We start from the raw sequence: 144,179 nt of genomic DNA on the forward strand, positions 1-144,179 counted from the left end.
ACAATATTAAGTTTCGGGCCATTTTGCACATTCCCGCTCTGACCTTTGCGCAGGGCGGGAAAAACAGTCACTACCCAGATCGATACCGCAATTTCTCTTATCTTCTTGTCTATAGAAGCCAGCTGGATCCGGACTTGTGGCATTTGTGGCATCAGCTGATAGTGAGAGTAAGGTAGCTTTGAGAATCGGTATTTCCTGACTAGTGCCCGGGCTCACACTCTACCTGTTTCATCAAGAATAGGTAGTGTACTCCTGCTGGAAAACGCTAAAATATTTTGCTTTCGGATGATAGTTATTGCGAATTTACGGGTGCTGAAGATTTTGTAGAATCCTTATATATACTGTTTTAGGTGCTCGGCATGACGAGCAAACACATTATAACTGCTAGGCTACCCAACCGCGATCAGAGATGAATGGGTTTTCTGTCTGTCATAATCATAAACTTGGGCTACCTCATGTATCAGATTATATTCTTCATATAGGATGGGTTGGTGACGCAATTTCTGAAACAATTTCCCCGTTAATTGAAACTGCAAACCCCGTGTGAGGTAAGACTGCTTCAAGACCATGAGTCAAGCTGTTGTGGACTGAAATAAGCGGCTGTCTGCTGCTCTAATCCTACATTCGTCTTGATCACTGTGCAGCTGGGGTAACGTCATTGATCGTCTTGGACGTGGGAGCCTTGCACAGTCTAGATTGAGGGCTGCATGTAGTGGTCGGCGGCAGCGCGGGCCTTCTCAGTGCCTTTTGCCGGCAGCAACGCTCCTGCACGCGACTCGCTCCTCGCTCGTGCTAGGCTCCATTTCCACGAGTTCACGTGCAAGGATACTACAGCGTGCGTGCAGCACGATCGTCTCGGGCGGTGCGTGTGTATGTGTGTGTGCAGACACAGCTGTTTGGATATACCAGACGACCAGTACCACCATGAGCAGGTAGGTGGAAACGGCTTCTCTGTGTTCTATATTAGCTGATGTATCCAAGCACACACTTACGTCCTTCTCTCACTCGCTGCATCCGCAAACCTCCTTCTCTCACTCACAACATACAGAAGTCTTCTATCACCACTTGAACCACGAAGCGTCTTGCCTGTATCTTTTTGTTGGGATCTATTTGCATAGTTTTTTCCTCACATTCACCGTTACTGCAACCTTCTTCTCTCACTCAAGGCATACACGAACCTTCTCTTACTTCTTGATTCTTCAACCGTCGTGACTGTAGCTTTTTGTGGTGATGTTTTTGCATCATTTGTTCGTCACAGCCATCGTAACGGCGGGTGACAAATCCCAAAGCTTTACCATATACTTGCACGTTCTTCTCTTCCGCTTTCTCTCTATCATCGCTTGGAATAGTAACACAAATCAATAATTTTCAATTACCTCGTTCGCCTTCATCATCTGGTCACACCAGTGAGCACGGTGTCTGTAATATTTGGGAATAGTACTAACCTCTCCCCCGATCTCATCACCTTGACAGGGGTAGCCTCGTGGTTAAAGCGTTCGCTCGTCATCCGGGTTCGAATCCCTATATTCGTACATTAGGCGAAACCCATTTGTGGTGTCACCATGGGTGATATAGCTGGAATACACCGCATTCACTCTCTTGGCAGTTCACCGCATTCACCGTCTTTCGAACCTGACATCACTACAATACGGGATGATTACACATTGCCTTTTAGAAAGTGATCAAATGTAACATATCATATATTTGGGATACACTTTCTAAGTAAAATGGGGTGGTGGGGTAGCCTAGTGGTTAAAGAGTTGGTTCGTCACGCCGAAGACCCGGGTTCGAATCCCCCACATGGGTACAGGGTGTGAAGCCCATTTCTGGTGTCCCCCGCCATGATGTTGCTGGAATATTGCTAAAAGCGGCGTAAAACCAAACTCAGTCAGTCTGTCTAAGTAAAGTACAGATTCTAGTAATTTTGTTGGGTTGCTTCCCATCCGCGACTTCCACTAGTGGTGGCTGAGCGGGTTAGATGGCTGTTTTTGTGTGCTGGAGATTATAGATGCCTGACTCTGAGGGTGTGGGTTCGATCACTCTGGGCTTTCCTCCCACTCTGAGATCACAATTTTACATTACTACAATACAAAGCGACATGGAATGATTTTCTTTCATCTCTCATTTCCTCGCTTTGGCTCTCTCTATATTCCTTCTCTTCTGTTCCTTCCCAGGCCATGGTGTTCTTCATTCCCAACATAAGATGTTACAGTGATGGAAACAAAATACTGTCAGTGGGATTAAGACAAACGCGCTCACAAAACTGCCAGGTAAATGAAGTATACCTTATGCTACCGTAACGAGGCAACCAAAACACGCCAAAACACTGAATTAATACTATGGGAGGTGGTTAAAGCATCCGCTCGTCACCCTAAAGACCCAGGGCCCCGTTCCTCAAGGCGATCGTAGCGCTACGACAGTCGTAAGTCTATGTTAAAGTATTGGAGTTACGATCACCTTAGCGCTAGGATGGCCTTGAGGAACGGGGCCCAGGTTCGATTCCCCACATTGGTACAATGTGTGAAGCCCATTTCATGATATTGCTGGAATATTGCTATTTATAAGCGGCGTAAAACCCAATTCACGCATTCACTCTTGCGCATTCTGCGACCCATTATGTCCCACACCTACTCTATGGGATTGAGATCAGGAGTGGTGAGTAGCTACCGCCTCTTCACGTAAGAAATTACCAAGGGCACGTGCACGATGTGTCCTATCACTCGTCCTAGAAAAACCATACTCACTCCCTCACTGAAGAAACAAAATGACTGTTACACCGCATCAAATACGTCGCCACCCAATAACCATTTTACCCACTGTCAAATATGGGTGTATGCTTCCATTTGATTGGCTGCGTAGTTCCATCTATACATCATACAAACTTTTGTTCCTGTTTCACACCCTCTCCGAACAATGTGAGCATTCCATTTTTTCACAATGGTGTTGTCTGTTGTCTCCCCTCCCCTCCCCTCAATTAACCGTGAATACCTTGGTTAGTTTGGGCCATCAGTAATCCCTGCTTGTCGTAGGAGGCGACTAACGGGATCGAGTGGTCAGGCCCTCTGACTTGGTTGACACAGGGCATCGGTTCCCAATTGCGTAAATCGATGCTCATGCTGTTGAACACTGGATTGTCTGGTACAATCGATTGACTCGATTATTTACAGACCGCCGCCATATAGCTGGAATATTGCTGAGTGCGGCGTAAAACCTAACTCACTCACTCAGTGATGCCAACTCACTCAATAATCGTTGCACTGATTGTCTGGCTCAGACACGATTATAAACCTGGGAATTTTTCCGGGTTCGGCATTAAGCATCAATAACAACACCCCCCCACCCCCCCCCATTAATTCAGTTATCTATATCCTGCTCCGTCGCTATCTTGTGGTTTAGGGGCGGTGGGGTAGCCTAGTGGTTAAAGCGTTGGCTCGTCACGCCGAAGGCCCGGGTTCGATTCCCCACATGGGCACATAAGTCCACGTGATATTGCTGGAAATGCTAAAAGCAACGTAAAACCCATTTCTGGTGTCCCCGCCGGAATATTGTGTGGAATATAGGGATAAAAGCAACTCTTATCAGTGGGAACTCAGAATTCAGTCAGTTTCCTTCCATCACGTTTATAAAACAGGCGGTACAGCCTAGTGGTTTAAATTGGCTCGATGAAGACCCGGGACAACTCAATGTATCAGTGGGAACATGTTTGGATATTGCTGGATTATTTGCGTAAAACTAAACTGCATCACGTCAGTTATAAAACACGGTCCCTGTGTCAACCACATGTTTAAAGGTTATGCAAGATAAATTGAACTATTTTTTTAAATGTAAAAGCCGCGAGAGGATAAAGTGACTCTAAATGAGTACAATTGAATGTTGAAGATTGAAATGTCGACGTGAATGCGAACTTTTTCAAGCGTTCCAACTGCAACCCTTGTTATATTCGCAAGGGATATGATAATTGTGTCGGAACGCATGCTGATCGGTTGGCGGTGAAAGAAAATACCATATCTCAAAGCGCTGGACTACTTCAATGATTATTCTGTGACAACCATGATTGCATAGTGGAGATTGTTTCCATCGCAAGTGCCTCGACGATAATCATCGTTACTGTGAGGAAGCGACTATTTTGTTATATACTTCATATATTTTTCCAAACGTTTCCCATGATGCATTAATATTAGATCATCTTTGATGAAAACCCAAGGTAAATTGTTCTGTTTCCAATTACTATTTGATAAGTTATTTGTATCTCCAGTCGCACAACTTAAAAACTGAGTGTACCCGTGAAGATTGAAGATTGCTCTAAGATTGCAACTCTGGCTTACCTTGAGAGAGGGCAAACGGGATCGGGAAGTCCGACTTGTTGACTTGGTGAGGGTATAATAACTTGTATCAACCAACTATCGTATTCCAGTTGCGTAGATCCAGCTCATGATCTCAACCAATGGGTTGTCGATTATGTACAGTCGATTATGTTATCTAGTTTGAATACTGCTGAGTTTGGCGTTGACCAACAAACACACAAAAACCTACTGAACATTTATGTACTCAAATGCACTAAAGATTCTATAAAACATAATGCATTTTAAGTATATTACAGGCACAAAGCTTCAAAGAACCATTATTTTCCATAATCTTGAGAAATCTGTCCGACTGTCATAATTATATGTTTGGAATCATTTTCAAATAGCGATTATACCAGGTATTCGCAAAAAGCGAAAGCGCTTCATGGACGTCAGAAAACGTCAAATGTTGACGTGCTTATCTTCATGTTTATCTTCGGGGCATTGACGTTATTGAGGATCGCAATGAATCCTGTTGAAGACTACTGATCTTATATTATAGCGTCGTAAAGTAGGAATAACTTGATAACTCGTCTAATATACACAAATAGCTCATATCGTGAAATTTAACGTCAAATACGAACTAGTTGATAGCTCGGGAAAGTACACGAATAGCTCGTATCGTGAAGTTGAACGTCAAACATGAACTTGTTGATAACTGAAATGGAAAGAGCACAAGCCGTACGTGTTTGCCCTGGCTTCACCTGGATGTGGCACGAGAACTCGTTAAACATCACTGCAACCGTCGCGATATCTCATGGAAGATTGATTCATATCACATTTTTCAGTCACTTATTAATCTCACACGACCGGTGAAGATCCGGGTTTGAATTGATCTTCAGTAACCCATGCTTGTCGTAAGAGGCGACTAACGGGATCTTGTGGTCAGGCTCGCTGACTTGGTTGACACATGTCATCGTATCCCAATTGCGTAGATCGATGCTCATGCTGTTGAACGCTCGATTATTACAGACCACCGCCATATGGCTGGAATATTGCTGAGTGCGGCGTAAAACTAAACTCACTCACTATTAATCTCACTAAATTGTGGAACTACCATAGCTATTAAAATGTTGGCCACCTGTCGACTAACAGTTCAGGCTAGCAGTACATCACTGGAAACACATACACTAACAGTAACCTATCCTGAAATATCTCCATAACTCGCCATGGGAGGACAATTTGTATCCGGTCATGTCATTCATTCTAATAATCTGTCTCCCTTACATGGAGATTTCCCTATCCCTGCTATAGGATGTCAGAAGGCTTCTGTTTAGATTGATATATCATATCATACGGTGTAGCTTCGATGGACGTGTGTGTAGATTCGACACAACCATGTGAAGTGTGTGGTGTTATCACCATATATGCACTCCAAAAGCGTAAACCTACCAGTAGCTTTTACATGATAGGAATGTTCGTCAGTTTCATCTTCTAGTAAACACTCGCCAACGAATGAGTAAAGGTTATTTTACGTTACTGTAAGCCAATTTCCAGTTCTGCGGATGTGGTTAAAGCGTCCACTCGTCATTTCAAAACACTCGGGCTCAATTCCCAAATGGGCTGAAAGTGTGAAGCCCCTTTCGGTGTCTCCCTTGCCCTAAATATCGCTAAAAGCGACATAGAATCATACTCACTAAAACCTCGGTACTAGGAATCGATTCTGCTCCGGACTGCAAGTAGTTAACGCGCGAATCTCTTTTCTGGCCCCGAATCTAAACCGATAGACAAGCATCGAGGGAAGTCTTCTGCCATGGAATCATCAAAGTGAGACAAGCTTTGGCTGAAGGGGGCGTTTCCCGACAGGCCAAGGAGACACAAGTACGCCCTCAGATGGTAGTTCAGGGAAGTCATGGGAGACAAAACTAGGGTGACGTCTCAGACGGCAGTAGCCATATTTATTGCAGTTGAGTTGCAGTTGGTCGACATGTTCGAAACATGACGGTAAAGAAGCCTCAGTGAGTGAGTGAGTTAAGATTTAACGTCACATCGGCAATATTTCAGCCATATCGTGACGTGCCCATTGTTCCCTGTGCACATTGGGGCCAAGTGCCCATTGTTCCCTGTGCGGAGACCAAGAGCGGGGTATGTGACAGAGGGTCATCACTCACCGGCTGTTTGCTGGATGCATTAAATAGACACATGAGTTTCCGGTGCACTTTAATAAATGATGTTTTAAAGAAACGTGTTAAAATGGTTGCACTATAACCCTAGCATTGGAGACTACCGAAATATTTTTACTCCGTGTAGGGAATTTTCTGCCTGGCGAACCATGGCATCAATCATTGGCTACTGGAGAAGCCTTCTGATCCGGGTGGCATAGTACAAAACAACCTTAAAACAACCTTAGTGCTAAGACTGCCGTAAGTCCCTGTATGGGAGTTACAATAAGATCGCTTTGTACAATGGCACCCATAGTCTGTCATACAGACCCTGAAGCAAACGCCCACGCATGTCTAGAAATGTGGCAAGTCTAGATTTCCACAGAGTCTCAGGGCTCCTTTTCATTACAGTGGAAACCTGATAAGTAGAATGTCAAGGGACTCGCCAAAATTGTTTACTTATCAGGTATTTTACTTATCCAAACTTATAAAACCTGCAAATGACAACCATATGCATGTATATGTATGCATATGTAACAATGAACAACTTATCAGGGATGTAAACCTCCAGTTGTCGGATTATGTGGTGTGTATTTTCAACTTTTGCTTGACGCCAGGGAGCTGTAAACAGGATGTTTGTTTGAGTTTAGGAGACTGACACGACTGCCCCTCATGTCATGTATATACTTAGACGGTTTCCACTGTATAAAAATTTACTACTATGAACATCGAAACGTCGCATCCACTGCAGTAAAGAATTTGTCTATCCATAAAAAAGAGTTCCTCTTTAGAGACTAGTTGTTAGTCTACGGCGCCCAGTTGTCACAAGCATTGGAGTGTGGTCTGTGTGAGCCTAGGAAGGTATCGGCGGCCAGAGAGGTCTTCTGCCCCGAAGATAAGTATCGCCTACAAAGAAGGTGTTCTGTCGTGGAATGGAAACAGAGGAGACACAAGACTACTGTGGAAGAATTTTGAGACTCCTTCGGCCATGAAATCGCGAAAGGTGGACAAGCAGCGGCTGTAAGGGAAGTCTTCTGCCATGGAATCACCAAAGAGAGACAAGCATCGGCTAAAAGTACCGTCTCCTGCAATGATGGAATTACTATGGAGTCTTCGCGACCCATTATTAAAATAGTCTGTCTGTCCTGATAGAAACGTTCGTATTCGTTGCGTCGTGCTGAACTTCGCTTTACCTTATTGAGGATGAGAGTTCATGCAGAGACTAGCTTAATTTAGGTGCAATAAAAGTATCTCAAAGCAAAGCGATTTCTCTCAACCAGTGCCTGCTTGGTCCCCGTTAAAGGGCAGTAAAGCATATCTGTCAGTGGTCGAACACATGCTGGAGTACTTCCAGGTAAATTTGATCGTGGAATTACACGATAAAGGATGAGCTTCGAGAGGTGGCGTCTGTATATATGTAGTGTCCTATAAAAATAGGCGGGTGCTCACTAAGCCGACAAACACACATCAAAAGTACGAACACTTCTTGTTCTGTAATGACTAGACAGTTTTGAAGAGGTACTTTTATTTCTTTGTAAAGGTGAGTTAGTGTCCGACTCCTGGTCCCTAAGCGCTTGAAACAATGTGCAATTATATAAATAAAGTACATCTCCTTCTGCAATTCCGTTTTGCTCCCTTACCAAAAGGCAAATATAAAAACCGCGCCACAGCCTATCATGTGCGTTATTTGGAAATGTGATTAACGTAGGTCTTTTTTTGTGAAAGACTTAGAAAAAGATGGCTATACAATCCCGATTCATCGTTCCGCGATGAAAGAAGGGTTTGAATGTTTCCTTCCACATTGGTCTGTGAAGTCGACAGAGAGCCCGTGATGGCTACAGGTGTCTCACAAGGGCTGTAGACGCGGTGTTGGGAAAGTTGGCATTCCGGGGATGGCAGCGACATCGAGGTTACAACTAGGTGTTGGAGCATGAGAACGTAACGCGCTAAAACAACACTTTATGTATGTTTAACCCATGTTCGCACAGCTGGCGTAATGCTATCCCCACGCGCACACCGCTGTCACATAACTACTCTAGAACACCACAGCGACTGGGGTCTCTCAAACCAAAATCTCACCTCTGTTTTATTCCACACTTTCAAGCCCAGTGGAAACTCTTGGGAGGAACAGGTTCTGAACAACTATACGTTAAGTCTCGACAGATCATCCGTAAATTTGTTTGCTCACAAATCGGTTTTCATGACTCTCGGATGAAAATGGAATAATTCCTTTCGAAAACTCCTCTGGGGTGGTGGGGTAGCCTAATGGTTAAAGCGTTCGCTCGTCACACTGAAGACACAGGGTCGATTGCCCACATGGGTACAACGTGTGCCCGTTTCTGGTGTTCCCCGCGTGATATTGATGGAATATTGCTAAAGGCGGCGTAAAACCACACTCAACTCAACTCTAAGGCTCCTCTCCTCCGTGGTCTAGTCAACAGTGTGTCCGTATCGCGTCAGTTCGGAATTCAACCCGAGGCCATGACACACCAAAACACGTTAAATGGGGGCACTTGTTATTTCTCTGCCTTGCTCTCGGAATTGAGATTATAAGATAAGGACTGGTTGGCTCAACATTGTGTTTGAGTGGAATATCCATGTTAGAGATCGAATGGTGCTGTCAACCCTTCGATATGAAGTTAATGTGTGAGTTGGGATTCAGCCCCAACAGAATGTCACGGATTGTCAAGCACAAAGTGACAGCTATAACCTTATTCTGTCCCCTCTCCCCAAAGTATATTGAGAACATCTACACAGGAAATATTGTAGTCTAACACGTAGTCTCTGAATATGTATGTCCTGAGAGGGTACGTAACAATTCAAGTAACTTTAAACATACTATAATTTTTAACTGCAGTAGATATGTTATTTTAATTTATGGCTAGATTGTCAAAATTGCTCACATCTGAAGGGATGGTGTAAATCCAACTAGGGTCCATGCAGGTAGGAAAGGCACTGTAAGTCCACATGGTCCCTATTGTGGTGATCTACCTTCAGTTGTTGGTAATATATAGCCTGCTTTTATATATGTTGTCCTCAACAGTTAAAATGTTTTAGATTTGATTACTGGTTTTACGTTTCTATCTGTGATAATTTAGTTATTTTACAGTCCTTCGTCGACAGGTTTTTGTAATTTGATTCTATTTATACCCTTTTAAGTCACGATATGGCTGAAATATTGCCGGTGTGACTATAAATCTTAACTCACTCAGTCACTCACTTTGAATATATATAATTGTGACAGAAACAGATAATTCCATATAAATTGAAAAGGAGCCACAGTGAGATGGGATTCGGAACCTGAGGAAATCTAGACTTGCTTCATTAAGGACATTAGCATTACAGAATAAGCTGACACTTGCTTGACAACGACATTATAATCTATGTCGAAAGGGAGCCTATATAGAATAAGGAAGATGTATATCCATAAAAAAATAGTCCTCATCTACCCAACTTCTAGAATGCCAATCAAAGAAGCTTGTCGGAGGGGTAATAATGTGGTTCAGAGACTTAGACAAACTACAGACTTTGGTGTCTATATACCAGTGAGCCTTCCGTATTGCACAAGCTGCATCTATAATTACACAGTAACGCGACTGTTTGATTTGATTATTGTGCCTCAGACTGATAACGCGAGCACGTGACCGCACGCCACACTAAAAAGGAAGACAAGACAGTCATTCTATTGATTTACCAAGTATGTTAGTGCCGTTAATTAAAGAGAAACCTGGTCACAGTGAACAGTCTATTGCTCAACCTTTTCCTCGAAAAAAAAGAACATGTTTCAATAACATGTTCATTACGTGAAGTTGTTGACTGTGGAGCAGAACGGTTCAGTGTTCAAGAACAGTTTTTTGTTACATTTCATTTTGCTAGTTTCAACCATACTTACATAAATACATTGTTGTTTGATTTGCGGCGCCAGAGGAATGTAGATCGCCGTCGGTGCTAGTTTCATATTCTATAGCGCATTACCTCCTCAATCATTGTCGTGATGTTGGCCTTGTTTTCTTCGAATTACAATTTGTAGAAGAATTTAGAGTTTTTAGTGTTTCATTGTACACAGATACGTTTCAAGGGTATCAAGATACACAGCGCATGCTGTACAGGGGAGTGGTGTTTACGTTGTGCAGGGTTTCTTCCAATCTGGAGACGTGCTGGTTGTTGGGGAGACGTGCTGCTTGTGGGGATGCGATGACACTCTGAGCTGCCGCTGCTGTTGTTACTGCTGCTGCTGATGCAAATTCATGCTGAAGAATATTAAAGAACATGAAGTGTCGCTTGAGGCCGAGATTCTTAAATCGATATTAAAACGATGGATTGAGACCCTCTGCGTGTCAATACCCTGTTTGATAGACGGGCGTTATTGTCAAATATTGGCTAAGGAAGACCAGCGAATGAGGATATCTAATCAATGATATGGCAAGTAGTACGTAGATTAAATAATAGTTTTTAACTACAACACCACATTAATCAGATTCTATAATTTGTCTTTACTTTCTATCCTTAGTCCTCTTGCATTCTTTCCTGTTTTCGTGACTGAGGAGCACAGTAGGAAGTGCTCTCGCCCATTATTCTATTGGAGGGTTCAACGTGTCACGCGGTTGTCCATTATCGGATAAAAATTCAAATGTTTATTGTATGAAAGGCCATAGGCCCATATACATGAAGTATACATGGTGCAGTATAGGATCAATTAAACAAAAGATTCACATTTAATTTCTACTCTTGAAGGCATATTTGAAATATAGCATTACAGTTGCAATAAGGCGAACAAATTGTTGTACTGAAGGGCGATTTAATTATTTAATTGGTATGTATTTCTTTCGAATACAGACATTAACATTGACAGGGTAAATACCATCAGCTCACCTAATCTGATCTACTGTATACCTTTAGAACAAGACGAACAACTATAAAGTTGTAATGCCTCAGTAGATCTAAACGTGCGCCGACACATGCACAGCTCTGGTAGGTGGTCCATCAATCAGCCAGAAGTCCTGTTGCGCTCTCCATAGTGAACATCGTGCCATGATGTACTTCCACATACCAGTCTTCCTGGATTTATCTCCTTTCGACATACAGGTTTTGTTTACGGCGTGTCCGGTTTACACACTTCTCCTCTCACCTGTCTCGAGCTATATGGTCAATTTAACACGCCATTCCTCTGTCAGTGATTCCAGCGGGGGAAACCATTATGGGCCCGTCCCCCATACTTAGCTAGAGTTTCTTCTCCTTCCAGATACCTACGTTCCCACTCCCAATACCTAATACCGGGAATAACAGCAAGGTCGTGGCCCTAGGGTATAACATTCTATACCAACACAGAACGAAGGAAACATAATCTATATCCCCAGCCAAGCCTCAATGTGCTAATGTTGACGTATTCCAAACGCTATTTCTCTGTCAGGCTGACTGATGACAATACATGTCCGTTGAGACCCTCCACAGTGGTAGTGACTGTAGGAGAGTTATATCCGCATAGTCATTGTTAACAGTTGAAACTGAAGGTGGCGAAATGAGAGAGTGAGTGATTATTGTTTTACGCCGTTTAGCAATATTCCAGCAATATCGCGGAGGGGGACACCAGAAATGGGCTTCTCCAATGTGCCCATGTGGGACATCGAATCTGGGTCTTCGGGGTGACGAGCGAACGCTTTAACCATTAGGCTACCCCGCCGACACAGATGGCGAGATGAGACAATTTACACTTCTATATTTTGGCAATTCTTTATTACGACGCTTCTGTTGTTAAGCAGACTTTTGACTTGATACCCAGGTACACTTGAAGATAATGATACAGCATTGGTCATTTGTTTGTGTCTTGTTTCGCAAAGTGATCTTAGCGGATCAACAAGCATCAGCCTCTTAAAGGATGGAGCCACCTTAGGGCCTTAGTGTCGCTTTCTGGAAGGCGTCGATCTAAACTGGATCAGTGCAGGGCTGCAGACTGGATAATTGCTTACTGCCTTTTTTTTTTAATAAATAACATCAGTCTATGCAGAAGCCTATATTGTGTGCTTCCGCACTTATTATGGTTACGTACCTCGTCACACAATTACTCATTCGCAAAAGCATTTTACTTATTTGTCAATCTTTTGAATTCAAACGCTCGTCCAATTACCCGTGACTCGCCCATTACCTTCCATGTTTGGTGAAACAAAAGTGACGTGATGTTACATCCTAACTGAGACATTAGTTTGTGTTCCGTGAAATAATATTGTTTATTCTCCATTGCCCTTTCGTCGTTTTGTATTTAACCCAGCCTGAAACCAACTGGGTGACCTTTCTGCTGTAACTGGTCATTTCCCGTGTGTGCGCCTGACCCACGAACAGCCTTGTTGTTTCCATTGGATAGTGATAGCGGAGGATGCGTGTTTACATGATAACACGTGGTTAGATGATAAACGTTTGTGTCTTCAAAGGCGTTAAGAGTCGACCACCGGTCAAGAATTACCCTCACAGTCTGCCCCTGGGTAGTTGGCGGGGCATATATTTATCATACAGGTTGTTATTAAGCTACATTGGTTCACAATCGGTGCATTATCGCTCCCCAAGCACATCGTCACTCTTATCGGATAAATAATTCAGCGTCCGACTTCTGTTGGAATCTTGGTGTCTGGACACTAGTGTTCCATAGAGCACGGAAACGGGGAATTCCGTGTGAGAGTTGTAGACTGTCGCCAGTCTCTGTTGATAATGAACTCCAAAAGGTGTATAAAGTTTAGTCTGTCCCACTGTCCCCGAACCATATTATTTTACCTACACCCTAGCCCTCCCTGCAATGCTAAAGCCTTAAGCGAAGCCAGTCTAGATTTCTCCAGGTTCTGAAGTTCAGAATTGGGAACGTTCATATAGTTCTGACATAGATAATACGTAAACTGAAGCTACAGCCTTGCAGTGAAATATTCGGTCGCTAAGTCTGAAATATATATATTTATATAGTAGTCCAAGGAAGTATTAAATTAATTGTATTATATATTATATTATTTCTCACTTCGCTGTTCGGCCGAGCGTACTGAGGTAGCAACTCGCTGACCAGGTAGAAATACTCTCAGTCTCAGTTCATAGCACTCTTAAAGTCCAATCGTCCCATTCCATTCATTTGAGTAGGGAGCCGTAATGGCCATTGTAAACAGGTGTCCGTTCTTTCTGAACCAATAATTAACAATGCTTTGACATTTATTGTCTGTCAAGAAATTGTATGTCTTGAAAGGAATGTTATGGCCAGCTCCCCCAAGACATTTGTCTCGGAGACTAAATAACACACCAGAAACAATATATGTCTAGACAGGAACATAGAAACAATATATGTCTAGACAGGAACATAGAAACAATATATGTCTAGACAGGAACATAGAAACAATATATGTCTAGACAGGAACATAGAAACAATATATGTCTAGACAGGATCATGTTGCCCATCTCTCTAATGCCCAGTCCATTGCCTCTTCAAATGAGACAGAACTCTGCGTTACTCTTGTCATGTAAGTGAGTGAGTGAGTTTAGTTTTACGTCGCTTTTAGCAATATTCAAGCAATATCATGGCAGGGGACACCAGATATGGGTTTCACACATTGTACCCATGTGGGGAATCGAACCCGGGTCTTCGGCGTGACGAGCTAACGCTTTAACCACTAGGCTACCCCACCGCCCCTTGCATCTGAAGGAAAACGAGTAACCATTGATGATAACAGACATCTGTCATGCGCTCGGCAACATCGACATCATGCACCCAGAAACATGTACCCATACGCAAACAATGGATACCTGGACCCAAATACAGGTGAACCTGTGGCAGATGCAATCAATGCACGGGTCATTATGAAGACCCGTCATGGGTATGAAGATGATATTTATGCCTTACGCAGCTGCGCCTAGAGATATAACGGGTGTGTTTACATATTCCGGAGTTCGTACATTTTTTCGAGGAAACGTAATGCGTTATTTACAACATCTATATACAGCGCACATGTATAGGCCATTACCTTGTGAGTTTTCCTGCTCTTTCTGGTTGTCTGGTTGGCATTCGCTGAAAGAATGAAACGTTTATCTTCATATATAAATACACAGGTGCCCATTATACAGCGGACCAAGGTAAACGCCCAGCATCACCAGTCATGGATGCCTACTTCCTCCACAGCAGATGCTCCCGTGAAGATCCGGGTTAGAATTGGTCTTCAGTAACCATGCTTGTCGTAAGACTAACAGGATCGGGTGGTCAGGCTCGCTGACTTGGACACGTGTAATTGTATCTCAATCGGGTAATTCGATGCTCATGCTGTTGATCACTGGATTGTCTGGTCAGGACTCGATTATTTACAGACCGTCGCCACCTAGCTGGAATATTGCTGAGTGCGGCGTACAACTCAACTCATTCACTCCTCAACAGCAACGTCATCTGTTCCCCAACCGCGTCATACCAAAAGACGTTAAAATATGGTCGGCTCGGAGTCAGTTTAATGTGTCTGAGAGGGGTATTCATGCTTCACTGCGGCATGGTATCTCAGTGAGCTAGCACTATAAAACCAGCTTAAGTCTGGGCTAGTACAAGCAGCGGCACATACACATACACACACAAATGCATGCACGTCGTCATATGTTAATGTTTTCTCTATGTAGAGGACATTACTGGTGTCCCCCGACGTGATATTACTGGAATATTGCTAAACTCACTCACTCACAACACACGGTTCGTCTGCCCACTCCGTGACGGAAGGATAATCACATGACATTACAGTGATGTAACTACATGTAGTTCATATGATTTCTGGTGTCCCCCGCCGTGATATTGCTTGAATATTGCTAAAGTCGGCGCAAAACCATACTCACTCACGCATCTGTTCTCCGAGGGACCTAACAATGTTTAAATATGACGTCACAGTGAAGCGCAATGGTTGATATGTCCTCACAATGAAGCTATGATGTGGTTAATCAGTATTCTCGTGGGTCGTACCCAGTGTTGTCCTCAAAGTGACGTAACATGGTTCATCTGACCTTGCAGTGACGTAACATACCATAGAAGGACGATAACGTGTGGATTCCTCGACCGTAATGTGACTGTCCGTCTGCGTCTAAGCAACGACTCTCAAACAGTTCATGACTTATAGGATAGCAACTTTTACTCATTCACTCAATAATTACCCTATGAAGATATACCATGAGAGGTTATGCACAGGTACAGTCTCCTGTCAGTCAATCTGCATTGGTATTATAGATCAGACATTACGTTTCGTTTCAGGAGGAAAATTACTTATACCAGAAACTGGCTTCACATGTCAAGGAAGTCTCGTCCACATCGCCTACGTCATACACATGGCGATATGATCGGTAATGGAGGCACTTCTGCGCATTGATTTTAGCACACGTTTGACCTCTCACAATCAACCCTTGACCTTGGAGCTCACGCGGAATAATCACATGAGACCTTATCACGCACACAGGACGTTTAAGCTTCAGCCTATGCGTTAGATCAAACGTGACTATTACAAAGCAAATGTCTGCGTTGGTTACTTTATTGAAGACCTGGTATGGATGATACAACGATGGCATCCCTCAAGGTGGCATTCCAGGATGGTATGCTGATTGAATTTGCAGGATTAATCTGAATGATTACTATTTGTCAAATGGAGGATATCTGCACACTGGTATATCTGATTTCATGTTGATGTGTACCTGGAATACTAGATTCTGTAAACGTAGTCCAGTCCTTGTCAAAATGGAGCCATCTTTATAGCATACGCTACAGGTTTTCCTGTCAAAGCAGAACCCGCTATATAAATCGCACGACATCTCTCTGTGTGTAGAAGTTGAGGCCAACACACAACGTAGGGAACAGAGCCCACAATACGCTGGAGACTACAACGCTCCCGATCTGGGCATTGAGGACTATACTTCATACTCTAAAACAAAACACACCATAACACTCCCTGGTACACTAATAGACATCCACTCCCTGAACAGATCCCCCCACCAGCAGTGTACACTGATACACTCCCCGTCTGAACAGCGATCCTCATCCCACCACGCAGCATACACTAATGCACTTCCGGTCTGAACAGATCCCTACTATACAGCGTACTCAAATGCACACTACAGCACTTCCCGTCTGAACGGATCCCCACTACACTGCATGCACTACAACACCCCCGGTGAACGCATATCCCCCCCTACCCCGGTCTGAACAGATACTCACAGCGTACACTGCACTGCACTACAGGTCCCCCACAGCGTACACCACAGCACTCGGTCTGAACATATCCCCACTACACTGCATGCACCCTACTGAACACCCCCGGTCTGAACATACACTTATCTGAACCCCACTACATTGCTAATACACTCCCGGCCTGAACAGATCCCCACTTCACAACACTACACTTCGTCTGAACGCATCCCCACTGCTCAACGTACACTACAGCACCGCGATCTGAACAGATCCCCACTACATATACACGATGGGCTGGTGGGGTACAGCGTAGCCTAGTCTGCAGATCGCACGTCACGCCTAAGACCCGGTCTGAACAGATCCCCACCCCACAGCGTACCTTTAATACAATGATCTGAACAGATCCCCACTTCACAGCGTAGCTAATACACTTTCGGCAGATCCCACTCCACCGTGATATTGCTGAACTAATGGGCTCCGGTCTGAATAACCCCCTATTGCGTACAAGCGGCGCAGATCCCCAAACTACACTCACCCACTGAGCAGGGCCCACTATAGCGTACACTACAGCACTACAGGTCTGAACAGGTCCCACTGTACAGCGTACACTACAGCACTGCCCGTCTGAACAGATCCCCACTACACAGCGTACACTAATGCACTTCCGGTCTGAACAGGTCCCTACTATACAGCGTACACTACAGCACTGCCCGTCTGAACAGATCCCCACTGCTCAACGTACACTACAGCACCGCTGGCACTGTCTGAGCAGGGCCCACTACACAGCGTGCACAACGCAACTGCTTCCTCCACTTTATACCGCTTGACGTCCAGAATGGTGGTTTCAACACCGAGGAGCTATATACCGTGACGAAAATACCACCTGCACATTCCGCCTCATTACTATCTGAACGCGCGTTGTGTTTTTGCTCGTTGATTGTGTGATATTATAGGTGTTTGAAGAGCACTGTTATTTGCAGGTTAACGTAGATATGCCATTCATCTTCCAGTTTACATTAGTGTTTTGTAAGAAAGGTCTTGTGTGCTCATTACCAGCGTGAGTGTCGAGTTTATATTTGAAGTTAATCGGCTGTTGACTGAAAGGACTGTGGGTAGCATAAGATAGATGTGTCGGCTGTTGTTGCAGTTGCGTGCAAAGGAGCCTCATTATCATGACATTTACAAAATGAAGAATGAAAACATTCAACAACCAGGTAGACGAGTGGTTAAAACGTCATGCCGAAGGCGCGGGTTCGATTCCCCACGTGGGTACAATGTGTGAAGCCCATTTCTGGTGTACCCCGCCGTGAAATTGCTTGAATATTGCTAAAAAACGGCGTGAAACCCAACTCACTCAGTCAATCATCAGTCCACCAACCAAATATTGGAGGCAATACCAACCATGCGTAGATCAGGGGCCACACAGTATCTCGAATGGAAAGGTTAAATTCTAACAGCCACCCAGATGGAAATCGTGTCACCGTTGGCAGTTGATGCGTTTTCTTTGCCACTGTCAAGAGATTTGTGGGGAAGGAGTTCAATTCAATTCAACACCACCCCGGGAAAGAGGGCCTACTGAAGGTCAGACCTGGAGTTGCAACGTACACACACCTCACCTACCTGTTAGGATTACGGATGATGAGATCATGAGACGTCACACAGCTAGAACAGTATGCATCGCCCATGAGAGTTGAAGACAACTGAGGAATAATGTAAACTGGTCATGGTAAAGGTTTCAGGAACCCGGGTTCCAAGTACCCCCACAGCGACAGATCACTGGATTTCTCGACTGACAGATAGTGGTTATAACGCAGGACAATCGCTGAGTATGGCATCAAAACTACCCAACAAACAAATATGTTCTTGCTTGTCTTGATATCACTTCCAGAACTGTCTGTAGCTCGAGCTATTCAGATTACCACCTAATGAAGTTGGCTGTGAACAGGAGTGTTTGGAATTGGCCATAATATTTATGTGATCTGTTACACGTTCCCGGGATATACTCGGGACCACATTCGTTGACTAACTCACTTTGAACATTACATATCTGGAGGATATTCTTTCTCAAATTATTCGAGTATACTTAGGAAACTTGCACCAATATCTCAGCGTAAACCCAACACTTAAAATATATTTGTACCTGCCCCTACACCGAAACAACCTTCGAGTCGAGTCTGGACCACACAATCCAGTGATTCACATCATGGGCATCATTATACGCAACTGGGATACGATGACATGTGTCAACCAAGTCAGTGAGCCTGACCACCCGATCCCGTTAGTCGACTCTAACGACAAGCATGGGTTACTAAAGATCAATTCTTACCCGGATCTTCACGGGTAAAACCACCTTCGAAGTCTTCAAGGTTGGACATCAACCGAAAATGCCAAAGGTCAATGGTTCGTTCCTGTCTCAACTCCATATCAAAAGACGTTTACAGATGGTACTTGTTGAACACTCTCTGGTTTTGAGCTTAAGGATAGGACAACTGCTGTTTGAATAAGGTTATCATGTTAAATTGCAGCATGCTACCTCGCCTCTTAAGTATTCCTTAGATGAGACCTATGCAGTATATATTGAGACACAAATAGCTGTGCCTTATTGGCAGGACGTGTTGGCGTTTTCTTTGTTGTATCTAAAGGTCATACGATGTCCATAAATAGCTGTATCAGTACCATATCTAGCATCTACTAATCAGTGGAATTATATCTCAAGCCTGGTGGTTGCGGGCGCCTCTCAGAACATGAAAGGAAGTTATCCTGCGTTACCTGGACAACATAGCGAGTTTGGAATTACTTTATGCACCGAGTCACTATCGCCAGATCTCACTGACACCATTCTGGTCTGTTTCTGAACGAGTCTAATCTGTCTGAATGCCGAAAACTGAACTCCATTCCGTGCCTGGACTGAAGTGAGTCGATAGTGACACCCTACTGTGCATGTGAAGGAGTCTGGAGTGACACCCTACTTAGTCTGAACCGCGGAAGAGATTGTATTAACGCGGAAGAGATTGTGTGTCTGAACTGTCATCCCTCACCAATATGTCCATTTTGTGAACAAGAAAGAGAAACTATCAACCACATGTTATGGGAATGTGAATTTGTTTTTAAATTATGGAAAGAAATAGAATCATGGTTGAACTCGGTACAGTTACAACTGGAACTTACAAATAAATTCGTTATTTTGGGAATGAAAGGAAAAACAATAATCCGATTAATAAAAATCATTTCAGTTGTCAAACATTATATCTACAGATGCAGCATAAATGGTTTCAAACCAAAGTTAGAATATTTAAAAAATGAAATTGTCCGTCACTATGATATGTCAAGATATGTTTACTTATCTGCGGGAACTGAACAATTGTTTCTTCAATAATGGTCAACATTACATCTATTACTTGGAAGATAATCCAACCAATTATACTTTTTCAGCCAACTGTACATTTTCATACATGTATACATATACCATTGTATTATTTAGAAAGTTATCTATACATGTTTGCCTGTACATGAAATATGGAATATAAGAAAAAAAAAAAAAAGTGTCTGAACTGTGGTGAGTCATGAGTGATGCCCTGTTGTGTCTGAACCATTGGGAGACTGGAGTGACTCCCTCAACTTCGTCCGAACGGTGGGGTGGCGGTGGTGGTGGGGGGACTGGAGTGCCACCCTGTTGTGTCTGAACTGTGGGGAGACAGAAATGACAACATGCTATGTCTGAACCATAGGAAGACTGGAGTGCCACCCTGTTGTGTATGAACTGTGGGGAGACAGAAATGACAACATGCTAACATGCTATGTCTGAACCGTAGGAAGACTGGGGTGACACCCTGTTGAGTCTGAACAGGATTGAAATCGTTCTGTGTCTGAAACTTTGGGAGAATGAACTTCGTAATTGGCAAGGAAACTGACGTGCCTGCAATGACTCACAACAGTCCCATATCCGGATGACGGAGTTGCGAAGTCCTTCAGTATGTATGGGTTGGGGCAGTTACTCTCTTGGAAAACACTTTGTCACTTCAGTATGTATGGGTTGGGGCAGTTACTCTCTTGGAAAACACTTTGTCACTGATGTCTCTGAAATATAAGTCACATATTGCTCCAGACGAAAAGGTTCGCCTATGTGACCGTCAAGATATAACATGAACATTGCCTTTCAAAGACCGTAGTGATTACATTTCTTCAGTCGACTGAAGACTGACGGAATATCCATTCTTCCAATATTGGCCACTTCACTTCAAAGTGATACAAACTCGTTACTGTCGACTACAAATTGATAATATATAATGCACCCTATTGCAGACAGTTGTGATATATATTTCATGCTCACGTGGTGTTGTACAAATGCTTTCTTTCCACTCATGTTTTCCCTCGTGCAGCCCGCTGTTGCTCAGTGACCGGAAGTCATCAGGTCTTCTATCTGTGCATGAAGGCGGAAGAAGAAGGTGATCAAATCCGATAGCAATCCTTCTTCAAATTAGTTGAGTCATAATTAAGGTAGCAGTTAAGGTAAAGGAGAAAAATTATGATCCCTATTTTTCTTTCCTTGTGTGGACGGCTTGCGTTGCCGATGATGTAGTGTGTTCTCGTGTGTGTAATCGCTTACTGTGTGATCACTCAGTGTGATATTGCTTTGAAAGTTACATGGGAAGAGCTAGGTTTTCTGTTCAAACTCAATTAACTTTAATGTCCAACCGCAATTATGGTTTTATACCGCACGCATTTCACGTAACACGTTTTCCTATTTCAAAATTTTATTTCATCTCACGTAAGATGAAAGCGTTTAAATACGGCAGCTTCTCCTCGTACAATTATTCACGTGATTACATTCGGTGATTAATGGCCAAGTTGGCAGTATCTGAGTGTGCAGTCGTCACAATCGTCTGGCAATTGTTAATGATCGTGTTTACAGAGGGCTTTCTCCTCTTGACCCGCATTAAAACGTTGGTCGTTGACGCCACGGCGGCATCATGGGGACGATCGATGCCAAACATGAACATTGTTTTACAGCAGAAGACGCATGTATCCGCTGCTCGCTTGCCATTAAGCAGATCGAGACATGCACATCACCGGATGTGGTTTACGTGATCATTCTCTACATCTCCTTGCAAACCAATATTGACATTTGATAACGGAAGTCACATGACACATGCATGGGGCATCGCCGCAGCGCGACCAACTGGTGTGACATCTCGCTAGATCCTGCTGGGAAATTGTGGAATTCGTCTCTTTCATGAGCTTTCATATTTTTTCAAGGCCATTTAGTTAACCGACACATGGAAAGGATTTTGCAACTGAAATGCTCATTATTAGGTGCTTTTGGAGAAAAAGGTTTAAGAGCGTATGCTGTATGTAGCCTATGGATAATATCAATGTTCCACACATGCAGACTATATTAATTGTATATGCCCTCAGTCAACACGAGCGGGCGGACGGGAAAGCAAATGGTTCAGGGCATAAAGGTTTATCGGAAGGGACATTACTCCTTCACTGTTGCAGCGGACTCATTCAGCCAGGCAATATTTCACGCTCATCACGTGTTTTTTTTATTTTTAAATATTTAAAAAATGCATTTGTTAGAACTTTATGAGACACAGCCCGACACGATAACATGGCGTTATCCACATAACTCACACTTCAGAGACAATCCCGTTATCACCTCTATCGTAACTATCGCACAGAAAACATTAAGAAGGAGGATGTAGGTTGTGTATAAGAGACCTTAATGATGTCTACGTCCAACAGCCGTGATTTACTCCGAAATGGGAGAAGACTTGTACTCGCTCATTCAGCAGGTCTTGCGACAGGTATCATTAGAATCGCATATGTTGCTATGTGTTCTGCATGGAACTGCCATGGTTTGTTTATTGTCGGGTTGAGAACCATCAACACTTGTACGACAATTACAGGTTGATTCCCAAGCTGAAACTAAAAAGACAACCGAGACTAAGTCCGTTAAAAAGCAATGCGTGAAAGCAACATACAACAAAGAAGTGGACTGCAATTAACTTTATTGTACTCTAAATTTAACAAAGTTTACAAAATCACTACAACTTCTGTACAAATATCACTGTGACAGTACAAAATGGAGTGGCAATACAAATTCAGAAGCAGTATAACACACGAGCCGTGTTGGTTATACCAGAATGAGGCTTCGGAAATCGTACCCATATACGCAATCACACCTGTGTCTTTGGAGTGATGTGCGATCACATTAACCACTAGGCTACCACCCCATTAAGACCAAGGCCCCACCAGTACAACGTGAGTGAGTGAGTGAGTGACCATCTTCGAGTGAGTGAGTTTAGTTTTACGCCACACTCGGCAATATTCCAGCTATATGGCGGCGGTATGTAAATAATCGAGTTGAACAAAGCAATCCAGTGATCAACATCATGAGCATCGATCTACGCATTTAGGAACCAATAACATATGTCAACCAAGTCAACGAGCCTGACCACCTGATCGCATGAACTATTTCCTTCCGCAATATATTCCAGCTATATGGCGGCGGACTGTAAATAATCGGATCTGGACCAGACAATCCAGAGGTCAACTGCATGAACATCAATCTAAGCAATTGGGATACGATGACACGTGTCAACCAAGACAGTGACCCTGACCACCCGATCCCGTTAGTGGCCTCTTACGACAAGCATGGGTTACTGAAGATCAATTCTAACCCGGATCTTCAAGGATGCCATTACAAAGCGATCACTCCACTGTTTACATGTGAAAGGCTTTGTTATAAGTTACAAACAAAGAAACATGTGCTCATGGCAGTCGCTTGAACTGTTTCACAAGCTGGAGACCGAATTGTAAACAACGATATCTTCGACTGTACTTAACCTGTCTCATAAACTAGGACCCACCTGTGCAAAGCGATCTCTTTGATTTAAGTAACTTACAAGCCTTAACCCTCCTGGACAAAGCGAACGTTTAGACAGTTGCAAATCTATTAGAAACTAGGACTCACTTATACGAAACAACCACTTGTTCGCGAAAAAGGGCAACCCTGTTCTGCCCTTCTGGTACATGTAGTTTTGCCATTCACAAAATGTGCCTCAGTAAGTCACTTTTCGCACTCCGTGGAAGTCACTGCCTCTCGCAGCGGATCTTCCACTAAGATCTTCTGGCATCTGCCGTTCTTCTCTGAGGACGAACCCCTTCCTAGAAGCCTGAATGTAATAAAAAAAAACACAGCCCCGTTGAGCAATAAGTAGCCAAGAGAAGTTAATCCTCATATGTTTGTTGTTTTCATTAAAGTTCCACTTTATGCTGATATGAATGGGAATTGCCTTTTCACAAGTACCCAAGTATGTATGTAAGTAATTCAGAAATTCGTCAAGTTTTGCAAGATTTTGTCCAGAAAAATTTGAAAGGAACACAATCATTTCCGAAAATATTCCAAGACGTCTATTAAACTCAGATTCCATTGTACTATTCCAACTATGTCCAAAGCATGTTCATATTAATCACTAACTTTTTAATCAAGAGGTTTTACAAAAAGGGTTAAAATAGTCTGCACCCGTCACAAACGCAGACAAAGTCAAAACAATTGTTCACCTGTATCACTCAGAATATACGATACAAGAATAAAATCGGATTCGCATGATGCTCTTTGAAATCTTAGTAGAAAGAGCGTGTTCGATTGTTCCTCAAATATTGTAGAATGCAGACATAAAAGACAGTATAGAGCTGTTGAAATATTGTTAAGTTTGTAGCCAATTTTGTCTTTGTTGTTATCTGTTACGAACTCCAGCAACTATTTTCTTGGTATGTTTCATATGGAATTTACTTTCAATTTATCCTGAATGTTTCAAGGCAGAGATATACATGCTGTCACAAACTGTCCCACTGATAAAGCAATTGTGCTTTTCCTTAAATATTTCATAAAGCATATTGGTGTGCTGAGCTACAAAATAATGTGCAGGGACAGACATTAATTTGATTCTTTTCTTATATTGCAAATGTTCAAGCTAATCATTTCGGATTTGATAATCTGCATGGTATTAACACCACGTGTCTCAAACACCTTCTTTGAATGTAAGTCCTTCCTTAGGTTTATTAAGGATTGTAACGCATTTGTGAGACACAGATTTAGTGGCACATTTGCTGGATCCACCAATGTATTTGTGTGCTGAGTCATGTCGAGTTTTGAACTCAATAATGAACCTAAATTAGTTTGGCGATATACATTTAAATACTTCTCAATCTTACAGGAACTGATTACACAATGCCATTTAGAAAGTGGTCAAATGATGAACGATGGTGGAAGTCGCGGTGGTTGTGCGGGTTAGGCGGCTGACTTTGTGTGCTGGCGATTTGGTGCCTGACTCTGAAGGTGTGGGTTCGTATCCCGGATGGGTCTCAACCCCAAAAAGTACTAGAATTTGTACTTAACTAAGAAAGTGTGTAATTCCAAATATAACATATCTTACAGGAACTGTTGAGATTCAGTTGAAGGGACGAAAGCACTGCCCCAGCTCAGACTGCCTATTTGCAGCCTTAAGCCATTTCACATCATCGTGTTAATTTCATTTAGAGTTGACTTGAAATGCAGTCTAACCTTTGCATTCACATTCATAGGAAGTAATGTTTTCTTAACACTAATTCTGAAAGCGCCATGCTATTGACATAAAATGCGATTAAATTCACTAAATGTTTGGAGAGTTGAAACCAGAGTGATGGTAAATGCCTCCCCTAACTATAAACATATGTTTAAAACTCCTACAGATCCATTGCCGAGTTCACTTTGTGGTGTCACATAAAAAGAAAACTGAGAGGTTGCTGTGAATTATGCCATTCACAAACACCAAGCCGGTGCTGTTAGACACGTACCCCATGTGTGAAAGACAGGTTAATACTCGGATGACGAGCGGTGTATGAGGGGAAGGATCACGTGAGTGAGGACATCTGGGCGTTACGAGTATTATTGCCCAGTTTGTTGTTTACACAAATACACACCAGCATATAACTGGTGAGAGAGACGTGAACGGCTTCTGCATACACCATCTCACCCGCAGCTAATGGGAAACAAGTCGCACAGCGAGCCATGTGGGACCTTCAGATGCAATAAAATAAAAATAAGTTTGAACACTTTCTGAAGTCTTCCTCACTAAGCTCTTATAAATTTTCCTGTTCTCTATCAAACATGTCTATTCCTTCTTTTGAAGTCTGAGCTTTTACCAACTGATTTTACTACAGGGGAAAATATCACTGACATGTATTGTATTCGGAGTTGTAAGAAACTAGGATGAAAAGATCTACATCTCCGTCTATGATATATATTCGTGGTCTTGCAGCCAAACTCCATGAATCCTAAAGGTACCATTTCCAGTGAAATTGATCTGACAAACTAATATATTTCATCATCGCCAATAATAACGCTCATTATGACTATAGTCAATAATAACGCTCCTTATGGCATGGGGTCAGAAATAACGAACCACTGAATTCAATGTTAAAATTACCGCCAGGTTCAAAGATACAGGGTTGCCCAGAATCTATTCTAGTCTTGGTTCCCACGGGACACCTGTAAATGAGGGTAAGACGTGATGAGAGTAACACCCGTGACAACAGGTGAACCGGGGCGGTAGGTAGAGAGATGAACATTCACCTCAACAAATACAAACGTTCAGTTTACCCTGTACCATATTGACTTGCTGAAACTCTAACTGCAGTTGGAGCTTCAGTTTTCCATGTGCATATGTTTAACACCATCGAGGCTTATTGTGTTTTCTGTCCTTAAGGGAAGAGAGAAGGTATGAAATGTTCTGTTATGTACTTGGGAATCACAACTTCTTCCACAAATAACTCGGCTTGTTATTGAACTCTGGTACCACGCTTTAATCGTGCGTCCTTTCAGTCTGCCATCAACGTGCCACCATGGAAAGAGGCGGCGAAAAGTTTGGATTTCCATTTCCATTCGTCCAGCCATCCATGATCCTGCCATCAGCGTGCTCTTGTTCGAAAAACCTCAGAATTGGCTCCCTTAACGTTACTACAACATTTGTTGGTACCTTTAACTGGCATTGTCGCAGGTCTAGGTAACTATAGCTGACATTACCGAACTTGGTAACTTCAACTAATAGTCTTGCATTCATGTTGAGTTAAAATACTGCATTGTTAAAGCTAATGAATGAGACTGAACATTAGGTTACCTAAGTTTTACACTTTGCTTGTGTCTAAGTGAAGGTGATACATTTAGAAATATACTGCTTGTGTCTAAGTGAAGGTGATACATTTAGAAATATACTGCTTGTGTCTAAGTGAAGGTGATACATTTAGAAATATACTGCTTGTGTCTAAGTGAAGGTGATACATTTAGAAATATACTGCTTGTGTCTAAGTGAAGGTGATACATTTAGAAATATACTGCTTGTGTCTAAGTGAAGGTGATACATTTAGAAATATACTAGACTGACGTACAAAAGAAAGTACACATCTGATGCGTTTGGATGACTTTCCAAAATGCGACGTAAATGTTTTGAAAAGAGTTTTTACAGTTATATATAAGTCAGACTTTCCTACTATGTTGACAAAACCCCACAGATATTGTGCCCAATTGCGAAGTTGCCAGTCAAAATCTAAACACATTTCAAATAATCCCAAAACACCAGGTGTGTACTTTCTTTTGTACATCAGTTTAAATGAAAATGGTAATAGCGATCCGTTTTACACATTCCGGCGGGTTGTGAAAAGGCATCTCTCATGAGACAGTTGAGTGCATTCCGAGGAATGAACCGGGCATGATAACGATTTCAGCACGACTGATGAGAGATGATTCACCATATCTAGTGAGAATATACGATCATTTTAAGCAGACCCAGGAGAATGTGTTTGTAATCATGGTTAGCCCTTGGGTTCCAGAGAATGAAAGCATCCAACAATGAAAGCATCTACATTGTCTTCCTTCGAAGACAATTTGTTCCATTAATAGTAAGGTGACGTCTTCGGTTTTCAGGGATGCCAACTGATTCCAACAGGTGGACATTCTCTAAAATCTTCAGACAAATATGAGAATATATGCCCCAAGGAGGCATGGAATATTTGTCAATGCGTTTAGTACAGATGTCCGCGTGGTGGATACGTCACTGCCTTTCCTAGACCTATATATATACGCAGCGTGGTGGATACGTCACTGCTTTTCCTAGGCCTGTACGCAGTGTGGTGTACGCGTCACTGCCTTTCCAAGACTTATAACACAGCGTGGATGACACGTCACTATACTTGTGTTACAGATGTCCGCCTCATGGTCGATGCGTCACTCACTGTTACACGTCACTGCCTTTCTTAGACCTGTATGCAGTGTGGATGACACGTCACTGCCTTTCTTAGACCTGTATGCAGTGTGGATGACACGCCACTGCCTTTCTTAGACCTGTATGCAGTGTGGATGACACGTCACTGCCTTTCTTAGACCTGTATGCAGTGTGGATGACACGTCACTGCCTTTCTTAGACCTGTATGCAGTGTGGATGACACGTCACTGCCTTTCTTAGACCTGTATGCAGTGTGGATGACACGTCACTGCCTTTCTTAGACCTGTATGCAGTGTGGATGACACGTCACTGCCTTTCTTAGACCTGTATGCAGTGTGGATGACACGTCACTGCCTTTCTTAGACCTGTATGCAGTGTGGATGACACGTCACTGCCTTTCCTAGACCTATACACAGCGTGGTGTACGCGTCACTGCCTTTCCAAGACCTATACACAGCGTGGTGTACGCGTCACTGCCTTTCCTAGACCTATACACAGCGTGGTGTACGCGTCACTGCCTTTCCAAAACCTATACACAGCGTGGTGTACGCGTCACTGCCTTTCCAAGACCTATACACAGCGTGGTGTACGCGTCACTGCCTTTCCAAAACCTATACACAGCGTGGTGTACGCGTCACTGCCTTTCCAAGACCTAAACACAGCGTGGTGTACGCGTCACTGCCCTTCCTAGTCCTGTACGCAGCGTGGATGACACGTCACTGCCTTTCCAAGACCTATACACAGCGTGGTGTACGCGTCACTGCCTTTCCTAGTCCTTTACGCAGCGTGGATGACACTTCGCTGCCTTTCCTGGACCTATAGACAGTGTGGTGCACACGTCACTACTTGTGTTACAGATGTCCGCCCCATGGTGGATGCGTCACTGCCTGTTACACGTCACTGCCTTTCTTAGACCCGTGGGATAGACGCGTCATTGCATCTGTGCAGGGCCTGTGCTATCGTTGTCTGCCGTCAGTGACAAGTGTGCAGGTTAACCCACAACATGTGCAAGATGTGCAGCGAGGGACGTAGAATGAAGTTTGCCGTAGATAACGACTGTGAGCTGATTGCGAAGGGTGGTTCAAGACACATACGAGAAATGTTAGTGATAGGAAATAATTACCCTGCATAACCCCCGCCCAGATTAAAGAGGTAATTTAATGTCTGGCATTATCTGTTTAGGTCGTGTTTTTATACACTTCATCATATTTGTTTTTTAGTAGAAAGCAGTTTTGCTTGTACACGTACGTACGTGTGCTCCTTCGGTCAGGGTTCGATTCTCAGCACAGGCACATCACCCATACTCCTCGTCATGACCCTATCACACCAGTACGTATACTACAGTCTCCCCATCTCTGCAAAGAATTTCCTTCAAAATCCCCATTCTGACTCATGACTGCCTCTACAACGATAACTTTCCCGACTATCTCAAACAACTCGTCTCTGTGTATGTACCCCAGCGAAGTCTCCGATCCTCCTCTGACTGTCTCCTCACCCAACGCATATCACCAAACCAACTGTCTGACCGAGCCTTCTCCTTTGCCAGCCCTGAACTGTGGAACTCTCTTACAAAGGAAATCAGGAACACTTCATTGAAAGAAACTTTTAAATCTCTGCTTAAGATCAATCTTTTCACTGCTGCCTTTCTGTAAAAGCTATACGAACTATTTCCTTCCGCAATATATTCCAGCTATATGGCGGCGGTCTGTAAATAATCGGATCTGGACCAGACAATCCACGGATCAACTGAATGAACATCAATCTAAGCAATTGGGATACGATGACACGTGTCAACCCTGTCAGCGAGCCTGTCCACCCGGTCCCTTTAGTCGCCTCTTACGACAAGCATGGGTTGCTGAAGATCAATTCTAACCCCGATCTTCACGGATCTGTTTGAGTTATGGAATAGGGGATGGTAACTGGTAATGTAATACCTCTCCAGGGGACGCACACATTCACTACCACACCTTCTACACTCCTTCTCACAGTATATATCGTCTGCCGTCATTGTTGTCGTCTGCTGCTGGGACCTTTGACGTCTACGTATTGGCTGTTAATCTGCCACGGGTTGTAATCTCGCCGACGTTTTGCACGTGTGATATGGGGGTGGCCCACCAGCTCCCAGTGATTGGAACATCTGCGTCCGACGGCAGCCTAATGACGGTTAAAATACTGGCTCCTTTCTTGTGGAAACAGCACATACACTTAGCAACACTTGGACGGGACAGTGATAGACACCAGACTCACATCTTGCTCTCGTTATTTAAGAGTTATAACCTTGATTAACATCGAGGATAATAATTATCGGAAAGATTTCCGCCCGTAACCCCCGTTTTATTATCATTCTATGCCCAAGATCTAGATTTATAGTAAGAATAGATGGTTTTTAAAGTAAGCCTATCCTAACCCTAACCCTAAACCTAATATAATGCTGAATCTAAACCCTAAACCTAAACCCTAACCCCTAGAAATAAGCATGGTTACGGGCGGAACTCTTACCTAATTATCTTCTCGTGAAATTGCCAAATGTAATTCTTGCTATGACTTTAATTTGTTGGCCTCTCACTGTAAGATATATTCACAGATCGATTTCGAATTTTTCAAGGTGTATATATATTGCAGATATTGGTGGCGTCACTGCCATTGCGTATTTAACGATTCTCACCCATAGTTTTGTGTAGATAGTCAAGGTATTTCTGCTCCCTTGAGTCCTGCATTATGGGTGTTTTAGCGTTTTTATGACTAATTCGGCCTCATTGCTGTTTCTATGACTTATAATGTGTGCCGTTTGGTATGCTGCCTCATGTTTGGAACATATTACATGAACTCACAACATCAATACACATGTCTAATCAACAAGCGTTATCGTTATGCCTTATTAACAGCGGTAGACTAGAGTTCAGGTATGTGTGGAGCCTGCATTCCATCAGTATATAAGATCTGTAAAGACATCCAAGTACATAAGATAAGAAAGGTTGCAGTGAGTAGTGTTCTATTTGTAAGCATACAACTCACTATCCAGAGGGAATCCACAGAAAAACTGGACAATATGTTCTGCTACCAGTTCCCAATGAAAACAAAAATCACGTGGATGGTTCTTAAGTGACATTGGTGATATCGTCGCTGGCGGGACCGACGTTCAGTAATCTGTACACCACACCAATACCCACCGAATCTCTATCTAACCTACCCCACCCAACCTTCGACAACATCCAAAACCCAACTCCTTACCTGCAACTGGTTGGTGACTGACAGACAGTGTGATACCGGCAAGCAATACAATAACTGTCATAGAACTTGACTTGCGTATAGCTGTAAGAGTTACGCTGTTCAAGAGATAGAAGTGAGTGGGTATGATTGTACGCCGCTGTTTATCAATAGTCCATGCAAACCACGGCAGGGGCCGCAGGAAATGAACTTCACACTTAGCGCCTATGTGGTAGACTAACAAGTAGTCTCTGAAATGAACATATTTTACAGAAAAATAGTTCTTAATAAAAAACATAAAATATGTACAACATTGTACAATGAAAAGGAGTCTTGAGACTTCCTGTTCTATGACAGTTATTGTACTGTGGAAACCTAGACTTGCCGCATAATCTAGACTTGCCGCATAATCTAGACTTGCATGGACTTTCTTAGACAGGTTTGTTTCAGGGCCTGTATGACAGATTACCTATGCGGAGAATCGATTCCGGGTCATCGGCGTGCTAACTGACTGACTGAGTTTAGTTTTACGCCGCTTTTAGCAATATTCCAGCAATATGACGGCGGGGGATACCAGAAATTGGTCGGCGTGTTGAGCGAACGCTTTAACCATTAGGATACCATGCCGCACTAGTTAGAAGTTAAGCCATGCCTGTATATAATCTTCCCTTGTATATGCTTAAAGCCTTCACTTGTCACTCCGAAGACACTGGGTTGATTCCCCACATAGGCACAACGTGTTTTGACTCCAATCATAGACCGTTACAGGATATAATGGCAACCAGTCCTGGTTGGACTGATTGTACAGACTCCAGACACAACTGCGGCATCGTGTGGTTGTGCTGTAACGATGCTGTGATGGAGTATACTTGTCGAGGAGGGTGACCCTGGAGAGTGTGGGGGACAATATTGATTGCAACCTCTCACGAGGCTTCATCGTCCTCAGCTGACAATAACATACTAGCATAATACGTTACAGTGGGAGAATGACGAGGATTAATGCCTCGTGGTAATGTACTGCGATCCCTTGAATCAATGACCAGGGTCTAACGTATTGGCTCTGTAAAAACGTGGCCATTACTCTGATGGAGGGTTTAAATGAAGATTTACGTCTGTAACAGTAATATTACAGATGCAGCACGGAGGCGTGCAGTTTGGAAAACGAGGGATGTATCATGATAGTGACATATAGTTAGTAATATTACAGATATATCACAGTGACATGCAGTCAGTAATCTTAAATATATTTCTCAGTGACATGTAACCAGTGATATTGAATATATATCATAGTAACATGTTAGAAATGTTACAGATGTATCACAATAAAATATAAAAGGAACATTTCTGGTATAATAATTACAGAGACGTGGCGCCAGTAATGTTACAGATATAATACGCTAACGGAAATAGTACAGATATATCGATATCACAGAGTGAGTGAGTGAGTATAGTTAGTTATACGCCGCACTCAGCAATAGTCCAGCTATATGGCGGCGGTCTGTAAATAATAGAGTCTGGTCCAGACAATCCAGGGATCAACAGCATGAGCATCGATCTGCGCAATTGGGATACGATGACATGTGTCAGCCAAGTCAGCGAGCCTGACCACCCGATTGGACATGGATCCAATCATATAACAGATCTGTGACAGAGACATTGAGCAGTAACATTACAGATACATCACAGAGACATAGAGCCATTAGTATTACAGATATATCACACTTATACTTAATCAGTAATGTTACAGATCTACCACAGAGACACGGAGCCAGTTATATTGCAGATATATCACAGAGACATGGAGCCAGTAATATTACAGATATATCACAGAGACATGGGGCCAGTAATATTACAGATACATCACAGAGACATGGAGCCAGTAATATTACAGATACATCACAGAGACATGGAGCCAGTATTATTACAGATATATCAAAGAGACATGGAGCCAGTATTATTACAGATCTACCACAGAGACATGGAGCCAGTAATATTACAGATACATCACAGAGACATGGAGCCAGTATTATTACAGATCTACCACAGAGACACGGAGCCAGTAACATTACATATACATCACAGAGACATGGAGCCAGTAATATTACAGATATATCACAGAGACATGGAGCCAGTAATATTACAGATATATCACAGAGACATGGAGCCAGTAATATTACAGATACATCACAGAGACATGGAGCCAGTATTATTACAGATATATCACAGAGACATGGAGCCAGTATTATTACAGATCTACCACAGAGACATGGAGCCAGTATTATTACAGATACATCACAGAGACATGGAGCCAGTAATATTACAGATATATCACAGAGACATGGAGCCAGTAATATTACAGATATATCACAGAGACATGGAGCCAGTAATATTACAGATACATCACAGAGACATGGAGCCAGTATTATTACAGATATATCACAGAGACATGGAGCCAGTATTATTACAGATCTACCACAGAGACATGGAGCCAGTAATATTACAGATACATCACAGAGACAGCCAGTAGTATTGCAGATATATCACAGAGACATGGAGCCAGTAGTATTGCAGATATATCACAAATACATGGAGCCAGTAATATTACAGATATATCACAGAGACATGGAGCCAGTAATATTACAGATGCATCACAGAGACATGGAGCCAGTAATATTACCGATATGTGGGATTATGGAATCTCAGATCTTGGGCAGATAAAAGGCCCTTCCGTACGCTGTATTAATTAACGATCGTACATTGCTCCAGTGTGCACGCTGTCTGGTCGATGTGAAGAGTCAATACCAAAGTGACAGGGGTCTTCACGCCATAACTCCTGAATGACTGAGATTAATTATTTCTCAACGACATGCATTTTGTCACGATATATCTCGACAGTCTGCTCTCGATAGAATAAACGATATGTATACACAATCGATTCTGCCACTGCTTGTCTGCACGTTCCAGCATCAACGATACTGTTTACTGGCCCAACCAGAATATCTTTAGATGCTTGATTGGTAGTTTAGAAGATGCTATTTGATGAACATAAGGAATTTTCTGGATTACATCTTCTTTTTATTCTTTGATACAACGTTACTTGAAGATACTCTGATGACGTTACTGTTCATTGTTTTACTTGAAGATGGGACCGGAACAGGCCCCGAAAAGTTGTATCAAAGAATAAAAAGATGTAATCCAGAAAATGTTTTATGTTCAACAGAATATTTTTGGTGCAGTTATTGAATATTTGGATTGAGATCACTTGTTGATTGCAAGAAAGGTTTATTTTGAATGAATTTTCAAGCAATTGTGCACCAGTTACGAAGTAGTCAGCCATACATATATACTGGCATATTTTCTACTTCATCACAAAATAGCCGTGTGTTCTTCCGTTCACCAGCACCTTCCTGACTAAAGCTGAGTTCCATAAACTTAATGAAATTAATATATTTTCATAAAATTAGAATTATATGAAAAAGATTTATTGCAATTGGAAAGGTGTTTCAGTGAAATGGGAGATGCAGACATTTAGATTTGCCTTCCTCAGTATTATAACGTTACAGTAAGGGCTGGGGGCGGTGGGGTAGCCTAGTGGTTAAAGCCTCCGCTCGTCACTCCGAAGACCCGGGTTCGATCCCCCACATGGGTACAATGTGTGCAGCCCATTTCTGGTGTCCCCCGCCGTGATATTGCTGGAATATTGCTAAAAGCGGCGTAAAAATAAACTCACTCACTACAGTAAGGGCTGGAGAAGGGTTTATGGGGCGGGTTGCCTTACCTTCTATGGCGCGGTTATGAGTACAGGGAATAGTGATTTGTTTGTTTCTTATCGCCAGACTGACAATCATTTCAGGTTCATGACGACGGTCTGCATATAATCGATTTTCGACCTGACAATTCAGTGATTGATACTGTGAACAAGTACCCGCTGGTCGTTACACGTTATCAATCACGCCGTCAAGCCAGATCCCCCGTTAGATTTAGTTGCCTCTTGAGACTTGCATGTGGCTGAGAAGCAAGTCTAACCTTGGTCTGCACAGTCCTATGGGATAGAAACAATGCCATTTAGAACTATGACCTTGCTAGGTTCTCCTGAAGGCGTCTTCCGACGTGAATACTGTCTGCTGAGTACCATGCATGTGATAATCAATCACAGAGTCAAAAGGCGCAACGCTTGTCTTTATTTAGTCAGACACGTTTTGCAAAGACATCCTGATTTAATGATGACCGTTTATCAAATATGTCATTACTGATTATTTCCACAGATATTCTTTCGAAGCAGGAAAAGTCATTATCCCAAATTCAATGAAATCCAGTTAGAATGGTATCGCCTGCTTCATCTGCATCCTGAAGGCGATCGATATCGCCGAGGACGCGTCCACAGTTGAAAGGAACTGTTCACTCGATTCAAGTGAACGCTACTTCTATAAATCTCGATTTGAGCACGGCATGGGGCAGCTCCGATAGCATGCATACTCACTGAAAGGCAGATAGCGTGAATAATTCACCCATTGACGGTCGCTAGGGGGCGCCACAAGCACCGTTTGGTAGCTGTATGTCATCTTTGAGCACGCGCGACCAGACTTGCTTCGGTTCTCTACATGACTGTTATTACTTATATAGGCTGACCCGCGTCGCTTGTGGACTTCCGTTGTTTTTCCTTAAATTCATATTCCCGATGTTCATTTATCAACTTGTCCTGAAGAAAGTTGTGTTTATTTAAGTGCAGCAAATCTTTCCAGAGCTGTTCCCGGCCAATAGAAGTATTTTATGGCGTTTATTTGTGTATGGACTGATTCGTCTTAACATGTATCTGTAGACGATCAAAAGTCCTGAAACTATACTATAGTTTAGACTCACTTAAAGCAGTCACTATATGTTATGTATAAACATATGGTTACATCGAAGATGAATTTCTCCACTAACTTGGGGGAACCAACTGCAGACCTGCAGATGAATTGCACGTGGATCATGCATCAAATTGCTGAAAAGCATGTGCAAATATCGTGCATGTGAACAGCTGCGTTTTGGTGTAAAGTTTTGTTAAGAATTCGCCAATTTTCACTGAGTGTCATCATGTATTGAACTCATGAAAATCGATTTTTCAACGCTACGAATTTGTTTTACAATGCGTCAGTTCATGTGTAAACAGTACCTATAAACAGTATGGCATATTTTGTCAAATCTAGTTTAGAACAGTGACTGAAGTAAGTGGCTACATTTACACTAGTGAGTCTAAACTTTTGATGGGTAGTATACAGGAATTCTGATTCGAGTTGCATAGAATCGATAGTATACACGCTTGAATGGAATAATTTCAGTATTATCCACTCGTACTCATTAAGTGCAGTGAAAAGTAATGCTCTACATGGGACAACGTACGTCAACTCCGTTACACTTCACGTCAACGAAACCGTTCGTATTACCTATGTCTACTAAACTCAAAATACACTATACACCTGAAAAATGGGTTGACATTTTCGAAACGTTACTAGGCCCAAATATTCGTCGCAACGAAAGATTTAACACGTATCTATGAAACCTGCATGCAATATATTACCATCGATTAACATTCCTTTCTCGTTTAAACCTTTATTGCTGCCATGAATCATTATGGCTATATTCGTTCCTTAGCATAGTAATGTATATTGCTGCCATGAATCATTATGGCTATATTCGTTCCTTAGCATGGTAATTTATATTGCGTCTCCCATGACCCATGTATTCCTCATTAGAACGTGTTCTTCTTATGAAACTTAGTCTCGATATGGCTGAAATATTGCCGATTTGACTTTAACTCACTCACTCACTCACTCACTCACTCTTCTTATGAAACGTGTGAACTGTATTTCCCTTGAAGCTTGTTGGTTATCAATCAAAATATAAGATAGCGACCGAAGGACGTGGGTTGTTGTGTCTAAAGTAAACTACGTTTGTAACCAACTGACGTGTATAACGAATTGATTCTTTCCGCTCACCACTTGCTGTATATTTTATTCGAAATGCGTATAACGAACAACGCTTGTGACGAAATAAAATTTGCGTTCCCTTTCGTTTTTCCCGTTGTTTACTGCACATACAGACCTACCGGCTCATTTCACAAGTAAAGAATAAGTCGTCACTTTCAAAACATGTCATTGTTATGTTCCAACAATAGTGAAGAAAGAGATAAAATAGACAGATGTGCTTCGAAATTGTTTTAAAAATACCCCCAAACCCCAGACATATTGATTGTGAAATAAATATTTGATGGACTATTTTGTTAATTACTATAGTCGCCACACTCCTGCCATTCGATCCAGAGACTGGGATGTACTGGGATCTAGAGACATTGTAGGTTAATGTATTGTGCGTGTGTGTGTGTGAAGCAAAACCAGTTTTGTATAATACTTGATGGAGGTGATCAATCGGATAGTGGATGCTGAAATTCAGTTCCAGCCACGTCGTCCATTGTGGCATGTTTGAGGTTCGCTGCAGCAACTCAGAATTCATAGACTAACACGTCGTCCCTGAATATATATACTTTTGAAAGTAGCACATAACTTCTTTGATGGGCAGTTTAGTAGCACATAAACCCATTTAAATTGAAAAGGAGCCCCAGTGAGTTGGGAGACTTGCTTCATTTAGTGATTTAGCATTACAGGGAGGGCTAGGCTGTAGAGAAAATAATGTGATTCAGGGACTTGAGACAGACTACAGATTTCACTGCCTCTTTATTTCTAATGTTTTTGTCAGTGTGTACAACCCCCGACTACTTCATTCAGTTCGTAAATAGCTTCTTTAATGTAAGATACGTTTGTTTTGAGCCTACACAGAACAACCTCCCTGAAACCACGCCAATCCAAGGGGAGCCACTTGTAAGAACGATCTTTGCTTGAAACAGACCAAGCGTCTTTTATACAGATAACATACAACAGGAACACATCTTTGTGTCGTCGAGATATGAAGCTTGTTTCACTTTGCTCTGTTTTCTGTCAACAATGATGGAGTGTAATGATGTGATCAGTGAGTGGGGGAGGGTGGAATGGGCGTGCTTCTAGGGTTATCGGATTGCTCCTACACGAGGCTGGAAGAGAGAAAGGGTTATCAGTGTTACTGGATTCATCTCGTGGAGGAAGGAAAGAACGTATATCACAGTCCCTCCAAACAACGGTTACATCCGGAATAGCTCCAACGCTTTGTCTAGCTGAACTGGAAAGGTCAACTTGATAAGGCGGTGTTTGTGGCAGCAAAGACATCTGATATGTCATTTGTATAATGCGAAATAAACTTATTCAAGTACATGTAGTCGAATTCACATATCGGGAGGCAAGAGTTCCGTTGGTGTAGGATGTCACTGTCTGTGTGAGACAGGGTGTGGTCAGAGATCTGTGGGTGGATCATGTCACTGCGTAAGTGAGTGAGGATGTGGTCAGGGTGTAACAGTACGTTGAGAGAGAGAAAGAGAGTGAAAGAGGGAGAGAGCGAGTGAGAGAGAGAAAGAGAGGGGGAGGGAAAGTGAGAGAGAGTGAGGGATGGAGAGAGTGGGGGCAGGGAAAGAGAGAGGGGAGGGATGGAGGTAGAGAGAGAAAGAGAGAGTGAGGGATGGAGAGAGAGAGGGGAGGGAGGGACGGATAGAGAGAGAGAAAGAGAGAGTGAGGGATGGAGAGAGAGAGGGGAGGGAGGGAAGGAGAGAGAGAGAGAAAGAGAGAGTGAGGGATGGAGAGAGAGGGAGAGGGATGGAGGGAGAGAGCGAGAGGATAGGGAGAGAGGCAGCCCCACTTCTGTGTGTATTTTTTCCCATAATATTATATATATATATGTTATAGCCTCTCGGAGTTAAAACGCCCCATTCTGCTGTGGCCACTTCTCTGGCGTGTGGTTACAATGCACACTGGTCACCGTGGTACAACCTCTTAAATCAGATACACGTCAGAGACCTGTACGTCACACTTGAAACATGTAATGCTCGCGTGTGGGATGAATCTCGCCAAATCTCAGCTTGGGGTTAATTAGTGGACAGTTTGCCATCTCACCCTTATCAAACTTCATCAACATCTCGATTTGGCAACAGCAGCTGTGTACAGCACAACCCAGGTCTCACACATAAAGAACTCATCTAGACTGTACGGATACTCTGGTTACCAGCGATATAACATGTAGGTGCTCTACACTGGGTACCAGAGAGATATGAGGTAGATGCTCATCACTGGGCACCGGGCAAATAACAGGAACATCCACTTTAGATCTAGACTGGGTACAACCCGTACCTCTTTAGGGACATGAGGCACCTGTTTTACAACAGATGAATAGTCGATTATTTGTGCAAGATATATATGTTCTGTCTGAAATAGCCCAGGGAGAGCATGAGGTTTGGGGCACCTGTTTTTCACCATTCTTCCAGTTCACGACCTGTGCTACAGAAAGCGTACTTTGTCGTGCAAGGTCCAATTAGGGTGAGAGGGGTAACTGGTCGACAACAGTTACCAAACGTTGTGACAATCAAAAATTATAACGGAACTGATTTGCATTTACAAACCCATTGCAACTGCTTTTGCGTGTGAACAGTTGCGACCCTTCGTCTGCTAAAAGCCTGCAAGGCCAGTCGGACCAGGGGGCGATTTAAGGAAATAAAACCCACTTTCACCCAGTGCAACCTAAGCAATCATCTTGTTGCACCAAACAAAAACAGGCTGCACCTCCTGCTTTTATGTCGTATATAATGCTTGAGTTTTGGTAAATACGGTTTAGAACCGTGTTATGACAAAAGAAATATGTAGTTATCTTACTTCCTGAATTTTCATGAGCAGTAAGTCCTTCAGTCACTGTTCCTACAATGATCAGAGTCACTGTTCCAAGTCAGTTCCTCATCATTCTGCTTTCCAGTGAACACAAAATATTAACATGCCCTGGGTGCAAGATGATATACATGAGAAGTTGCATTTAGCAGTTTCAGGTTGCACCAGTACAAGTTTTAAATGCTTAAATCGAGCCCTGCAGCCTATGTCATGGATCTGAATTTGTCCCGGTTGTTTCTGACTTTTTCGTCACCACGTCCGCACTCGTGTTTCAGCTAGGTCAAGCTGACACTCCGAGATATAATCTAAATAAATAAAACGCTTGCTTATCAAAGGAATAATTGAACGTCTCAACTCGTGACGGAATTCGAGAATTTGAGACAAGTATCTGCAGAACATATGGCCTGAGCAGTCGCCTCTTGATTTGTAAACACTGCACAAACTGATCTTATCTAAGAGCGTAATGCATCACACACTGTGACATAATGTGAATATAATAACGCAAGAATATGATGGAATATTGAACTATTTCCTCCCACGTGGTTTATGGTAGTGTTGTCACGTACGCAACCAACCAGATGATCAATACCACATGGCTGTAGAACAGGACACGGATCTGGGTGTGACACATCGCAGTTGGACTGAAATAGTTAGGATTATTGATATTCTTTATGAGATATTTTTCGACAAACCCAAAGAACTTAAAAAATGTGGAACGTTGGAATCAACATTCAAAATGGCTGACATACAGTGTTGACGCTTATTGTGGCACCATGGTAATCCTGAGGCACGGATAGTTAGCAGTGTGGGCAGGGTGTTTGTCTTGAACCAGGATGTCAAGTTCGATTCTCAGTTTGTGCTGATGTAGGTGACAGAAAATAGTTGAAGTTATAAGCAGAGTTGTATATGCGGCAAAACGTGTAATATATTTTCAATACTATAATGAACAAACTTTATGGATAACAACTTCTTTATTTCGCGATTGAGCCTTTTCGATACGGATTCTTGTACCATTGTCAAGCAGGAATGAGTTATCCGCCGTCTACATTCTCGCTTGACAACGGTACAAGATTCTGTATGGAAACGTCGCACTCACGAAATTAAGAAGTTGTTATCCATAAAGTTTGTTCATTGTTGTATGTCTCAACTTCTAAAATGACACTGTTGCCATATACACAGTCACATAGCCACTAAACAGCTTGGATGGAGCTGTTACGACTATGGCATATGCAGGTGCGCTGACAGCTTCGTCTCGTTGTACGGAATGCAACAAATATGACCTCAAACAGGTTCAGCTTACCATCGTAAAAGTAATTTGAAGATAGGAAAGAGAAACACAGGATTGATAACGGCTGTGCTGTATATGAAGTATTTTCAACCTTTGATAACTTAGGCAGAATACTGGTCCGAAACTGTGCACATTCACGTATAGACACATGTGCTAAACGCCGAACCACCCAAAATGTCTTCCCGTGTATTTATAAGGTCGTCAGTTCGTCCAGTCGCCTAAGCCCAAGACTTCGTTATAGTTGCGTCCCTTAGGTGCGCCAGTAACCTATGATCGTTGGTTGAACCTGATTTTGTATCTATATTTGTCCCCACCACACATGTACGTTGGTTTCTCATGGACGATTATCATTTAGGCCATGAGACTTCCTTCTACAGCTCCGTGATATAACTATAAATAGTGTTAAAAACGGCATTACAACCAACTCACTCACTCGGTAATGACGTTGCTAACACCCAGAGTTGGTCTACACCAAGCTCCATTGTTATAATGTCATCATGAAAGTTGACAATGTCATTGATGGCGGACTTCATGAAGCCCTTTCTTTGCTTACTATCGTCCTATAACCCTATTATAGCTTACTGTTGCTATCCTTCACTTCTGAATGACGTCATAGAGGTCATACTTGCTGATTGTTACTGTGCGTCATAGAGGTCATACTTGCTGATTGTTACTGTGCGTCATAGAGGTCATACTTGCTGATTGTTACTATGCGTCATAGAGGTCATACTTGCTGATTGTTATGCGTTAGAGGTCATACTTGCTGATTGTTACTATGCGTCATAGAGGTCATACTTGCTGATTGTTACTGTGCGTCATAGAGGTCATACTTGCTGATTGTTACTATGCGTCATAGAGGTCATACTTGCTGATTGTTACTATGCGTCATAGAGGTCATACTTGCTGATTGTTACTGTGCGTCATAGAGGTCATACTTGCTGATTGTTACTGTGCGTCATAGAGGTCATACTTGCTGATTGTTACTGTGCGTCATAGAGGTCATACTTGCTGATTGTTACTGTGCGTCATAGAGGTCACACTTGCTGATTGTTACTGTGCGTCATAGAGGTCACACTTGCTGATTGTTACTGTGCGTCATAGAGGTCACACTTGCTGATTGTTACTGTGCGTCATAGAGGTCATACTTGCTGATTGTTACTGTGCATTATTGCCAACTAACGTCAAGTCTTGTCTTTGCTGATTGTTCGTCTCCACCATTGTTGCACCCTTCACCCTTTGTTAGAATCTAGTGATTTTAGTATATATTGATTAGTGATTTTAGTATTTATTGATGCTTCTATATAGTCTCTGAAATGAACATATTTTACAGAAAAAAGCTCATGGTGAAATAAAAATATAATGAAAAGGAGCCCCGAGACTTTCATCTAGCTGTGGAAATCTAGACTTGCCACATTTTGTAGACTTGCGTGGGATTTCTCTTGGGTATATTTGCTTCAGGGTCTGTATGGCAGACTAGCTTCTATATAACTTAAAATCTTACATCTTTACTTTCAGCTGGAAGTGCCTACGTGAACGTGCAATACATCACGTGACAGTCACGTGCCTGGTATTGCAGCTAACGACAGCGTTCAAGATGTTCCAAGAGCGACTACCCAACGGCAACCGAGTGCCCAACCCGTGCAACCCCGGGGAGGTGTGGGGTGGGGTCGGCCACCTTGTTCCCGGTGGACAAGGGCGTAGAAATCCATTTGGAGAGGATTTTCACAGTGAAGGAAAGGTATGCCAATTGCTTGACGTTTCACATAGACGAGTTTGAACCCAGTTCCTCGCGGAAGGTTAATAACCAGGAGAACAATACAGACATATATATTTAATGCGTCTGCCCTAACTCGACACAAATACCGTGCGCATACCTTTAGCACATGGGGTATGTGGGAGGTGATAGGGTTGCTCTGATCCCATGAGGCTGGTAAACAACCGCTGTTTCATACCAATAACCCGTGCAAGTTAACAACGCGTAGTTATGAATATTATAAGAGGGGCGTAGCTACCATTATGAAAAAAGCCCGGACTTACACATAACTGTTGGTAAAAAGGTTGCGCAAGTCCTCAATACTGTCTACATATAAAGCCTTGCAACCTATCGGGCTTACACGAAAAAAAATTGGCTTGCTACGCGCCTGTATAAGACACAACATTGTTCGTCAAATTAATTTTTAAAAAATTTTACAATAATTTTAGACCTCTTCAGACTCAAAACTACAACCACGTATAAAGGAATATGTGTTTTCGAAACTATTCTGACGTGTTCTAAAGGCTTAGAGAAGTATTTCTTCCAATTGTGGTGTTATTTTCTTTGTATAAATGTTTATAGAAATGTAATTCCTTCTTCGTAATAAAATAGAATCATTTGAAAATAAATATATACTAACCAGTTTTCAAAAATATGTAACCGGAGATTCCCGACAAAAAATATTATTTATGAAGCAGTGAATTATTTCATGTGATGTGGGAGTTTCCATACGTTGAATGATGTGATGCTAAAATTGTCGAATAATTCTTGCAATGTGTCTGGGGTTATGGTAAAAAGATCACCTTCTAGCTCGGGCTCCGAGAATAATAAACAGTTGGCACCTTGGGGATGTGTCAAACAATACGTTCTCTAATGTTCGAAGCAAAGTGATTCTAAAACACTTAAATCATCAGTGACCTAGAGAGACGAAGCCGCCATGGCGTGGACAGCGATCTAAGTGGGACATAACCGTGGTGTATCCACCATTCATGAAAAGGCCATAGCCGAGGACAGATGATTAACCATCATTACCAATGTAATATGACGATGTGTATGTTTTCAGAAATTGACATTGCGAGGCCTCAGATCTTATCAATAATGTTGTTGCATGCTCCTACCTTGGAATGTCTTCCAGTATCACGAGGCCGAACTTACAACTGTAATCTCACGATACATCGTCTCACGATACGACGACTTCGACCCAGTGGGGGACTTAACTGTAGAGGACACCAACCACTTGGAGGACAAAGATCAGATATGTTACAACACTATAGACGACTTCGACCCAGTGGGGGACTTAACTGTAGAGGACACCAACCACTTGGAGGACAAAGATCAGATATGTTACAACACTATAGACGACTTCGACCAAGTGGGGGACTTAACTGTAGAGGACACCAACCACTTGGAGGACAAAGATCAGATATGTTACAACACTGTAGACGACTTCGACCAAGCGGGGGACTTAACTGTAGAGGACACCAACCACTTGGAGGACAAAGATCAGATATGTTACAACACTATAGACGACTTCGACCAAGCGGGGGACTTAACTGTAGAGGACACCAACCACTTGGAGGACAAAGACCAGATATGTTACAACGCTATAGACGACTTCGACAAAGTGGGGGACTTAACTGTAGAGGACACCAACCACTTGGAGGACAAAGATAAGATATGTTACAACGCTATAGACGACTTCGATCAAGTGGGGGACGTATGTAGAGGACACCAACCACTTGGAGGACAAAGATCAGATATGTTGCATCGCGTGCACTATAGAGTACTTCGACCAAGTGGGGGACTTAAATGTAGAGGACACCAACCACTTGGAGGGCAAAGATCAGATATGTTACAACACTGTAGAGGACTTCGACCCAGTGGGGGACGTATGTAGAGGACACCAACCACTTGGAGGACAAAGATCAGAAATGTTGCATCGCGTGCACTGTAGAGGACTTCGACCAAGTGGGGGACTTAACTGTAGAGGACACCAAATACTTGGAGGACACTGATCAGATATGTTACATCACTGTAGAGGACTTCGACCAAGTGGGGAACTTAACTGTGGAGGACACCAACCACTTGGAGGACAAAGATCAGATATGTTACAACACTATAGACGACTTCGACCAAGCGGGGGACTTAACTGTAGAGGACACCAACCACTTGGAGGACAAAGACCAGATATGTTACAACGCTATAGACGACTTCGACAAAGTGGGGGACTTAACTGTAGAGGACACCAACCACTTGGAGGACAAAGATAAGATATGTTACAACGCTATAGACGACTTCGACCAAGTGGGGGACGTATGTAGAGGACACCAACCACTTGGAGGACAAAGATCAGATATGTTGCATCGCGTGCACTATAGAGTACTTCGACCAAGTGGGGGACTTAAATGTAGAGGACACCAACCACTTGGAGGGCAAAGATCAGATATGTTACAACACTGTAGAGGACTTCGACCCAGTGGGGGACGTATGTAGAGGACACCAACCACTTGGAGGACAAAGATCAGAAATGTTGCATCGCGTGCACTGTAGAGGACTTCGACCAAGTGGGGGACTTAACTGTAGAGGACACCAAATACTTGGAGGACACTGATCAGATATGTTACATCACTGTAGAGGACTTCGACCAAGTGGGGAACTTAACTGTGGAGGACACCAACCACTTGGAGGGCAAAGATCAGATATGTTACATCACTGTAGATGACTTCGACCAAGTGGGGGACTTAACTGCAGAGGACACCAACCATTTGGAGAACACAGATCAGGTTACATCACTGCAAAGGACATCTACCAAGTGTGGGACTTAACTGTGGAGGACACCAACCACTTGGAGGGCAAAGATCAGATATGTTACAACACTGTAGAGGACTTCCAATTAGTGGGGGACTTAACTGTAGAGGACAAAGATCAGATATGTTGTATCGCGTGCACTGCAGAGGACTTCAACCAAGTGGGGGACTTAACTGTAGAGGACACCAACCATTTGGAAGACAAAGATCAGATATGTTGCATCGCGTTTTGCACCCAACTGCTAGCACTATGTACTTCTAAAACGTTGTGGGCGGTGGGGTAGCCTAGTAGTTAAAGCGATCGCTTGTCACGCCGAAGGCCCGGGTTCGATTCCCCACATGGGTAAAATGAGTGAAGTCCATTTCTGGTGTCTGGCTACTACAGTGGTACCTGTACGTGGTGTTTGATTGCTGCTACAGTAGTACCTGTATATGTTGTTTGATTGCTACTACAGTGGTACCTGGAGGTGGTGTTTGATTGCTACTACAGTGGTACCTGCAGGTGGTGTTTTAAATCAGCAACCATCTAGCTGTAGCTTTGAGACATCAGTCCGTTATGGCACAAACGTCTTAAGAATTTGGTATATGTGTAGCTACCGTACATAAACGTCAGTTGTACGGGAATTTAGGGCTCGGAACTTGATATGTATGTAGACTCTGCGGTAATAGGTTTGACCTTCAGCTCGTTATTCCATGCTTTCTGACAATTCTGGATAAGTAATTTAAAACGTATTTCTAGTTCATGTAGATGTTTATGTTTGATTCTCTTTGAAAACGTTTAGATTTACTCCAGGAAGTTGTGTATTAAAATAAATTATTACAACACTGTAGAGGACTTCCAATTAGTGGGGGACTTAACTGTAGAGGACACCAAACACTCGGAGGACAAAGATCAGATATGTTGTATCGCGTGCACTGTAGAGGACTTCAACCAAGTGGGGGACTTAACTGTAGAGGACACCAACCATTTGGAAGACAAAGATCAGATATGTTGCATCGCGTGCACTGTAGAGGACTTCGACCAAGTGGGGGACTTAACTGTAGAGGACACCAACCATTTGGAGGACACAGATCAGGTTACATCACTGCAAAGGACATCTACCAAGTGGGGGACTTAACTGTAGAGGACACCAACCACTTGGAAGACAAAGATCAGATATGTTGCATCGCGTGCACTGCAGAGGACTTCGACCAAGTGGGGGACTTAACTGTGGGGGACACCAACCATTTGGAGGACACAGATCAGGTTACATCACTGCAAAGGACATCTACCAAGTGTGGGACTTAAGTGTGGATGACCTCGAACAGGTAGGGGACATCATGGCGGAGGACATCGCCCATGGAAAGACAAAACTGTTGAGGAGGCGGACCCTGGAGGACATGACGTGTAGATGCCACCTTAAACGGAAATATGGGTGCCCACCAAGTGAAGTACATTGCCATAAGTCGAGGGCTCCCACCGTTGATTGAAAATGATGGTGAGAACATAGAGGATTCCCCATCTAGGGAGACAAAGCCACAATGAAGGGGACACCGACCGTCAATAGGACATAGTCGTCGTGAAGACACCCCACACGAAAAGGACATAGCCGAGGACTAAGGACTCTGAGGGTTGTAAATTAGCATACATAAAACCAGAACAAATCTGTGAACCTATTTAAAAACCAAAACTATTTAACTGTGTAACGGCAGACTCCCAGTCTACTGATACAGACAGAATATCTTGATAACGAAACACTCTTATCATTCAAGATTAGGGCGTTGGGGGAAAGAGAGGGAAAGACTAAAGAAATCTGCTACTGAATAACTACGCAGCGTGATTATTTAGGAGGCAGGGCCGATTATGTGAGAACACCATTGGATAAGCTTACTTTCAGTTATTTAAGCACATATGCGATAACGTTCGTAAGGTCTCCAAATATTCCAAATAAAAGAGTTTATAATATGGCTGACATGGCTCCTTGACTAGGTCTTAAAGATTTCATTAATTGCGTTCACCGTGAAATCCGCTTTTTGGGTGAGATTAGCCTTAACTGCTGCAACCATTATCGGCAAGTGATATAACATTCTGGCTGGAGAGACGTGAGTTCCTGATGGGCCTTCCTCCTACAGTATGTGTTCCACAAGGGGCGCCACTTTGGCTATAAGAAGTTGGCTTTAAGAGAAATACAATTTCCACCAGACAACCTATTTTCCTGTACACTTTCACACAAACGTAGTGTATTTGCTTAATGATACGGCATTCAATTACTATTTCTTGCTGTTCACATTTTCCTGGTAAAATCACAAAAAGACCGCCGATATAGCTCGAATATTGCTGAGTACCGCCGTTAAACAAACTAACACAAAGTAGTGGCAGATTCCCCTGTGCAAATTACGTGTAAACGACGTTAAACACAACAATCGCAGTTTTGCACCCAACTGCTAGCACTATGTACTTCTAAAACGTTGTGGGCGGTGGGGTAGCCTAGTAGTTAAAGCGATCGCTTGTCACGCCGAAGGCCCGGGTTCGATTCCCCACATGGGTAAAATGAGTGAAGTCCATTTCTGGTGTCTGGCTACTACAGTGGTACCTGTACGTGGTGTTTGATTGCTGCTACAGTAGTACCTGTATATGTTGTTTGATTGCTACTACAGTGGTACCTGGAGGTGGTGTTTGATTGCTACTACAGTGGTACCTGCAGGTGGTGTTTTAAATCAGCAACCATCTTGCAGCCACATCGTATACGAAAATAGGGAAACCTCCACGCAGAATTCTCAGGGTCACGTGTATCAATAAACCCTGTACCATATCTGTCTGGTGCGATAGCTGTAGCTTTGAGACATCAGTCCGTTATGGCACAAACGTCTTAAGAATTTGGTATATGTGTAGCTACCGTACATAAACGTCAGTTGTACGGGAATTTAGGGCTCGGAACTTGATATGTATGTAGACTCTGCGGTAATAGGTTTGACCTTCAGCTCGTTATTCCATGCTTTCTGACAATTCTGGATAAGTAATTTAAAACGTATTTCTAGTTCATGTAGATGTTTATGTTTGATTCTCTTTGAAAACGTTTAGATTTACTCCAGGAAGTAGTGTATTAAAATAAATAATCCCTGGCCAGATGAGGGTCGGGAAGCGAGGTCAATCTAGATCATCAAGTGATATCACTCCAACTGCTCCTTAAAGTCAATTGTAAACAATTACACAGTATGAGGAGATTTCAGATCTTCTTGTGTGTCAGTGATATTGTGTCACGGGTGGCCCAGTAGTAAAATAGCGGAGGCGCATCCCGTATTTGGATGAGGGTTCAAACCCCGCTACTGATCCTTCGTTATTAGGAGCTGTTTTGTATTTTCGGTTTTAGGTTAGGCATAGTTGAGTATTTTTTTGTAACAAAAACATCAACATCTCATGTTTTCCTGAAAAAATTGACAGATATATTTTATCCTCATTATTTCGAAAAACAACCGTCTCCAGTATATGCTGTTAAAATGTATTGAAATGTCCTGCTTGGAAAAAGGTTCTTACAATTATGACATCCACCAACAGATCATGTGCCCTGTGCATCAACCACCATCCACCCCCAACCCAAAACCCAAACCCTACCACCACCCCACCACCACCCCATCACGCCCGGATCAGACAATCCAGTGACTGACACCATGAACAGCGATTTACACATTTGGGATACGACGACACGCATCAAGCTATCAGCGAGCCTGACTATCCGATGCCGTCAGTCGCCTCTTACGACACGCATCAAGCTATCAGCGAGCCTGACTACCCGATGCCGTCAGTCGCCTCTTACGACATGCATCAAGCTATCAGCGAGCCTGACCACCCGATGCCGTCAGTCGCCTCTTACGACATGCATCAAGCTATCAGCGAGCCTGACTACCCGATGCCGTCAGTCGCCTCTTACGACATGCATCAAGCTACCAGCGAGCCTGACTACCCGATGCCGTCAGTCGCCTCTTACGACATGCATCAAGCTATCAGCGAGCCTGACCACCACAATGCCGTCAGTCGCCTCTTACGACATGCATCAAGCTATCAGCGAGCCTGACTACCCGATGCCGTCAGTCGCCTCTTACGACACGCATCAAGCTATCAGCGAGCCTGACCACCCGATGCCGTCAGTCGCCTCTTACGACATGCATCAAGCTATCAGCGAGCCTGACTACCCGATGCCGTCAGTCGCCTCTTACGACACGCATCAAGCTATCAGCGAGCCTGACCACCCGATGCCGTCAGTCGCCTCTTACGACACGCAGGGTTTGCAGAACTAGTTTTAATTTTTGTGGATCACTGCCCAATGTAACCTTTCTAAAAACGTCCACCTTATAGCGTTCATGACTGCAATACACACTCTGAGGGATCAACCCGTACTTGATGTTATCCTGGCAGTCATGAACAGTGACCCGGATGTGCCAGACAGAAAGACAGAAAGTGGATGTGTGAGAGAGATGGTGAGTCACAATGAAATGATTCCCTACAGGTGATCCTATTGGTACACAGGTCAGCCGCACAGTAATGAACTCAAAGCACCTGTGGTCAGTTTGATGGCCGGCATAATTGCACTGGGTTGCCAAGGGTAACAGACCCAAGGCGGGGAGTAAAAGACCATGCAGCCTTCTAAACGATTCTCATGGCGGCCATCAACTGACGTGTGAGACGCGGCATGAAACTTTGACCTTAACGGAATTCGGAGAAAATGTCGGCTATTCGCTGATACTAGTTTGTTACGCACAACTGTCCCGGTGTAGCCAGATAATGTCGCGTGACACGAAGTTCAATTATTGCTCCAATCGCGGTTATCCCCGTGTTGTCTGATACTGGAGATGTCTCACAGCAAGAAGCACCGGTCTGTCTGATCAGTTGTCGGATAAACCGTTATGAAGCAGGGAACTGGCATAATCGACATGCCGATTGGCGCATTGGCACGAGAGAATTCCCGCCATTTCTTGGAATAAACATCAAGCAATTGAATGACCAACGTGGCCCAACGTCTCAGCCTGGAACTGACTTTGAATACTAATGTTTAGATGTGAGGGGCGCGTTTAGTGTCTCGTCCATACCGTGATGATTTGTGGAGACAGACCCTGACATTATGTCCTTACTGCCTAGCCCTCCTGGCAATGCTGAAACCCTAACTGAACCAAGTCTAGATTTCGTCTGAATCTCCCGTCTCATTGTCAATTTATATGGGATTTTGTTCACTATCAAAAGTATAATTATATTCCGAGACTAAGAGTTAGTCTAATATCGGGAAAGCTCCAAGCAACAAATCTTAAAAATTCTTTCATTGAAGAGACAAATCCCAAGCTGTTAAACACGGTAACGACCTAATACCATACGAGACTACTGTTTGAAGTCATTATATATGTGAACTACTGAATACCAAATGTAATACATTCCTTCTTTACTTATCTCAGCACAAACTTAGATTAAATTAAACACAACAGGTACAGTCCGTTTCATTTCATTTTAGACCGATGAATTGCTCACTAACACAACATCTAATAAATGCAACAAAACAAATTTTGCACAGTCGTTGTTGTTTAACAAACGAGAATTATTTTGTTGTCACTTTTTGCTATTTTTTACGAGGGGGGACCACTCGCTGGTGGAACGGCCACGTGTGCGATTTGCACGTGTGAAATTGAAATTTCACTACACACGCTTGTTGATTACCTGGCTGTTCTACTATCTTATTCGGGTGTCCAAATTTATGAGACAGATCATCAGAGTTGGTCTGTCGATTTCATGTGACTGTGCAAAATTTTGTTTTGTTGCATTTGTTAGATTTTGTGTGAGTGACCAATCCATCGGTCTCAAGTGAAATCAAACGGACTGTAATAGAGGTTTACACGACAGCGTTCAGTAAATAACATTAGCAAGGCAAAAGTACGCGATTAAAAGCTAACAAACAAGCTTAAGGAAACAGGTGTTCAAAATCGGTGATTCATATGATTGTGGTCTGCAATGCCGGATTCGTTATGGCATTTAGTTTGTCTGTTCAAGGTAATGTTAGGGGCGGTGGGATAGCCCAGTGGTTAAGGCGTTCGCTCGTCACGCCGAAGGCCCGGGTTCGTTTCCTTACATGGGTACAATGTGTGAAGTTCATTTCTGGTGTCCCCCTCCGTGATGTTGCTGTAATATTGCTAAAAGCGGCGTACAGCCATACTCACTCACTTACTCACTCACTCTAAGTAACGTTAAACCCGACATACAAGGACCGAATAACCAATGTTACACTCAAAAGTCAAGACTCGATTATTTACAGACCTCCGCCATATAGCTGGAATATTGCTGAATAAACTAAACTCACTCCCTCCCTCTTTTCAATTACACATAAGACACACAACTCTGAGGGTAAAGCGTTCTCTCTGGTTCGACAAACCCCCACACTGAATGGCGACGATCCTTCTTGATACCAGCACTGGGGACTGTCGGTCACTTTATAACGATTGACTCCTCAAGCAGAATGGCTCTGTAGGAGCTGTTGGTTCTTGGCATTTACACGCTCGAGTTCCAGTCATAGGAGGCGGTTGGGTAGCCTAGTGGTTAAAGCGTTCGCTCGTCACGCCGAAGACCCGGGTTCGATTCCCCACATAGGTACAATGTGCGAGTCCCATTTCTGGTGTCCCACGCCGTGATATTGCTGGAATATTGCTAAAAGCGGCGTAAAACCCAACTCACTCACTCACACTGACTGAAGTATACAGTTGTTGCTTGACACGGCCACTGACCCATGTCCTCCACTGCATCCTGCATAAGCACTCTCTCCAGTCACAGACCACTCACACGGTTACGCAAGTCGTCATTACTTTCGTTTCAGAAATGGACACAAGGGTTGTGTCTCATGGATTCTGACGGCGACGGAAGGACGAACGGTGAGGAGCTTGGCGATCCCAACTGTGCGTGGAGTTCCGGGGGACGGCTACAGCGGATAACTAACATCACCCATCCAGGTATGTAAATTATGCACATCCAACATCACGTTTGTGACAGGTATATATACCTCTCATCAAAAGTTTAGACTCATTAGTGTAAACATAGCCACGTACTTCAGGCAACTGTTCTAAACTAAATTTTGCAAAATATTCCATACTGTTTGAAGGTACTGTTTACACATGAACTGATGCATTGTAAAACAAATTCGTAACGTTGCAAAAATTATTTTCATGAGGTCAATCAATGATGACACTCAGTGAAAATTGGCGAATTCTTAACAAACGTTTACACCAAAACGCAGCTGTTCACATGCACGATATTTGCACATGCTTTTCAGCAATTTGATGCATGATCCTCGTGCAATTCATCTGCCTAAAATTTGCAGTTGGTTCCCCCAAGTTAGTGGAGAAATCAATCTTCGATGTAACCATATATATATACATAACATACAGTGGGTTTTTTAAGTGAGTCTAGACTTTTGAAGAGAAGTATACATATTTGTAATTGATATATAGTTTTAAAATGTTTTATTTGTCATGATCATTCCGTATAGTGAAACACGACTATCTGATCAAAAACGTCTCCTGAGTGAATTGTGGGCCGCCTGAAGAACAACTGTCGCTGTTGTCGATTTTCGGCACTTTAAACGTTGTGGATATAGTTGAATTTCCGGGCCTTCCCAAGACAGTGGTGTGAGGCGCATTTCTGGTATCCTTCACCATGATGTTGCTGGAATAGTGCTGAAATCGGCGTAAAACCCAACTCACTCACTCGCATGACAGTGGACAGTCGTCAGTGGAATGCGGTGTCGGGAGTTTGACGTTGTTTGAAGTAGTGGACGTTAGTCGAGTGGATTGCCCGGCGATTGGCGTCTGTTGTGTGTATGTTCGGGGCTGTCAATGTCTGTATTCAAGTGTTGTCGGTCATCCAGAGTCAGTGTGGAGTTGGGGGTGTAGTACGTTGCGGAGAGGTTGCCCTCAGTATGGTCTTCGTTGTGAGCGGTATTTCGTTGCCAGCCAGACGTCTGTCGAACGTCGTCGGTGTAGTCGAATGTGTTCGTCGTCTGGTTTGTGGATCCGGAACTGTGTCGGTATAGTCGAATGTGTTGACGCTTTACGTCTGACGTGACTACCAAAAAGTGTTGGCGTCCTTTGACGTGAGTGTATAACGTTGTTGGTGTAGAAGAATGTCTTCGGTAGTTTTACGTTGTCTATGTAACGTTGTCTGTGCAGAATGTGTTGCCGTCCGTCTGGCGTCACTGGAGAGGGATAGTTCCTGTGTTGTAGGTCATTTGACATCTTTGGATCGTCGTCGGTGTAGTCGAGTATGTAGTCGACGCGGTAGGTGCTGCTTGCACAATGCAGCCAGTGTTATGTGTATATATACAACACGGAGGTTGTTTGTTATCTCAGACACGGAATGGAGTTCATGGCTGTTTGATAAGTGGAAATGTTTTAGATGTGCTGTTATTTACACATTCGAGGCTAAAACATGAAGCACAGCTGATGATAACTAGTTCGTAACACCTGGCACCTCCTCCCTTGCCGATCCGAATCCCCCGACACTGCCCCCATCCGGCATCCCCATCACCTCCTTGACCGAGTTGATCCCAAATGTACTTCCCGAATCCCCCATCCCCGAACCCGCCACCCCTTTCCTCCCTTGACCAATCTGATATAAATTCTCGCTAAACTGTAGATTCATTGGCGTCCTTAGTTGATATTCTAGTAAATGGAAATTATCAGGTTGAATAAACAAAATTCACCACTGAGTTGAAATAAGGTTGATTTCAGTAACTAACACATTTATCGAAGGACGTTAATATATATCTTGTATCAAGGTTCCCATAGATACCTATACACTATCACGTATGTATACAGAGTTCTGGCGAGATATGAATTCTGGCACCAGATGCACGTCATTTGCATGCCACTCGGGCCTGGGGTCGCGGCCTGGGTGGAGAGTGGTTCTTGGCAGTAAGATGGATGGAATTGGGATGGTAGTTAAGGCAGGTTATTGAACTAATTGTGCTGCAAGTTGTCTATGTACCTGTCACAAACACGAGTGGTTCCACACGTTCTTGTTTATTACGACAGAGAATTTGTTTTCTTCGCGCTTCTTCAGACAATCTATCGATTTCTGTTTCTAAATTGAGCAAATCTGGTCGTCTTGTTTTTCTCGGCTTAGGATAGTATTTGTGAGTGGGTGTTGTATACACTTGCCCACGTCTCTATGGCAATTCTAACTAGTTTATAACCTCAAAAGTATACAGTCTTAGACAATAACAACATGCAGTTCCCATTATTAGAATAAATTGTAACTTATTAGTGACGTAAATGATAAAACTGTCCATATAAAACACTGACGTCCCCTCATCTAGACATCTATCACGACGAGCGTTGGACGACGGCTTTGTTTTGGTGTAGTTATTGTTTTACGCCGCACTCAGCAATATTCCAGCTATATGGCGGCGGTCTGTAAATAATCGAGTCTGGACCAGAACATCCAGTGATCAACAGCATGACCATCGATCTACACATTTGCATACAATGACATGTGTCAACCAAGTCAGCGAGCCTGACCATCCGATCCCGTCAGTCGCCTCTTACGAGAAGCATGGATTACTGAAGATCTATCTAACCCAGATCTTCACAGGTAGACATCTATTATGAAGGAAACAATGTTGTACGTGAACAGACTGAACATTCTGTGAGCGTTGGGGTAAGGCTTTGTGCCAAGGTGTATGCTTGATACTGATAATAATATACTATTGAGGGAGGGAGCTGGACTTAAAGCCGCTTCTAACAGTAAGTACAAAAGGACTACAAAGGAGTGTAAGTTTTATGTACGAGGAAACACAAAGTAATGCAGATCCAAGGAGATCTCTTCCACTTTGGTATACAAGTACGTGGGAGTGAGCATGGCTGACTGCCACTCACTTTGGACAATTTATTCAGAACAAGATCTGAAACAGTTCATGATCTAATATTGTCAATATGTCTAGAACGAGCAGGGGCGGCGGGGTAGCCTAGTGGTTAAAGCGTTCGCTTGTCACGCCGAAGAACTGGGTTCAATTCCTCACATGGGTACAATGTGTGAAGCCCATTTCAGCTGTCCCCCGCCGTGATATTGCTGGAATATTGCTAAAAGTGGTGTAAATGTAAACTCACTAACTCACTAGAACGAGCAAGCAATCATAGAACAGGAGTCATTGAAAAAACACCGCATCCACAGCTCGCGGAACATTAAAATACCAGTTTCCTGCTGAAGTCAAATACTGCCACCACCCGCCCAACTATGATCAGTGCTGGAACTGAACGATAAGTTAACTAGTTCTTCTATCAGTTGCATGTGATGGCTAATCCACTTATTAATAGATTCAGACGAAGGTAATTATAAGCTCATATCCTCCATGCAACATACCGACACAGTATATCTGATTATATACGCCTCATATATCCCGTCATCCAGCGCTTCGTGTTACAGTCAGTCTCCATCTCACGGTGCTCGGGTGTGTACCCATCAGCCCTGTAGAGTCGATGACGTCAGAGCAGGATCAGGGCCCTGGGGCTCTTTTCACGAAGCAGCCTGTACTAAGGTTAACCTTAACTCCCATTCTTTGACATTGCACTAAGGTTACCTTAGTGACTTACGATCACCTTAGTGCTTTGTGAAAGGAGGTCCAGTTCCATGAAGCGATCTTAGCTCTAAGGTGATCGTAACGGCCATACTTTACTATAAGCTTACGGATGTTGTTACACTAAGATCGCTTTATGCAGCGGGGCCCAGGACTAATTTTTAAAATATCATATTACCTTACTAATTGAAACAGTTCACCGATCCTTATATCAATAAGCGTACACGTGCTTCCTGCTAGAGGTTGGGAGTAATTACGTCCAGCGTGACAACTCACGGCTCGATGCCGGTCCCGCCTTTCTGTCATCTTGTTAATTCTTCCAGTAATTTATAACCATCTAATTTCGTTTCTCTGAGATCGTTTTTCGAGTACTGATAAACACATCAGTCAGTAATGTTAACAAGAGGGAGTGTGTAATGTTTAATTGCCCTCTGCAGATGTCTGGCGACCTATGACTGTTATATGTCTCCACATAAATACACTAAACTGTGATAGGATGTATCGCCCTGTGCAACACTAGTTCGTTCTGCTTTTATACACAGCTAATTTGAGGACAAGCTTCCTCCAGTTTTTCAGAGGGCCCTTTCAGTGCGCCTCATAAAACTGATAAAAAAGCTGTTTGTTCTTTCATCTTATTGGACACACCACATGTTCCAGTTTCTACTAATAGAAGTCTTCTGAACTGACGATGGCTTTATTCGGGTCGTTCATGTACGTTTCTGAATCTCCCACTGTTCGTTGAATTAATATTCCAAATAACCGGATACACTGTCGGTAGGGACGTCTTGGCATCTTACACTGCTAGTTGAACAGTGAATGAGGTTAGTTTTACGCCGTTTTAAGCAATTTACGGCAATATCAAGGCGGGGACACCAGAAATGGGCGTCACTAATTGTACCCATGTGGGGAATCGAACCCGGGTCTTTGGCATGACGAGCGAACGCTTTTACCACTAGAGTACCCCGCCGCCCCGTCAGTTGAACAAATAGCCCAACTCACCGTCAACACCTACACGTGTTCATCTCGTAAAGCCAGACAGGTGAATTGACAGATGTTTAATACATTGTTAACACTGATTGTTAGATTGATCTCCCAAGACAGGGAGTTTTATAAGAAACAACGTAGAAGAGCAATGTTGGAGAGCAAATCCAGATTTCTGGTCGTGTGCAATCAGTGCGTAGGTGATGTCAGCCATTGGGTTGGAGTTAATCTTCTCTATGGTTGTTCAGTTCAGTAAAACCACCTGTCTGCTCCCATAACCCCCTCATCTGACTTCCGAGCACAACTGAGATAAAATATGCGATAATGCTATGTACGTTGGTATAAATGTTAAGGTTTGTCATAGGATAGTGTACATGGCGTTATGCTTCGCTGATCAGAGTGACGCATGTAGCACTGATGGCTGATCAGTTTGACGTTAAGTATGTGTGGTCAATGTGGTCAGTGTGGCCGATCAACGCGACATTAAGCCTGTGTGGTTGATCTTTGCGAAGTCGAGCCAGTGACGTTAAGCCTACATTACTGATCAGTGACGTTAAGCCTACGTTACTGATCAGAATGACGTTAAGCCTACGTTACTGATCAGAGTGACGTTAAGCCTACATTAATGATCAGAATAACGTTAAGCCAACATTACTGATCAGAATGACGTTAAGCCTACCTTACTGATCAGAATGGCGTTAAGCCTACATTACTGATCAGAGTGGCGTTAAGCCAACATTACTGATCAGAGTGACGTTAAGCCTACATTACTGATCAGAATGACGTTAAGCCTACATTACTGATCAGAGTGACGTTAAGCCAACATTACTGATCAGAGTGACGTTAAGCCTACATTACTGATCAGAATGACGTTAAGCCAACATTACTGATCAGAGTGACGTTAAGCCAACATTACTGATCAGAGTGACGTTAAGCCAACATTACTGATCAGAGTGACGTTAAGCCAACATTACTGATCAGAATGACGTTAAGCCAACATTACTGATCAGAGTGACGTTAAGCCTACATTACTGATCAGAGTGACGTTAAGCCTACATTACTGATCAGAGTGACGTTAAGCCTACATTACTGATCAGAATGACGTTACATTATCAGAGTGACGATCAGATCATGACGTTAAAGCATTACTGATCAGAGTGACGTTTACATTACTGATCAGAGTGACGTTAAGCCTACATTACTGATCAGGTGACGTTAAGCCTACATTACTGATCAGAGTGACGTTAAGCCTACATTACCGATCAGAGTGACGTTAAGCCAACATTACTGATTAGAATGACGTTAAGCCAACATTACTGATCAGAGTGACGTTAAGCCTACATTACTGATCAGAGTGACGTTAAGCCTACGTTACTGATCAGAGTGACGTTAAGCCAACATTACCGATCAGAGTGACGTTAAGCCAACATTACCGATCAGAGTGACGTTAAGCCTACATTACTGATCAGAGTGACGTTAAGCCTACATTAATGATCAGAATGACGTTAAGCCTACATTACCCATCAGAGTGATTTTAAGCCAACATTACTGATTAGAATGACGTTAAGCCTACATTACTGATCAGAGTGACGTTAAGCCTACGTTACTGGTCAGAGTGACGTTAAGCCTACGTTACTGATCAGAGTGACGTTAAGCTTACATTGCTGATCAGAGTGACGTTAAGCTCACATTACTGATTATAGTAACCTTAAGCCTGTATGGCTGATCAGAGTGACGCTAAGAATGTATGACTGAGCAGTGATGTTAAAATGTAAGACTGATCAGTGACGTTAACAATGTAAGACCGATGAGCGACGTTAAGCCTGTATGGCTGACGGTGGTCGTACTGCTGGATTCCGATGAGTCTATATTATCACCAGATAAGCATCTAGCCAGTTCTTGGGAGGTCCCAACAGATGTCATCCTTGCAAGGACATATGCGTATAAGTATCCCCATTTCTCATCGTCGATCTACTGAAATCACAGTTTACATTTTTTTCAACACGCCTTACCAGGTGGCTTCTGTCGACGTGAAAACGTCCCCGCTTCCAAGATATCGCTGAAAAGGTCTAAGCACCTTCTTACCTCTCAGCAATGCTGTGATTGCATTCAAACGTTGCAAAACGTCTACCCTCTCAACAACCCATGTTGTCTTTACATTGTATAGCAATCTGTTTGTTGTCCTACGCGGTCCTAAACAGCCATATATTATGATTGGATCTAAGTAATCACAGCTAGGCTCAAGACAATTTGCCAAACATGAACGCAGTTGTCTTTGAAATTTACTGAGAACGTTCATTTGAACTATTTGACGTCCCCATAGACAACATCTATCTGACATTTTGAGATATGACATTTAAACAAGAAATAAAAATCCTAATGGGCACCAACTGTATTCCACTCCACCCCCTGCCCCACCCGCCTTGCTATTGTGCTCCTCTTTAGCATGAACTAGAATTCCCTCTTGGACTGACAAAATCAAAACACGGGAATTCGTCCCAGAGGTTGAACGTGTTTCAGGCATATTGATGATCTGATATCGTTCAGTTGTGGTCAAAAAGCTAATAACTTTACATAAATTACTCACCTGAACTGCACATCACAATAAGAATCACCCTTAGTTAACAGTGATAAGCAAATACGGGCATTTGAGTCATAATATACAATGGTCTTTGTTTTTAGCAAAGATGTTTTGAAATTCACATTATCTTAGTATGTACCGCCATATGGCTGGAATATTGCTGAATGCGGCGTAAACCTAAACTCACTCACACTCTTAATATGTAATTTCACTGACGTTTTGGGTTGGTTATATATGTGGCGTTATGTGACAGAACAAGCGGAATGGTTATCTGAGTTGAGTGATATGAAACATAGCTTACTGGTTGTGTGTGTAGCTTTATGAGTGAAAGAGGGCACCTGTTGGTAGTCCCTATGTCGATATATATGACGTTCGTAGCAGGGTGTCAGGCAAATCAGGTATTTGCATCGAGCAATATATTTCTAAATAAATCAATTAAAACATGAAAACAGGTTATTTGAAATTTGTGACATGTCTAGAGTTAATGCTGAGACAGATGCCGATTCCTAAAGGCATTAAAGGAATGTGTCACTGTTTTATACAAACATCGTTCTTCTAAAACAGTCAAGTTGATCAAAGGGCCAAAGCCCAAGAGCACATGACAACGACTTGTATACACGTACAGACATTAACGCAGAGTCACCGCCGTGTTGAATGGATAGTCCCAAGGGCGGGGACATCAGCTTATATGTGTTTTAGGTTTTTTGCTTAACGCCACACGCAGCAATCTTCCAGCTATAAGACGGCAGTCTGTAGGTAATCGAGCCTGGATCAGAGTGACGTTGTAAGCATCGATCAACTGGGATACGATGATATGCATCAACCAAGAGTGCGGGCCTAACCACCTGGTACGCCTCCTACAAGGGCGGTGGGGTAGCCTAGTGGTTAAAGCGTTCGCTCGTCACGCCGAAGACCTGCGTTCGATTCCCCACATGGGTACAATGCGTGAAGCCCATTTCTGGTGTCCCCCCGCCGTGATGTTGCTGCTAAAAGCGGCGTAAAACCTAATTCACTCATTCCCTCTTACGACAAAATGTTTTGATGGAGAACAATTCTAAGTATATATTCACGGGTAGTATGATCATCAGTCAGAGCGGTCACAGGTAACAAAGGCATTAACCCAATGACTATCCAACTGAATGGCCTGCAGATCAAAGTTGGTACACTCTACATCATGTTTACCATCATCTGTCGATACACAGATGTAACCGTTTTGTAACTTGCAAAATCAGCAGTCAATAAACCTTTGAACTGGTATCTTAATTGCACTGTTCATAAATAGTAGTTAGACATTGTCATGAAATACAACTTTCACGACCGGTCGCATTCTAAAGCCAGTTATTCGGTTCGAATTATGTTTGACCCGTGAAGGTCCGGGTTGGAATATTGATCTTCAGAAACCCATGCTTGTCGTAAGAGGCGACTAACGGGATCGGGTGGTCAGACTCGCTGACTTGGTTGACACATGTCATCGGTTTCCAATTGCGCAGATCGATGCTCATGCTGTTGATCAGTGGATTGTCTGGTCCAGACTCGATTATTTACACACCGCCACCATATAGCTGGACTATTGCTGAGTGTGGCGTAAAACTAAACTCACTCACTCACTCGAATTATGTTTGTCTGAAATGAGACACATACCCATTCTTGAACACAACCTTTACAGACTTAGAACGTTGTTTTCTCTGAGTTGTGGGATTTTATGGCGCTTCCGTAGATTCCGCACTGTCACACTGACTGACTGACTGAGTTTGGTTTTACGCCGCTTTTAGCAATATTTCAGCAACATCACGGCGGGGACACCAGAAATGGGCTTCACACATTGTACCCATGTGGGGCTTCGAACCGGGGTCTTCGGCGTGACAAGCCAACGCTTTAACCACTTAACCACGCTACCCCACCGCCCTCCGCACTGTCACAGGACACCTGTCCCGTAACTTTGATGTCGTTTTCCTACCGCAATGTGGCCATAATGTATCAATAAGGCAACTGTATATATCTGCACAAATGTATCACTACCTACAAAATGATGTTGTTTTAAGGAAACGTCTCCTGAAGTTTCAGGCAAACATGGGAAAAACAGACTAACTGAAACCCGAATAACATGCTTGTAGAAGCAAAACGATTTTGACAGACATTTAGTGAATTTAAATTTTGCAATTATTTGAATTCACATCAAATATTTTAAATTTGTGAAGTGATATGAGGCACATATTCAGGATCTATGTGTATCTCTTTAACGTTACCTTTATTTTGGACTCTGACAGTATGTATGTCAACATGTATATAAATGCACGTTCGTGGTTTGTAGGTGTCTGTGACCCTTGGGACTCAGTCCAGTGCCAGGCTAGGAACGGCTGGCTCAAGTGTGACCACAATGGACTCCACTGTCCCGTCATCAAGAAACCATGTGAGTTTTACTGACCCTGCATGACTCAGACGAGTGTTCTAGTTCCATGGGAAACCTCCCCAGTTTACCAATATATACCATTGTGGACTCCACTGTCCCGTCATCAAGAAACAATGTGAGTTTTACTGACCCTGCATGACTCAGACGAGTGTTCTAGTTCCATGGGAAACCTCCCCAGTTTACCAATATATACACTCAACGTCATTATTTGGTGCTTAGCGCAGCACAATATTCCAGCTATATGGCTGCTGTCTGTCAATAATAGAGTCTGCACCAGACAATCAAGTGATCAGCAGCATGACACTGATCTACGCAACTGGGATACGATGACATGTGTCAACCAAGTCAGCGAGCCTGACCACCCGATCAGATTAATCGCCTTGGTTAACAAACATAGATTATTAAAGTAGTGTCATAACTGAAGGGTAGCCTATGCTGGTTGGATGTCGAAACGTGCATGATTGGAGGTTATGGAAAATTCTACCCTAAACACACCCCTGAACGCAACTATTGGGAATATACATGCATGTTTAACACATGAAAAGTAACAGTATTCATTTCAGGTCCAACTGAACTGCATTCTTGGAATTTGAAAATGTGCATAATTTTATCTCTTATTATCTGCTTGATCTCTCAATAATGACACTGACTATATAGAAATTGCTGTATATCAATCAACTTAACTATTTGTTTTGAATCAGCGGACGGGATATACATCTGTTTGATTTATTAACGATACAGTTTATGGTATCCCGTTCATTGTGAGGGCGTATATTTTGAAAACAGTTATTACTGTAACACGTGGTGCAGTATTGTTTTCCGAAAACATTAAGAAATCAATGAAACTGCGCAATCTATCGATGTTGATCAACGCGACCACAGTCTTTTTTTCACTGTTTCTCTCTTCCAGCTACACGAAGTCTGTCCTTCACCTTCCCAGAGACACGGGTTCCGGCAAGGGAGACAACCTATTACTGCCAACTGTTTGACCTTCCGGTAGATGATGACTATCATCTCGTGGCCACTGAGCCTATATTGGTCAACACGGATACTGTCCATCACATACTTTTGTTTGGCTGTGACCCGTCAGGTGGGTTCATCATGTTTTAGAAAAACCCATTTTAAACAATATACTCGTCACTAAGCACATTACAGAAAGAACCCAACAAAGCGTTCGAAGCACTACGTCATTTGTAAGCCAGTGATACAGTATCGAGTTCCGATAGTTCGTAACGTTACGAACGTTTTGTGGGTCGTACCCTGGTGTCGAGTAGCCATAGCTGGTGCACAAGAAGCAGAACTTACAGAATATGCACGTAGCTCAGAATGCATGGCGCTGACCGGGTGCCCAACGGTCCCAGTGGCCGTTGAGTTTCATGGCTGACCCTGGTAGTCAAAATGGGGTTCTTACACTGTACTTCTTTAAGCATTTAGAACTTGCACTGGTGCAACCTGAAACTGCTAAATGCAACCTCTTATGTATATCAACTTGCACCCAGTGCATGTTAATATTGTGTGTACAAAGAACACAGACTTCACCTGGAAAACAAGAACTGGCTTGGAACAGTGACTCTGATTATTGTAGGACCAGTCACTGAAGGACTTAATGTTCATGAAAGTTAAGGAAGTAAGATAACTACAGATTTCTTTTGTTATAATACTGTTCTAAAACCGTCTTTACCAAAACTCAAGCATTATATCAGATTTTACATTAAGCGGGAGGTGCAACCTGTTTTTGTTTGGTGCAAAAAGGTGATTGTCTTAGGTTGCACTGGATGCAAGTAGGCTTCATTTCCTTAAATCGACCTCTGGGACGCTTGGACCACTTGGCTACCCCACTGCCCCTTAGCTAGTATATTAATTAGACTTTATGCCACAAAGCACCACGACTGTCGTACCGAATGGGCCAAAGTTAGTTCTCGTACTTGAGTACGATGTGTTTGGTGTCGCCTAATGTTTGATTGTGTTGCTGCAGATGATGATGTCCAAGCAACACCCGAGCCGTTCATGTGTGCCATGTTGGCGCACCGTAGTTGCCTGGACATCATCGGCACTTGGACAGTGGGTAGTCATGGAGACTGTCTCCACGACAATGTGGGTTTTAGCATTGGCAAGACAGGGTACAGGAAGGCTGCTCTACAGGTGAGAATGTCTTCTTTTTCCTTAATGTAATATGATAGGGAGAATACTGCTACTGGGGAACCTCTCAAACCTCCTGATGCACAGTACGCAAGATTGGTCATTCAAAAATATGTTGAGTCATATCACAGGCTGTGATCAATGTTTGTTTGACCGTTTAGTTCTAATGTATATAAGTTCTTATATTTATTTCGGTAACGTCATTGCTATTGTTAACTATCTCAGATACATTGGAACAATCCCTCCTTGCTGGCCAACACGACGGACGCTTCTGGACTCAAGATGTATTTCACACCATCACGACGCAGTTACGATGCGGGGATGTTGTTGGTTGGCCAAGAATATCTGGAGATAACCCCCCAGCCGGCCCCCTCAAAACAAGTCACTTTCTCACAGGAATGCCCAGGGCGATGCACCCGGGAGATGCTGACTGAGGCCATCTTCATTACTGCAACTGTCAACCACATGCACTATCGTGGTAGGTAGCAGGGCTGGGAGTCTTCATTCACCACAGACACTGTCAAACACATGCACTATCGTGGTAGGTAGCAGGGATGGGAGTCTTCATTCACCACAGACACTGTCAAACACATGCACTATCTATCGTGGTCTTCATTAGGTAGCACTATCGTGGGAGTCTTCATTCACCACAGACACTGTCAAACACATGTACTATCGTGGTAGGTAGCAGGGATGGGAGTCTTCATTCACCACAGACACTGTCAAACACATGTACTATCGTGGTAGGTAGCAGGGATGGGAGTCTTCATTCACCACAGACACTGTCAAACACATGCACTATCGTGGTAGGTAGCAGGGATGGGAGTCTTCATTCACCACAGACACTGTCAAACACATGCACTATCGTGGTAGGTAGCAGGGATGGGAGTCTTCATTCACCACAGACACTGTCAACCACATGCACTATCGTGGTAGGTAGCAGGGATGGGAGTCTTCATTCACCACAGACACTGTGAAACACATGCACTATCTTGGCAGATAGTAGGGTTGGGTGTCTTCATTCACCACAGACACTGTGAAACACATGCACTATCGTGGTAGGTAGCAGGGATGGCAGTGTTCATTTATCATACACACTGTCAAACACATACAGGATTGGGATAGGTGGTAGCAGGGATGGGAGTCTTCATTCATCACAGACACTTTCAACAACTTGCTCTCATTAACCACTGGTGCTGTGAGACATGCACATGTTTTACATGTTGTATTCCTCATTCAACGCTGCCAGTATAACACACACATTACCGGGGTAGGTGACAGTGTTTACATGTTATATTCCTCATTCAACGCTGCCAGTATAATACACACATTACCGGGGTAGGTGACAGTGTTTACATGTTGTATTCCTCATTCAACGCTGCCAGTATAATACACACATTACCGGGGTAGGTGACAGTGTTTACATGTTGTATTCCTCATTCAACGCTGCCAGTATAACACACTACATTACCGGGGTAGGTGACAGTGTTTACATGTTGTATTCCTCATTCAACGCTGCCGGTATAATACACACATTACCGGGGTAGGTGACAGTGTTTACATGTTATATTCCTCATTCAACGCTGCCAGTATAATACACACATTACCGGGGTAGGTGACAGTGTTTACATGTTGTATTCCTCATTCAACGCTGCCGGTATAACACACACATTACCGGGGTAGGTGATAGTGTTTACATGTTATATTCCTCATTCAACGCTGCCAGTATAACATGCACATTACCGGGGTAGGTGACAGTGTTTACATGTTGTATTCCTCATTCAACGCTGCCAGTATATCACACACATTACCGGGGTAGGTGACAGTGTTTACATGTTATATTCCTCATTCAACGCTGCCAGTATAACACACACATTACCGGGGTAGGTGACAGTGTTTACATGTTGTATTCCTCATTCAACGCTGCCAGTATAACACACACATTACCGGGGTAGGTGACAGTGTTTACATGTTATATTCCTCATTCAACGCTGCCAGTATAACACAAACATTACCGGGGTAGGTGACAGTGTTTACATGTTATATTCCTCATTCAACGCTACCAGTATAACACAGACATTACCGGGGTAGATGACAGTGTTTACATGTTATATTCCTCATTCAACGCTGCCGGTATAACACACACATTACCGGGGTAGGTGACAGTGTTTACATGTTATATTCCTCATTCAATGCTGCCAGTATAACACAAACATTACCGGGGTAGGTGACAGTGTTTACATGTTATATTCCTCATTCAATGCTGCCGGTATAACACAAACATTACCGGGGTAGATGACAGTGTTTACATGTTATATTCCTCATTCAACGCTGCCAGTATAACACACATTACCGGGGTAGGTGACAGTGTTTACATGTTATATTCCTCATTCAACGCTGCCAGTATAACACACACATTACCGGGGTAGGTGACAGTGTTTACATGTTATATTCCTCATTCAACGCTGCCAGTATAACACACACATTACCGGGGTAGGTGACAGTGTTTACATGTTATATTCCTCATTCAACGCTGCCAGTATAACATACATTACCGGGGTAGGTGACAGTGTTTACATGTTATATTCCTCATTCAACGCTGCCGGTATAACACACACATTACCGGGGTAGGTGACAGTGTTTACATATTGTATTCCTCATTCAACACGGGCGCTATCACACATAGAGACATATCGAATGTGACATATTAATAGTATCAATATAATTCAATTTGATGTAGATATATTACGTACACAAATACGTGGACTACAATGCTATGTGTTACGTGACAATGGTGATAACTGTCCACACTCTTGTATAATCTTTACAAAGTGCATATTGCACCGCCCAGACTTGGCCACAGAGCAGAGTATGGAATTCCGTGAAGCATCCCAACTATCACTATTATGTAAAGATGACATTTGTCTTGCAGGTGTGAGTCAAAGGATAGAACTCTACCGGAACGGCAGCAAGGTGCGCGACATCACATACGACAGATTCTATCACTACGACAATCCAGTGATCTACTCGTGAGTTTTATGCAAATTTATATCGATATTGAAAGTGTTAAGAGCGATATGAAACTAGTCAGGACGGAACTCGATGTGTCGTAATGTTACACTGCCGGTCAAACAAGCGTCGCGTTTTGAATAAAAATGTCGGCGAATGAATTTCAACACAATTTGTACACTCCTCAAATTCAAAATATTAAATATTTAACAACATTGTATACAACAAAGAAGAAGTTGACATCCATAATATTTTGACTTATACGCAGTAACATAACTACTCACAAAATCATTAAATCGACTCCTGTGTACATACCTTACATTTCTGATCTGTTTCTGTTAATGGGGTATCTACGGAGACATCTGTCAGTATAGTTGTGAAACTCTGATGAACCTTAAACCCTGGAAGATCTAGATATATGCACACCTATATATATCAAAACAAGTTTTGAACCTAATCACGAGTGTCCAGTATATGGCAATAGTACCGTCAAGCAATGGCGTGTTGATGTCATGTTATCAAGGTGTGTGAAGTGATGTATTCCTGTGGTTTGAGATTGTTTACCTGTCTAAACGTGCAGTAGAATAGCACCCATACCCTGGGATACCAGTCACTATCCTCCAGTCAGAGTGAGATGAGGTTGTTCGAGGTTTGTCCATAGTTAAGTGAAGGTCTTCAATGTCTGTGTTTTTTTAACACCATACTCAGCAATATTCCACCTGTATGAATGTAGGTTCTAAATAATGGTGGCTGGATCAGACAATTATGACTGACATCATAAACGTCGATGTATGTCACAGGTTCAACCAAATGAGCTCGCTTGTCCACCCAGTCCCGCTAGTCGCCTTTAAGCCAATAACTCATTTTCTTTGAAAAAAACAACCTCATGACTGTATGCGATATTCTTTGACCTCAAAGAGATACCTAGCCTTTAATGACCATATTTGCATTGAGATGACGTGGAAGAATGACTTCCTTGTGCTATACATGAACATTCTTTTCCCCGTCAGGTTTAACCCCCCAGTCGAAGTGCGCCCTGGCGACGAGATACGAACAACCTGCGTTTACGAAACACCTACGTCTGGCAACTCCATGTGTTTTGGCGATGGAACACAGGACGAAATGTGCTACGGATTCATGACGTACTACCCAAAACAGAACCTTCCCATACCATGGTGCACCGCTAGGAAGTCGGTCCAGAAGTGTGACCGATACCTCCCGAAGTTCCGGAACAACTCCATCGACGGCTGCTTTTGGTTAGCCTTCCTCCAACCAACCAATCAGGATACGATAAATATATTCAAATCTGTGCTCGGTCATTGTTTTGACGCCAAAACAGAAGAAAACAGCTGCACGGATAGTTGTTTAGCTGCCATTAAATCAGCTCGGAAACACCCCTGTCTGTCGGGAGATATCGGAAGTTACATAATATCAAAGTTTCGCCATACATCGATAGGGTTTCAGTTCCTGAATGCATTATTTACCTGTGACTGTGAGGACAGATTTGACAATGGCTACTGCGATAAGCGGTACAGAGGAGGAACGCTGGGTGAAGGTGCCCAAAAGATGTGCGCTGCAAGATACACATCGATCAAGACGGTATCGCCATACAATGGGTCTCCACCTACGACTTTGACATCATTGACAATTCTTACTTTGGTTTCTGTTTCAATAATATCGGTGTTGTTTGAAACACCTTCTTGATCGTCAAGACAACGGCATCACAATGAATCAATTTGCTCACAACTCATGACGTCCATCGAGTGACCACCACCTGGCTGTGCTGTGTGAGAGATCACAGAGGCACGACCAGATGGTCTGGTGAATGACATGTCCAAGATATGTCCAACATGATACCAAAACACTACTATGCAACATACCATGCAAGGCCGTTGTTATCCTATGCCGTATACATTTTTTGCAACGAAATAATGTTTTCTTTAAAATATAATGTGATGTACATGTCTACTTCCTGGTCATAGCTATACGAGGGCAAATCGTACACACATAACACATTCCTAATTCACATAAATAAATGTCACTTGCAAATAACTTCCTGCTTCGTGACTAACCTATAACACGTCATTCTAGAAGCACCTGCTATCATTTAACTTTGGCATGCTAAAAAAGAAAAGGATGTGTTAGAATTGACTTGCGTCATGCAAACATCGAAAATAACGACATCCTTGTTCAAAGATGAAATCATCGTGAATAACGGTGTGCATCCAGTGTCAGGACTACTCAATGCAACGTCCCTATCCGTCATTCGTAAAACGAGCCGTGCAGTTTCCTAAAGAGTGGCTCAAAAGGAATAATAGGTAATAATGAAATCCATGCAGTCGCATATGTCTCGTATTCATTTTACGAAATTGGTGAGAAACATTATGTACATGCACTCCCTCTTGCATAAAAGGAATTCTGACAAAAGAATGTATTTGTCACCGCTTGCCCTGTTCCATAACATGACAGAAGACTCGTGCCCATTGTCGCTAAAAGTTATGAGGCCAGTCAGAATGTACGTACGACTTCAAACACTTCGGTCATAGTATACTTCAAGAAGACATTTTGTGTTTTACTTAGGTCCTATATTGAAAAATGTTGAGATAGACTTAATTTGGTTTAATCTCACTTTATATCAGTGGATCAAAAGGAATGGCTCGTTGGAAAATATACGTTGGAGAAACTCCTACGAGATGACGACTCTTTTAACTGTGCCCATTTGTGCTAAGGCGGTACCCAGTTGCAGAAATGTATATAAAAATTGCCTCGCGAAGGACATGAGTCCCTGTTCGGCCTGTTGGTCATGAAGGACAATAAGTATGACACACACGTTTGTATGTTCTGTTTTTTGTTACTTTGAAATATGCTGCTGTTGGCCGGGGCACATATAGGGTTGTGGTGCTGCTCCCTCAGCTAAGAAGAGTGTCATTGACATGTCCCGAGCGTTCTCGAAGACAAGCTGGAATAATATAGCCCAGACTTGGTGTTAGTATTCACCTTGTGCTTGCTGTTAGGGTCCATTGCTTTGAGTTCCCTTGGGAATATTCGATGTGCCTTTTTGTTTTTGTAATATTTATGGGTTTATTATATGTCTGTGTGAATCAACAATTGGCTATTTGGTGTCCAGTTTGACAAGATCACATCTGTGATCAATATTTCAGTTTTGACAAAATCACCACTGTCTGTGACAATTATATCACCACTGTCACATTGTCAGTGATAACGAAATGTTCTATAAATCGCTATTGTATATGAGTCAGCAACGACTCATCATTTAAAGGAAGGGCTGTAACTATTTGTAAAATATCTAAATAGAAAAATAGATAGAAAAATATCTAAATGAAATTGCTATTCGCTGAAAATGTAAAAATAACGTTTTTCGGCTAAATTTAGTCAACGGTTAAAATTGTGTGTTTGGAAGTAGTGAAAAACGTTCTGTCTCTAAACACACCCCTTGTCTACCCCGATATTAATGAATTACTGATGTCCAATGTTCCTAGCAATATCGGCCACCATCATAACGCTAGTATAGTAAAGAGTGGTGAGTTAGCATTGTAGACTTGCCTTATGCCTGCTTGCCACACCGAAGATCTGGGTTCGCATCCAAACGAGTACAAAGTGTGAAACCCATTCCTATGTCATATGGTTATTTGGTGTTAAAATCGCTGTAGATCAACATTAGCGGTCACTCGCCTTTCCGTTCACCATCACAAGCCGGAAGTGGAGGTGGTCTTGACTGGTTTTGTCGGCTGGTTGCGTCTTTGTCAGTGATCAATGTACATACCTTCACGCATCCCACGTTTTCGTGATGAACAATATACCTCCGTTTCGACGTCAAGTGCATGGAAGGTGTAGTATAGACTAGATGAGTGTTGGCGTTGCTCCCACTTACACCATCACATGTTCTAATGTATGAAGTATTTGTAAAAATGAACTATTTCAGATAAATATTATACTTTTCCAAATGTTGTTTGTTATACACTATCATTAACTGATTTGATAAACTACAGCTGGGCTTCACAGAAAGAAGACCCGGGTTCGTAACCCCACACCGGTACAATGTGTGAAGCCCAGTCCTGATGTAATCCATCTGTGTTATTGCTGGAAAATTGCTAAAAGCGGCGTAAAGCTACACTCACCCACAGACAGATAGTATGCATACAACGCCTTTTGTCATGTTCTTCATCATGAGTGTGTGAGTGAGTTTGGTTTTACGGCGCTTTTAGCAATGTTCCAACAATATCACGGAGAGGGACACCAGAAATGGGCTTCACACAATGAATCCATGTGGGGAATCGAACCCGTGTCGTCGGCGTGACGAGCGAACGCTTTAACCACTTGACTACCCCATTCTTGATTAGGCTTGATTAGTTGATCGTAGGGATGTCATAACCTTGATCTCTGTTGAGATCCCTCTAAGGGTTTTCTTATCTTGCCTAATCAAGAATAACCCACCCTTTGTCTATCTGGCTTCAATCATGTCTGTATCACAACAAGCCTCATTCTGTCAACACCCTGTATATCAACCTCTTCAATTGTATAACTCAAGTACCGTATATACTTCTCCTTGTGCATGTGTTGTGTATCATTTGCTTGATAACAGTGTTAGGATCTACACCATCTACGCATCCACTGCAATAAAGACGTTGTCTATCCATTAACAAAACAACAACAAAAGGTACAAGAACAGAACAAACAGAATGTTGTTGTTGACTATACTATAAGCATACAGTTGTGCTTTATTATTTTTATTTTCTGAAAATCTCTTTAACGTGTCAACACAGACAAGGTAGATATTGTTTAAACCGTTAATTGAGTGTTTTCTACGGTTTCGAACTATTGAACTATTCTTCAGACCGAGTTGAAATGTAATCCTTATCACAAACATTTTCGTGTAACCTATTGCTGTATATTTGTTTACACAGATGTTGACTTCCATCACAGTTAGACAATCTCGTTAACGTTCACAAATATACAAGCTGGCCGTTTATAATTTCATCTGCAGAGGCCAAAGAAGTCTGACTACCAGCCCCTAGACAATATGTTTAATATGTTGTTCAACTCAAGTCCAGAATGATTTGGCAAGATTCACTCAGCCCTGAAATTAAGAAAATTGTTGTGGATTTCTTCTGTAATTCTCTATTTTGACCATGAATTTGTGTCAGATGAATCCGTGATTTCTATTCGATGGTAGTGACTTCTGGTCACATTATGATAGACTTCTTTCTTGACGGGAATTCATTGAAAAGTTACTCGTGCTTCAATCGAAAGCAGACCTGTACTCGTGTCCAAAACCTTTATGCCGACGTGTTAGTTTCGGGATTGTATGGTAAACATGGACGTATGAAAACAAACTTGGAATAGATATGAACATAAACCCCTTCATCCGTTGCTATTTTAGATTCGAGTCGTCGATTCAAGATGGCTTGTGCAATCCGTGATACCCTGTCTGTGTACACGATTATGACCCCAATTACGTCACCAACTCCCCCCAACCCCATCCCGTGTTAAATAATATTCTGAGATTTTAATGTTCAGTTGGCAAGGTAAAATTATGAGGATTCGCAATCTTAATTTCACTTTATTTGATTTACTTGTGTGTTTAAAGTGAAATTCATAGGTGTGTTTTCACTGCAAATGGCACTGAAGATGGATGTTCTTTCCCGAATACCATAAATGATATGTGCGTCTACGCTCTGTGTGTGACTGTGTATTTCCACGCATGTAGTTGTCTGTCGTATATTAAACGGATTACAAAAACATCCTCGGTATCCTCCCCTGTATCCCGCCATTCATTGCAGCCTTTATGTCTGTATTTTAGGTAGTGGGCTTCTACACTAAATATATTGTCTTGCCTTGTCTTGTCTTAATAGTCATCTATTTTACCAAGCCGGTACACGATTTTAATTTTCAAATGTCTGAATGCAAATATAGAAAAATACTTGCAAAAGAGGTATCGTGGACGCAATGTTGCTCACCGCAAAACCAAACAACATGCAATATGTCAAACATCGTTCCCTGCATTCATGGACCGCCTCCGTGGTGTAGTGGTTAGAGCGTCCGCCCGGAGAGCGGAAGGTCGCGGGTTCGATCCACGACCGCATCATACCAAAAGACGTTAAAATATGGTACTTGTTGGTCCCTGCCTGGCGCTCGGCATTATTGGGTACAACAAGGACTGGTCTGCTCGCAGTCAGTATAATGTGTCTGAGTAGGGTATTCATGCTTAACTGCGGCATGGTATCTCAGTGGGCTAGCACTATAAAACCAGCTTAAGTACTGGGCTAGTACAAGCAGCCACACATACACACGCATGTACGTCGTCATATGAGCGAAATATTCTCAAGTAAGATGTTGAACCCAATTTCACCTCACCTCATTTGCCTTTGGAATGTTGTAATTATCTTCCTCGGGTGATCCGTTTCTCAAGCCTTAAAACCCATGTTTTCAGACAAGCTTTTCTTCCCTGAATCTGCGCTTTGAGCATGCATTGAGCATGGAACTAGCGTTATACAAATGGACTGTTATGTTATGTTAACGTGACAAAAAACACTCAAGTCTCAAGTACGTCCAAGCAGAAACACTTGATTTTAAGCTTGTTACATATACATAATCGATCACTCGTCCATCGTTTATCTCACTCAAGTGATACAACCTCGATGAACCCATTGTATATATAAATAAAAATATATATACTTTACAAAAGCTTTAGTGAGATGAAAGAAGATCCCATGACCTGTATCTTGGATACTCTGCATGTTTAAAACAACCAGCCTCATCGAATATTATTTATACAGAGTACTCTCCGTTTAGTGTAAGCCGATGTCTAACAGTTGCAGGACTGTTGAAGGAGCCTTGCATCACACACATTTTTATTAAAACCACGAGTACAGGCCAGTGTACGTTCGTTGGCTCCAAAAAGAAATCTTAACCCCTGACTATTCTGAAATACTGACGAAACCATCTTGACCGGTCATAATGGACAAGGGTCAGCAGACTGTTTTGTCTATTGGTATCCTGTTGTCTTGTGTTCTGGGGCGCATTTTCGGCTCTGCTTCTCCTCACTACAAGAGGAGCACAAGACGGATACCTCCATGGCTGATGCCACTGCATCACAGATTGCTGCAAGTGAGTATTCCATGCATGGTATGCATGTAGTGAAACAGATTTGCGTCCCTTGGGCGCGCCAGAATCCTATGATGGGGCTTGGATCCCGATTGCCCGTTCTTGTGTAGTTGTTAGTTACTATGGAGACCGCCATGTTGGATATAAAATATCGCCGACGAGATTTCGTGAGCCTGGCAATATAACACTTTCCAAACTACAACCTAACAGTTGGTTTGAAGTTTAACGCAACGCTCAGCAATATTCCAACAATACGACGGCGGTCTGTAAATAATCGAGTCTGAACAAGACAATCCAGTGATCAACAGCACGAGCATCGATGTACGCAGCTGGGAAACGATGACCTGTGTCAACAAAGTCAGCGAGCCTGACCACCCGATCCCGTAAGTGCTTCTTACGACAAGCATGGGTTGCCGAAGACGATCCGGGTTAGAAATTCACAATTCTAGCCCGGATGTTCACGGGTTTTCGTTCTTGGAGTTTTCACCGACGTGGTTAACGTTTAAAACCTCCATCGCCTGGGGTTTGCGTTCAACAAAGTTGTCATATTACTACAAGCAATCAATAGTCCACCTTTATGACGACGATAGTCGAGTTCAAGATCCATGCCATGTGAGCAATCAACAATCAGACCCATTAAAACCCTTGTATTGCCACTATAGACTGACGAGGATCAGTTTTACCTCCGGGTCTCTACGGGGGAATTGTAAGAGACGTGTTACATGGGTAACAAGTTGACAGGCCGTCAACTATGACAACTATAATCCTGAAGTGTTATGATAAGGAGTTACGACACATTTCCATCAAAGTCAGATATGAATACAGAAACAAGATCAAGCGACACCTTCCTGCCATTTTAAGTTGAGATGCCGAAAAAGTAACCTACATGTATACTGTTCAAGGCTACAAATCCATCTCATCATTCATTTGCCATTGTTATACACGTCCATAAAAATAGCTTGCTAAATATGGCTGGGTTTGACATTCTCTCATTGTAACTAACAGGACCAGTGCAGATCAATGTCAGTACCTGTAAATACTCGAATGTGGACCAGGTTCCTTGGCTGGTGAGAGCACCTGTTTACTGGGTACGGAGTGAGTGAGTGAGTGAGTAATACTATGATTTTACACCGCTTTTAGCAATAATCCAGCAATATCAACAGAAATGGGCTTCACACAGAACCAGGGTCTTCGGCGTGACGAACGAACGCTTTAACCACTAGACTACCCCACCGCCCCCTATGAGTACGACCCACACTCAACCTTGTTACACATAGTGACCTAAGGGGAGTGAGTATAGTTTCAGGCCACCTTTTAGCAATATTCCAGCAATATCAATACGAGGGACACCAGAAATACGCTTCACACATTGTGCCCATGTGGAGAATCGAGCCCAGGTCTTCGGCGTGACGGGCGAAAGCTTTAACCACAAGGCTACCCCACCGCTCCAGTGACCTATGGGCAAGTGACTTGTCCCTAAGGTGCCCTACAACCTTATTATACTTGGTTCGAGTCCCATAGGTCATGATTATGTTTTTAGGTTTTGTAAGCGCTGTACCCTTCCTAGTGGGTTTTACCGACATGGTAAATGCCATTGGCTGCTAAGTTCTAGGCCTGCATCACTTCGGGTGTTCTTCCCATATGAAGCAAACACGCTGGGATGTTTCTAATGGTGCGTAAAACAATACTCACTCAATGTAACATAGCATCTCTAGCGAAAGATTATTTTCCATGACAGAAAATAGGACTGACTGACTGACTGACTGAGTTTAGTTTTACGCCGCTTTTAGCAAAATTCCAGCAATATCACGGCGGGGGACACCAGAAATGGGCTTAACACATTGTGCCCATGTGGGGAATCGAACCCGGGTGTTCGGCGTGACGAGCCAACGCTTTAACCACTAGGCTACCCCACCGCCCACAGAAAATAGGAAGTATGACGGGTTCATTGTGTTAATCACACTAGATCAACACGTGATCAAGACACGCTTTTCACTTATTTTACAGGGCGGTGGGGTAGCCTAGTTGTCAAAGCGTTCGCTCGTCACGCGGAAAACCCGGGTTCGATTCCCGACATGGGTACAATGTGTGAAGCCCATTTGTGGTGTCCGCACTGGTCATTGCTGGCATATTGCTAAAAGCGGCGTAAAAAGCATATTTACTCACTCAATGACCTACTCCAGACGGGTGTCACCGCTGACTAAAGATTAAGGGTGGGTATTGCAATAAGTGTTTTTAGCACAAAAAAACTACTTATATTCGAGTTAATGCTTGATTTACAAAGCAAAAAAAATTATTATAAATAAACAAATAAAATAAAATAAGAAAAAAGAAAAGAACAAAATTACTTTGTTTGATTAAGCTTAAATAAAAACTTTTCATCGTCCCGCTTGAGCATTTCACTTTACCATTACATATTTTATATACCACGTTACTCTTATCAATAGTTCCATCAACCGTGAACATTTTCAATCCAAAATGCTGCCATACTGAAGCCTTTGCCCTGGTATTTCTCCAATTTGCAACAAATGCGTGACGTCCAGTGCGAAAAACGGAAATATCCGAAGATTTCCGAAAGTACGAAGTTTTCCGAATGTCAAAATACCGGTTTTCGATCAGCGTATCGCAATACGTATCGTTTTCATGTCTGAACTGGTAAATACCGATAAACCGGTTATATTGCGGAGCCCTACTAAAGATACACATACTTGGTAATGCTTCTGAGGTTATTCCTATAATGTCCTGTGTTACCTGTTCTACACGAATATCTGAATGTGTGTCAATGGAAGGACACCGGGTGTCGACCATCCACAACTACCGATGCTCAACTTGATGAGGCAAGATATTCATCCGAAGATACAACCTCATTTTGTGATGTTAGTAGTTTAATATGAGACATATCATCGGTTTTAGGGGACCAGATCTGTATAGGTTGACAGTTACCAATGTTAACTGTCGAGGTCTTCCCTTAAGTATCTTTGCCATTTTCACAAAAATGCCGTTTTGATTTAATTTTTGTTTTACATCGGAATTAATCTGATGGCTACTTATGTAAAATCTGCATAATTAGTTTCTTATCTGCATAATCAGTTTCTTATGAGTTGTGAGGTATATGTCAGTAATAACAGGTGAACGAATGAATATTGCTTCATACCGCATCATCAATTTTTACATGTATTCGCCGCCAGTAGCATTAGCCTACTATATGTAGACATGACATATGTGCGAAATAGTTTCCAAATTTTGCGAGCCAGTCGGACGAGCTGTGTCTGAAAGTTACTAGTCCACAAAATAATTCACTAGCCCAAAATTCGAATGTAGATTACAAAAAAAGATGAGAATAAAATATTGTCTGCATGACACAGGTTTCATCATTAAACTGCTAATATGATGAACATTTGTATCAGGCCATAATCTTGTATGATTTAAAATTGTGTTATAACTTAAGAAGTCGGAGAGAGTGATATATTTACAAAATAACCCCATGCAAATTCACTAGCCAGTCGGGCCAGTAACTGTGGAGATTTACTGTCCCAAATAGATTTTTACTAGCCACGGCCCGGCGGCCCAGCGCCGGTTGTTATTGTATCAGGCCGGCAGTTTCAAATAAAACCGCGCGAAATCGGAGTTCAAACGATTCACTTAGTTTCCCCCAGCGCTTGGGGGAAAATGTGGTTTCATCAGCTGGGCTGCGCTGCGCTGGGCACATGCGCTGTGAAATAGGTTCGCGCAGCTTGGAAGCGGGTTGTCCGGTGAATACTCAGTGAAGGCTTTGGTGTGAGCTATTTTTCTAATGTTTTGTTGATATTTCACAGGCGCGAGCGTTTTATATGTTATGACAGTATATTACCGATTTAACCGTTTATATAATTCCATTTGTCTATTTCACCACACGTTCTTCTTACCGAGTCACTTTCTCAGTTCGATACTTAAAAGCAATGTCATTATTTAGCGTTGACAGAATTTCTAACTGTGATATAGATATGTCGTTGTCACAGACAAAACTCAATGTCTGTTTTATTGACACCTATGTGTCTGCCTGCCAGTCTGCTAATGGCAATATTCAATACACAACCTCGATCACTGACCACATGCTATTTGAACTCAACACATATGAGGCTATTCACCATAAACAAAAGGCATTGCTTTATGGCCCGAGTTCGGTCTCTGTCACATTATGTAATTACACAGACAGGCAGGTGTGATACTTGTACACATGATATGTTATGATATCTGTTGATTGCAAAATGTTATACACAAAAATGAGCATGCATTTACAAAACCCAACATCTCTCTATACACACACAATGAGCCGTGAAGGCATACGCTCTGACTGGGTTCGGTATCCCGACTGTTTCGTTTCTTGGGAAGTAAACCCAAGTACAAAATATTGCACTTTTGATTTGCGATTGTACGTTTATAATTTTGTTTATATATTTTTTCATAATCAGCAATGTATATTATATGTCATGAATAAGTGATAATTGTGTTTAAATTATGTTTGATCTTTTGGTTAAATGTGACCTTTAACGTTCGGGAATCACTCATGATCCAACATGTTACGATAACTTACAGTTTCACTTCCTGGTATTTCAGCGCTCTGCACATAGGAATGTCAACACCAGTCTTTAACAAATAAAAAGTTCTCTCTGCACAATAGGCTTCGCTAATTGATTTAGTAGAAACAGTGTGAAACTGTGTACAGTGTTGTCTATTTTTGGGGCCTGCAGATTTCATTCAGGGCCTGTAGATTTTAAAGCCTGCAGGCGGCAGCAGGCCACTGCGCTGGATATATGTATATGCAGGGAGACTATATAAGGGGGAGTGGTCACTCCTCGGAAAGCCCCTAAGCTATGCCTCGGCTCGTCACGTGACCAGTGTAGCCAATATGGCGTCAGTGTAGTTTTTAAGATAGAGCCCGGTTTATTTTCAACAGCTGATTACATACGCTGAGTGTTGTGACAACTGAAAACCTACATATAGAAGATAAGTTACCTATTCTGTCACTTCATTTTAAGACAAATAATTGTTATTAGTGTCAGTATTAGTACAGTAGATTTGTAGTAAAGTTTCAAGTCGGCATGTTGTAGCTCACTGGCTTCAATTCTCAGTACACAGCGAAGAAAGACTAAATTCTATCGCTATAAACTTCTTTCACATATTCGTTTAATTTTAAGAATGGAAATATACCTTTAGTTGAAAGGTGTTTGCAAGTAATAGTGATAGTTTTATAACTAAAATAAATTTGTTAGGGTGTATTTGAGGTGTGTGAAAACTTATGACATATCGCCGATCTGCCATTGAAATACTACAGGGCGTTGTTTGAATGTTTCTAGTTATTGTTCTAAAACATCTTTCACATGCACCTTTAATTTTTATGAGGGGAATATACCATCAGGTGAAAGGTTTTTGCAAGTAATAGTGATAGTTTTATAATTTAATTTTTTTGTTAGGGTGTATTTGAGGTGTATGAAAAATATGACATATTTGCGTTCTTAAACATGTTTGGGGAGGGATGGCCGTGGTGTATCATTTATTCTTTCATTCATTCACATATGTTTGTTTTTCTTTTGTTCTTTTTCTTTATTTCTTTCATTAATTCACATATAATTCTTGATCTTAATTAATTAATTCATTCATTGTAAAATTCCGACTGATACAATACACTGGCTGAAGTACTGTTAAACGCAGCCGAAGTTGCGCTGGGAACGAACCAAGTCACTGTGTGCGTTGGAGCATGACGAGGCACACGTTAATTAGTACAAATGGTAAAGAAAGCCAGCGAGTGACCTATCCCTGTTTTAGAGTATCCCTGGTATATGAGACAATTGAGGCTCATGTAGAAACTGACTTGAAAATGACCGCACAATGATAGATTATTCACCCAACGACACAATGGTATAAACCTCACATACCGTCAGGTCACAATGACACCAAGTCGGCATGGATGAAGTCCTGATCTATTTCTTCTCCTCGTAGGACGATTACAGGTAATCTCTTTGGGACACATAGCGTTTTACTGACATGTAGCTAAAGTTTACTTCGAACATGTTCAGCTACATCATGAGTGATAATTCCGTAAGGCCCTTTATTGAACCGGAAACATATACATGACAATAGATAACTAGTTTGGTCTACATATTCCCCCAAGAAGTGTCAGAGTTGCCTCCCCTGTTGTCCCAAGATGGCAGGTGTGGCTTTTGGACGTTCCGCTGACGCTGTACCAGACAGTGGCGTTCTCCTTGACACCGCCAGTCAAGGTCAAGGCGACATCCGTGTCTATAGATATCTGAGTGAAGCGTTGCGGGGATACTGGTACTACCTTAGATGGCACTTCACCAAGCAGAACAACTTCGGGACTGGAAATAGAAATAACTTATACTATTAAGCTCTTTGTTTTTTTGTGTTATATCTTCACAGAACTAAACTGAGGGGGCTAAACTAAAGGCGGATCCAGACGGGGCTGCAGGGTGCGCCCCCCTTTTTGTCCTGAAAGTTCATTAAATGACCATTGCAACTCTCGTGAAAATGAAGTGTGCACACACACATAAAACCACACACACACCTTTCTCAAGAGTGTGCCCCCCCACCACCCCCACCACCCCCACTCCTGTATCCGCCCCGGTAAAGATATTTATCGATTTTATCTTCAGTTTTCAGTTGAAAGTATTTTATGTTGATTATATCATGAAAATGAACTGTATTGGTGCTTAGTCAGCATTCAATAGAATACTTCAAAATGCTTTCAGTTTTAGTAAATTTTAAATTAAAACCAAATTTAAATCTTTAAATGATACAGAACTGCTATTGGGAAATTTAGACATCTCATCTATGAAAAATCTATTAATTCCCTTTTCTTCGGCACAAATGTCCATTTCAATATGTTCGTGGTCAGTGAAAAGTACCCAGCAAAAGATAACTTGTTTTAAACTTTTGCATATGTTTATATGACGTAACAGTAATGTTGTGATGATCTCATCTTGTGCTTTCCTAGCGCCACAACGGGGATTCCGATAAAACATAGGTCCCAAGAAGAAGTTGGTTGCACTTGTATAATGGTGGTCAGAGGCGATTTTGTGGATTACAACTGGGCGGTACCTAGTGTTTCAAGCTTTGCTACTTTATTTCGAGAAGCCGGGCCATGGTCCCTAGTATGGTGATCTACCTTCAGTTGTTGGCGACCTATAGCCCATTTTTACATTGTATTGTGCAGAAATAATTTTCTACTTTTAAAGATATATGCTAGCTAGTTTTAACTTAATCTGTGATAATCTAGTGGTTTTACTGCCCTTCGTTGACAGGGTTTTATATATTATATGTATGTATTATAAATTTAGAACTAGTTTTAGTCACGATATGGCTGAAATATTGCCGATGTGACTTTAAATGTTAACTCACTCAGTCACTCGAGAAGCCGGGTTTAATTCCCTACACGGCTAAAATGTGTGAATCCAAGTCTTGGTGTCCCCCGCCGTGATATTGTTGGTCTCTGACCGGGACCTTTAGCGTGGTGGTTTAACCCAGCGATCCCCCGCCGTGATATTGTTGGTCTCTGACCGGGACCTTTAGCGTGGTGGTTTAACCCAGCGATCCCCCGCCGTGATATTGTTGGTCTCTGACCGGGACCTCTAGCATGGGGGTTTAACCCAGCGATCACCCGCCGTGATATTGTTGGTCTCTGACCGGGACCTTTAGCGTGGTGGTTTAACCCAGCGATCACCCGCCGTGATATTGTTGGTCTCTGACCGGGACCTTTAGCGTGGTGGTTTAACCCAGCGATCACCCGCCGTGATATTGTTGGTCTCTGACCGGGACCTTTAGCGTGGTGGTTTAACCCAGCGATCCCCGCCGTGATATTGTTGGTCTCTGACCGGGACCTTTAGCGTGGTGGTTTAACCCAGCGATCACCCGCCGTGATATTGTTGGTCTCTGACCGGGACCTCTAGCGTGGTGGTTTAACCCAGCGATCACCCGCCGTGATATTGTTGGTCTCTGACCGGGACCTTTAGCATGGGGTTTAACCCAGCGATCAGCCGCCGTGATATTGTTGGTCTCTGACCGGGACCTTTAAGCGTTGGGGTTTAACCCAGCGATCACCTGCCGTGATATTGTTGATTCTCGAGCCCGGACCTTTAGCGTGGTGGTTTAACCCAGCGATCACCCGCCGTGATATTGTTGGTCTCTGACCGGGACCTTTGAGCGCAGGGGTTTAACCAGCGATCACCCGCCGTGATATTGTTGGTCTCTGACCGGGACCTTTAGCGTGGTGGTTTAAACCCAGCGATCCCGCCGTGATATTGTTGGTCTCTGACCGGGACCTTTAGCATGGGGGTTTAACCCAGCGATCACCCGCCCGTGATATTGTTGGTCTCTGACCGGACCTTTAGCGTGGTGGTTTAACCCAGCGATCCCCGCCGTGATATTGTTGGTCTCTGACCGACCTTTAGTGGTGGTTTAACCCAGCGATCACCCGCCGTGATATTGTTGGTCTCTGACCGGGACCTTTAGCGTTGGTGGTTTAACCAGCGATCACCCGCCGTGATATTGTTGGTCTCTGACCGGACCTTTAGCGTGGTGGTTTAACCCAGCGATCACCGTACCCGTGATATTGTTGGTCGCTCTGACCGACCTTTAGCGTGGTGGTTTTAACCCAGCGATCACCATGCGTGATATTGTTGGTCTCTGACCGGGACCTTTAGCGTGGTGGTTTAACTCCAGCGATCACCCGCCGTGATATTGTTGGTCTCTGGCCGGGACCTTTAGCGTGGTGGTTTAACCCAGCGATCACCCGCCCGTGATATTGTTGGTCTCTGACCGGGACCTTTAGCGTGGTGGTTTAACCAGCGATCACCATGCGGTGATATTGTTGGTTCTCGACCGGGACCTTTAGCATGGGGGTTTAACCAAGCGATCACCCGCCCGTGATATTGTTGGTCTCTGACCGGACCTCTTAGCGTGGTGGGTTTAACCCAGCGATCACCCGCCATGATATTGTTGGTCTCTCCCGACCTGGACCTTTAAGCTGTGGTGGTTTAACCCAGCGATCACCATGCCGTGATATTGTTGGTCTCTGACCGGGACCTTTAGCGTGGTGGTTTAAACCAGCGATCCCCCGCCGTGATATTGTTGGTCTCTGACCGACCTTTAGCGTGGTGGTTTAACCCAGCGATCACCACGCCGCGGATATTGTTGGTCTCTGACCCGGACCTCTAGCGTGGTGGTTTAACCCAGCCATCACGTGATATTGTTGGTCTCTCGACCGACCTTTAGCGTGGCGGTTTAACCCAGCGATCCCCGCCGCGGATATTGTTGGTCTCTGACCGACCTCTAGGCGCGTGGTGGTTTAACCCAGCCGATCCCCGCCGTGATATTGTTGGCCCCGACCCGGGATTGGCGTGGTGGTTTAACTTAGCGATCATCAGCCGTGATATTGTTGGTCTCTGACCGGGACCTTTAGCTGTGGGGTTTAACCCAGCGATCACCCGCCGCGGATATTGTTGGTCTCTCGACCGGGACCTTTAAGCGTTGGGGTTTAACCCAGCGATCACCCACGCCCCGATGATATTGTTGGTCTCTGACCGGGACCTTTAGCATGGTGGTTTAACCCAGCCATCACCACGCCGGTGATATTGTTGGTCTCTGACCGACCTTTAGCGTTGGGGTTTAACCCAGCGATCACCCGCCGATATTGTTGGTCTCTGACCGGGACCTTTTAGCGTGGTGGTTTAACCCAGCTTATCACCCGCCCGGATATTGTTGGTCTCTGACCGGGACCTTTAGCGTGGTGGTTTAACCCAGCGATCACCCGCCGTGATATTGTTGGTCTCTGACCGGGACCTTTAGCATGGGGTTTAACCCAGCGATCACCCGCCGTGATATTGTTGGTCTCTGACCGGGACCTTTAGCGTTGGGGTTTAACCCAGCGATCACCCGCCGTGATATTGTTGGTCTCTGACCGGGACCTTTAGCGTGGTGGTTTAACCCAGCGATCCCCCGCCGTGATATTGTTGGTCTCTGACCGGGACCTTTAGCGTGGTGGTTTAACCCAGCGATCACCCGCCGTGATATTGTTGGTCTCTGACCGGGACCTCTAGCGTGGCGGTTTAACCCAGCGATCCAGCTACACTTGTACTAACCTGTTCACGAGGACTGGAGATATGTAATACAGGCAGTAATGTTGTGTTGAGCAGGCCTGGATGGTTATAGGCTGTGTCTCGTTGAAATCCGTGAGCGACGTCCAGGACCGTGGTGTGTACACCTTTCCATACTGCAACTGCAAATACACTTTTCATTTTCTACTGTATATTTGCTAAACATCAATATGGAACAGCACTATTGTCTCGAGCTCAATTACAGAGCGTGTAAATGTTTGCGTCAACAACGATGCACCGCTATGATAGCTGGATAGTATTACATTTAAAACATTTCTTCAGAGGAAACAACAGACCTTATAGATTGTCACCAGGGTCATGCCCTTGAAGATTCGGGTCAGAACTGGTCTATAAGAGGCAAGTAACGCAATCGGGTGGTCAGGTTTGCTGATGTGGTTGACGTGTGCCATTGCATCCCACTAACGCAGATCGATGCCCATGCTGTTGATCACTGGGTTGTCTGCTTCAGAATGGATTATTAACAGACCTCTGGAATATTGCTGTGTGCGACGTTAAACAGCAATCAAACAAGCTTCATCTGGGTAAATTGACATACAGCTATTTCATCTTTGTCAAAACTGTTTTTGTAGCAACTGGGAAAACACAGACTTCACTCATCATAATTGTTTGCAGATTAAAACTACGAGGCAAGGTATTGTAATGCCCTTATCAGACAAAGTAATACAAATCTCAAATAATATGGATGTTAAGGACAATCAATGGATTCATGTTCAAACCACTTAAAAAGTTCGGGGTGGTGGGGTAGCCTAGTGGTTAAAGCGTTCGCTCGTCTCGCCGAAGACCCGGGTTCGATTCCCCACATAGATACAATGTGTGAAGCCTATATATGGTGTCCTCCGCCATGATATTGCTGGAATATTGCTAAAAGCAGCGTAAAACCGCTCACTCTAGTCTCACTCATTCGGGACAAGACTCGCATATTGAACCCATCCTCCAGGACATGCTGCACTGTCATTCACTCACTTATACAGCTCAGGGTTGATGCTACCAGTCGAAAGGTAGTTTCTTGTATTCTAATTAATATCATTGTTATTGTACTTTGTGTTCTCATCATGTACAACATCGGTTCCCAATTGCGCAGATCGATGCTCATGCTGTTGATCACTGGATTGTCTGGTCCAGACACGATTATTTACAGACCGCCGCCATATAGCTGGGATATTGCTGAGTGTTGCGTACAACTAAACTCACCCACTCACTCACTCATCATGTACAAACAAAAGAGCGCGTCGACACACAGCGTCAGTACTACCAGAGTCCTCGGAATAGGTGTTGGTTTTATCTTATTTTACGCCGCAAACTTTCACGGCGACCAGTGAATATTAACTGGACCAGACATACCAGTGATTCATATCACGAGCAACGAACAGCATCGTCAAGCAAAACAATCAATTTATCCCGCACCTGATCACCTAAGAACTGGACTGGACCAGGAAATTATAGGTGACCTCATCTTAGCCTATGTGGCGTTATGTGGTCAGCGAGGAACTGACGGAGGACAATACCTTGTCTCCAAATGTGACTTGAGAAGATCTCAGGGAGAAGGTGTTTGTTGTCGCTGCTGTCAAGACGATGCCAAAGTAGAAGTTCTGAATGTTGGAATACGTTGTCCAGACTTCACCCACAGGGCTCAGGGTTCCCCCCAAGAGCAGACTGAACGAAATAGACAACTGACAGTTATATGTAATAATATTTTAGTGGATAGTGAGTGAAGCTGAAGGGGTCTTTGACGATAGAGCGAACCGTATTTCTTTTGTAAGATGGCAAATTAAGCATTCACAAACGAATGATCTAAGATACAAAACAAACAGAAGAACGACGTTGTGACCTGAATTAACAATCCTCGTTCAGGGCTAACTGACGTGCTGTTCTTTTGATGGATCTCACCCTGCGGTAAGGCGCACGTTGCCAATAACACAAACAGTAAACAGTTTCCAGACAGATTTTAGGTCAAGTTAAACATCTTCTCTATTTTATTCCAATTACACTGTGGTTATCGCAAAACAAATGGGGCAATATGAACGTCGCATTTGTACTTCCAATATAAGTTTGGACTAGTACACCTAGATGAAGGTGATCAGTCACGTGAAATTTGACTGATGCATTGTGGGACTGTGAACATGGGCCTTTCCCTGTCGCTGTTCAATTTGTGAGTCACAATGAGGCATTTTAGAACGTGTAGAAAAGAAAACATAATGCTTCCATTAATATATCGCTGACTGTCGCAATTGCAAAATATTCTACCCGAGTTAGTTGTTCTGGAGCAGTCTGCACTACAGTCCATTTGCTGCAAAATCGTACTGATGAAATGGCGAAATAGACATACTTTCGAAAGGAACAAATCGTCTTAAATAACATGAAGGTTAGTCATTTGTCCATGCCAACTTGTCACTATAATTTCAGACATTGGCATGACGTAGGAGAAAACCTGTTTAACAAACGATCAGGTAAATGTTGGTGTTTGAATGACTGTTGTAACAAGGAGGTATGCACAATACACGGAATAGCTTGTGGGTATCGTGGAAAACAGAGATAGGCTCAAAAGTCTGGTCTGAAATATTTTCATTGTCACCGTCACTGTCATCTGACAATAACAATTTGACTGACGGTTGCATGATGAAAACTGTGTTTTCCCCAATATGAAGCTTCGATTTCGGTCTCACCTTTGTCAATGCAACAGTACGATTCTGCATGACACGGACTACATGCAATGACTACTGAGATGAGTCGTACCAAGGGTATGTTTTATTGCAAGGGGCAGACCAGAAAGGCGTAGTGACGTCAATTCAATATGCAAAAAGTGTACTTTAAGGCCTGATAAAGTACTGTTGGCGCCTTTGATCTTTGAGCAAATCATCTTAGAAATATCCATCATCCATCCATCCATCCATCCTTCCATCCATCCATCCATCCATCCATCCATCCATCCATCCATCCATCCATCCATCCATCCATCCATCATTCATTCATTTATCCTTCCATCCATCCATCCATGCATCTGAGAAAGCAATTAACGTTATTTAGCAGTCAGAACATTGCCATTTACCAGTCTCGGTACGCAACATTTCCAAGGCGTCTGAAAATTGCATATTTCACGTAGTTTGTTCCTTAAAAAGCCACTTTCCAATTCAGTGACATTTTCATTCAGGTATTCTAATGTTTATTTGTTGTAAATTATCGAGTCTGTGTTAGTGAATGGGGTGACTGACAGGATGAGCATTAATCTGTGCATTTTGGGATATTATGGTATGCATCACCCATGTCAGTCCACCCATGTCGATTCACCCGTGTCGATCCAGTTAGTCTTTACCATACGTACCTTACGTTTTGTCAGGTGAACAGTTGACAAGCCTTTGCAAATGTTTATGACGGGTGCCACCCTCACCTTTTCGCGAGCGCCTGGTATCGTCACTATTTGATAGCGATTCATAAACACATGCTCTGTCATCGTATCTCAAGGTGTCAGTCACGAGTTTGTCTGGTCCAGACTCAATTGTGTCCAGACCACGTCGTACAGGTGTAATACTGTTGAAGACGGCGTCAACAATCACATACTCATGGTATAGTCAGATGTACAATCGACTCTGCTTTCAGGAATGATTTCTTTTGAAGGACCAACTCTGACACGGTAATTAATGGGAATTACCCCAAGACCAGTAGTACAGTAGGTTTGTGGGTAGAAGGATATCTTGATGTCACATCGGTCGCTACGCCTGAACGGATGGTCAAGAGAATCTTAACCACCAGTCAATAGTCAGATGCAAAGGTTATCATGACATGGAGGTGTTTCACTCATCTTGTGATGATAATTTTGGATTTGAGTCAGAAAAAGAGTGTGTTAAAACGCAACGAAGCAGTTGTTGTTCCAATTGTACGAGGAAAATGGCCAGATGTGTTCACTTTAAAAGACCAGAGAACCATACACTTATCATTTCCACTCAAGGTAGTCTTAAGAAGTGCTCAAGTCAGAAAAGCACCTCTATTCATCGTTCGACATGTCATACAGAAGAGAAAATGACTTTCTTTGGGCAATGTCAATTGGTTGGATGTTCCGAATGAATGGCATAAAATATTTTCTTGGTGCATCTTGGTTAAAGATGGACAATATGAAATTGTTATCATCACACATTTATGCTCCTTTGATAATTTCACTTACAGAAAAGCGTTAAGTAGTCATGTTATGGGTATACAGAGTGACGATTTGGCTGAAATCAGAAAAGCGTTGGCAAAACAATATTATTTATTATCGTTTATAGACATTCCAGTGTGGCCCGTGAAGATCCGAGTTAGAATTGGTCTTTAGCAACCCATGTAAGAGGCGACTAACCGGATCGGGTGGTCAGGCTCGCTGACTTGGTTGACAAATGTCATCTTATTCCAACTGCGTAGATTGATGCTCATGCTGTTGATCACTAGATTGTCTGATCCAGACACAGTTACTAACATGTTGCTGAGTGTGGCTTTAAACAACAAACAAACAAACAAACAAACAAACATACAAACATTCGTGTGTGAGAATCACACATTTTCACATTCGTTATGTGATATGTCTTCCTGAACCGAGATATGGCGTCCCGAGCACATAATGGGTGTAAAACATAACATTTGATCCAGTCAAGAAAATGCAAAAAAAATGAAAAGAGTTTCATGGTTGAATAAAAATTATTTTGAAGACAATTTTGTTAGAAAGTGTTTGGCGGTTATGTGTTTCTGGGACGAATGGCTGAATCCACGTGAACCTCTTTGAGTGGCAGTTTAGAAGTTGGGAAGTATAATATCGAACAAACTATGGATAACAACTTCTTTTATTCGTGAGTGCGACGTTTCGATACAGATTCTTGTACCGTTGTCAAGCATAAATGGAACATATACACTAAATATAACAATGTAACAAACAAAACACCATAATTAACATGATTGGCTAGGCAGTGACCTGATGATGCTGGCTTCCATGCGTTTTCTTTGTCTAACTCACTGGCTTCATCAGCTTTCTGCCTAGCAACACGTGCTTGTCGTAAGAGGCGATCTTCTAACGTGATCGGGTGGTCAGGCTTGCTGACTTGGTTAACTCATACCATCGTATCCCAGTTGATCGATGCACATGAAGTCAGTCTGTTTATTGTCAGGTTCACTGGATTCTCTGGTTCAAACTCGACCATTTACAGACCACTGACATAAGGCTAGATGATTGCTTAGTGTGGCGTTACACAATAAACAAACAAAACATGCCGTTGAACGGCCAAGATTAGTGCAACGTTTATGCAAGAATCTTACGGAAATATTTGTCTCACAATAATGTTTGCTGATTTCGTTGCAAACAAAATATGTTTTCTGAACACACGCGCATACGTGTCACCTTGATTTATAGTTTTGTGGAGAAAGCGCGAGTTATGCGGGTCTTAAACGAAACCACGTGGATTTACAACTTCGAACGATCTTTATGGATAACAACTTCTATTCTAACCGGATCTTCAGCGGGATTCACCAAAGTGGTAAAAGTCTCAGATCTACATTATTATTTTTCTAACCTTGAGCTTCACATGAGTTGTTCGAACGATCTGCATTTCAGTTTTCCCACAAGAAACTCCCACAGAGTGGCAAAGCTGAACTGTTGCGCATACCGTAGACTCCAGTGAACCTTGTCGTGAATCGTGAATTCCCATACAACAGCAGCATATTACATATCATTGTGCCCTTACAAAAATATACATGATATGGATTTACGTAAGGAATCACTGACTGATACCGATACCAATCTGATTAGCGTTGCACATGCAGGGTAATAACTCCATATCATCTGGTAACCACCACAACATGATCCACATCAACACCGCCCCAGCGACTACACCCGCTACAGCACATCATCAACCCGTCGTGCAGCGTTCTCAGGACAACACTTGTTTTCCGATCACCCCGGGCAGTCATTGCTGAAAGATAAAAGATTGCCCGATAACGCCAGATGATCAGCGATACATATAGGGTATATAAACATGGATGTACACTGTCTTGATACCATTCCGCTGAAACACTCTGTGGCAGTCAAGTCATCCCAGCTCCAGGCCTATACACCTGACAGGAAGGTATCACGAGTAAAATGTAATACTAATATGGAGAAAGACAATTTATATTGTCGGTACATAATTTCCGTTTACTCATGAGCACAATGTTTGTTTGTTTGTTTGTTTGTTTAACGCCGCACTATTCCAGCTATATGGCAGAGGTCTGTAAGTAATCGAGTCTGGACCAGACAATCCAGTGATCAACAGCATGAACATCGAAACGACCTGCGCAATTGGGATACGATGACGTGTGTCAACCAAGTCAGTGAGCCTGACCACCCGATCCCGTTAGTCGCCTCTTACGACAAGCATGGGTTGCTTAAAATGAATTCTAACTCGGATCTTCAGGGACATTCACAGCATAATGTAATCTTAAATACTAGAGATATGGTATAAATTATACTGCATAGGTCAAACCAGTTTAGACTTTCATATTGAATGTTATATTTGCAATCAATTTGGGAATCCCTGACTATTTTAATTTGCCAGAAATCAAGTTATCCCAATCAACATGATGTTGGGGAAGTCGTGTGGGGTAGCAGCAGTTCTGGTTGTTGTCATGGTCATGCAGTCAGTAGGTAGGTTCTGGTTTTATTCATATTGATATTCTTCGTTGCACAGAGTAAACTTAGCGTTAAGGTGATCGTAACTCTAATATGTATAGCACAGCCTTACGATGGTCGCAGTGCTGTGTATCGGGACCCAGCGCCCACTTGCACAAAGCAATCTTATCCTTACGATGATCGTAACTCCCAAACTCAAATAAGGGCGGTGGGGTAGCCTGGTGGTTAAAGCGTTCGTTCGTTCGTCACGCCAAAGTCCTGGGTTCGATTCCCCACATGGGCACAACATGTGAAGACCATTTCTGGTGTCCCCCGCCGTGAAATTGCTGAAATATTGCTAAAAGCTGCGTAAAACTAAACTCACCCACCCACTCACTTCCTCACTCACTCACTCTCAAACATGACCTTAAGATGATCGTTGCGGTTAGATCGCTTTGTGCAAGCAGGCTCTGAGCTGTTGGTACACTGATAAGTGTAACGAAATTCAATTTTACCTGCAATTTAAACGAAAAATCCCAAATTTGTCTTTTTCAGTATTAGAGACTTCTGTAACCATTCATCGAAGACAGTCATATTTGACAATGTGTTCAGATGTTGAAAGACAAGCATCCAAATTCCGAACTGTCCTGTCAACGAATGTTATCAAATGTTCTAATGTTCTATTCCGACTTTGTAACTTCTCCTTGCAGCTTTACCCTGCATGAACAGCGCCGACTGCGGCGTCAACGCCAACTGCGCCAACTCCACCTGTGTGTGTGATCCCTAGTATCAGGGAGATGGCGCCACCTGTACCAGTAAGTACTGCCAAGTTTCCTTCCAGAGTATATTGCTGATCACCCACAATGTATTAAGTCTACATATAAATCTGTTTGCTGTTACTACATGCCATTGAAAAATGCCACAACATATAACATATCATGATGGATAAATACAATATTGAAACTCGACATAATAATCACTGATAACAATATATTTGACGTCCTTGACCTCCAGCTATAAGCAGCATGCTGGCCTACCTTCTCGGGATCCGGTTCCTGGCACTGCCAGGGGACTGCAGTCGCTTTGTTCAGTGTGACGTCACAGTACCCAAGGTGCAGTATTGTATACGGAACAGTATGGAAGGACGTTGTCAAGACGTGTGTGAGACCGGCGAACGGCAACTGCAGTAAGTTCAACAGAACAGCATCTGATGAGTGCAAGTGGAAGCAAGTAGATTTCACGTTGGACAGCAGTATCAACCTATGGGGACATGTCATGTTGCATTAAGTCCACAACCTTATCAAAAACATATTTTTCCAAAATTTATATTGAAATGTAATAAATGGATAATGCATAATTTGTAAGAATGCAAACACACATTAAAGCATATTGGGATAACCTACAAGCTCCTTGTTAATGTTGTATTAAAACATAGAATTTTGGACAGATTATCTTCTACTGCTCCAGAAAGTTGATATCATGATGTCCTTTATAATGATGTCATGTCTTCCAGATAAGTGACAATGGACTGAGTAACGGTGCAGAACTGCCCTACCCCTCTTGTGCAACTCCTACTGGCAGTGTCAGGGTGGGGTGCCACGTGCCATGTGTTGCCCTGACAACAACACCTTCGTCGATGGAGTGGGATGTGTCAGTGGGCCGTGTGCAGACAACTGTCCTCCTGCCGAAGCTAATTACACTGCAGGTAAGTTTACATTTATATACACCTGTCTTGGCTGATTACACTGCAGGTAAGTTTACATTTATATACACCTGTCTTGGCTAATTACACTGCAGGTAAGTTTACATATATATACACCTGTCTTGGCTAATTACACTGCAGGTAAGTTTACATATATATACACCTGTCTTGGCTAATTACACTGCAGGTAAGTTTACATATATATACACCTGTCTTGGCTAATTACACTGCAGGTAAGTTTACATTTATATACACTGTCTTGGCTAATTACACTGCAGGTAAGTTTACATTTATATACACCTGTCTTGGCTGATTACATGCAGGTAAGTTTACATTTATATACACCTGTCAATTACACTGCAGTTTACATATATATACACCTGTCTTGGCTAATTACACTGCAGGTAAGTTTACATGTATGTATATACACCTGTCTTGGCTGATTACACTGCAGGTAAGTTTACATTTATATACACCTGTCTTGGCTGATTACACTGCAGGTAGGTTTACATATATATACACCTGTCTTGGCTGATTACACTGCAGGTAAGTTTACATTTATATACACCTGTCTTGGCTAATTACACAGGTAAGTTTACATATATACACCTGTCTTGGCAGGTACTGCAGTTTACATTTATATACACCTGTCTTGGCTAATTACACTGCAGGTAAGTTTACATATATATACACCTGTCTTGGCTGATTACACTGCAGGTAAGTTTACATTTATATATATACTGCCTGTCATATATTACACCTGTCTTGGCTGATTACACTGCAGGTAAGTTCACATTTATATACACCTGTCTTGGCTGATTACACTGCAGGTAAGTTCACATTTATATACACCTGTCTTGGCTAATTACACTGCAGGTAAGTTCACATTTATATACACATGTCTTGGCTGCCGAGTTGAGTTCGCATTTATATACACCTGTCTTGGCTAATTACACCCACAGGTAATGTGTTCCCATATTCATGTCGAGGGTAGTTCGCCGTTGCGCGCCGTTCGATTATGGGTGCTATGTGATTTCTGTATCCCTCGCCGTGATATTGCTAGGATGTTGCTCAATGCGACGTAAAACCATACTCATTCACAAAAATAGCCCACAGCAAAACGCTTCATGCGATTTAAAGGTAGTCATCAGACACATTTTTCAAGAACGCCTGTTCACATAAGAATGCCCGTATTGTCATGGAGTTTAAATCACTCTTTTTTTTTTCTAATTGAGTGAGTGAGTGAGTTTAATTTTGCGCCGCACTCAGCAATATTCCAGTTATATGGCGGCGGTCTGTATATAAACGAGTCTGGACCAGACAATCCAGTGCAGTAATCAACAGCATGAGCATCGACCTACGCAACTGGGATGCAGTGACATGTGTCAACCAAGTATGGGTTACTGAAGATCAGTTCTATCCCTGATCTTCACGGGTATGTGTTTCTACTTAGATGCCCTTACTGGTTGTTAAAACTGTGTGCACTGTGATGAATAAAATTCCATTCTGACATAACCCTTTTGTATGTAACTTTCGGTATTCTCGCTTTTGTCTATCGCCTTCTGACCTTCTTTAAATCGCACTAGTTCCAAATCTTTATGAAATGTGATGGCACATGCTATGACGTAACGCATTTTAATTTTTTCATTGTACTGAATATTTGTCCAGATGAGATAAAGATAGCTTCTTCATCAGATATTACTACTTGATAACTTGGTCAAATTTACCTTCTGGCTTACAGATCCGTGAGAGTTCGCGGCCTCCAACGACGGACCTGAGTTCTACATGGAGACAGTGCCAGGGTTTGGTCTCATCAGGAGGGACTGTCCCCTCGGCACCAACTTCAACAACGTCACCTGCGGCTGTCATGACATCGTTAATCTTTCACCATCATCGCGTAAGTGCCAAATCCGATCTTCGTTTTTTACTACAAATTATATGTGTTAAAACTATGTCAAATTCCAAACCCCACTCGCTCATTCCTGGTATTGTGTATTCCAGTGTGCCCCATGAAGCTGATATCTACTACGACAACGCCACCATCGCATTCGTCGACAACTCCACCAACAACGCCTGGATCCAGGTCAACAACGTCGCCCTTGGCAACCAACCGGTGTTTTCCGGTTCCAGCCGCCTGGTGGTTTTCGTTCTGGCTGGGGTCACCTATGGCTCCAATCTGGAAATCGACACTGTCTTCTCTGTCAACCCTTCCTCCTTCCATCAACGACCAGATTGTCCTCCAGAATTGCAAGTGTGACGAGAACGGACCTTCCTTCATGCTCTACGTCAACGACGTTCCTGGCAACGCCTCCATCAAGGATGTGACCTTCACCCTTCAAACTGGCAACTCTGTCGTTGAGATCAACACCACCTTGACGGTCGATGTAAGTGATGTTTATAGGATGTTAGATAGTAATGTAAAATCGGATGTTAAATGTCAATCTTTTAGTAACCAGATTGAGTTCTATAAAATATATTATCAATAATAATATGGATATTATAAGTATTTAAGAAATGTTTTGCTGATTGACAGAAAACCACAACAGTGAGAGTTGAAGTCATGTACCCAAGCCGCAGCAACAGCAGCACCTACTCCTACACCCTGTTCGACGACGACACAGACATTTCTCTCACCTCCGTCACGGACGTCATGCCTGCCACAAGTGAGTATGATTCATATGTGTATCCAGTGTTAACATACTGATATATGATTGGCTGAATATATAAAACACGGTCGCCCCAACACTTAAGTACATGTTTACTACCCTAAACACCCAAGGCCTTTGCCTCAAACTCACACCCTGGGTTCGGACCTTTAGTCTGAATAATTCAGAATCCTGTTTTGACAATACTATTTCGGAAGAGTGAATAAATGAGATTTTTAGCTTTACGCCGCTTTTTGCAACATTCCAAGAATATCGCGGTGTGGCACACAAGAAAGGGGCTTTTACCCATGTAGAGAATCGAACCCGGGGCTTGGGCGTGACGAACTAACGCTTTCACCACTAGGTTACCCCACCGCCCCAATTGCTTATGTAACAGTTGATTGACCGATCTGATTGTTGGTCTGAATGTTTGCAAGTATCAATGCCGTTAGCCAACCCTTACATACGCCATATCTGATAGCTTTGTGGTCAAGATATAAATTGCTAAAGGGCTGAAGGATATTAAGGATGTTAAAGATATTATATCTTAAATATTAAACTTTTGGCACCCCTGGGAACAGTACTGGAAATGGCACTGATAGAACTATTTAAAAATGTTGCCAGACCGTGAATGCAAACCCTCGATCTAGGATTATTATATGCCGAAAGGACTCAACTCTACAAGATGACAGAATAATATATGGCAATATTATTAACCTGCAATAATTTTATCACATGCAATATGTTTATCGCAGCTACCATCCCCCGGAAGAACGGCGCTCTACAGATCGGTAGTGGAGACTGCACCAGTCAAGGATTCTCTGGATTTGTTGGCTCCATCTTCAGGGTACGTCAATGATAATGTTAATAACCCAATATTGATATCTGACAATATATATAGTGCAACCTCTTTAATCCGAAATGACCGCATTCTGATTTTCACCTTTAGGACCATCACTGTCAGTAACGTGTTATATTCCCGAAGGATTATGATTCGTTAATCTGTATGACTTTTAAAGCGGAAACCGTAATATTGAAATATTGTTACATTTGACCACTGAAATGGCATTGTGTATTCCATAGCTTTCGGCCGTGGGAGCCGTGCCAATTAACACTTATCAGAGGGGTACACAAAGTCCGCAGTCTAGACTACCAGTTGTCCGACTTCCATTTTTGTGGAAGCGACGGTAGCTGAGCGGGTTAGGCGTCTGACTTTGTGTGCTGGCGATTAGGTGCCTGACTCTGAGGGTGTGGGTTCGAATGCCGGGTGGGACTCAACCCAAAAAAGTACTAGAATCTGTACCTTACTAAGAAAGTGTAATCCCAAATATAACTAATGTTACATTTGACCACTTTCTAAAATGGCATTGTGTATTTCATAAATATTGAAAGCTGTTGTTTAGATTACGGGTTTTCATTCTTTTCATTTTAACGACATATTGAATGCAAACTGTCAGACCACCAATGGCACATTTTCAAAGTATTATATTTTTTCAGACTGGAATTCGAAGCTGTGCCCGAGATTCCTGACGGAACAGTGTTAATGTACTCGCAGGAAACGCGTGACCGTGGACGCTGTGATGTACATGTACAGAACCATATTCACATCAATGACTTTCATTTTTTTATGTTACCATGCTCTTTGACGACGTGCCTTTTGTAAATAAAACATGTAAAAATAAATGAGGTTTGGTTCAATGTCCTGAAACTCAAAGCCGAGTGAGGATTACACCCCCATCTCATCCAGCTACTCTATGTGAGCATGAGTGAGTGAGTGAGTTGAGTTTTAGGCCGCACTCAGCAATATTCCACTTATATGGTGGCGGTCTGTAAATAATCGAGTCTGGCCCAGACATTCCAGTTATCAACAACATGACCACCGATCTACGCAATGGGGAACCGATGAGATGTGTCAACCAAGTCAGCGAGCCTGACCACCCGATCCCGTTAGTCGCCTCTTACGACAAGCATAGTCGCCTATTGTGGCAAGGCTAGGTTGCGGAAGACCTATTCTACCCTGGATCTTCACGGCTCCTATGTGAGCACGAAACATACTGGTAGTATGGAATACAACACATGAAATGGGAGGTGTGCAGTGTACACAGGGCCCCGTGTCACCGGGTCTACCCATCTAACACCCCCCCCCCCCCCCCCACACACACATACACATGTTCACTTTTATACAACATACCCACTCTACCCACATACCCCCAACCACCCACATAGCCATCCACCCGCATGCTCACACTACCCACATATCCATCCACCCCACGTGCCCTCAATCCAACATACTAAAGTGCCAACATGCCCATATGCCCACGTGTTAACTTTAGAATAAATTCATTTTCAAACTCATTTTGAAACCAAATGCCCAGTTTTAACTCCAAGCGCATCCTCGATAATCTCCAGAGTATACGTTCCGATAAATCTCCACTATACCCTGGATGCATCTACGGCTCGAGCCGATGATTTTATTACCTCCCCTGGTTGGCTATATCTCCAATCAGCTGTCTACACTTGGAAGTTGAGAGTACCAATCACAACTCTCTATCGCTTTTTAAATTATCTAACCGATTAAACTTGGCAACATAATAATATATTGTTGCAGAGGTACTCTGAAAGAGGTAGGAGTTCTTGCATATATTTTTTTAAGATGTCAGAAGGTGTCCTGTCAAATCTGATTTCGAACAAACCTTCGCGGCTGCGACCGCTATCATTGTTGACACTGGCAAGCTCGCGATCGGTTGTAAGGGCGGCTTATCTGATTGGCTACTGTGAGAATGTGGAGCCAGCAAAGGGAGGTAATAAAATCATCGGCTCGAGACGTATATGCATCCATGGTATAGCGGAGCTTTATCGGAACGTACACCCTGGAGATTATCAAGGATGCTCCAAGCGATGCCTGGGAAGGTGGAGATGTTGGAGATGTTGAGATAGTGAAGTATGCCCTTAACCTTTCAATCGTGGACATCAACAGATATTTGAGGAATGGGGAAAAGCAGCTGATGTGGGTAGCACAGAGGAGCAATATCGAAATGTTTAAAGTACTTGTGAAGGAAGGCGCCGATATGACAAAGGAAATACGACTTCAGAAAATATACTCCATCTGTCCTGTGTAATTTTCATCATGTGTTCAAGTGTATGCTTCTACTTTTACTCAAAGACTGACTGAGTGAGTTTAGTTTTACGCCGCTTTTAGCACTATTCCAGCAATATCACGTCTGGGGACACCAGAAATGGGCTTCACACATTGTGCCCATGTGAAGAATCGAACCCGGGTCTTCGGCGTAACGAGCCAACGCTTTAACCACTAGACTACCCCACCGCCCCTTTACTCAAAGATTACTGGAGTGTTAGAGAGTCACGGAAGCCGCATGCCAACCAGCGTCCGTTGAATAGAGGCTCTACGTGAAGGAAGAGTTGTTCGATCTCCTATACGGTCAGTGTGTGACTGCATATCTCAGTGAGTGAGTGAGTTTAGTTTTACGCCGCAGTCAGCAATAGTTTAGCTATATGGCGGCGGTCTGTAAATAATCGAGTTTGGGCCAGACAAACTAGTGATCAACAGCATGAGCATAGCTTAGTGAAAATAGCAAATGAAACATGGCTTTAAGTAACAGTTACTTAGCCTACATATATTTAAGGTAGTACTGGCATAACGTGGTCACTAATGTGTATAAATAGAGCTTTGTGTTGAATTTGATGGTGAATAGATGGAAAATATGCACCTATGCAGCCCTGATGATGCACACTGAATCTCTGTAACATCGTCCTCCGTTGACACTCGATGGCGGGTGTTGTCGAATACTAAAACCCCGTTATTTCTTATAACTAATCAACGCAACAACCGCCGTTATGTTCATATGATCTGATGAAGAAAAATGGCCTGAAATGACTAACAGGCCATCGCCATTTCCTCTTCAACCATCCACTCAAGTTTGCCATTTCCCATGGTGACTGATGAGAAATATTTGTCAATGTCTTCGCTCTCACTCCTTGTGGAATGTGTACAGAGATAGCAATCCATCATCTGCTTAGAGTAGTTCGTAAATGTACTGGTTGATGTCTCAGTGCACAATACACTAAAACCATGTTGTGGAATCATTCCAGACTACGCTGTGTTGCGCTTCAAACATCTACTAAAACCCGGATATTAAAACTTCGACGTGGAGCTATATGTCCCAACTTCTCCTTCGTGCTGCAAGTGCCAAACGTCTGGGTATTGTCTCAGGACGTGTACTTGCAACATGGTAGGCTATCGTGAATGCATTAAAAGCAATCAAGTGTGCCAAAAGTGAAGACGTGAAGAAAACACTCAAAACCGACAGCTCAGAAAGCATGCAGGACCATGCTGACATCACATCCGTTTTGAAAAAAGACATGTACAGCCAAGCAATAGGACTCCATTGAAGAAGTTGACGCCTTTGTGTACAGTACTTTAGTGATATCTTGGCGTGTTTAATATTTCTGTAGTGATGGCGTTCGTACAAGTTTGGCACTCAAACAAGCGGTCAGGGTCGTAATGCTTAGAAACGTAGGTGGAATTAGACCTAACGATCGACGGATTCTGTACGACATGTGACCTAGGGAAAAGTAGACAAAACGATTAAGTTAATAATTGAACTTTATTGAAACACAACTTACAAACAGTATGTAGATATGTGGTATATAGACGTGAATTAACACTGCGTTCAAAATTACTAAATTTTGGCGAACATGCGGATAAAACCATTTAGGTATAACGAAGGAAACAGTCTTGGCGTTTGGAAATATTGAAAGTTTTAACGGTTTGTGAATTTGCCGCTTTGAGCGTCATTCCAACATATGAGTAGAGATCTCCGACTATGTGAGCTAACGACCCTCAACTACCGAATCGCCTATACCATGTCACCCCTTTAGTAAAGTAAATACGACTGAATTTCGGTTGTTTTTTTGTATTTGGTATTACAATGGGGAATTGTTAACAAAGATCTGTTGAACGTTTCCATGAAACTGATTTGGAGAAACTGTAATGATTTTAAGACTCCCAACTTGAATTCCAAAGATTCAAATGGTACCAAATGAATAGATCCAGAGTAGCATGGCTCAACTACATCTGTATGTATTCATTCTTCTGACAGGCCGAAAAAACGTGTTACAATGATCATGACCAATGAAGGGAGAATTAAACTGTATGTGAACCTTTACATTTATATTGACTAAACTTGACATCAAATTATGCACATTAGGGAAACATTGACATTTAGTCAGTGCTTACTTAAATTTGAATGTATACATCCAGGGCAGCATGGCTCAACTACACCTGTATATATCCATCCTTCTGATAGAGACCAATATATCTTTCAGGTGACAGTTTAAAAGTAGTAACACAACATGGGTAAATATTGATGCCAAACAATAGGGTTGCTATGTGGTGATTGTGTTATGAAACACAGACAATAAGGTTGGTGTCCCATTTAAGCCAAGCGTGTAATTGTTAGGTTTAACCAACAATTAAGTTTACTAGCAATGTATAATTTCAGAAGGGACAGGGGTTCGAATTGCAGATGTTTGACAAGGACATCAACTGGTATGTTTAACTCCATCATACGGATTATAATGATTGTGGCAGGGGTGGAAATAACTTTACAATTGTTAGTGTACATGTAAAATCACTTGCCCTGATAATTGTTCCACTATACAGGCCGTTTTCTTGTTGATTTTTTAAATCAACATTATTTACATTGGAAAGTCAACTGGACACCGGTACAGTGTGATATACAAATGTGCTTGCCCGACAGAAAAGAAACACTGTACTCGGACGTCGGGCAATGGGTTATGTCCATCCCTGTGTGGTATTGACTTCACCGACAGGTGCGAGTAGCATGGCCATTGGATCAGTCCATTGAGACTTGATGTGGGAGAAAATGCCTGGAAAGAGATGGTGGATCATTAGAGGATGCATGATAAGTTGACGCATGAGAGATTTGAGAGATCAGAACAGAATGGCACATTGCAGCAACTGCTTGGACAGGTGATATTTTGATGAGTGAAGTAAGGTGTATACCGACAATATCAGCATGAACGCTTATTTCTCAGTGGTAATGGACACATTCCTATGGGTAATAGATTTTACAATTGGGGTTATTCAACAACTATTGTTCAAGGCTTATGTGAATTACACTGATATTTCTAAATTCTATTCACTGGGAACGCAGATATGCCACTGGACTCTACCGTTCAGAAACACACTGGAGTGTAGTCAGTTGCAGTAGAAACGTGAAGGGAGTGATATTTTCTGGCATTTCCATACATAAGTGCAGTTTTTATACTAACCTTATTGGTTTCTTTTCATATATCCATCTTAGTGGTAGATGCCAGCACCATACCGTAGTACCGCTCATGATAAGGAACAAGTGTCTCTAACTCATTATGCATGATAATAAAAACAGCCAAAGTTCATTTGATATATTAAAAGACACTACTGTGGAATACACCAGAACAATCTTTCTGATAAAATGCTTTGAAACAATTATATATCAAAAGACGTCAAGTACAAGACCTTGAAGATGCTTGAGAATACAACTGAGTCATCGTTCAACTAAAAGGTGTTAGCGGGTATTTCTGGTAGGAATGTGAGCCATGAAACATGAAAGACCCCTCAACACCTCAAAGCTGCCGAGTCATCGGTAGGTACTCACGGACACCACCAAGGGTTTGTAAGTGGACGATCATTTCACATTTACACTCAAAACAGATTGTATTAACATGTAATCTTGGCATCATGCTGGGAATTTCAAATAGCTGAAATAGTTTACTTCCTCGATAGGATATTGTAATTGGTCCAAATTGAAACAATAAAATAGTTTATATAGAAACTGCTTTGGATTATTATTTAGTCATGGATATGGCGAGTATCAGAGGGAATGAATTCCGGAGCATGAGGCGGTTTTGGTGGCAGGTGTTCGAGACCGAACATTGTCTTGGTATCTGAAAAAAAGAAAAACAAGTAGTATTTGTAGTTTTTCGGCATTAGTTACTTGAATAAAGAACCATAGTTGCCAATTCACGAGTGTGGACCTGAACGCTGCAGTCAGCAATATTAAGGTAATATATGTTACCTGGACATATAGAGACAAAAAGGATGGTAATGATGAACGCAGACAAGTTATCACATTGGGACTAGTGCATGTTAACCTGGCAAGAATAAGGTACAGAGCTACACGTCCTGCACTAGAGACTACAGACCTAGTTGAAATTAGTGGCAAATGTGGCAAACACTGAAGTGAAATGTTGGCGAGTGCGTAATGTGAAGGCTGGCTCAAGACAATCTCTTCATAATGGAGATATGTTGTCGTGAAACACATTTGCGTGATAAATGTACAAATATCAGTGATGTTACTTGGTAAGTGTCTGTTTATGTTGTCACAATATGGAGACGTCTGAAAAGAGGTATAGTCTATATATTGAGTATGCTATTTAGTTAACTGCAGGTATGGGGTTTATTACTCACCACGGACAAGAGTGGGGACGGGTGTCGTGGATGTGGTGTGCACAGCTGTGGTATGGGTACCTGTAAATGCATAGAATTGTATCAAATGTCATTTCAAGATGGCCAGTAACAAGTATTTAGAATACCATTTGTCAGGTTAGTTCATTTGTGAAGAAGCAAGGTTAAAGTCCTCGATATCGTATAAAACGGTTGCTAGGAACGGTAAGTTACAATGTTTGTAAAAATCAAATAAGGGCAGTATGAAACTCACCTTTTGACTTTGTTGCGTTGATACATCTTTGAGGAAGCGTGACAAAACCAACATCTTACTGTAGCACCGCACATGGCTAGGAATGACCCTTTTCAACTTTTACTATCAAGGATACTGAATGATTTTGTTCAGGTAATTTACAACCTTTTCAGACCCACAGACGTTCAAATACAACTTACCCAGAAGATGTCTGTGAATACAAACCGAATCATCGTTCAGCTAGAAGGTGTTAGCGGGTGTTTCAGGTAGGAATGTGAGCCATGTAACATGAAAGACCCCTCAACACCTCCAAGCTGCCGAGTCATCAGTAGGTAGTCACAGGACATCCATGAAGGATTTGTAAGTGGACGATTGTGCCAGGTGTACATATAAAACAGATTGGGTTAATACCAACATATGGAGATGGCGAACATAGTATATTAAGGTATCAGTTCCCAAACATGAAGCGGTGTAGTTGGCAGGGGTATTGGAGGAGGTAGCTGTGACAGTCACCACACCTGAAAAAGCAATATTTTGATTAATAATTATATGTGTAATTAATTTTTACATACAAACATGAGCAGTCAGCATGTGTCGCTGATAGTGGTCTCATGAGTATCCCGTATGCGTGTACTAAGTCAAGAGATGTTGAGGTAAGATAAGCAGAAACCTAATCACGATTTAAGGCAACATGTTAATCCAAGAGAAGTCCTGTGGTATGATTCATATTTCACAGTTTACTTACTGCATATGGAGAGGTGACACAAGGATGAAATGAGGATTAACGGTTGAGAAGGACTCATTGCCGGCTTGATATTAACCAGAAGTTGGAGCTGTTGCCTGGAAATGAAACCAGGACATGTCGAGGTCAACGTCGGCGTCGTTGACGTCTTTGCTGTCTTTGGTCTCTTTGCTGTCGCTGTTGTTGTTGTTGTCGTTGTGGCCGTTGACGTATAATCGTTGCCTGTTCTGTTGTAACAACATCTGAAGTGGAAAGATATTATTTTTTTGTTGATCATGTAAAAACAGGTTATGAAAATTATGAGCACGGAAAAATCTGCAGATGTATAACCAGGTGTTTGTTTAGATTGTTTTTGTATACATAAAACAGAGATAGTGAGTGAGTGAATTTAGTTTTACGTCGCACTCAGCAATATTCCATCTATATGACGGCGGTCTATAAATAATCGAGTCTGGACTAGACAATCCAGAACATCGATCTGCGAAATTGTGAGTCGATGACATGTGTCAAAGTCAGCGAGCCTGAGCACCCGATGCCGTTAGACGCCTCTTTGGACAAGCATGGCTTACTGAAGATCAATTCTAACCGGCCTAAAACAGAACGATTACCATCTGGTACACAAATAGAAATAGTTGAGACTTAAGCTGTGATTTAAAGGTGTCTTTAGTGGTTGTATTGTATGGTTGTATGTTTTGGGGAAGTGAATTCAAGAGTTGTGGGCTGACGAAACAGAAGGCGCGTTCACGAAGTACATTTAGCGATTTTGGTTGAGTCAAGAGAGTCACTAGAGGATCTAAGATTCCGCTGAGGTGAGTAAGGGGAGATTAGTTCTTTGAAATAGGTTGGAGAGTTTTTATTGTAGAGACAGTCGTGAGTGAGGGCGAGGAGTTTGAAGGTGATTCTTGCAGAGATGGGAAGCCAGTGAAGTGACTGAAGCACAGGAGCGATATGGTCACAGCGCGAAGAACGGGAGATATATCGGGCAGGCGAGTTCTGAATTCCTGGAAGTTTCTGAATTGATTTGGAGGACATGTTGGCATACAGGAGTTGCAATAGTCAAGTTTTGAGGTTGGTATTTGCATAAAGACATATGGAGTACTATTTCAGCTGTATGGAGGAGGTCTGTAAAGCATGGGTCAGATAATCTATTAGTGGCGGAATTAACATCGGTCTCCTAAATTAGGTCTGCTGAATGACTTGCAGTCTGACAACGCAATCCCGTTTGACATCTGTACGACATGCATGGGTTGTTGAAGGTGTAATATACTTGTATACTATTATAGTCACTGCACCAACATCGGGGCGTGGCATGAACAATGAATAAATGTTATGGCATAAGACCAGTTGTGTATGAGAAGTCGTCGGATGAACAATATACAAGTCAAGAACTGGAATGGCTGGTTATCTTACTTTCATCAAGTTCTGACATCAAAGTAACACGGAGGTACAGATAAGCTGCGTATCTGCGTAAATTACGCAAATATTTATGTGAAAACTCAATTCCTATTAAGTCTATTGCGTACAAGTACGTTTGAATTTTGGTAAATACTCGATAAATGTTATCTTGCATGAGTACACACGAAAATGTCAAATCTTAGCTTGCGTACCGGTGGATAGATAAAATAACAGGTATACTGAGAGGTTCTATTTCAGGGCATGAACTTGACAACTTGCAGTCTTTCTTATTGTTTCTCATATTACCGATCAAATATAAATAACATTAACATTAAATCTTTTATATATCTTTAAAAGTAATGGAAAACGGCAAAATACCCAATCGAGTTTGAGTGAGGTGAGTACAGGTTATTTGTTTACTCAAGGAAAATTAGGATACCCAATTGAGATGAACACAAGCGAGTACATAACTGCATGACCCGAAAAGTTATATGTAGCTCTGAGTAACATGAATGAACACTTTGCAGTCAACTTACTCGTCAATCCCCCACCCATTGTCATCTGGAGAACACCGGCAGGTCTCCGAATACGGCCTCTGCTCTGCAATAAAGAAAACCAATACTTTGCCTGTTACTGTAGCTAAGGGCTGCAAAGTTCCACCTACCTACCAAGACAAATACAACGATATAAAGCCTAGTAGTTTTGTGCTTAATGCTTGAGTTTGGGTGTAGTTTTGGAGTAGTGCAAATCTCAGATGTTAGAAGGTGCGTTGAAAACCACGAGGATGGGTTTGGGGGCAGATAAATCCAGGAAAGATACTTGGGATGAAGTGGGATTCGAACTCATGACCAGATTTTTCATGTCAGCAAGGGATTCGACCATGTACAGTACAGGGTTACCTGTGTCTCCTACAATAAGGAGGTGAGGTGAGGTGAGGTGAAAGTGGGTTTTACGTCGTGCTTGAGAATATTTCGCTCATATGACGACGTGCTTGCGTGGGTATGTGTATGCGCGGCTGCTTGTACTAGCCCAGACTGGCTTTATAGTGCTAGCTCACTGAGATACCATGCCGCAGTGAAGCATGAATACCCCACTCAGACACAGTATACTGACTCCGAGCCGACCAGTCCTTGTTATACTTATTAATGCTGAGCGCCAGGCAGGGACCAAGAAGTACCATATTTTAACGTCTTTTGGTATGACGCGGTCGGGGATCGAACCCGCGACCTTCCGATTTCGGGCGGACGCTCTAACCACTACACCACGGAGGCGGTCCCCACAATAAGGAAGAAGCAGAACCACATACCGTTTCAAAATATTTGATTTGAATGAAAGGTGTATGGCGAAATACAAGTAATTTTGCAGTGTTTTGGTTCAGACATCTGTCTCAATGACATTTAGATAGGAAACAGATGAAAGTAAAATCTCACTGAAGTTCTCTGTGCCTCGTCAAACTGATGCAGGAGGTCCTGGTAGGGCCGCTGCTGCTGCTGAAGTTGTTGCCTCTCTTGCACCTGACGAGCCCGTCGCTGCTCCTCCGCTCTTTGCTCCCTCTGGCGTTGTTGGTGCTGTTGTCTCTGTTGTTGTTGTTGTGTGGCCTGTGTTCTATGCCTGTACCTGGCGTCTCGCTGCTGGTTGTGAAGAGCCTGAGTCTGAAATAATGTCCATTTAAAATAGCATAGTAACATAGTTTGAATTTAAAATGTACGTCCATCGGCAATAAACCAGCCATATTGTGACGATAACTATATACCAAGAATAAATATATACAAATACACTTTGTAAAATGCTGTCAGCAAAGGACTGTATAGCTAGATGATGGCAGTCATTAAAACTAGTATGAGATCAGTTTAAATGTTAAGTCAGTCATCAACACCATAATATAAAATCAGACTATAGATCGCCAGCATCTGTAGGTTGACTGGTTGGTGTTTAACGCCAGTCAGTAATATTCCCGCTGTATGGCGGCGGTCCGCAAATAATCGAACTTGTACCACACAAACTTTTTTTTAATCTTTTCTTTATTACACTCAGTGGGTTACATAATTGAAACATTCAAAATAAGATACAGTGTCGGTCGGAACAGAGAGAACTGTAGCTAATGACTCGGCATTTACAACAAGATAAACATTGACATTGGTAGTAACAGGTGATCAAACATATACAAACGGCAATAGAGGTGAGCCTAATATATGGGCAAATTAGTTAAGGCATGTTTTGCAGTACATTCCATTTTCTGTTGAACAGACTGAATGTATCATTTTTAATAGCAATGTATTTTTCTATTGTGAAGACGTCTTTTAGGGGAACTTTAAAAGAATTAATGCATGGTTTAGACCCTTTGGTGTTCATAACAAATATATTCCGTTTGGCTAGAATAATCATATGAGTTAATAAACTATCAACACAGGAAGGAAGAAGAATGTCATTGTTTGTTATTTCAATATGTCTTCCGAATATTATATTAACATAGTTGCTAAAATCGACCCAGGATTTGACATATGGGCATTTTATATACATGTTCGATATTTTCGCCTTCTGTCCCACAGAAAGTGCACAAATCGGAGTTAACCACTTTCATTTTTAACAGTTCTTTTTTGGTATAAATTATTCTATGCAAGAATTTGTATTGAAATTCTAATAGTTTTGCATCACTTATGGCTTTTCTATATCTTGCAAAAATACATTTCTAGTCAGTAGATATATCAAGTTCTTTCCCATTTATTACAAACGTTCGGGAAGCTGGTAGCTGAGATGAGTTTATCATAAAGAAGTCTCGATCCTTTACAATGATTATTAATATCGTTCCAAGGGCAGACAGTTTTAATGTGCAAAATGTCTATTTTAGTATTTTGCAGTCTTGTTCTCCATACCTTTGGGATGTTAAGTACTAAGCGATTGTAATCAAGTATGGTACCCTTTATATTGAATGATGCTTTTAGGTTTATGAATGGGATTAACCCGTTTTCATCATAGAGGTCTTTTACATAAACTATACCTTTGTTAAACCAGTTTTTTATAATAAAGTTTGAGTCACGAAAGTGTTGATTTAACCACAGCGGTTGCATTAAAATGTCGTTGATAGCCTCAGTATTAACAGAAAGGATCTTTACATATTTACTCCACGCCTTTAGAACATCATTCCAGAAGGGATTTTTTATTTTCAAGTAAGAAGGGATATTTGCACCGAAGTGGAAGATATAGTCTAACCGAAAGCCGGAGAGGGCATATTGTTTCTGTTTAGTGATGTATCTTTTTAGACATGAAATTTTTAATGATTCAATAAATGTTTTAATATCAATCATTCTTAGACCTCCATCTTCATATTTCCGGGTAAGGTTGATCCGTTTTATTTTGTCCTTTTTGTCGTTCCCTATAAACTTAAAAAAGAGAGTGTCTTCAATTCTGCGATAAAGTCGGGTGGTGGGTTTGGAAGGGAGGTAAATATGTGAACTATGGTTGATAAGGCCAACGTTTTAATTATAGTAATTTTGCCAATCAAAGTCAAATTACGTTTACGCCATTTTGAAAGAATTCTGTTGATGTTGCCTAGTCTTTTTCTAGTGTTGATGACCCACAGGTTTTGCAACGAAGCGTTCAGTGTTAATCCCAATACGTCCAAATTTCCTGCATGCCAATCTAGATTAATGTCAAGGGTTAGTTTTATCTTACTTCCAGCGAGTGATCCGAGCCATACTGCCTTAGTTTTATCACCGTTTATTTTCCGGCCAGACATGTTATAAAGCTTGATAGAGTATCTATTGCTTCCTTGAGAGAGGTGCCACACAATTTAGTGATGAATGGCATGCAGATCGAACTACGCAACTGGGATACGACTACATGTGCCAACAAACTTGACCACCTGATCCTGTTTGTGGCATCTTACGACAAGCATGGGTTACTAAAGATGAATTGTAACCCTTATCCTCACAGGTGAGGAACTGAACGAGTAAAATTGTTTGAAAATAATGTCATCTGGACAAGACCGACAAAACTGAATGTGATCAGTGGTTCATTACGTTGGGGTCCATGATACTCAATCTACCAAGTGTCTGTGCTGGTCGGAGGAGTCTACTTAGGGGATCGGATGGTCCAGCACCCACTACCAGAGATAAGTTACAACCAAACATCCTCATGAGGTAGCATGGTGATGACACTGTTTTGCAGATGTGTTTAAAATGACGTTTAAGTGAGTGAGTGAGTTAATATTTAACGTCACATCGGCAATATTTCAGCCATATCGGGACGAGAACATTTGACATTGAAATAGAATATATATATATAGATATGATAAAATCCTACCGACGAAGGACAGTAAAACAACCAGAATATCACAATTAGAATTAAAACTAGCATGGAAAGATTAAAACTAATAGCACTATAGGGACAATACAATATAAAAACAGGCTATAGGTAGCCAACAACAGAAAGTAGATCACCAAGACTAGGGACCATGGAAATGACGTGTAAAGAGAATGAGGGAATGAAGATTAACGGTAAACGGAGATAACAAAATAAACTTATATCAGGGTTCAAGGTCATTTGGAAATGTCAGGGTAACATGGTAAGAGGAAGTTTAACTGTTCCTGAAATGTTCGTTACTCACAGTGGGCATCGTCGCCAATGTCGCCAACGTGACTGTCGCTGCCGATGCCGAGGTGGGATGCCGAGGTCGATGCGGAGGCTGAGGTCGAGGCGGATGCAGAGGCTGAGGTCGATACAGAGGCAGAGGCCGATACGGAGGCCGAGGCCGAGGTCGAGGGGGAGGCAGAGGTCGACACGGAGGTCAAGGCAGAGGTCGAGGCGGAGGTCCGATACGGAAGGAAAACCTGTAGGGATAAAATAGTGTTCATCAAGTGTACTCGTTTGTTTATATTTACACACAAAAGACTGCATTAAAGTACTGTCGGAAATAGAAAAAAACAAACTATTTTCATTTTTATATCTACAATTTATGTAGTTAATAGAAAAAGGACTTTACTGAGGAGAGATTAGTGCAGAAATGAGCAATGTGGATTTTTCAAAGTCCAAAGCTACTTATTTGGAACAGACCATGGCTTTATGCAAATTAGTGAGCGATGATATTGTATTCCAAAGGACACTTTTTAAATGCTTGTTTTGAAAATAGACTTAGCTTCATTATAAACGATAGCTGACGTAAAAAGTAATAACTTTAATACTGAAACTATTAAGGATGTAGCTTCCACGGAGTCTCACTATCACTATAAAAAACAAATAGGAAGACGGGGTCGTCTCGAAAGCAAAATCAGAATGTCGCAGACGGTGGTTGGGGTCGGGCTGGGGGAAGATATCAGATAAGATACTACTTTAGGTGAATTATACTGGGTAAGTAAATGGCTGTCATAACACTTTGCAAATAATATCCAGCCCTGCTGACTTTCGGATGGTCATGCCACCTATATATTTTGAGACATCTTTATTTCAGAAGATTGACAACTGACATGTATTTCTTTCATAAAGTTTATGCCGAGACCAATAGAAAAGCTTAATTCAGCCATCGTATTAAATGTTAATCAACAGATGCTACATATTCAACACATGAAAAAGCACAAAATATCTTTGAGATGACCCACTGTGCCTGTAGGCAGCACATGCATTGCATGTATTTCATTTCTGGATATCCTATTACGCATCCCACTGAACGCTCGGTTATGCCGATGTGGGTTATTTCGACATATGCTATTTGCAGTTGTGTACATTTTATAGATACAGCGTAACGGTCTAAAAACAGTTGTTTTCTATACTGGACATTGGTATTTTTATGATTGATATTTTTATCAGCGTGTAAATGAATAAATAGATCAGTATTCATATTTTCAAAATTTACATATATTCGTAACTAATTTTGTTCAGTATATTTCCGACAGTACTTCAGTTTGTACATCCAATTAGGGAGAACTTCTAGATGAATGAAGTGAATGTTTTCCAGTAAGATGTTGGAATGAACTCCAAGACGGGCATGAATTGTAGAAAGGAAACATCCCGATAACATTTAGCAATATATAACCGATTGTAATTGTCAGGTATAAAGCTGCTTATTTATCAGTCATTAGCCATAATCAGAATAAGAATTAATCATACTTACAATTGGCACCGTCTGAGTGGCTACGCTGACTGACGTCGATGCCGCTGATGTTGCTGTGCTTGCTGGCTGTTGTGAAAAACCAAAGGATAGAGAACCGATAGTACACTTGTGCTCATGCACACACATGAAAACACTGCACTTTTATCTCTTGTACATTGTTTAGCGGATTAGATCGGAAATAGGTGCCTACCTCCAAGAAGTGATCACAGTATATGTGAGGTGAGGTGAAATTGGGTTTAACGTCGTGCTTGAGAATACTTCGCTCATATGACGACGTGCATGCGTGTGTATGTGTGTATGCGTATGTGCGGCTGCTTGTACTAGCCCAGACTTAAGCTGGTTTTATAGTGCTAACCCAATGAGATACCACTCCGCAGTGAAGCATGAATACCCCACTCAGACACATTATACTGACTCCGAGCCGACCAGTCCTTGTTGTACCCATTAATGCTGAGCACCAGGCAGGGACCAACAAGTACCATATTTTACGTATTTTGGTATGACGCGGTCGTGGATAGAACCCGCGACCTTCCGCTCTCCAGGCGGACACACTAACCACTACACCACGGAGGCGGTCACAGTATATATGAAGTTATATCAATAGCGCAAAGGAATTTCAAGTTGCTCTGTAATCGAATACCAGGTTATGCAGAGAGAAGACACATCGCTAACACCATATGTCCGACTTGTGCTAACATCTAGGCGACATCAGTGTTATCCTGTTCACATCATTTTGGTTGGCTTACGTTTGCTTTCAGTCGTCTAAGCTCCTGCTTCAGCTGCCGGTTCTCCTCCTGGGATCTTCTCAGTTCGTCTTCCAGCTGCCGGTTCTCCTGCTGGGATCCTCTCAGTTCCTCTTCCAGATGCTGGAGCCGGGCTTCAACAAGCTGTCACACAACAAATACGGGTCACACAACTGTAATGATCAGAAGTATGTGTTCATGTAAATGATTACTGGATTACACCACTTTGTTTATAGATTAACTGGGCACCCAGCAATAACTAAGCCACATCACATCTGCAAATGAGTCCGGAAATGAGTACTGTGTAAATGAGTACAGTGACTGACGCCACATCCATCAGTGTGCATATTTTTAACACTACCCCATCAAGCATAGACTGGTGGTTCAGGTGTCCAACTAAAAGCTGACCGATCATCGGTTACACACGTTCATACATGCTGATTTGTCAGTGCTTTCTCACTCACCCACTACCTTGTGTCGGGCAGACAACCATTTTAGACACCTACTACATAGGAATAAGACAGTAGGCGTGTAAAGAACCTGTAGGCATATATTAGAACAAGTTGAATGAGCGAGTGAGTTCAGTTTTACGCCGCTTTTAGCAATATTCCAGCAATATCACGGCGGGAGACACCAGCAATGGGCATCACATGCGCCCATGTTGGGAATCGAACCCGGGTCTTCGGCGTGACGAGCGAACGCCTGAACAACAATGGCTACCCAACCGCCCCTGAACAAGTTGAATGATTGATACAGAAACACTTAACAAACATTGTGTTAACTCACATTCATTGCCGTTGCCCCTCCTCCACGTGCCGCTGTGGGGACGGGTGCCGTTGCCATCGGGGTGGCAAATGGAGTAGAGGAGGTCGATGAGGTCGATGACATCCTCGATCCCTTGGTCCCGGCCTGTAACGTCGGAGTTGCCTGGGGTCCTTGGGTTGTCTGTGGTCCCTGAGTGGTCTGTGCTGTCTGGGTAGTCTGGGTCGCCTGGGGTCCCTGAGTAGTCTGGGCTCCCTGTCCCTGAGCTGTTCGAGAACGAAAGAAACTGAACATTGCTGAAAATGCTGAAAATGCGTAGAATGCGTAGAATGCTGCTAATAGCTAGGATACGATGCGATAAATCGACAAACGTGACAGAGTCGTGAATGTATCGATGTTTTATAGTACGACATCAGGGAGAAGCCATTTCAAAGGAGGGGAGCTTGATTTGTGGCATTTTCTACATATGCGTAAGCACAGTTTATTGCCAAATAAACCCCCAAAATGTAATATTAAATGTTTTGATACATACCGACTGCAAGAATGAGAAACATATATATTCCGGTAAAACAGAGGCTTTATTGAATAGGACACCACCCCTCCACACCGCGAAAATCAAATAGTTGCGCCCAATAACCCAATAAGCACGTGCGAATCAGCTGAAACTGTGCGCTGTCCTGCAGCCTCGTGAAGTTCAAGCTTTGACTGAAATCAAGTGTCTTAAACAATGGAGCACTGCGAGACGTCCCCGAGCCTCAGACCTATCGGACTGTGTTATGCAACAGGGTCCTAGTTGGACGTGAGTTACTCAAGCGTTCCCAGGCAGTGGAATTAAGATTAGCATTGTACAGAGAACAGCTGCAAGAAATGAACGTTGTTGGGTCGCTAAGCGTTAGGTAATCGAGCTGGTCAAATGGTACACATATCAGAAAGCGTCAATTTGTTCTTTTGTGAGTGAGTGAGTTTAGCTTTACGTCGCTTTTAGCGATATTCCAGCAATATCAAGGCGCGGGACATCAAAAGGTCTTCACACATTGTACCCAGTGTTCTTTTGTGAAAATAGTTTATTCGATTCTGCGTTTAGTACATTTATGTGAGTCTGCTATTCATTCATAATGACAGTGAAACCAGCGGCTGATAGAAACATGTACAATTATCGTGTCCGAAACATATCACACAACCACAACCACTACTACTACTACTACTACTACTACTACTACTACTACTATAGACTAACAACTAGTCTCTGAAATGAACATATTTTACTGAAAAAAAGGTTCATTGTAAAAAAAAAATATATAATGAAAAGGAGCCCTGAGACTTTCTTCATTTCAAGTAGCTGAGGAAATCTACTTGCCACATTTTCTAGACTTGCGTGGGCTTTCTTGGATATATTTACTTCAGGGTCTGTACGACATACTACTACTACTACAACTCATTGTGACTCTGTACTTACAATGTTTATTAATGCAGACTTGTTCTCGTCACTATATGGCTGGAATAATGCCGATGTGAAATACAGCCCAACTCAACTCAACTTAACTACTACTACTGTTGCTATTCCTACTATTACTTCCCCTCCCACTACTGCTACAGCTACCGCGAAGACTGCGAAAACAAGAGCCTCTAGCAGGGGCAAAGCTGCCATTATAAAAAAGTCCCGGGCTTACACATGATTTTTGCTAAAAAGATTGGGCAAGGCTTCAATACCTTCAAAATATAAAGCTTTGCAGCCTATGGGGCTGACACGAAAAAAAGTGGATTGCTACGCGCCTGTCTGGCGTGCTCTCTATTTACACAAACATCTGCTCAAGTTGAATATGCTGTATAAATCATCATCCGTTTATTATGGTGCGCTTGTGTAATATGTGACTGAAGTTACGCATACCCAGATACGGTTATACCCCGTTTCCGGATCAACGACCGACCGGTAGCTCCAAGGGTTCGAACATGAATACTAGTAATGAAATCACAATGTGGTTCACTTTTCTAGAAGGTATTACTATTACACAACTTCATCTTTGTTTCAAAAAATATTTCCTAAATTGTTGATGTCAATATATTTTGCAAAAAACGAAACCTGATTTCACAGCAATGCAAAACTCGTTGAATTCCTGTTCAGTTTAAGTAATTAAACCAAATTACAATCTCAGAACAATTTTCAAATCGACGCTGGAACACCGTCGATACATTTGCTACTTCGGGATTTCCTCCCAAATGAAGCTGACAAGCTGTGGAATAAATGCAATATTGTTTAAGCCTGTGTTTAACTCGTCCCAGTTAGCATTCCACATGATTCTGCGGAACACATTTCACAATGTCACCCGACACACAAATATCAACATCTCTGTGCCGACCTTAAATATGCAGACGATGTGTCCGTTGGTTTAAAAAGGGGATCGTGTGTGAATGACATGCGTTTGGTTTTAACATTGCCTTGAGCAATATTTCAGTCCTGTTGCACAGTAAACTTTGGTTATAACGAACTGATAGGGATCACCAGTTTTAGTTGGTTATACGCATGTCGATCTAAACATACATCAAGTGACTGGGGAAATTACAGTTTGAAATATATCCGTTAGTTCTTTATATCCGTGTTCGTTTTAAACCATAGTTCTCCCTGTGTCGTCTTGATGTGTGGGACACGCATTACATGGTTTAGGTCTCAGAGTTTTTACCACCTTGGGGAACTCATCCTGCACGGGTCTGGGGCTGACAAATCTGGAAACAACCAGGTCAAACCGGTCATCAATAATTGTCCTTGGGCTTGCAAAGGGACGCAACTCAGTTATCAGACAGACAGACAGTTTATTCTCAAAAGAACCTACCAACGGTGGTACATGAGAAAATTACAATATAAATTCGCATATGATAATATAATCAATCAAGATGACAGAAATATAAGGTAAATACATATATATATATATATCTGTTTATTTGAGCCTCCAGTGTTGTGAAATTAAAATTAATGCTTTATGTGTTATTGAAAAGATATCAATGTCAGAGAAAAACATTATAAAAGGTCAAGAGTATATATATTATTGATTTATAAGAACACAGTTAGGAGTGAGTGAGTTGGGTTTTACGCCGCTTTTAGCAATACAATATTTCAGCAATATCACTGCAAGGGACACCTGAAATGGGCTTCACACATTGTACCCAGGAGGGGAATCGAACCCAGGTCTTCAGCGTGACGAGCGAACGCTTTAACCACTAGGCTACGCCACAACACAGTTAGGACAATTTCTTTCTTTGGAAGGAATAATAACCTACATGTTATTAATTTTAGATATCTCGTGCAGATTATTGCTATAAAGAGCGGTTTATAATGTATGAATTTTACTCTCCAGGTTTTGGCATATGAAACGTGCCATCAACATATCCACATAGCTTTTACGGTGCATTAAAGAAGATTGAAAGAGAAGTAAGGGATATAACACCTGTAATGCTCAAGTTTCATGTCACAAAACCCCTAATATTAGGATTACAAATTGCTTGCTTGCTTAATGGGTTTCCCTAGGGTTTCTTAACAGACGAGTGCTTGACGGAGTTAGATCAGGGGAATATATGGCAGTTGACGGAGTTAGATCAGGGGAATATGGTGGTAGATGACGGAGTCAGATCAGGGGAATATGGTGGTAGTTGACGGAGTCAGATCAGGGGAATATGGTGGTAGTTGACGGAGTTAGATCAGGGGAATATGGTGGTAGATGACGGAGTTACATCAGGGGAATATGGTGGTAGATAACGGAGTTAGATCAGTGGAATATGGTGGTAGATGACGGAGTTAGATCAGGGGAATATGGTGGTAGTTGACGGAGTTAGATCAGGGGAATATATGGTAGTTGACGGGGTTAGATCAGGGGAATATGGTGGTAGATGACGGAGTCAGATCAGGGGAATATGGTGGTAGTTGAAGGAGTGAAACGCCACCCTCGTCAGTTGTAGCCAAATGTCAGTGCTTGATTTGTGCACTTGAGCATTCTCCTTGAGGAAGTACACACCTTTTTGTAGCTTTCCACTTCTCTTATACTCGAGATGCCTTACTAAGAAAGTGTAATCCGGGACATAACATATGTTACATTATTACTCGCCCGTGGAAGATACTGCAGTGTAATATTTTCACGGCAATATCACACAGGTGTAATTCCGCTAGACATATGATGTCATACTCATTACAGCGCTTGACTCAGACTGTAGGCAGTTTCTATCATTTTATGTTGGAGAGTAATAAACAGAATACTAAACTCGGTTCCGTGAAATACCATTTGTATTAAACTCGTGAAAATCATTAACTCGTTCAATAAAATTGGTATTACACGGAAGGTCGTTTAGTATCCTCTATTTTGACTACTTCTTAAACGGCATTGTGTAGTTGTCGTACATAAAGCTCTGGATTGAGATGAAATTTCTTATGATAATAGAATTGGTTTTGTTGGTATTTTGTAAACAATGTAAAAAGCTTTGGAAACAAACGAGTGTCTACCTAGTTCATTGTCTAAGTTTCTGACGTAACGGAATGTACCAATGACCCATGACCAAGAAACATTACGCTGTCATTTGCCAATATGACATGTCGTGAGTTATCTACATACTGGCCGGTGTTGCTAGCACAATAGGCCCCAATCGGGGTCATGTTCATGGCTACCCCGGCCATGTGTAGCTTCTGCCGACCACCTCTCCATGTGCCAAAGGTCTGTGACCCCTGTATATTTTACTGATTCCTGTCTGACACCAACTGAATCAGGCTTTTGTCTTCGAGTCCATGCAGCAAGCAAATGTACTGTAAGTCCCCACGGTGATCTACCTCCCGTTGTTGGCCTGTTGATCTATAGCCTGTTTTTACATTGTCTTGTCATTTCTAGTTAAAATGTTTTAGATTTATTTACTAGTTTTAAATTGATATCTGTGATGCACTAGTAGTTTAACTGCTCTTCGTCAACGGGCTTTTAATTTCTAATTTATTGACCTATAACATAATTATTAATTGTACTCGTCACGATATGGCTGAAATATTGCCGATGTGACGATAAATATTAAGTCACTCACTCACTCTTTTTTGTCTTCGAAGTGAGGATGAGAATTGATCAGTCAAGCCCCGTATATACAATATACATGTAAGATCAGTATGTTGCCTCGTTCTGTCTGCTATGAAGTAACATGCTTTCTCTGTTCATTGTGTGATACATGACTTACCAATTGACGTAAGACTGAAACAGTGGTGGTGACGTCACAGATGAGCAGCACGTGGATGTGGGGCGTGAGCACCTTCTCCACATCTTGCAGGCTTGTTAGACGGAATTCCTCTGTAGTGGAACTGATGTCATAGTCCACATGGTAGATTCCGGACTCTTCCAAGGAGAAGACAAAGGATGGATCTGAAACAAGTTCCTTATGATCGAGTCTGAACCATACAATCTAATGATTAGCATCATGGACATTGATCTATCCTTTTGAAATACCATAACATGCATAAGCAATGTCCGCTGATCTGACCATCCAACTCCTTAGTCGCCACTTCTGACAAGTAAGGGTTGCTGAAGATCAATTCTAACACGGATGTTTAAGTGTGCTCAAGTACTAGTGTTTAAGTATATGTCACGTGTGGAATCATTTACTGAGGTAATACAATCATTTCTCAGTTTATAAAATTACAGGTGTGTCATCCCACAAAGAATGAGACCCATAAAGATCCGGGTTAGAATTGATCTTCAGTAACCCATGCTCGTCGTAAGAGGCCAGTAACGGGATTGGGTATTCAGGCTCGCTGACTTGGTTCACATATGTCATCGTATCCCAATTGCGTAGATCGACGCTCGTGCTGTTGATCACTGGATTGCCTGGTCCAGACTCGATTATTTACATACCGCTGTCTTATAGCTGGAATATTGCTGAGTGCGGCGTAAAACTAAGCTCACTCATCCCACTCAGAATGACAGAATGGATTTTTACGGCACAGATGATGAGACAAAGTTAGGTCAACACTATTGCAGTCGTTAAGTGTTGTCATTTCTGACAAACACTAGCTTTACATTGCCATACATTGAATTAGAACCCATATCGTGGTAAACATGTTCACATGATCACTAACACAATTTTGAAACATATCAGTTAACGGACACTCAGTATATCTTGCCCGATGTTCATTCTAACTTAAGACTTTTGCAGCAATATATGATCAGTCACAACTATGAGAATCATTGCAAACATGTTTTGAATGAACTGGTAATCAGTACTGTAGTTTGTGAATATGTCATCAAACATGTCCCGGTAACACCCCACCGGTGTTGGACGAGGCAGTTAAAAGAACTGAAACAGGAGTAATCGGGGCACCATAAACCAGGGACTATAATCACACGTTTCTGATGGTAAGGATGACAATACTGGGTCGTAGTCCTCCCCGGAATCTATCAGAGTTGGCCCCAGAAACATGACAGAAAGTATTGGATCTCGACATTACTATAAGATACCACACATAGTATAGGGACGTGTTGTAGAATGTGTCCGTCATGAGCATTGGCGCTTTCAGCACAAACTAAGACTTGACACACGCTCGAAATGGAACCCCAAGAGAAAACGAAATCTTTGTAATGTTTTTTGGCACCTTCAAACACCGTTGTGTGGAACGTTGATTTATCCAACTGAAAGTAAAGTGAGAGTATAGTCTCTGCTGATTACTTCTTAAGTAACCATTCTGCAGATGTATCGAACCTTGGATAAGTAGAAGTGTTTACGTAGGTTCCTTCGACTTGGACACAGCGTGTTTGGTTGTACACGCAGATTGATAGTGTACATGTTATGAGTAGTGCCAAACGTCAAACAGTGCTGACATTACTAAATTTTACGATAGACTATATAAAAACCTAGGTACTATTTTCGTCTGAATTACGTTGCCACAAGAATCGCATACTCATATTTCACTCGCCTTCATATACAAACGCAAACGAAATGTTTCTTTATACACATTTTCTTTCGTGACACAGTGCGCTCCATCGTGGGTAACAGATTGAAACCATAGATAGGAGCGGCCCTGTAAGCCATGTGGTTTCAACATTGTCAGGACTATGATCATTTGTGTATATGCATTGCACTTCCGCACACAAGGTTGTGTGGATAAGTGCGCATACCATATACCTTCTCTGCCCCAAATGTAGAATGCTATTCACGCTAATACGTTAACAGTCACCATTACCATCTCATTCTACCGGGTACCCATACACTGCTTGGTGATCAGTGACATTATGAGCAATGTTATTTGCTCAGGGTGACACCATATGTTAAGCAGCTGCTTCAGGAAGGGGCAGGACCGGAGCTCTGCAGACTCAGAAATCAATGCCGATAATGGTCCCCCATCCAAGACTCTTAGCAACCAACGCTACTCAACGTCACGCGACCTGTATGACGTACACGGGCACCCCCATAAGCTATGACATATGTTATTACAACAATATATTAAAATCGTATCTAGTGTAACTCTCTTGCAACCAACCACTTAATGTTAACCAAAAACGACTCACCTAGCTCCTGCGTGCGTAAGACCAGAACTGACTGCCAGTTAAGTGAAAGCAGAAGGTGCACCAACATGGCGTCGACGCTGACTTGGATGAGACTCCGTTCATTGAATGATTAAGCATTTCCACTGACTGCTTGGCCTTTCATTTGATCTCCTAGTTTAATGTTAATTATCGACGCAAGTAAATCACGACAATTAGCTCCTATTAGCCTGCACCGAACCCGAATCACGTTAAAGACTTTGTTGGAAAGTAGAAATCGTTAATGTCATCATTATCATTGGGGTTGTTGTGTTAGCAGCAGTTGATGTGTTCATTCCTGCACTAAAGCAATAAGACATGGGCAGTATCTGTTACGGTTAAATCAGAAAGGTGATCATGAATCCCCATACTGTAATATTGATTATAGACTAGAAATGTCAGACGTTTTGGATAACAACGTGTTGTTTACTCCATTTAGCAACGTCGAACACGACGGTGTCCTGATAGTTGTACTTACTTGCAACTTCTACAATGCCAAACGGTAAGTTGATGAATATTTCTATCAGTTTCAGATCCCTTGTATTAAAGGAGGCGGACAAGATACCACTAAAACGTGCAGTGCATTCTTTAACATGAAGGCAAGGGTTTCTGAGCATAAAGGTGTGTCAGATTCATATTTAGATATAATATTGTATGATGGCATCTGTAGTGATGTGCCAAGTATGGTTAGTGGGTGTCCATAATTATACGACCTTCGTTGAGCATCAACATAGGCTATTTCACTGCTATTTTACAAGAAACCATGCACAGTTCCTGCGCAACAGTAGTATCATTGAAAACTCTGTATCGTCTGAGCATATATGTGTATCAGATTCATATTTAGGTATAGTATTGTATGATGAAATATGTAGTGATGTGCCAAGTGTGGTTAGTGGGCGTCCATAATTATACGATCTTCGTTGAGCATCAACATAGGCTATTTCACTGCTATTTTACAAGAAACCATGCACAGTTCCTGCGCAACAGGAGTATCATTGAAAACTCTGTATCGTCTGAGCATATTTGTGTATCAGATTCATATTGAGGTAAAATCTTCTGTGATCGCGTTTGTAGTGATGTGCCAAGTATGGTAAGTGGGCGTTAATAATCAAACAACCTTCGTAGAGCATCAACATAGGCTATTTCTGTGCAATTTTAAAACAAATCATGCACAGTTCCTGCGCAACAGTAGTATCATTGAAACCTCTGTATCGTCTGAGCATATTTGTGTATCAGATTCATATTGAGGTATAATATTGTATGATGCCGTCTGTAGTGATGTGCCAAGTTTGGCTAGTGGGCGTACTTAATTATACGACCTTCGTTGAGCATCAACATAGGCTATTTCTGTGTTATGTGCACAGTTCCTCTTCTTCCGTAGTATCATTGAAACCTCTGTATCGTTTGAGCATAAGTGTGTATCAGATCCATATTTAGGTATAATATTGTATGATGCCGTCTGTAGTGATGTGCTAAGTATGGTTTGTGGGCGTCAATAACTATACGACCTTCGTTGAGCATCAACATAGGCTATTTCTCTGCTATTTTAAAGCAAATCATGCACAGTTCCTGCGCAATAGTAGTATCATTAAAAACTCTGTATCGTCTGTGCATAAATGTGTATCAGATTCATATTGAGGTAAAATATTGTGTGATGCCGTCTGTAGTGATGTGCCAAGTTTGGTTAGTGGGCGTCCTTAATTATACGACCTTCGATGAGCATCAACATAGGCTATTTCTGTGTTATGTGCACAGTTCCTCTTCTTCAGTAGTATCATTGAAAACTCTGTATCGTTTGAGCACATTTGTGTATCAGACTCATATTTAGGTATAATATTGTATGATGCCGTCTGTAGTGATGTGCCAAGTTTGGTTAGTGGGCGTCAATAACTATACGACCTTCGTTGAGCATCAACATAGGCTATTTCTCTGCAATTTTAAAGCAATTCATGCACAGTTCCTGCGCAACAGGAGTATCATTGAAAACTCTGTATCGTCTGTGCATATTTGTGTATCAGATTCATATTGAGGTAAAATATTGTGTGATGGCGTTTGTAGTGATGTGCCAAGTATGGTAAGTGGGCGTTAATAATCAAACGACCTTCGTAGAGCATCAACATAGGCTATTTCTGTGCAATTTTAAAACAAATCATGCACAGTTCCTGCGCAACAGTAGTATCATTGAAAACTCTGTATCGTTTTGAGCATATTTGTGTATCAGATTCATATTGAGGTATAATATTGCATGATGCCGTCTGTAGTGATGTGCCAAGTTTGGCTAGTGGGCGTCCTTAATTATACGACCTTCGATGAGCATCAACATAGGCTATTTCTCTGCTATTTTAAAGCAATTCATGCATAGTTCCTGCGCAACAGGAGTATCATTAAAAACTCTGTATCGTCTGAGCATATTTGTGTATCAGATTCATATTGAGGTAAAATATTGTGTGATTGCGTCTGTAGTGATGTGCCAAGTATGGTTTGTGGGCGTCCATAACTATACGACCTTCGTAGAGCATCAACATAGGCTATTTCTGTGTTATGTGCACAGTTCCTCTTCTTCCGTAGTATCATTGAAACCTCTGTATCGTTTGAGCATATTTGTTTATCAGATTCATATTGAGGTAAAATATTCTATGATGCCGTCTGTAGTGATGTGCCAAGTTTGGCTAGTGGGCGTCCTTAATTATACGACCTTCGTTGAGCATCAACATAGGCTATTTCTGTGTTATGTGCACAGTTCCTCTTCTTCAGTAGTATCATTGAAACCTCTGTATCGTTTGAGCATAAGTATGTATCAGATCCATATTTAGGTATAATATTGTATGATGCCGTCTGTAGTGATGTGCTAAGTATGGTTTGTGGGCGTCAATAACTATACGACCTCCGTTGAGCATCAACATAGGCTATTTCTCTGTTATTTTAAAGCAAATCATGCACAGTTCCTGCGCAACAGTAGTATCATTGAAAACTCTGTATCGTCTGTGCATATTTGTGTATCAGATTCATATTTAGGTAAAATATTCTATGATGCCGTCTGTAGTGATGTGCCAAGTTTGGTTAGTGGGCGTCAATAATTATACGACCTTCGTTGAGCATCAACATAGGCTATTTCTCTGCTATTTTAAAGCAAATCATGCACAGTTCCTGCGCAATAGTAGTATCATTAAAAACTCTGTATCGTCTGTGCATAAATGTGTATCAGATTCATATTGAGGTAAAATATTGTGTGATGCCGTCTGTAGTGATGTGCCAAGTTTGGTTAGTGGGCGTCCTTAATTATACGACCTTCGATGAGCATCAACATAGGCTATTTCTGTGTTATGTGCACAGTTCCTCTTCTTCAGTAGTATCATTGAAAACTCTGTATCGTTTGAGCACAAGTGTGTATCAGACTCATATTTAGGTATAATATTGTATGATGCCGTCTGTAGTGATGTGCGAAGTTTGGTTAGTGGGCGTTAATAACTATACGACCTTCGTTGAGCATCAACATAGGCTATTTCTCTGCTATTTTAAAGCAATTCATGCATAGTTCCTGCGCAACAGGAGTATCATTGAAAACTCTGTATCGTCTGTGCATATTTGTGTATCAGATTCATATTGAGGTAAAATATTGTGTGATGGCGTTTGTAGTGATGTGCCAAGTATGGTAAGTGGGCGTTAATAATCAAACGACCTTCGTAGAGCATCAACATAGGCTATTTCTGTGCAATTTTAAAACAAATCATGCACAGTTCCTGCGCAACAGTAGTATCATTGAAAACTCTGTATCGTTTGAGCATATTTGTGTATCAGATTCATATTGAGGTATAATATTGCATGATGCCGTCTGTAGTGATGTGCCAAGTTTGGCTAGTGGGCGTCCTTAATTATACGACCTTCGATGAGCATCAACATAGGCTATTTCTGTGTTATGTGCACAGTTCCTCTTCTTCCGTAGTATCATTGAAACCTCTGTATCGTTTAAGCATAAGTGTGTATCAGATCCATATTTAGGTATAATATTGTATGATGGCGTTCGTAGTGATGTGCTAAGTATGGTTTGTGGGCGTCAATAACTATACGACCTTCGTAGAGCATCAACATAGGCTATTTCTCTGCTATTTTAAAGCAATTCATGCATAGTTCCTGCGCAACAGGAGTATCATTAAAAACTCTGTATCGTCTGAGCATATTTGTGTATCAGATTCATATTGAGGTAAAATATTGTGTGATTGCGTCTGTAGTGATGTGCCAAGTATGGTTTGTGGGCGTCCATAACTATACGACCTTCGTAGAGCATCAACATAGGCTATTTCTGTGTTATGTGCACAGTTCCTCTTCTTCCGTAGTATCATTGAAACCTCTGTATCGTTTGAGCATATTTGTGTATCAGATTCATATTGAGGTAAAATATTCTATGATGCCGTCTGTAGTGATGTGCCAAGTTTGGCTAGTGGGCGTCCTTAATTATACGACCTTCGTTGAGCATCAACATAGGCTATTTCTGTGTTATGTGCACAGTTCCTCTTCTTCAGAGTAGTATCATTGAAACCTCTGTATCGTTTGAGCATAAGTATGTAGCAGATCCATATTTAGGTATAATATTGTATGATGCCGTCTGTAGTGATGTGCTAAGTATGGTTTGTGGGCGTCAATAACTATACGACCTCCGTTGAGCATCAACATAGGCTATTTCTCTGTTATTTTAAAGCAATTCATGCACAGTTCCTGCGCAACAGTAGTATCATTGAAAACTCTGTATCGTCTGTGCATATTTGTGTATCAGATTCATATTTAGGTAAAATATTCTATGATGGCGTCTGTAGTGATGTGCCAAGTTTGGTTAGTGGGCGTCAATAACTATACGACCTTCGTTGAGCATCAACATAGGCTATTTCTGTGCTATTTTAAAGCAAATCATGCACAGTTCCTGCGCAATAGTAGTATCATTAAAAACTCTGTATCGTCTGTGCATAAATGTGTATCAGATTCATATTGAGGTAAAATATTGTGTGATGCCGTTTGTAGTGATGTGCCAAGTTTGGTTAGTGGGCGTCCTTAATTATACGACCTTCGATGAGCATCAACATAGCCTATTTCTGTGTTATGTGCACAGTTCCTCTTCTTCAGTAGTATCATTGAAAACTCTGTATCGTTTGAGCACAAGTGTGTATCAGACTCATATTTAGGTATAATATTGTATGATGCCGTCTGTAGTGATGTGCGAAGTTTGGTTAGTGGGCGTTAATAACTATACGACCTTCGTTGAGCATCAACATAGGCTATTTCTGTGCTATTTTAAAGCAATTCATGCATAGTTCCTGCGCAACAGTAGTATCATTGAAAACTCTGTATCGTCTGTGCATATTTGTGTATCAGATTCATATTGAGGTATAATATTGCGTGATGGCGTTTGTAGTGATGTGCCAAGTATGGTAAGTGGGCGTTAATAATCAAACGACCTTCGTAGAGCATCAACATAGGCTATTTCTGTGCTGTTTTAAAACAAATCATGCACAGTTCCTGCTGCAACAGTAGTATCATTGAAAACTCTGTATCGTTTGAGCATATTTGGTGTATCAGATTCATATTTAGGTATAATATTGTACGATGCCGTCTGTAGTGATGTACCAAGTTTGGCTAGTGGGCGTCAATAATTATACGACCTTCGATGAGCATCAACATAGGCTATTTCTGTGCTGTTTTAAAGCAAATCCTCCACTTCTGCAAGAGTAGTATCATTGAAAACCTCTGTATCGTTTGAGCATAAGTGTGTATCAGATCCATATTTAGGTATAATATTGTATGATGGCGTCCGTAGTGATGTGCCAAGTATGGTTTGTGGGCGTCAATAACTATACGACCTTCGTTGAGCATCAACATAGGCTATTTCTCTGCTATTTTAAAGCAAATCATTCACAGTTCCTGCGCAAGTAGTAGTATCATTAAAAACTCTGTATCGTTTGAGCATATTTGTGTATCAGATTCATATTGAGGTAAAATATTGTACGATGCCGTCTGTAGTGATGTACCAAGTATGGTTAGTGGGCGTGAATAATTATACGACCTTCGTCGAGCATCAACATAGGCTATTTCTCTGCTATTTTTAAGAAAATCATGCACAGCTCTGCGCAACAGTAGTATCATTGAAAACTCTGTATCGTTTGAGCATATTTGTGTATCAGATTCATATTGAGGTATAATATTGTATGATGGCGTCTGTAGTGATGTGCTAAGTATGGTTAGTGTGCGTCCTTAATTATTCGACCTTCGTAGAGCATCAACATAGGCTATTTCTGTGCAATTTTAAAACAAATCATGCACAGTTCCTGCGCAACAGTAGTATCATTGAAAACTCTGTATCGTCTGTGCATATTTGTGTACCAGATTCATATTGAGGTATAATATTCTATGATGGTGTCCGTAGTGATGTGCCAAGTATGGTTACTCGGTGTCTATAATTATACGACCTTCGTTGAGCATCAACATAGGCTATTTCTCTGCTATTTTACAAATCATGCACAGTTTCTGTGCAACAGTAGTATCATTGAAAACTCTGTATCGTCTGAGCATATATGTGCATCAGATTGATATTTAGGTATAATATTGTACGATGGCATCTGTAGTGATTTACCAAGTATGGTTAGTGGGCGTCTATAATTATACGACCTTCGTCGAGCATGAACATAGACTATTTCTGTTTTAAAGCAAATGTGCACAGTTCCTGTGCAAGAGTAGTATCACTGAAAACTCTGTATCGTTTGAGCATATTGGTGTATCAGATTGATATTTAGGTATAATATTGTATGATGGCATCTGTAGAGATGTACCAAGTTTGGCAAGTGGGCGTCAATAATTATACGACCTTCGTCGAGCATCAACATAGACAATTTCTGTGCTATTTTAAAGCAAATCATGCACAGTTCCCGTGCAACAGTAGTATCATTAAAAAACTCTGTATCGTCTGTGCATATTGGTGTATCAGATTGATATTTAGGTATAATATTGTATGATGCCATCTGTAGTGATGTACCAAGTTTGGCTAGTGGGGATCAATTAATTATACGACCTTCGTCGAGCATCAACATAGGCAATTTCTGTGCTGTTTTAAACAAATCCTCCACTCTTCCTCAGTGGTATCACTGAAAACTCTGTATCGTTTGAGCATATTTGTGTATAAGACTGATATTTAGGCATAATATTGTACGATGGCGTCTGTAGTGATGTACCAAGTATGGTTTGTGGGCGTCAATAATTATACGACCTTCGTCGAGCATCAACATAGGCAATTTCTCTGCTATTTTAAAGCAAATCATGCACAGTTCCTGTGCAAGAGTAGTATCACTAAAAACTCTGTATCGTCTGAGCATATTGGTGTATCAGATTCATATTGAGGTAAAATATTTCTGTGATGGCGTCTGTAGTGATGTACCAAGTATGGTTTGTGGGCGTGAATAATTATACGACCTTCGTCGAGCATCAACATAGGCTATTTCTCTGCTATTTTAAAGCAAATCATGCACAGTTCCTGCGCAACAGTAGTATCATTGAAAACTCTGTATCGTTTGAGAATATTGGTGTATCAGATTGATATTTAGGTATAATATTGTATGATGGCATCTGTAGTGATGCGCCAAGTATGGTTAGTGGGCGTCCTTAATTATACGACCTTCGTTGAGCATCAACATAGGCTATTTCTGTGTTATGTGCACAGTTCCTGCACAGTTCCGTGCAAGAGTAGTATCATTGAAACCTCTGTATCGTTTGAGCAATTAGGTGTATCAGATTGATATTTAGGTATAATATTGTATGATGGCATCTGTAGTGATGTACTAAGTTTGGTTTGTGGGCGTGAATAATTATACGACCTTCGTCGAGCATGAACATAGACAATTTCTGTGCTATTTTAAAGCAAATCATGCACAGTTCCTGTGCAAGAGTAGTATCACTAAAAACTCTGTATCGTCTGAGCATATTGGTGTATCAGATTCATATTTAGGTATAATATTGTACGATGCCGTCTGTAGTGATGTACCAAGTTTGGTTAGTGGGCGTCTATAATTATACGACCTTCGTCGAGCATCAACATAGGCTATTTCTGTGCTGTTTTAAAGCAAATGCACAGTTCCTCTTCTTCAGTAGTATCATTGAAAACTCTGTATCGTTTGAGCATAAGTGTGTATGAGACTGATATTTAGGTATAATATTGTATGATGGCGTCTGTAGTGATGTACCAAGTATGGTTTGTGGGCGTCATTAATTATACGACCTTCGTCGAGCATGAACATAGGCTATTTCTGTGCTGTTTTAAAGCAAATCATGCACAGTTCCCGTGCAACAGTAGTATCATTGAAAACTCTGTATCGTCTGAGCATATTAGGTGTATCAGATTGATATTTAGGTAAAATCTTCTGTGATGGCATTTGTAGTGATGTACCAAGTATGGTAAGTGGGAGTTAATAATTAAACAACCTTCGTCGAGCATCAACATAGGCTATTTCTGTGCTGTTTTAAAACAAATCATGCACAGTTCCGTGCAACAGTAGTATCATTGAAACCTCTGTATCGTCTGAGCATATAGGTGTATCAGATTGATATTTAGGTATAATATTGTACGATGGCATCTGTAGTGATGTACCAAGTTTGGCTAGTGGGCGTCAATAATTATAGGACCTTCATTCGAGCATGAGCATAGAACATAGGCTATTTCTGTGTTATGTGCACAGTTCCTCTTCAAGAGTAGTATCATTGAAACCTCTGTATCGTTTGAGCATAGTGGTATCAGATCCATATTGAGGTATAATATTGTATGATGGCGTCCGTAGTGATGTACTAAGTATGGTTTGTGGGCGTCAATAACTATACGACCTTCGTTGAGCATCAACATAGGCTATTTCTCTGCTATTTTAAAGCAAATCATGCACAGTTCCCGTGCAACAGTAGTATCATTCAAAACTCTGTATCGTTTGAGCATAATTAGGTGTATCAGATCCATATTGAGGTATAATATTGTATGATGGCGTCCGTAGTGATGTACCAAGTATGGTTAGTGGGCGTGAATAATTATACGACCTTCGTCGAGCATGAACATAGACAATTACTCTGCTATTTTAAAGAAAATCATGCACAGTTCCTGTGCAACAGTAGTATCACTGAAACCTCTGTATCGTTTGAGCATATAGGTGTATCAGATCCATATTTAGGTATAATATTGTACGATGCCGTCTGTAGTGATGTACCAAGTATGGTTTGTGGGCGTGAATAATTATACGACCTTCGTCGAGCATGAACATAGACTATTTCTGTGTTGTTTTAAAGCAAATCAGTCCACAGTTCCGTGCTTCCGTAGTATCATTGAAACCTCTGTATCGTTTGAGAATATTAGGTGTATCAGATTGATATTTAGGTAAAATATTCTATGATGGCATCTGTAGTGATGTACCAAGTTTGGCTAGTGGGCGTCAATAATTATACGACCTTCGTCGAGCATGAACATAGGCAATTTCTGTGCTGTGTTTTGTGCAAGTCCTCCACAGTTCTTCAGTAGTATCACTGAAAACTCTGTATCGTTTGAGCAATTAGGTGTATCAGATCCATATTTAGGTATAATATTGTATGATGGCATCTGTAGTGATGTACCAAGTATGGTTTGTGGGCGTCAATAATTATACGACCTTCGTCGAGCATGAACATAGGCAATTTCTGTGTTATGTTTTAAAGCAAATCCTCCACAGTTCTGCCGTAGTATCATTGAAACCTCTGTATCGTTTGAGCATATTTTGTGTATCAGATTCATATTGAGGTGAAATATTCTATGATGCCGTCTGTAGTGATGTACCAAGTTTGGCGAGTGGGCGTCAATAATTATACGACCTTCGTCGAGCATCAACATAGACTATTTCTGTGTTATGTGCAAAGTTCACTCTTCTTCAGTAGTATCATTGAAAACTCTGTATCGTTTGAGCATATTAGGTGTATCAGATTGATATTTAGGTATAATATTGTACGATGGCATCTGTAGTGATGTGCTAAGTATGGTTTGTGGGCGTCAATAACTATACGACCTTCGTCGAGCATGAACATAGACAATTTCTGTGCTATTTTAAAGCAAATCATGCACAGTTCCTGCGCAATAGTAGTATCACTGAAAACTCTGTATCGTCTGTGCATATTAGGTGTATCAGATTGATATTGAGGTAAAATATTGTGTGATGGCATCTGTAGTGATGTACAAAGTATGCTTTGTGGGCGTCAATAATTATACGACCTTCGATGAGCATGAACATAGGCTATTTCTGTGCTGTTTTAAAGCAAATCCTGCACAGTTCCTCGTGCTTCAGTAGTATCACTGAAAACTCTGTATCGTTTGAGCATATTGGTGTATCAGACTGATATTTAGGTATAATATTGTATGATGGCGTCCGTAGTGATGTACCAAGTATGGTTTGTGGGCGTCCATAATTATACGACCTTCGTAGAGCATCAACATAGGCTATTTCTGTGCTATTTTAAAGCAAATCCTCCACAGTTCCTGTGCAAGAGTAGTATCATTGAAAACTCTGTATCGTCTGAGCATATTAGGTGTATCAGATTGATATTGAGGTATAATATTGTGTGATGGCATTTGTAGTGATGTACCAAGTATGGTAAGTGGGCGTCAATAATTATACGACCTTCGTCGAGCATCAACATAGGCTATTTCTGTGCTGTTTTAAAACAAATCATGCACAGTTCCCGTGCAAGAGTAGTATCATTGAAACCTCTGTATCGTTTGAGCATATTAGGTGTGTATCAGATTGATATTGAGGTATAATATTGTACGATGGCATCTGTAGTGATGTACCAAGCTTGGTTAGTGGGCGTCTATAATTATACGACCTTCGTTGAGCATCAACATAGGCTATTTCTGTGTGCTATTTTAAAGCAAGTTCCTCTTCTTCAGTAGTATCATTGAAACCTCTGTATCGTTTGAGCATAAGTGTGTATCAGATCCATATTTAGGTATAATATTGTATGATGGCGTCTGTAGTGATGTGCCAAGTATGCTTTGTGGTCGTCCATAATTATACGACCTTCGTTGAGCATCAACATATGTGCACAGTTCCTCTTCTTCAGTAGTATCATTGAAACCTCTGTATCGTCTGAGCATATATGTGCATCAGATTCATATTGAGGTATAATATTGTATGATGCCGTCTGTAGTGATGTGCCAAGTTTGGCTAGTGGGCGTCCTTAATTATACGACCTTCGTAGAGCATCAACATAGGCTATTTCTCTGCTATTTTAAAGCAATTCATGCACAGTTCCTGTGCAACAGTAGTATCACTGAAAACTCTGTATCGTATGAGCATATTGGTGTATGAGATTGATATTTAGGTATAATATTGTACGATGGCATCTGTAGTGATGTACCAAGTATGGTTAGTGGGCGTCAATAATTATACGACCTTCGTCGAGCATGAACATAGACAATTTCTGTGCTGTTTTAAAGCAAATCCTGCACAGTTCCGTGCTCTAGTAGTAGTATCATTGAAACCTCTGTATCGTTTGAGCATATTAGGTGTATGAGATTGATATTTAGGTATAATATTGTACGATGGCATCTGTAGTGATGTGCCAAGTATGGTTTGTGGGCGTCAATAATTATACGACCTTCGTCGAGCATGAACATAGACAATTTCTGTGCTGTTTTAAAGCAAATCATGCACAGTTCCGTGCAAAGAGTAGTATCACTGAAAACTCTGTATCGTATGAGCATATAGGTGTATGAGATTGATATTTAGGTATAATATTGTGTGATGGCATCTGTAGTGATGTACCAAGTATGGTTAGTGGGAGTCAATAATTATACGACCTTCGTCGAGCATGAACATAGACAATTTCTGTGCTGTTTTAAAGCAAATCCTCCACAGTTTCGTGCAAGAGTAGTATCACTGAAAACTCTGTATCGTATGAGCATATAAGGTGTATGAGATTGATATTTAGGTATAATATTGTACGATGGCATCTGTAGTGATGTACCAAGTATGGTTAGTGGGCGTTCATAATTATACGACCTTCGTCGAGCATGAACATAGACAATTTCTGTGCTATTTTAAAACAAATCATGCACAGTTCCCGTGCAGAGTAGTATCACTGAAAACTCTGTATCGTCTGAGCATATAGGTGTATGAGATTGATATTTAGGTATAATATTGTACGATGGCATCTGTAGTGATGTACCAAGTTTGGTTAGTGGGCGGTCTATAATTATACGACCTTCGTCGAGCATGAACATAGACAATTTCTGTGCTGTTTTAAAGCAAATCCTCCACAGTTCCGTGCAAGAGTAGTATCACTGAAAACTCTGTATCGTATGAGCATATTAGGTGTATGAGATTGATATTTAGGTATAATATTGTACGATGGCATCTGTAGTGATGTACCAAGTATGGTTAGTGGGAGTCAATAATTATACGACCTTCGTCGAGCATGAACATAGACAATTTCTGTGCTGTTTTAAAGCAAATCCTGCACAGTTCCTGCGTGCAAGAGTAGTATCACTGAAAACTCTGTATCGTATGAGCATATAGGTGTATCAGATTGATATTTAGGTATAATATTGTACGATGGCATCTGTAGTGATGTACCAAGTATGGTTAGTGGGAGTCAATAATTATACGACCTTCGTCGAGCATGAACATAGACAATTTCTGTGCTGTTTTAAAAGCAAATCATGCACAGTTCCCGTGCAAGAGTAGTATCACTGAAAACTCTGTATCGTATGAGCATATAGGTGTATGAGATTGATATTTAGGTATAATATTGTACGATGGCATCTGTAGTGATGTACCAAGTATGGTTAGTGGGAGTCAATAATTATACGACCTTCGTCGAGCATGAACATAGACAATTTCTGTGCTGTTTTAAAGCAAATCCTCCACAGTTCCCGTGCAAGAGTAGTATCACTGAAAACTCTGTATCCTATGAGCATATTGGTGTATGAGATTGATATTTAGGTATAATATTGTACGATGGCATTTGTAGTGATGTACCAAGTATGGTTAATGGGAGTCAATAATTATACGACCTTCGTCGAGCATGAACATAGACAATTTCTGTGCTGTTTTAAAGCAAATCCTCCACAGTTGCCGTGCAAGAGTAGTATCACTGAAAACTCTGTATCGTCTGAGCATATTAGGTGTATGAGATTGATATTTAGGTATAATATTGTACGATGGCATCTGTAGTGATGTACCAAGTATGGTTAGTGGGAGTCAATAATTATACGACCTTCGTCGAGCATGAACATAGACAATTTCTGTGCTGTTTTAAAGCAAATCCTCCACAGTTCCCGTGCAAGAGTAGTATCACTGAAAACTCTGTATCGTATGAGCATATTGGTGTATGAGATTGATATTTAGGTATAATATTGTACGATGGCATCTGTAGTGATGTACCAAGTATGGTTAGTGGGCGTCAATAATTATACGACCTTCGTCGAGCATGAACATAGACAATTTCTGTGCTGTTTTTAAAGCAAATCCTCCACAGTTCCCGTGCAAGAGTAGTATCACTGAAAACTCTGTATCGTATGAGCATATTGGTGTATGAGATTGATATTTAGGTATAATATTGTACGATGGCATCTGTAGTGATGTACCAAGTATGGTTAATGGGAGTCAATAATTATACGACCTTCGTCGAGCATGAACATAGACAATTTCTGTGCTGTTTTAAAGCAAATCCTCCACAGTTGCCGTGCAAGAGTAGTATCACTGAAAACTCTGTATCGTATGAGCATATAGGTGTATGAGATTGATATTTAGGTATAATATTGTACGATGGCATCTGTAGTGATGTACCAAGTATGGTTAGTGGGAGTCAATAATTATACGACCTTCGTCGAGCATGAACATAGACAATTTCTGTGCTGTTTTAAAGCAAATCCTCCACAGTTCCCGTGCAAGAGTAGTATCACTGAAAACTCTGTATCGTATGAGCATATTAGGTGTATGAGATTGATATTTAGGTATAATATTGTACGATGGCATCTGTAGTGATGTACCAAGTATGGTTAGTGGGAGTCAATAATTATACGACCTTCGTCGAGCATGAACATAGACAATTTCTGTGCTGTTTTAAAGCAAATCCTCCACAGTTCCCGTGCAAGAGTAGTATCACTGAAAACTCTGTATCCTATGAGCATATAGGTGTATGAGATTGATATTTAGGTATAATATTGTACGATGGCATCTGTAGTGATGTACCAAGTATGGTTAGTGGGAGTCAATAATTATACGACCTTCGTCGAGCATGAACATAGACAATTTCTGTGCTGTTTTAAAGCAAATCCTCCACAGTTCCCGTGCAAGAGTAGTATCACTGAAAACTCTGTATCGTATGAGCATATTAGGTGTATGAGATTGATATTTAGGTATAATATTGTACGATGGCATCTGTAGTGATGTACCAAGTATGGTTAGTGGGAGTCAATAATTATACGACCTTCGTCGAGCATGAACATAGACAATTTCTGTGCTGTTTTAAAGCAAATCCTCCACAGTTCCGTGCAAGAGTAGTATCACTGAAAACTCTGTATCGTATGAGCATATTGGTGTATGAGATTGATATTTAGGTATAATATTGTACGATGGCATCTGTAGTGATGTACCAAGTATGGTTAGTGGGAGTCAATAATTATACGACCTTCGTCGAGCATGAACATAGACAATTTCTGTGCTGTTTTAAAGCAAATCCTCCACAGTTCCGTGCAAGAGTAGTATCACTGAAAACTCTGTATCGTATGAGCATATAGGTGTATCAGATTGATATTTAGGTATAATATTGTACGATGGCATCTGTAGTGATGTACCAAGTATGGTTAGTGGGCGTCTATAATTATACGACCTTCGTCGAGCATGAACATAGACAATTTCTGTGCTGTTTTAAAGCAAATCCTCCACAGTTCCCGTGCAAGAGTAGTATCACTGAAAACTCTGTATCGTATGAGCATATTAGGTGTATGAGATTGATATTTAGGTATAATATTGTACGATGGCATTTGTAGTGATGTACCAAGTATGGTTAGTGGGAGTCAATAATTATACGACCTTCGTCGAGCATGAACATAGACAATTTCTGTGCTGTTTTAAAGCAAATCCTCCACAGTTCCCGTGCAAGAGTAGTATCACTGAAAACTCTGTATCCTATGAGCATATTAGGTGTATGAGATTGATATTTAGGTATAATATTGTACGATGGCATCTGTAGTGATGTACCAAGTATGGTTAGTGGGAGTCAATAATTATACGACCTTCGTCGAGCATGAACATAGACAATTTCTGTGCTGTTTTAAAGCAAATCCTCCACAGTTCCGTGCAAGAGTAGTATCACTGAAAACTCTGTATCGTATGAGCATATTGGTGTATGAGATTGATATTTAGGTATAATATTGTACGATGGCATCTGTAGTGATGTACCAAGTATGGTTAGTGGGCGTCAATAATTATACGACCTTCGTCGAGCATGAACATAGACAATTTCTGTGCTGTTTTAAAGCAAATCCTCCACAGTTCCCGTGCAAGAGTAGTATCACTGAAAACTCTGTATCGTCTGAGCATATTAGGTGTATGAGATTGATATTTAGGTATAATATTGTACGATGGCATCTGTAGTGATGTACCAAGTATGGTTAGTGGGAGTCAATAATTATACGACCTTCGTCGAGCATGAACATAGACAATTTCTGTGCTGTTTTAAAGCAAATCCTCCACAGTTGCCGTGCAAGAGTAGTATCACTCAAAACTCTGTATCGTCTGAGCATATTAGTGTGTATGAGATTGATATTTAGGTATAATATTGTACGATGGCATCTGTAGTGATGTACCAAGTATGGTTAGTGGGCGTCAATAATTATACGACCTTCGTCGAGCATGAACATAGACAATTTCTGTGCTGTTTTAAAGCAAATCCTCCACAGTTCCCGTGCAAGAGTAGTATCACTGAAAACTCTGTATCGTATGAGCATATAGTGTGTATGAGATTGATATTTAGGTATAATATTGTACGATGGCATCTGTAGTGATGTACCAAGTATGGTTAGTGGGCGTCAATAATTATACGACCTTCGTCGAGCATGAACATAGACAATTTCTGTGCTGTTTTAAAGCAAATCCTCCACAGTTCCGTGCAAGAGTAGTATCACTGAAAACTCTGTATCGTATGAGCATATTGGTGTATGAGATTGATATTTAGGTATAATATTGTACGATGGCATCTGTAGTGATGTACCAAGTATGGTTAGTGGGCGTCTATAATTATACGACCTTCGTCGAGCATGAACATAGACAATTTCTGTGCTGTTTTAAAGCAAATCCTGCACAGTTCCCGTGCAAAGAGTAGTATCACTGAAAACTCTGTATCGTATGAGCATATTGGTGTATGAGATTGATATTTAGGTATAATATTGTACGATGGCATTTGTAGTGATGTACCAAGTATGGTTAATGGGAGTCAATAATTATACGACCTTCGTCGAGCATGAACATAGACAATTTCTGTGCTGTTTTAAAGCAAATCCTCCACAGTTCCGTGCAAGAGTAGTATCACTGAAAACTCTGTATCGTATGAGCATATAGGTGTATGAGATTGATATTTAGGTATAATATTGTACGATGGCATCTGTAGTGATGTACCAAGTATGGTTAGTGGGAGTCTATAATTATACGACCTTCGTCGAGCATGAACATAGACAATTTCTGTGCTGTTTTAAAGCAAATCATGCACAGTTCCCGTGCAAGAGTAGTATCACTGAAAACTCTGTATCGTATGAGCATATAGGTGTATGAGATTGATATTTAGGTATAATATTGTACGATGGCATCTGTAGTGATGTACCAAGTATGGTTAGTGGGCGTCAATAATTATACGACCTTCGTCGAGCATGAACATAGACAATTTCTGTGCTGTTTTAAAGCAAATCCTCCACAGTTCCGTGCAAGAGTAGTATCACTGAAAACTCTGTATCGTCTGAGCAATTAGGTGTATGAGATTGATATTTAGGTATAATATTGTACGATGGCATCTGTAGTGATGTACCAAGTATGGTTAGTGGGCGTCAATAATTATACGACCTTCGTCGAGCATGAACATAGACAATTTCTGTGCTGTTTTAAAGCAAATCCTCCACAGTTTCCGTGCAAGAGTAGTATCACTGAAAACTCTGTATCGTATGAGCATATTGGTGTATGAGATTGATATTTAGGTATAATATTGTACGATGGCATCTGTAGTGATGTACCAAGTATGGTTAGTGGGCGTCAATAATTATACGACCTTCGTCGAGCATGAACATAGACAATTTCTGTGCTGTTTTAAAGCAAATCCTCCACAGTTCCGTGCAAGAGTAGTATCACTGAAAACTCTGTATCGTTTGAGCATATTAGGTGTATGAGATTGATATTTAGGTATAATATTGTACGATGGCATCTGTAGTGATGTACCAAGGATGGTTAGTGGGCGGTCTATAATTATACGACCTTCGTCGAGCATGAACATAGACAATTTCTGTGCTGTTTTAAAGCAAATCATGCACAGTTCCGTGCAAGAGTAGTATCACTGAAAACTCTGTATCGTATGAGCATATTGGTGTATGAGATTGATATTTAGGTATAATATTGTACGATGGCATCTGTAGTGATGTACCAAGTATGGTTAGTGGGAGTCAATAATTATACGACCTTCGTCGAGCATGAACATAGACAATTTCTGTGCTGTTTTAAAGCAAATCCTCCACAGTTCCCGTGCAAGAGTAGTATCACTGAAAACTCTGTATCGTCTGAGCATATTAGGTGTATGAGATTGATATTTAGGTATAATATTGTACGATGGCATCTGTAGTGATGTACCAAGTATGGTTAGTGGGCGTCAATAATTATACGACCTTCGTCGAGCATGAACATAGACAATTTCTGTGCTGTTTTAAAGCAAATCCTCCACAGTTCCCGTGCAAGAGTAGTATCACTGAAAACTCTGTATCGTATGAGCATATTGGTGTATGAGATTGATATTTAGGTATAATATTGTACGATGGCATTTGTAGTGATGTACCAAGTATGGTTAGTGGGCGTCAATAATTATACGACCTTCGTCGAGCATGAACATAGACAATTTCTGTGCTGTTTTAAAACAAATCCTGCACAGTTCCCGTGCAAGAGTAGTATCACTGAAAACTCTGTATCGTCTGAGCATATAGGTGTATGAGATTGATATTTAGGTATAATATTGTACGATGGCATCTGTAGTGATGTACCAAGTATGGTTAGTGGGCGTCTATAATTATACGACCTTCGTCGAGCATGAACATAGACAATTTCTGTGCTATTTTAAAGCAAATCATGCACAGTTCCCGTGCAAGAGTAGTATCACTGAAAACTCTGTATCGTCTGAGCATATTGGTGTATGAGATTGATATTGAGGTATAATATTGTGTGATGCCGTCTGTAGTGATGTGCCAAGTTTGGTTAGTGGGCGTCCTTAATTATACGACCTTCGTAGAGCATCAACATAGGCTATTTCTGTGTTATGTGCACAGTTCCTCTTCTTCAGTAGTATCATTGAAAACTCTGTATCGTTTGAGCATATTAGGGTGTATCAGACTCATATTTAGGTATAATATTGTATGATGGCGTCCGTAGTGATGTGCGAAGTATGGTTTGTGGGCGTCCATAACTATACGACCTTCGTTGAGCATCAACATAGGCTATTTCTCTGCTATTTTACAACAAATCATGCACAGTTCCTGCGCAACAGTAGTATCACTGAAAACTCTGTATCGTCTGAGCATATTTGTGCATCAGATTGATAGTTAGGTATAATATTGTATGATAACATCTGTAGTGATGTGCCAAGTATGGTTAGTGGGCGTCTATAATTATACGACCATCGTTGAGCATCAACATAGGCTATTTCTCTGCTATTTTACAACAAATCATGCACAGTTCCTGTGCAACAGTAGTATCATTGAAAACTCTGTATCGTCTGAGCATATACGTGCATCAGATTCATATTTAGGTTTAATATTGTATGATAACATCTGTAGTGATGTGCCAAGTTTGGTTACTCGGTGTCTATAATTATACGACCTTCGTTGAGCATCAACATAGGCTATTTCTCTGCTATTTTAAAGGAAATCATGCACAGTTCCTGCGCAACAGTAGTATCACTGAAAACTCTGTATCGTCTGAGCAAATAGGTGCATCAGATTCATATTTAGGTACAATATTGTGTGATCGCGTCTGTAGTGGTGTGCCAAGTTTGGTTAGTGGGCGTCCTTAATTATACGACCTTCGTTGAGCATCAACATAGGCTATTTCTGTGTTTTGTTCACAGTTCCTCCTCTTCAGTAGTATCATTGAAAACTCTGTATCGTTTGAGCATAAGAGTGTATCAGATTCATATTTAGGTATAATATTGTATGATAGGATTTGTAGTTATGTGCCTAGTATGGTTTGTGGGCGTCCATAACTATACGACCTTCGTTGAGCATCAACATAGGCTATTTCTCTGCTATTTTACAACAAATCATGCACAGTTCCTGTGCAACAGTAGTATCATTGAAAACTCTGTATCGTCTGAGCATATATGTGCATCAGATTCATATTTAGGTATAGTATTGTATGATAACATCTGTAGTGATGTGCCAAGTATGGTTAGTGGGCGTCTATAATTATACGACCTTCGTTGAGCATCAACATAGGCTATTTCTCTGCTATTTTACAACAAATCATGCACAGTTCCTGCGCAACAGTAGTATCACTGAAACCTCTGTATCGTCTGAGCATATATTTGCATCAGATTCATATTTAGGTATAGGATTGTATGATGGCGTCTGTAGTGATGTGCCAAGTTTGGTTAGTGGGCGTTAAAATATGGTACTTGTTGTTACCAGTCCTGGCGCTCAGCATTAATGGGTACAACAAGGACTGGTCAGCTTGAAGTCAGTATAATATGTCCGAGTGGGGTATTCATGCTTCATTGCGGCATGGTATCTCATTGAGCTAGCACTATATATATCACCAGCTTAAGCCTGGGCTAGTACAAGGAGCCAAACATACACCTCACCTCAGCTCAGTGAGCTAGCACTATATATCACCAGCTTAAGCCTGGGCTAATACAAGCAGCCACACATACACCTCACCTCACCTCACCTCAGTGAGCTAGCACTATATATATCACCAGCTTAAGCCTGGGCTAGTACAAGCAGCCACACATACTCCTCACCTCACCTCAGTGAGCTAGCACTATTTATATCACCAGCTTAAGCCTGGGCTAGTTCAAGCAGCCACACATACACCTCACCTCACCTCACCTCAGTGAGCTAGCACTATGTATATCACCAGCTTAAGCTTGGGCTAGTACAAGCAGACACACATACACCTCACCTCACCTCACCTCACCTCAGTGAGCTAGCACTATATATATCACCAGCTTAAGCCTGGGATAATACAAGCAGCCACACATACACCTCACCTCACCTCAGTGAGCTAGCACTATATATATCACCAGCTTAAGCCTGGGCTAGTACAAGCAGCCACACATACACCTCACCTCACCTCAGTGAGCAAGCACTATATATATCACCAGCTTAAGCCTGGGCTAGTACAAGGAGCCACACATACACCTCACCTCACCTCACCTCACCTCACCTGAGTGAGCTAGCACTATATATATCACCAGCTTAAGCCTGGGCTAGTACAAGCAGCCACACATACACCTCACCTCACCTCAGTGAGCTAGCACTATATATATCACCAGCTTAAGCCTGGGCTAGTACAAGCAGCCACACATACACCTCACCTCACCTCAGTGAGCTAGCACTATATATATCACCAGCCTAAGCCTGGGCTAGTACAAGCAGCCACACATACTCCTCACTTCACCTCACCTCACCTCAGTGAGCTAGCACTATATATATCACCAGCTTAAGCGTGGGCTAGTACAAGCAGCCACACATACTCCTCACTTCACTTCACCTCACCTCAGTGAGCTAGCACTATATATATCACCAGCTTAAGCCTGGGCTAGTACAAGCAGCCACACATACACCTCACCTCACCTCAGTGAGCTAGCACTATATATATCACCAGCTTAAGCATGGGCTAATACAAGCAGCCACACATACTCCTCACTTCACCTCACCTCAGTGAGCTAGCACTATATATATCACCAGCTTAAGCCTGGGCTAGTACAAGCAGCAACACATACACCTCACCTCACCTCAGTGAGCTAGCACTATATATATCACCAGCTTAAGCCTGGGCTAGTACAAGCAGCCACACATACACCTCACCTCACCTCAGTGAGCTAGCACTATATATATCACCAGCTTAAGCCTGGGCTAGTACAAGGAGCCACACATACACCTCACCTCACCTCACCTCATCTCAGTGAGCTAGCACTATATATATCACCAGCTTAAGCCTGGGCTAGTACAAGGAGCCACACATACACCTCACCTCACCTCACCTCAGTGAGCTAGCACTATATATATCACCAGCTTAAGCCTGGGCTAGTACAAGCAGCCACACATACACCTCACCTCACCTCACCTCACCTCAGTGAGCTAGCACTATATATATCACCAGCTTAAGCCTGGGCTAGTACAAGCAGCCACACATACACCTCATCTCACCTCAGTGAGCTAGCACTATATATATCACCAGCTTAAGTCTGGGCTAGTACAAGCAGCCACACATACACCTCACCTCACCTCAGTGAGCTAGCACTATATATATCACCAGCTTAAGCCTGGGCTAGTACAAGGAGCCACACATACACCTCACCTCACCTCACCTCACCTCAGTGAGCTAGCACTATATATATCACCAGCTTAAGCCTGGGCTAGTACAAGCAGCCACACATACACCTCACCTCACCTCACCTCAGTGAGCTAGCACTATATATATCACCAGTTTAAGCCTGGGCTAGTACAAGCAGCCACACATACACCTCACCTCACCTCACCTCACCTGAGTGAGCTAGCACTATATATATCACCAGCTTAAGCCTGGGCTAGTACAAGCAGCCACACATACACCTCACCTCACCTCAGTGAGCTAGCACTATATATATCACCAGCTTAAGCCTGGGCTAGTACAAGCAGCCACACATACAGACATCAGATGAGCAAGGTATTCTTAAGTATGATGTTAAACTCTATTTCTCCTCACCTCACCTCACTTTCCCAAAACCTCACAAATGGAGATCCCTAACTTATGCAATCAACCATAATAAATTCCTGTTCCAATACACAGAGCATTTAAAGATGTAAATGACTCTACATCTTCATTTGTTAATGTACTATCAATAATAACATATAAATACTAGATTTAGAATGATATATGTGATTCAAGTCAAATTGGTGTAAACAGACACTTGGTCACACTTAGTATAAGTTACAACCTACCTGTCTCATTGTTATACTTGCAAATTAATGACATGAAATATTTATAAAAATAATTTGTAATCAGCATCATGTCACACCTACAATGAAACATATTATGTTATTGTTAAGACATACCAAATTGAGGGACAACTTATTTCAACTTGGTGGCCTCATCAGGTTTAAGGTTCCTCTTTTGACTTTATTTAGATGTTCATGCTGACAGAGTAGGGTATAAAGAACACACTGCACAACAGATTGAATGAACATATAAAACACATAAATAATCACCGAACAGATATAATACACACCATTATCAACACCCCACATCAAGTTGTTATCATATCCCAATAGTTCAGGGCAGTGGGTTAGCCTAGTGGTTAAGCATTCACTAGTCGAAGACCTGGATTCTATTCCCCACATGGGTACAATGTGTGAAGCCCATTTCTGGTGTACCCCGCTATGATATTGCTGGACTGACTGACTGAGTTTGGTTTTATGCTGCTTTTAGCAATATTCCAGCAATATCACGGTGGGGGACACCAGAAATGGGCTTCACTCATTGTACCCATGTGGGGATTCGAACCCAGGCCTTCGGTGTGACGAGCCAACGCTTTAACCACTAGACTACCCCACCGCCCCCTGATATTGCTGGAATATTGCTAAAAGTGGCATAAAACCATACTCACTCACTCACCTAATAGTTCAGCTACTGCCTATTTTCAATATGTGGTTGTGTGTGAAGTAGGTCAAATGAGACATTAACTTGACTGACAATTTCTTCCAACAAAGGTTCTGTATGTACTGTTAGGATGTATTACCTGTTGAAGTTGTACTGGTATTTCCTGTTGAAGTTGTATTACTTGTTGTGGGTGAGTGAGTGAGTGAGTGAGTGAGTGAGTGAGTGCGTGAGTGAGTGTGTGAGTGAGTGTTGTTTTATGCCACTTGCAGCAACATTCCTGCTGCAATATCATAGCAGTTGATACCAAACACTCTAAGCACCAGCCTAACCCACCTGAAGTGAGGAAAGTACAAAGTGCCATTAGTAAGTGACATTAACAAAACCTATGTTCTGAATTCATACAGCTACCTTTCAAGCATTAGACTGCTCTAAGA

General features: G+C 41.9%; 1 protein-coding gene and 2 long non-coding RNA genes across 3 annotated transcripts; all 3 read left to right on the forward strand.

The window, feature by feature from the left end:
• Nucleotides 1–673: 673 nt before the first annotated feature.
• LOC124266189 (dopamine beta-hydroxylase-like) lies at nucleotides 674–69,322 on the forward strand. Its single transcript, XM_046700990.1, has 9 exons — nucleotides 674–932; nucleotides 42,665–42,887; nucleotides 52,537–52,669; nucleotides 62,163–62,261; nucleotides 63,172–63,351; nucleotides 64,237–64,403; nucleotides 64,626–64,878; nucleotides 67,333–67,429; nucleotides 68,420–69,322. Exons 1-9 carry the CDS (start codon nucleotides 925–927, stop codon nucleotides 69,111–69,113), a joined length of 1,854 nt encoding a protein of 617 aa, XP_046556946.1. The 5' UTR covers nucleotides 674–924; the 3' UTR covers nucleotides 69,114–69,322.
• LOC124266190 lies at nucleotides 19,655–40,056 on the forward strand. The gene is made up of 3 exons (XR_006895659.1): nucleotides 19,655–19,666; nucleotides 36,945–36,947; nucleotides 39,950–40,056. It is a non-coding gene; the product is annotated as an uncharacterized LOC124266190 (long non-coding RNA).
• Nucleotides 69,323–69,511: 189 nt separating the features above from the next.
• Nucleotides 69,512–71,374, forward strand: LOC124266191. The gene is made up of 2 exons (XR_006895660.1): nucleotides 69,512–69,660; nucleotides 70,139–71,374. It is a non-coding gene; the product is annotated as an uncharacterized LOC124266191 (long non-coding RNA).
• Nucleotides 71,375–144,179: the final 72,805 nt, after the last annotated feature.

Source organism: Haliotis rubra, unplaced genomic scaffold (assembly GCF_003918875.1).
Source record: "Haliotis rubra isolate DU_JTF1 unplaced genomic scaffold, ASM391887v1 Scf1238, whole genome shotgun sequence".
Classification (NCBI taxonomy): domain Eukaryota; kingdom Metazoa; phylum Mollusca; class Gastropoda; order Lepetellida; family Haliotidae; genus Haliotis; species Haliotis rubra.

Coding starts and splice junctions, on each gene's coding strand:
- LOC124266189 (XM_046700990.1), top strand. Junction 52,670..62,162: donor AACTAACATCACCCATCCAG/GTATGTAAATTA, acceptor CGTGGTTTGTAG/GTGTCTGTGACCCTTGGGAC. Junction 67,430..68,419: donor GACAATCCAGTGATCTACTC/GTGAGTTTTATG, acceptor TTTCCCCGTCAG/GTTTAACCCCCCAGTCGAAG.